The 144,179-nt window shown below is 46.8% G+C and overlaps 1 protein-coding gene across 1 annotated transcript; it reads right to left on the bottom strand.

Annotated features, from left to right (window-relative positions):
• Nucleotides 1-37,686: 37,686 nt before the first annotated feature.
• Nucleotides 37,687-110,640, bottom strand: TXNDC12 (thioredoxin domain containing 12). Its single transcript, XM_085602625.1, has 7 exons — nucleotides 110,166-110,640; nucleotides 75,344-75,404; nucleotides 63,098-63,150; nucleotides 43,991-44,064; nucleotides 41,968-42,037; nucleotides 41,791-41,874; nucleotides 37,687-39,596 (listed from the first exon to the last, which is right to left on the bottom strand). Exons 1-7 carry the CDS (start codon nucleotides 110,302-110,304, stop codon nucleotides 39,520-39,522), a joined length of 558 nt encoding a protein of 185 aa, XP_085458751.1. The 5' UTR covers nucleotides 110,305-110,640; the 3' UTR covers nucleotides 37,687-39,519.
• Between the last annotated feature and the right edge of the window lie 33,539 nt (nucleotides 110,641-144,179).

Here is a 144,179-nt window from a genome sequence, read left to right as displayed (position 1 = left end):
GGTTTTCAGTCAGTTTCAAGAATATTCATCTCAAGCACACTGTAAATCATTGGTTGAGAAAACATGTGAACTCCATGCGGCCATGTAGAAACAAAGTTGTAAACCCCTCGTAGTCACTTAACCACCCGACAAGGCCTAAGAGAAATCTGTGTAGTGACTGGCATCCAATAGAGTTTGCTAAAATAACAGATGACATGACGTGATTGGCAAAGAATCACAATTAAAAGTTGTGATTGGCAGGCAAATACAAATGGTAAATACAAAATGGCAGCACGCAAACTCATGGCGGGCCGGGTGGCTCTGGGCACGTCTGTGCAGCAGAGCGTCTGTAAGCAGCAGCCAGGACGAAAGAAGAAAGGACGTCATGGCGAGAGCACTGAGGGACCGGGGAACCAGGTGAGTAGCACGCGCTGTGTGTGAGCATGCAGAAAGCAGCTCGTGCGAGGTTAGAAAGAGGCATGGCAGTTTAAAAGCTAGTGGCGGTTGAACTCCCGTAAGGGAAAGACGGAGTGAGGAAAAGCAAAAAAAAAGTAAAGATTACTCAGTTTATGACCCTAAGTGCGGCCAAAATCATATCCTCCCCATTACAAACACGGACATAAAATAAAATGGTGTCATCAGGGGGCACGGTGAGAAAAAAAAAATATGTCACCGCTGAAGACATTGGAAGCTCTTCACACACGTTGTAGACTAACCCTCCTGATCACACAATACGATCCTCCTGACAGCGGAAAGAGCGAAGTGATGCAAAGGCAGTTCACAGCAGGATAGATGAGAAACTGAAGCACTGTTTATTCACAGTGTAGACACGTCCCGTGCCTAAAAAGCCAAGCCGGGTACTAATAAGCCCATGTATAATCAACAGCAGGTGAAGCAGGCAGGAACTGGCAAGTACTCGATAGGCAGCAATAAAGTCTTTGGCAGAATCAAAATAGTGGCAGAACACTCCAGGTGAAGTTTGGCAGAGACACAAGACGGTGTCCATGCGTCTAAATGAGGGCGCAGTGAAACAGTCATTCAGATCAATAACTGGTAGTCAGGTACAATGGTACACATCTTCTCCACTCTCACAGCAGAAGAATTAGGAACTGGCGGGTACCTGAGCACTTACACTTCTTCACCAGACAGTGTGCAGACGTAGGCTTACCCTCATAGAAGGCTCAGCACCATTAGAAGTAGGCTTTGTTTGAAACTTAGAGATGCACTCAGGAGAGTAGACAGCCTTTAGAAGATGAACAGCTCTGTAAGTTGAACAGACTGTGCTACGTAGAGTGGAACTGGCACTTTGTGTTGAGGGCGACCGATGGGAGGTCACTGGTGGGGTCAAGAGTGCCAGTTGAAGGTAGCAACAGCTTTGGTTACTGTGAAGTCTGTAGTAGAAGTTGATTGAAGAGGTGGAAGTAGCAGGTTCTTTAGAAGATGGTCGCCAAAAATTGGACAATCTCATCGCCAAAAATTGTAGTAACTTGGGCCAGACGTGTAGAGGATCTTTAGATGTTTATTTGTAGTTGATTACAAGTCATCCAATTCAATACAAGATCAGTACAAGATCAGTACAGGACCCCACCAGGAGCAGCCAGCATGCTGCTCAGCCCTTCTCAACTGACATCTCTGGCTCCTAACATTCTGTAGATCATCATCTAATGAACATTCCACTGGCCTAGCAAGAGATTGCATGAATACATAAAAGTCAGGATATAACAAAGGAGTACACAACCAGCTCAATATATTCAAAGAAGGACGTTTATTTGAACCACCACCAGAGCATGGTTGTCCCAAGCCGGCCAGGTCTCAACTAAATCTGCTTGGAATGTCACCACATCAGCAAAGAACATAACAAATACAAACATTTTAAATAGCATGTATTCACGCTATATAGTGTAATGCATTGACATGTGTTATTTTTAATTAGTACAAGTGTCTCAGCTGGGAATATGTGGACAGTCAGCAGACATAGCAGCTGCCTGTTATTACTTGGACTGTGCAGGGCACCCTCGGCCTAAGACATTCTGCTAACTCCTGTCTCAGGGAATCAAAAGTCAGTAACTAAAATCTTAGAGAAAGAGAAGGCAAAATATTTCCCATGAAAAGGTGAATGAAATAGGAGTGCAATATTAGAAAAGCACAAGTAACTTAATGGTGGGGGTTTATTTTCTATAGTGCTCCAAAGCCATTGTGGTATGTGAAGCTCTATACACCTGTAATGAAAATGCTAGTCATTTACGTTTCTGCTCCATCTACTTTAATATTATAAAGATATGTTAACTATACAATAAATAAAAAAGAAAAATATAATAAATTATTAGCAAACAAAGGTAACTGCAGGTAAATACACTCAGGTCAACAGAATAAAGATGATATGCATGTGTATGTAACTGTATGTACCTCTATGACAACTCAGGGTATTAATGCATTTGCTGATGACGTGTGTGTTTGTGCATGTGTTCTAAGGTCGCAATTCGAATCCGGGGAGACAGGCTTGGTCTTTCATTCTTTAGAGGTCAATAAATTGACGACCACGGAGATGGACAATAGAAACACTTATTATTTAAAATGTTATGAAACAGAAGTGTGTGATGGGAAGGGTGGCATATACAAATCTATACACCAAAATGACATTGACTAACTGCCAGGGTACCTTGGTATCCCTTTGCCAGAACTATTTTTAATTTTGGCATTAGGTTGCCCAAACTTTGGGATCACGTCAGGCAAGCTAACCTTTATGCATAGATGCTTATATTTGCATTATATGCTCCAAATACTTATCAAGCTAAAAACAATGTTTCAGTAATTCCGATGTTGATGTAAATAAATGGTTGTATATCTTGCCCTGCAAACAAACCTTTCCCAGAGTATGCAATGAGGCTGGCGGTGAGAAGAAGGAAACAGAAAGGGAGAAACAGAAAGAAATTCAGAAAGGGAGAGGCAAACAAATAGGACATGGAAAGCAAGACAAAGGGGATAAAGAGTCCTACAATATTGCAAAACCCAATCGCCACATATCTGAGTACTACCCTTGCAGAGTGTTAGGAAATGTATGGAACGTTTTCTAATACGTCACAGCAGTTCGTGAGCTTAACCATAGCAAACTTATTTTGCTTTAATGAGCGGTCACTCACTCACATGAATTTAACCTTTGTAGAGTTTTCCTAGGGCTTTTAATAGTCACTATATTAGGTTATCAAAGAGTTACATTCATCCTAAATAAACCTTTCTTGTAGACTTGTTGGTGAAGTGACATAGGTTTTATTCAAGAGAGTATGTTCCCTAACCTAGGCCCAAGTAGCACAGTTATCCTTTACCTACATTCGTCCTACCTTGCTCTGCATAATGGTTCTAGTGAGGAACTTTTACCCAGTTATGTGCTGAACAAATTTAGATTGGTTTCCTTGAACTACCCTCATTTATTATGCATAAGGATTCTTAGTATCTGCACATGACGTACATACCAGGATTAACATACTCTACAAAAGTCATCGCTATCTTCATCCTCGAGCGACAGGACTACTTTGCATAGTTACAATTATTGACCTAGGTTCATTTACATAATCGTACTCACAACATATTGATTGTGGTAGAACCCCAAGGCTACCTTTTTGGTATAAAAGAACCTCATCTGCACTAGATAAGGGGAGGAGACACTTCTACGCTGAAACGGAGGTCCTGCATGCTGAAGCTTCGACATGCAGCGGAGTGTCCAACCCGTGACCAAGACAGGGTCCTTCATTCTTTCCCAGCAGGTAATGGGGTTGGCTCTTTCCAGGGGGATTCTTGGCTACACACCCACATCCATGCTAGGTACACTTGGGTAATGTCCACATCATAGGAGTACGCTTGATTACTGTTCTGTTTTTATACCTGCATATATTAACTGTTTTACAACCATGGTTGAACTGTATCCACTGTTTACTCAATTGGTGCTTGTAATCTTTTCTATCTGCTTCTGTCTATTCATGGACACAAACATATTTTATACTAGAATGATGCTAGTTCCATAAATGCTTATTGAAAGCATTGGAAGAGCGACCCTTGACCTTCTGGTAGGTGGCCCCCCCCCCCCCGCTGCAGCTCCACCTGCACCCCGGCTGTCGACGCTGCCGCCGGAGAATTCGAGGCCCTCCACCACCCGCAGGCTTCCACCTGCGCCTCATCCCCTGCGCCTCATCCCTGGTGGCAGTGGTGGCCTTAGGTTCATTTCATTTCCCTTGTGTTGTCTCTTTGCCTTTTGCCTCTGTGACCCTGATTTGTGCCTCTAACTGCCCGTGCCCCCTGCCCCCCGCTCTGCCCTGTGCCATTTCCCTTGTGCTGTTCCTTTGCTTTTTGCCTCTGTGACCCTGATTTTGTGGCTGTGACTGTCCGTGCCCCCTGCCCCTCGCTCGCCGCTCCGCGTCTGTGCCCCCTTTTTTATTTCTGTACCACCTCGCCGTCCACATGCTTACTTTGTGCCTGTGACCCTGTTTTGTGCCCCGTTTATCTTCTGTACCACCTCGCCGGTCTCCTGTCCCCCGTCCACGCCGCTGCCACCCCTGCGGCACCGCCCCCTCTGCGCCCATTCGCCACTCCCGTCCCTCGCCTCCCGCCTCCCCGCTGCTCCTCCCTCCCCACCTCCTCATATATGGCAGCCGCTGCGCGGTGAGGAGAGCGACCCTTGACCTTCTGGTAGGTCGCTCCCCCCCCCCACTGCAGCTCTGCCTGCACCCCCGCTGTCGTCGCTGCCGGAGAATTCGAGGCCCTCCACCACCCGTAGGCTTACACCTGGGCCTCATCCCTGGTGGCCAGTGGTGGCCTTAGGTTTGTTTCATTTCCCTTGTGCTGTTTCTTTGCCTTTTGCCTCTGTGACCCTGATTTGCGCCAGTAACTGCCCGTGCCCCCTGCCCCCCGCTCTGCGCAATTTCCCTTGTGCTGTTCCTTTGCTTTTTGCCTCTGTGACCCTGATTTTGTGCCGGTGACTGTCCGTGCCCCCTGCCCCTCGCTCGCCGCTCTGCTTCTGTGCCCCCTTTTTCATTTCTGTACCACCTTGCAGTCCACATGCTTACTTTGTGCCTGTGACCCTGTTTTGTGCCCCGTTTATCTTCTGTACCACCTCGCCGGTCTCCTGTCCTCCGTCCCCGCCTCCCCTGCGGCCCCGCCCCCTCCACGCCCATTCGCCACTCCCATCCCTCGCCTCCCGGCTGCTCCTCCCTCCCCACCTCCCCATATATGGCAGCTGCTGCGCGGTGAGAAGAGCGACCCTTGACCTTCTGGTAGGTCGCTCCCCACCCCCCCCCCGCTGCAGCTCCGCCTGCACCCCCGCTGTCGCCGATGCTGCCGGAGAATTTGAGGCCCTCCACCACCCACAGGCTTCCACCTGCGCCTCATCCCTGGTGGCCAGTGGTGGCCTTAGGTTCGTTTTATTTCCCTTGTGCTGTCTCTTTGCCTTTTGCCTCTGTGACCCTGATTTTGTGCCTGTGACTGTCCGTGCCCCCTGCCCCTCCGCTTCTGTGCCCCCTTTATTTCTGTACCACCTCGCCGTCCACGTGCTTACTTTGTGCCTGTGACCCTGTTTTGTGCCCCGTTTATCTTCTGTACCACCTCACCGGTCTCCTGTCCCCCGTCCCTGCCGCTGCTTCCCTGCGCCCAGCACCAGAACCCCTGGCCCCTGCGCCAGCCACGAGGACCACCGCCTCCGCTACGACGCCAAGACCCTCATCGCTCTCAATCCAGGAAGGACCCACACCTGCTGCAAGGCGCACCCACGGCCCCTTCACCTGCCGGAACTGCAACTTCTCCTACCACGAAAGCGCCAAGACACCCACCACTACGGAAACCAACCAGCTCAGATGCATCCTGATCAACACCCGCTCCGCACACAAACACGCCGTCGAACTCTGGGACCTACTCGACACTACAAATCTGGACGTCGCCTTCCTGACCGAAACCTGGATGAACGAAACCTCCACGCCAGACATCGCCATAGCCATCCCAGATGGGTACAAGATCACCCGCAGAGACCGCGTAAACAGAGCTGGAGGAGGTATCGCCATCGTCCACAAAAACACCATCAAGATCTCTACAACCAGATCCACACGGACCCCAAGACCACCCTAAGAGGCACCCTCGTCTACAGACCACCAGGACCCCGGCCTCAATCCATCGCCGACCTCATCAGCTCGCACGCACTGACCTCCACCAACTACATCCTCCTCGGAGACCTGAACTATCACCTGGAGAACAACAACGACAGCAACTACTCCACCCTGATCGACAATCTCGCCAACCTCAGACTCAAACAGCTCGTCACAACGCCGGCCACACACTTGACGCAATCTTCTCCTCAAGCCCCCACGTCACCTTCAGCCACGCCTCCGAACTCACCTGGACGGACCACCACTGCATCCATTTCTCCTTCCGAAAACCACTCACACACCACCGCACCCTACAGACCCCCCGCCGCTGCTGGGGCAAAATCACTGAAGAACAACTACAGACAAGCCTCGCACTCAACCCTCCGACGAACCCCACCAACCCGGATGATGGTGCGCTCTCCCTCGAACGCTGAATGAACAACTGCGCTAACAACATCGCGCCGCTGAAAAACCCCACCAACAGAGGCACCATCAGAATAGTCAGCTGGTTCACCCCGGAACTCCTCGACTAGAAACGCACCTGCCGGAAACTGGAAAACACACGGAACAGCAACAAGACGCCAGACAGCCACACTGCCTACAAAGACGTCATCCGCAACCACCACCACCTCATCAGGACCGCCAAAAGGACCTCCTTCACAGACCGCCTTGACAACAACACACACAACAGCAAGGAGCTCTTCACCATCATGAAGGAACTCTCCATCCCCAGCTCCAATGCCAACGACATCCCACCATCACAAGCCCTGTACGACTCACTCGCCACCTTCTTTCACCGGAAAATCACCGACATCCACGACAGCTTCAGACCCCGGACGACCCCTGCCGACCACACCGCACCGAACCCACCGCACCCCACCACCCACGACACCCTGAGCCAACGTGAGCAGAGGACACAATAAAGACCATGGGATCAATCCACTCCGGTTCCCCTTCCGACCCCCTCCCACACCACATCTTCAACAAAGCCAGCAAGTCCATCGCACCCCACCTGCACAAAATCATCAATCTCTCCTTCGAGACCGCCACCTTCCCTGAGAACTGGAAGCACGCAGAGATAAACGCCCTACTAAAGAAACCCAAAGCAGACCCGAGCAACCTCAAGAACTTCCGCCCATCTCCTTGCTCCCGTTCCCAGCTAAGGTCATCGAGAACATAGTAAACACCCAGCTCACGCGACACCTCGAAGACAACAACATCCTAGACTCATCACAATCAGGATTCCGCAGCAACCACAGCACCGAGACCGCCCTCATCGCCGCCACAGATGACATCGGGATCCTGCTAGACAACGGCGAGACGGCAGCCCTCATCCTCCTAGACCTCTCCGCCGCCTTCAACACCGTCTGCCCCCGCACACTACACACGCGCCTCCACGACGCAGGGATCCGAAACAAGGCCCTGGACTGGACCCCCTCCTTCCTCTCCGGCAGAACTCCGAGAGTCCGCCTCCCCCCGTTCCGCTCCGAGGCCTTTAAGATCTGCGGCGTCCCACAGGGATCCTCCCTCAGCCAGACGCTGTTCAACGTCTACATGGCACCACTAGCACGCATCGCCCGACAACACGACCTCAACATAATCTCCTACGCCGACGACACTCAGCCGATCCTCTCCCTCACCAAGGACCCCCTCACCGCCAAATCCAACCTCCACCAGGGAATGAAGGCCGTCGCTGACTGGATGGACGACAGCTGCCTCAAACTGAACACAGACAAAACGGAAATCCTCATTCTCGGATCCAACCCCTCTGCTTGGGACGACTCTTGGTGGCCCACATCACTGGGGTCCCCCTCAACCCTCACCGACCACGCACGCAACCTGGGAGTCATCCTCGACTCAAAACTCTCCATGACCAAACAAGTCAACGCAGTCTCCTCCACCTGTTTCAACACCCGCCGCATGATCTTCTGATGGATCCCGACAAACACGAGGAAAACAGTCACCCAGGCCCTGGTCAGCAGCAGGCTCGACTACGGAAACGCCCTCTACGCCGAAACCTCGTCCAAGCTCATCAGCAGACTACAGAGAATCCAGAATGCCTCCGCACGCCTGATCCTCGACGTCCCACGCCGCGACCACATCACCCCCCACCTGAAGAACCTGCACTAGCTCCCCGTCGACAAAAGAATCTTCTTCAAGCTCCTAATCCACGTACACAAGGCACTCCACAAAACCGGCCCAGCCTATCTCAACAGCCGACTCTCCTTCTACGTACCCAACAGAAAACTCCGCTCCGCTGACAACGCCCTGGCCACGGTCCCACGCATCCGGAGAACTACTTCCGGAGGCAGATCCTTCTCCCATCGCGCCGCCAAGACCTGGAACACCCTCCACCGAAGACCTGCTGACCTTCAGAAGAGAACTTAAGACCTGGCTCTTCGACCACTAACAGCTCACCCCTGTAGGAGAGTAGGGTCTGCTTTCTATGTTCACCCCCACTTTTTGCTTTTGCTTAACTGGTTTTCGACTTAGATATGGCTGTGGGCCTGCTAATCAGACCCACAGCCCTGCTGTTCTCTCTCTAAATTAATACTATGTACTTTAGGTGCATAACCCAATTGGATAGGATCACCTTATTGGCCCCTGTACAGTGTACCTTAGGTGCCCAGGGCATAGGTGTACCCTAGGCCTACCAGGGGCTGCAGCATGTATTATGCCACCCCTGGCCTGGCCTTCCATTATGACACAACTGGCTGATCACTCAGCTGGGGTAAGGTTGTGTAATCACCCCTTGCTTAGGTGTAGTATTCCTATACCTATCCTATATATAGACACATGTGTACCTATCAGCAACTCCTATGGCAGGCCTTAACAATCCTGGAGGCAGAGTGCTTGGTAACATGTGAGATAGTGCTCTAGCATGAGCTGGGCCTGTCTGCAGCTTTCGGAACCATGTCCTTATAGCTGTTCTATGATATCGCCTACCATATACTCTTAAAGTGCCTTATAATCTTAAACGGTTATGATAACTATGGTTTGGCTTTATCAAAACATGTAATGTAAGGTGTCTAACACTTTGGAATAATACCCCCATCCCATTTCTGGTGAGAAGGATATTATCCCTCCCTTCTAGAGGGAGAAGACATGTTGAAACCTACTTACCCGGTTAAAGTTAACCAGAGCCCCAGCATCACAAAATGGATACTGCTGCCACGACACAAGTCTGACCTCCTGCTGCTGGGAGTGATCCCGGCACGGGAGGCTTGGACAATAGGTTTCCTGCCTTGGGAGGTGCTAGCACCACCCCAGACAGGCCTTAGTGGATTGGGGCAGGGAGGGATGAAAGAAACTAGACACTGCCTGGGGCACACAAGGTGTCCCATGCATAGTCCAGTTCAAACCGGTGCTGGGGCACTCCAGCCCCAGTCCTGGTGCGAAACTGGACAAAGGGAAGGGGGTGTAACCACCCCCCTCCCAGGTCCCACCCATAAGGCGTGACCTAGCAGGCAACCCAGCCCCCCCAGATTAGTAGAAGTGTGGTAGCTGGGCCCCAGGAGATTAGATTATCCTGAACCTGCAACTTGAACAGAAACTCTGGACCTTCGACATTCGACGAAAGAAGAAGACTGAAGAATCTCCCTTGTGGCCAAGGAGTGGTCACCCTGTGTGAACAGGCACCATCAAGAGACTTACCCTTTGCTTTGCTGAAGTTCTACGAGGGACCGACTGCAGAGCCTGACCAGAGCCTTTACTTCCAGACTTCTCCGACCCAGATCCACAGCCGAGCTGAGATCCATGGAGGAGACGAGAGACGTGGGACCGGCTACCTGGGAAAAGTGGCGAGTATCTTCCAACGCAGCTTCTGAGGTACCCTCGAGGTTGTGCACCGGGGATTGAGAAGCCCCAACCCCAAGCACCATCTGCACCGAAGATCAGCCCCCCACACTCCACGAGTCCTGCGTGGGGCCCTTCTGCATTTTCCTGCTTGCCGCGTCTGTCCGGTTGCTTGCCCGTTTGCTAGTAACCTTTGCGACGACACACCTTCAATTTTCCACTGCTGGTTTGGCTCCTCCAGACTGGCTCCTGCTCCTCTGTATAAGAGAAGCACCCCAGACCTTCCTGGTCTGCACCAGAAGCAAGTCCTCCATTCTTCGTGGGTTCCGCTTGCCAAGGCTTGGTGAGTCCTAGTTCGACTTAGACGCCGCCGACAGCACGAGCCTTCGTGGGACAGCTCGCCTCCTGGTCCTGGTCGTCCTCGACGTCTCCTGGTACCCGTGGCTGCTGCAACAAGCTTCACCTCTTCACCTGCAATCTCCCGACATCGCCTGGTTCCTTCCTGGTTCCACATGGTCACTGGCTAGTGACCCAGACTCTGTCCCTTCTGCTTGCAGGTATCCTTCCTTCTTGATCCCGTCCTTGGGATCCACCGGACACTCTTCACTGACTGCCTGTCAGCATCTTTCCTTCAGGCATCCATAGGAGTCAACGACGAAACCCGACGCAAGTTCACACCTATGCACCCGCAGCCCGTGGGCTAGGTAACTTGGGTACTCCGGTGCTCATCAGGGTATTGACTATCCTAGTGTCTAGTTCTCAAGTCTCGACTGCCTAGCTACTCCAGAAGTGTCCTAAATCTTATTAATTCTAAACTGTACTATTTCTATTGATTATACGCATTACGCGTGAGTGTTTCCACTCTGCACCTGAATCCCGTGGGCCTCCCACTTCCTAACCTTGGGTAGTATAGTGTAGCCCCAGCGATTCCCTAGGCCTAGGCCTATCCTATTTCCGTGACAGTGGTCCTTATACCACTTACTTAATATATGGTTTGCGTGGCCCCTAGGGCCTAACTGTATTACTTACCTGTGTGACTTAATGTATGCTTGAATAAGACTGTGTTGTACTTACCTCGAATCTCATAAAGAGTGCTGAGGGTTTGACTAGAATAAATACACTTTATTTTATATATATATATATATATCTGTTGTGGTGTCCTTTCATTTGGTATTCAAGGGATTACATATGGTAGAACAGCTGGCTTCACATGCCATTCAGAGTTTAGCCTAAGACTGCTCTTGTCCATGCTACCACTATGATAGCTGGTCTATAAGGTTGACTTTACAACCAATCACCATAAGGGTTGTTTGGACTGATACAAGGTGTAGAATTAGTGACATCATATATCAGGCCTACTTCTCACCCCCCCCCCCCCGCCTTCCCCCCCAGCGCCTTGAAACCCGCCCAGGGATGTAGTGCGCTTTACAAGTTACATGATTGAGTGATTGAAAATGTCCCCAATGTTTATTCGGAGTGTCTCTCTGAGACTGAGTAAGCACGAATGACTGAGCGAATAGTACTGTATCCACAATCCCTGTAGGGTCAAGGATCGTCATGTTCAGTGGCTGCCAGAAACGATTCGCTCCTGGTTAGAGGTTCAGGAGCTTATAGTGGCACTGTGAGCTAGCTAGTCTATAGGCTAACATATCCTGTGGGGGAATCCGGAATCAGTCTAGACACCAATCCCTTAGTTTAGGTTATCCAACAAACGCGCATATCCTATGTATTTTTAGGAACTACACACCATGGCGCCCAACGTAGGTTTGATTTTTATGTAAAAGTCAAATCGGAGTAGTTCAGTTGTGCTTTTTCAGAGACCCTACTCACATTTAACCAGAGACATTAGGAAAGGTGCTCTTAACATTAGACAATTTCAGACATGCAGTTATTATAGAATTATTACAATATGGCCTCCTGGCAACGGGTGGTAGTGTTACCTTCGTGATAGAGGCACACAAAGCTTTCCAGACAGAGGTATTCTATTCTTGGGTTAGATTCCACACCTGCAGATGCACACACACAGCTGTTTCATACTTACAAAGATGACAGACCTGAAGAATACTCCCCATACGTGAACGTAGAAGTCCTGTTAACTTACCAAGAACATATTAATTGGTTTAAAGGCGCCCTCCCCTACACCACAACAAATGTGAGACTCAGTCCGCTCAGCAGAGGAGCGACCTGGCTGGTCCTAGCTGCTTAAACACCGCACCAAAAATATTGATGCATAGAAACCTCACACAGTTCGGAATGCGATTATGGGAAGAATGCCACTAAACGTAAGCAAATGCCGTTCTGGATAGCACACAAAATAGCACAGCTTGAAGCAATATTTCCCAATAAGAGCCCGCAGGAAAAACACAAAATGCTAACAATTTTCTTGCCAATGGGGATAGCTCCCCAGATAGAGGACTGTACGTCTTGGGGTACCGTCTTCACTGCCGTTTATACCAGAACTCATGGTACCCCTCCTCCCACAGCAGTTATACCAGATGTATTGAAACAAATACCGAATGAGTACGGGGCAGAACCTGCCCTGGACTTGGGAATAAAAATGATGGGTAATTTTGCACAAGAATCAGCAATTAGGTTAGGTAACATAAAAGGGGAGGCAGCAGCGGTGGCTATAAGCCAACACCCGAGGGAAGTCACTCCTGCACAACAGGAGCGAGATCTACCCAAGATTATCGAAGAAATCTATGCTTCGCTGGGGAGAAATAAACTTGGGAGCTAGACCTGGGAATCCACAAATGACGAGTAATTCCGAAAAGGATAACTCAAAGCAATCAATCGATTCTTCTAAAAAGAAATGGGATAATAAACAATCAATAAGCGGAATGCATCACAATCACTGGGCGAATCTCCTCAACAGGAACCCTCTGAAAAAAGATTCAATCTTATATACCATGATAATAATAAAAAATCCTGACGGGCAGGCTACTGATACACGTTCCTCTCGTTCCTTTCAGAGTTCATCAAAAGACTCAGAGAGGGAAGGACAGTCAGAACACAGATCAGAAGAGCGAATTAAGCCGAAAAGAGAGACATCACACTTCGGACTATATTATCAAACAAGATAAACCCAAACCTAAACCTCAATTTAAAAAGAAGACGGTAGCTGGCCTTAAAATAAGAAATGCCCATACTAGTGAGGACTCTGCTTCTGAATGGGGAATGGGCCCGGACGATGCAGAAATAACAATACCTCACTAGAAGCTGATGGAATTTCTGGTGAGAGCAACGTTGAATGAACATATCACGATGGAGACACCTGATACAAGGGTAAGTGTCCCACATTGTTTATACGAAATTATGCTCCAAATGAGGGGGACATACCCAGAGCAGTGAAAGGTCTCTTTTGGGAGAACTTGACATATGGTTATGATATTTTCTTGGCTGAACGAGATGGAGTGCCCAAAGGGGGAAGATGAAATTTTACCAGCTTTTTCTGATCTCGTTCCAGTCACTTAAAAATCCATATGTGCAGGAGTGGGCGTTGGCACTAGCTCAGGCACTTTACCACAATCATGTAGGGGAGGGATGCAGAGTCACCTCATCATGAAATCCCATTAAAAACTACTCCTACTCCGCAGAGGCAGTACCCAATATAACAGAACGCAAAGAAACAAGTCAGGGAGATCTTAGACCAACTTGAGTACCAAGGTGTGATTGAAATTTACACCTCTTCCATGAATGATCCTTTGTTTCCCATAATGAAACTCGACAATTCATACCATCTAGTTTTAGACTGCATGCAACTGAACACATGCAGACGAACAATTGCAGTACAAAATGCACACAGTGCCGCATTCATGAATATCATTGTGCAGAAAAAATACAAAACATTGGATATCTCAAATGGTTCTTCTGCCAAAATATAGCACTTGGGAAGCGGATACTTGACAGCATTCTCGGCTCTAGGGACTAAACCATTTTGGTGCGTCGGACGACCGACGGCCCTCCGACGCACCAATGCTCGTGTGCGTCAGACGACCCCAGGCCGTCCCCGCACATGGCACAGGGACTACCTCTGGTGCGTGCACCAGAGGGATTCCCTTAACCCCCAACAGCCTTGGGAGTTGGGGAAGAGCTTCTCCACCTCCCGAGACTGCATGCACGGTTTCCCTGAAATGACGATCAGCGCGCACGTCGTGCTGACGTCATTTCAGTAGAAAATGAGCCAAGAGGCTCATTTCAGTTTCACTTTCTACATGCTTAGAGGGCTATCTCAGCCCCCTGAGCACGTAGAAAGACGGGAGAGGTATCATTGGGAAAGGGAGAATATCCCCTTTCTAAATGTACCCCTCCCCAGTGGATCCCTGCTTGGGGATTGCCCCAGGAGGGTGATCCCCAAGCAGGGATCCATCCACTAGGCACCAGGGCAAGGGCCTTTGCTCCCCCCATTTTCTTTTGGGCACAGTCAGTCTTTCTGCCCCCCTGGGGGGCAGAAAGCCCACTAGACAACAGGGTTTTATTTTTTGTACTTGACGCAAAATAACAGCCTTTCTGCCCCCCCCGGGGGAAGATGGGGGCAGTAGCCCCCAATCTGCTCCCCGGGGGGGGGGGGGGGGGGGGGGGGGTTGGCAGTAAGCTCGCTAGAAACCAGGGATTTTTTTTTTTAATTGCTATTTAGGGGTGGGGGCTGCCCAATATGAGAATGCCAAAGCCCCCCCACCACCCCACAAAATGTGTCTTTCTGCCCCCCCGGGGGGCATATGGGGTCAGTAGCCTCCAATCTGCCCCCCCCAAGGGAACAGAAAGCCCACTAGATACCAGGTTTCCCCCCCGATGAATGTAGGGGTGGGATTTCCCCAAGATGGGCATGCCAATGCCCCCACCCCTCCCCAAAATGCTAGTCTTTCTGACCCCACCCACCCTACCCCTCAAAGAAAACAAAAGACTTTCTGCCCCACCAGGAGGCAGATGGGGCAATAGCCCTGGGGCAGAAAGCCCACTAAGCGCCAGGGATTTTTTTTCAATATAGGTAGGGGTGGGGGCATGTGAGTGCCCCCAACCCCCCCAAAAACAGCTACAGTCTTTCTGCCCCCCCCCCGGTGCATATGGGGCAATAGCACCTGTGCTGCATCCCCCGGGGAGGCAGATTTTTTCCCCAAAGTTCAGAGTGGGGGCTGCCAAGAATGGGTATGCCAAGGCCCCCACCCACCCACCCCAAAACAAGATGCCACAGTCTTTCTGCCCCTTCCAGGAGGCAGATGGGGGCAGTAGCCCCTGATCTGCCCCCAGGGGGCAGAAATCCCACTATACACCAACAATTATGCTGGCGTTTTTATATGCTGGAGTGGGGGCTGACCAGAATGGGCAATCTAATGCCCCAGACCCCCCAAAAGAATAGCCAGTCTTTCTGCCCCCTCCCCAGTTGTCTAGTTTTCAGAAATGTGTGTGCGTTTGGTAGGTTTCCCCAAGATGGCCGCTGACCCCGGGGCTAAAAACTCATGGAACCCCCTTGCAAAAGCAGGTTGTTGTGTGATAGGTAATTTTGATGTTGCCTCAATAGGTTTTGGGCCCTTGCCTGTCGCGGGTACTTGACCCGCCCACACAAGTGAGGTACCATTTTTTCAAAAGACTTTGGGGAATGCTGGGTGGTTGAAATTTTGTGGATCCACACAGATTCCAGAACTTTCCACCACAGAAGTGTGAAGACAATACCTTTTTTATTTGTTGTTAACAAATTGAGGTTTGCAAGGGATTCTGGGTAACAGAACCTGGTGAGAGCGAGACAAGTCACCCCATCCTGGATTCCCCTGGGTGTCTAGTTTTTAAAAATGTATAGATTTGCTAGGTTTCCCTAAGTGCCGGCAGAGCTAGGGTTCCAAGTCTGCAGCTAGGCACTTTGCAAAAAAAGGGTCTGTTTTCACTGTGAAAATGTGGTGTGTCCACGTTGCGTTTTGGGCCGTTTCCCATCACAGGCACTAGACCTACCTATACAAGGGAGGTACCATTTTTCTCGAAAGCCTTTGTGGAATGCGGAGTGGGTGGAATTTTGTGGATCCACGCAGATTCCAGAACTTTTCACCACAAAAATGTGAGGTAAATGTGGGTTTTTTGGACAAAGTTTTAGGTTTGCAAGGGATTCTGGTTAATAGAACCTGGTGAGAGCCAGTCAAGTCACCCCATCATGGATTGCCCTGGATGTCTAGTTTTCAAAAATGTATAGGTTTGCTAGGTTTCCCTAGGTGCCGGCAGAGCTAGGGTTCAAAATCTACAGCTAGGCACTTTGCCAAAAAAAGGGTCAGTTTGCACTGTAAAAATAAAGTGTATCCACGTTATGTTTTGAGCCGTTTCCTGTCGCGGGAACTAGGCCTACCCACACAAGTGGGGTACCATTTTTATCGGGAGACTTGGGGCAACACAGAGTTGTAGAGCAACTGTTTTTACCTATTGACTTTCGATGCATTTCTGCCTCCCAAATGAAAGAATGTGTAAAAAAGAAGTCATTTTGAAAAATGACCTATACTTCTCATGCTAGTATGGGTACTCACAGTTTCGGAAATGTGCAAATATCTGTTTCTAAACTCTATATTTTGTTCCAATTTCAGAAATACATAGGTGTCTTTCATACCGATTTTTCCATGTCTTTCATACCGATTTTTCCATGTATATATTTTCCCAAATTAATTGCTATATACCCGGTACATAATAAAAAACTATTGCAAGACACTGCTCAGTTATTGGCTCTGGGTTCGTTGGGTTCTTGGTGAACTTACAAGTCCTATATATCCCCACAACCAGAAAGGTCCAGCGGATGTAACTGTATATTGCTTTCAAACAGCTGTCATAATTAGAAGTTACAGGTGAAAACGTTGACACAAATGGCTGTTTTTTTCAACTAATTTTCAATTTCCTATATTCAACTGTTCGTTTCTATAAAGAAACCTTGAAGGATCTACATTAATGACCCCTTGCTAAATTCAGAATTTTGTCTACTTTTCTAAAATGTATAGCTTTCCAGGATCCATTATTGCCTTCATACCCATTTCTACCATTAACTGGAAGGAGGATGAAAGCACAAAAATAGGCTATGTTGGAGGATAATGTCAAAACTGTGTAAAAATGTTTGGTTTTCTGACAAAAGTCAGCTTGTCCCTGAAAGCTGGGAAAATGGTGATTTAATCACCACAACCCCTTTGTTGATACCATTTGCAGGGGGAAAAAACAGACGCTTTCATCTGTAGCCCTTTTTTCCCCATTTTTCCAAAGAATGGTTTTTTTGCTATATTTTGGCTAATTTCTGGGTCCAACGCCAATTCTGTAGACCGCCCCAAGGGTATAAGAATAGGCCTGGGTTGTTCTCAGCAAGAGCAACAGAGTTACTTCAAACTAGATTATATTTATCTGACGGACGATGAGTTATTGGAACAATTGAACAGGGTGAACATCATAATTCTGGGGTTCGCCAATGTGGGATACAAATTTAACTTTAAAAAAAATTAAAAATTGCCCACCTCAATGCCCTATTTTTGGGATATGAGCTATCAAGTGAAGGGAAACGCCTGGTAAACATTTTTTTAGGAAAGTGTGCGCTGCTCCAACCTCCAAAGACTCTGAAAGTATACCAATCCATTTTAGGATTCCTAAATTTTGGTAGAACACACATTTTGGATTACGCTGAAAGGGTTAAACGTTTCTACGACCTAATCAGACCTGATTTTTCAGTCCAACATTGGACACAGAAACAAAGAATTCTCTGTTCCGTACAAGCTAACATGATAGCTTCCAAACACACACGTGTAAATACCACTAATTTGGTGATCCGTGTAGTTGCTGGTCAATCATGGTATACTTACATCACTTTCAATTAAGAAGAAACGGTACCCATAGCATACAAATCACATTTGTACACAAACACTGAAATGCATTTTGCATCCACGGAAAAGATACTGATAGCTGTAGTGAGAGAAAGAACACTAGCACAGGGGAAACATAATAGTCGTGACTCCAGTACCAACCTTAGAGGCTGCTACCAAAGCAAACATTCCAAACGCAAAAGCACTGCATCAACGATGGATACAATGGGCTAATTCTCTCACTGCAACAGATGTAGATTACAAAACAGCAAGTAGATAGGAAAACTCTGCGGCTTGTGCACTCGTTAAAGGGCGCATGCATAACGGAAAGTTTGACCTGGTAAAACGCACACACAATCCCTAGGTGACTGCACAGTGCAGCTGGCAGAACTTAAAGCCCCGATACTGGCACTACAAAATACGTATCCGGAATCCCCCACGCTCATTGTGTGAGATTTGTTTTATTGTGTCCAGTCAGACAATGAATATCTTCACTATTGGGGCCAGAATGTGTTTAGAGATTCCAAAGGTTGCACAATAAAACAAAAGTTGCTTTGGGAACAGGTTGTAAAGCTGAAAGAATGGTAGTCACGGGTTCATGTGATTCACACATTGAGTTATCAGTGTGTTGGCGTGCATGTTGAAGGGAATTAATTGGCTGATAAGCCTGCCAAGGCGACAGTGCGAACTGCTGCCGTTGCTGCAATCACTCATTCTAGCACAAGGATAGACTGACAAATAATGACGTCTAAATACCATGCGCAACAGCTCAGGCTTGCCAAAAGGTTTTCCACTCAAGTACTCCTACAAGTTAGATGCGCTAAACATTCCATATACTCAAATTCCAGGACTGGGGGATCGAGTAATACCAAACATGGATTGCAGATTAGGACTTGTTCTAGCCACGCACGAGGGTCTGGGTTCACCACACACAGGTATCCCTGCGACGGTTTCACACCTAAAGCAGTGCTATTGGTGGCCTGGTCTTGCTAAACAGACCAAGGGTTTTGTCCTCAAGCATGACATGTCAGCAGATTAAAGGTTCCACTGTAGCACGTCCACCGCAAACACAACTACCAATATCGGAAAGAACACTTGCATGTGTCCATTTGGAACACTGCGGCCCCTTACAATCTGGCGGGACTTACAAGTAATATCTTGGCGGCAGTGGATTCATGCTCTAAATTCCTGTAGGGTTGGCCCCAGCGCTCACCTGATTCCAAAACTGTTCTAAAGAATTTGGGAGTCTTCATAGGGACATGAGCAGTTGGCACATTACATTCCAAACGTGGCCCAGCATTTAACTCATGGGCTTACAAAGAAGCCATGTGAAGTTTGGGTGTAGCATTGCGATACTCCTCCGCGTATCATCCAGAGGGAAATTCGATCGTGGAGGAGAAGAACCGGGACTTAAAAGCAATCCATAACAGCAAAGGTATTAGGCTCGGGTGGCAGTGGGTCAATCACCTATATGGGGTCCAGAGGGCACTTAACAACATGCCAAGATAATCCCTTGGGGACTGTACTCCATATGAAGCCCTGTCAGGTGGGGGGCGTGGCTTGGCAGCCGACGGGCATGGACGCGTGAGCGACGAGCTCCGCATCCAGCCCAGCCAAAATCCTGAAACGAGTGTCGCCCCGGCGCTCTGTAGCGCCTGGAGGGCTTCCCCTGCCTGCTCTGGGCCCCTGGAGCGGACCGGCGGAGTGGAGCGCGGCGCAGAGGGCTGGCGCTGCGCTGAAATCACGGCGGAGGCGGGCGGCCGCCGGCCGTATTGGGCGGCCTGTACGGGGACGGGCAGCCGCGGCCCACAGTGACCGGGGTGCCGGCTGGAAGTGAGGCGAGCCCGGCTGCAGACACCGGAAGTGGCGGTCTCGTCCTGGTGAACAGCGGAGCGGGGCAGAGTCCGCCTTTCGCGAGAGGCTCGGTATTGGGAGCCCCTCCGCAACCTGAACTAGCGGCTGTGGCCGCACTGCGGAGAGGCGGCGACCCGGAGGACAGCGCTGGGCCTGTGGCGGAGTGGAAGCAGTGGGCCCAGCGCAGCTGGTGGGCAGGCGGAGGCCGAGAGGTGGACGACGGGCGCTGCGAGCGCCTCAGCGGTGGAGGTTTGGCTGGCCCTGGGTAGCGGGCTTGAAGGACCGGCTGCTGGACGGTGCCCGCCCTGGTGAAGCAGCCCCCGAGTGACCCGGAGGACAGCGGTGGGGGTCGGCCATTGATCCCTGCCACGGCGGAGAGGACGGCCTTTGGTGTGCGGTGGGGGCCTTTCGCGCCGGGGTGCCCAGCGAGAGGCAGGAGCACGCCGGCACCCTCATTGTCCAGAGGCAGGGGGGAGCAGGTCCCTGCGGCCGGCGATGAGTGAATCGGGCCCGTGTGTCGGCCGCTGCTTCGGAGAGCAGGCCTGGAGGCCGATTGCGGAGGGACTCCCTGAAGTGCTTCCTGACCAGGAGAATGGGCTAACCGCGACCCAAGCTGGGGGGGAACCCAGCGGATTCAGTGGGAGACTCTGCCGGTGGCCGGGTTGGCGGAACGAGTGCCGACTCTGCGGCAGGCCTACAGCAGCGGCAGCTGGACCAAATCCTGCAGGCCATAGCGGACACGAGAACTGCGCTGCAGACTGATATCGCACAGGTGTCTTCAGATCTGGGGCTGCTCCGGGCGGACCACAGGAAGCTGGTGGATAGGGTCAAGCAAACGGAGGACAGGTTGGACTTGGTAGCGCCAGCGCAGAAAGTATCGGAGGGTCAAACGGCGGATCTCCTACGGAGGGTGGTGATTCTGGAAAAGAGGGCAGAGGATGCCGAAGGGCGCAACCGCCGCAATAACATTCGCGTAGTGGGGCTGCCCGAAAAGATTGAAGGGGGAGATATGCTAACCTTCCTAGAGACCTGGCTACAAGAGGTGGTGGCGCCCGAGGGGCTCACGCGGTTTTACACCTTGGAGAGGGCACATAGGGTCCCGCCTGCTACACTACAGGGACCGCGATATCATCCTTCAGAGGGCCAGAACTTCGGGTCCCTACCAGGTGGAGAACGTTCCGGTTTCTATTTACCCGGACTACCCCATGGAAGTCCAACGCAGACGCTCCTCATTCCAGGCGGTGAAGAAGGCGCTACGGGAGGAGGGGCTGCAGTACTCTTTGTTGTTCCCAGCCCGCCTCCGAGTTGTGCTGGACGGGACGACATCCTTCTTCACTGACCCCCGCAGCAGCCTGGAGTTGGCTGGAATCGGTCCGAACTCGCGCGGCGGCGCATGCTGATGGAGAGGGAACTCTAGCGAAGGCCCATCGCAGCAGACGCAATAAGGTACGGACAGCGGGGGCCCGATCGCCGGGTGCATCCCAGACGGTACTGGAACTGCGGGCAGTCTGAGATTTCGGGGGCCACGGCCTCCCAGCCCAGCGAGGATTGGGGCTCCCGGAAGGGCACTGAGGACTCCCACTCTGATGGTGCTGTCGAGGAGGCGGAGGTGCTGCCTGATGTTACCCCTGGGATGGCGGACGAGTTGCTGGACGCCTGAAGGTTTGGGGAGTTCTCTGGCCATGGACCGATGGGCAGGGCGGAAAGGGAGCGTGGGGAGAGGGAGGCCGGGCCGGGCTTTGCGGGGCTCGGGGAGGGACCGGTACCTGATGGGGCCTTGCGGATGGGGACTATTGAGGGGCCCTGGAGGTGAGAGCGGGGGGGTCTACAGGGAGTGGAGCGCTGGGGGAGGATTGGTGGAGTCTGGGCGTGGATGCTCTGAAGAGGACTGTCGTCAAGCCCTTCAGGCGTAGAGCCATCACCTCAACCTCACGGACATAGTGAGACTCTGGTGGCTACCAGAGTGTTTGGTTTCTGTTTGGGGTGGTATTTGGATGGGTAACTGTGGTATAGCACCTGTTCTGGGGAAGGGAGGGAGACCGGGGAGTTGGGGAGTTCTGGGGTTTCAGGGGATTGTCAGTGTGCCTCGGAGGGGTAGGAAAGGGTGGTTAGCTCGGCGATGGGATGGGGACCCCACCTGAATTGAGATTTTTGACTTGGAACGTGAGGGGGCTCACCTCTATGGTGAAGAGATACAAAGTCCATGCCTACTTAGTGCGGAGAGGGGTTCAGGTAGCCTTCATTCAAGAAACCCACTTAGATAGAGAGGAGGGGGAAGGCATTGCAGAGGCGCTGGCAGGGTCAATTGTTCTATACTACCTTCTCGAAGTTTGCCCGGGGTGCTCTAATCTGGGTGAGAGCTGGAGTCCCTTTCCAGCCTTTGATGACGTTAGTGGACCCGGAGGGCAGGTTTGTAGCAGTGCAGGGGCGGTTGGACGGGAGGGACATGACCTTGTGCAGTGTGTATGCCCCTAATGTGGACCAGGCCGAGTTCTTCGGTTGTCGGGTCAGTTGGCGGCGTATCTGACGGGGCCGGTGGTGTTGGGAGGGGATTTTAATTCAGTGACTTATGTTGAGCTGGACAGGTCCCACCCGCCCCTTGCGCAGTCGGTGGTCCGTCGGGTGGCCAATAGTAGACGGGCCTGGCAGGCTACTTGGGGTCTGGTGGACACTTGGCGTACTCATCATCCAATAGACAGGGATTACTCCTTCTACTCGGCACCTCATGTGCTGTATGTCCGATTGGATGGTATACTGTGTTCCCCGGATGTCCAAACTTTGATGCGGCATAGTGAATATCTAGCTAAAACTATCTCGGACCATAACCCCTGCGTGGGGATGCTGCAATGGTCCAGGCAGCGGCAAGCAATTCCTACGTGGCGCCTTAACCCCTTGCTGCTGGAGGACTCAGTCTTCCGGGCTGAGGTTAGCGGCTGCATAGTACAATATTTCGGGCATAACTCTGGTACGGCGGCAAGCCAGGCGACGGAATGGGATGCGTTTAAGGCGGTTGTTCGGGGGGTTTGTATATCGTCCACGGCCGGAGTGCGGAAGACTTTATTGAAGGAGGTTGAGGGGGCAGAGGCCCAGCTGCGGACGGCTGAACGTGCGCATCAGGCGGGAGACTGAGTTGGCGGCAGTTGTCGAGGCGCGTGAGGGCGTGGCGGTGCGAGTGGAGAGGCTCCGCTGTTTTGACCATAAAAGCTATCTTATGCGAGCGCACGCGGAAAGAGATAAGGTGGGATCCCTTCTGGCGTGGTTGGCGAACCCGACGGCCCGGGGTGAACCGATACTTTCCCTGGTTGAAGCAGGGGGAACCCCGGTTTATTCCCAGATGGGGATAAATAAGCGGTTTGCCAGTTTTTATGCTGGGCTGTACGATAGCACTATGGAGGGGGAGCCTGAAGGCCTTGCGGGCTTCTTATTGGAGGCCCGACTGGACCCGGAGACTGGGAGAGACCTCGGGGGCGCTATATCGCTAGGCGAGATCCGTGCGGCGATTAGGCACATGGCCCGTCGGAAGACCCCGGGGGCGGATGGGTTGCCCGTCGAGTTCTTTGCGGCTTTCCCGGATTTGTTAGCACCGCAGCTGCAGGTCCTGTACAGCGAGGCCTGGCGGCTTGGGCGCTTGCCCGCCTCTGCTCGGGAGGCGATTGTGGTACCCTTACTGAAGCCCGGAGGAGAGGCAAGCGCGCGCGCACGGCGTACCGTCCGCTCTCTATGCTGACGGTGGACTATAACATTTTGAGTAAAATACTGGCGTCGCGCCTCTTGACCCATATGACCGCCTTAATCCACCCGGATCAGGCGGGCTTTTTCCCCCTCGGCGCAGCACGGCCACTTCCGTTCGACGGTTGTTGCGAGTGATGGAGATGGACCGGGACGTCTTCCCGGAGGCCTGCACGCTGTCGGTCGACATAGAAAAGGCCTTTCATAGTGTGGAATGGCCCTACTTATACCGAGTGCTGCAGGAGTTTGGATTGGGGGAGGACTTCGTACGCTGGACCACCTTGCTCTATAGCGATGCCACAGCCCGAGTGAAGACGGGGGCTACCATATCGGTCCCCTACCGCGTGCGGAGGGGGGCGAGGCAGGGCTGCTCCCTCTCCCCTGTTGTTCGCTCTGGCCATTGAACCGCTGGCGGCTCATGCCCGACGAGGGTGCGCCTATGTTGGAGTTTCCCTGCGGGAGGATACCCACTATATCTCTCTATATGCAGATGATCTGCTGATGTTTTTGGCGGATGCGGAGAGCGCGTTGGACGGAGCGATTGCCCTGTTGGAGGAGTTTGGTCGTCTGTCCGGGCTTAAGGTCAACTGGGGCAAGACATGCTTGTTCCCGTTGTCGCAGGGAGGTCGGGCCCCGCGGGCGTTGGGACAGATCCGGTGGGAAGGCAGTTGCCTACGATATCTGGGGGATAACATTTATCATACCCAGACTGATTTGTTGGAGGGGAATGTTGGCAGGGCCCTTCGCGGCTTGCGGGGTAGCATGGGGTTTTGGAGCACGCTCCCACTCTCGTGTGCCGGGAGGGTGGCGCTGTTGAAAATGGTTGGAGGAGTCACCTGAGCTTCAGTGATTCACAGACTGTCGTTGGGACACCTGTAAAACTTTGGGTCATTTTTGCCCCCTTTGCTTGTGTTTCCCCCTTTTAGTTCGACTACCTCCCAGTGGTCCGCCTGTTACTTAGAAGGGGACACTGATGAAAATAATTTGCTTTTGGGTTAATTGTTATGTGTAGTAGATGGTGTGTGGTATATATTTAATTGATGTTGTGTGATATATGTTATTGTATCTTTCATTGTACAAACGCCTGTTTTCTTGTGATATTTTGAAAACGATGCCAGATGTATTCTAAATGAATATTTGATACTCTTGAAGGGGTAATTAAATGTGCTCTCTTCATGAACGATTGATGTATTTCTTCCTTGATACCTTTTTTCTTAGATATATATGCTGTTGAAAATGGTGGCGCTGCCACGCCTTTACTTTTTTCGCACCCTTCCTATATGGATCCCGGCGTCGTTTTTCGCGCGGCTGCGGGCACTGTCTACGGGCTTCATTTGGGGCTCGGGAAGGCGGAGAGTGGCACGGACCACGTTGCGGCGGCCGAGAGCAGAGGGGGGGCCTGGCAGCCCCGGATTTTGAGTGGTACTACTTGGCGGCCCAGCTCCAATGGCTTACGCAGGCGGTGGCCAGGGAGTATGGAGGCCCGGAGGGCCCACAGGGCAGGCTGATTCCGCGGCATGTGCTGGCCTTTATAGTCCTCCACCAGCTGTTAGACCTGGCCCAGCTCACCTTGGAGGAACGTACCCTCCGGTTGTGCTGGAACAGGTGTCAGAGGAGGGCTGCCATAGTCCACCCCTATGCCCCGGAGATCCCCCTGGGGATGTGTACGGCGTTCCCGCATGGGGGAGATTGGTCTGGGCTAGCGGTTTGGGAGGAGCTGGGCGTGCAGATGGTGGGGGACTTATTTAGAGAGGGAGTGCTGTTGCCTTTCCAGGACTTGCAGGACTCTTATGGGCTCCCGCGGGGAGACTTCCTGCTTCATGCGGCCCTTGTGGTGAGCCTCCAGAAACATTGGAATATGGGGCTTTCAGAGCCGCAGACCGCTGCCGGTTGCCAATATGTAGTGATGGCGGCGGGGACGACTAAGGCCATTACTTGCCTCTATCGCCGGCTGTCGATGGAGGGATTGCACCCTCTGGGCGCCCTGAGGGAGAAGTGGGAAACGGACCTTGAGAAGGCGATCCCCGAGTCCACGCTGGTGCGGAGGGCCTGGAAGGGAACGAGGAATGCCCGGTTTCAGTTAGTTCAGTTTTTTACGTTACACAGGGCGTACCTGACGCCGGCCAAGATCTTGCGATATTTCAGGGGGGTACACTCAGTGTCCGCGGTGTGGGGGAGAGGGTGCGGACTTTCGGCACATGTTTTGGTCCTGTACGCAGTTGGGTGACTACTGGGGTGATGTTGTGGATTGTTTAAACCAGGTGACAGACCGCTCCATTGCCCCGGACATGGGGGCTTGTTTGTTGCTTTGGTTTCCCCACACTCGCCGTACGAAGGTTACTAGCAAGTTATATGATCTGGGGTTGATAATGGCCAAGAGGGAATTGACTATGCACTGGAAATCACGGGGAGGGCCTAGCTTCCTGCGATGGAGGGCGCGATGGGCGGGGGCGGAGGGTACGCTCCGGGTGCAATTGGCCCTTCGGAGGGAAGATGAGAAAGCAATAGCGACGTCCCGGGCATGGGAAGCGTTGGTGGTGGAACTTCAGGGGTTGATGTCCGATGCTGGGGAAGGGGAGAGCACATCTGACAGGCAGGAGGTAGTGGGGAGCGGGGAGTAGAAGGGGAATGGCGGTAGGCCCTGGCCGCCCGCACCTTGGCTCGGCATGAGGGAATGCTCTGTTTGCTTAGGGAGAGGTTGGGCTCCTGTATCTTATTTATTAGGGAGAAGGGGCACATCGGAAGAGGGGTAGGGGACGGGGGCACACTGACATGGGGTGGGGGGGGGGGTAGGGGACTGGGTGGGAAGGTTGTTCCTTCTCCTGGATAATTGATCTTGCTGATAAATGTGTGGTACTTCCTGGACGGGTGGAGGCAGGGGGATGTTTGTTGAGTTGTTGATTTGGAAAACAATAAAAAACGTTTCAACAAAAAAAAATGAAGCCCTGTCAGGTTAAGAGTGTGGGTACCTGACCTAGATTGTGGCAGCACAGTGGCGGATGAAAAACCATTTAACATCAATAATAGTTTGGCTGTTTTACACAAACTCAATGAATTCTGGCCATTACAAAGCAAGGTCCAAGTAAAACGCACCACCACTGGAGAAGTGAAAGCTGTTCCGACAAGACCTGACTGGGTCCCAAAAGTTGGGGACCTGGTCAAAGAAAAGATTGTGGACAAAAGAATTTGAGCCATCATACAGAGCGCCTGTATCTGTCCTGGCTGGTCGAAGGAACAAGAACAGTACTTCTTCTGCCTCTTGCCAGCTGCAAAGACAAAAGATTCGTCTCAATTGATCTGATCAAACCACACAATGCGGCCGATATTCAACACAAGGCTTCTGGGTAGCCACTGATCTCCTCTCACTACCATATATGAAGTTCAGATGGAAAGATGAATAACTTTTGAAGGCTGCACTCTGAAAAGTGAAGATGTTAACAACAATGGAATGCAACTTGTACCTATTGAAATTGAACAACAAAGTACAAATGAGATACAGATCTCAATTTGGCCAAATACCGATGTCAATATGTCTTGAACATAGGCATTTGATTTGGGAAAAAGGGGGGGTGGTGATGGACAGAGTTTCTGAATGATGCAGAATACTCTTACCAAGTCAAGAGATCATGGTTTTAATCCATCACCGTTTTTTAGCTCACTGCACCATCCCAGCTCAGAACCTGGCTGCATGCAAATTAGTCTGTACCTGTCCCAGTGCATGATGGGAACAGGGCAAACCAAACTACCAAGCCAATTCTTATACTGGGAAGGAAACAAGCTTCCGGGGACCGGTTTCTGGCATCACAGCCTTCGTCGGCCCGGCTTGCCTGAATCCTGATGGTGCAATGAGCAAGGGACTCACGTCTGAGCATATTCTCCCACACTGAGTGTGGATAAAATCGATTTGGGAAAAAGGGGGGTGGTGATGGACAGTTTCTGAATGATGCAAAATACTCTTACCAAGTCAAGAGATCATGGTTTTAATCCATCACCGTTTTTTAGCTCACTGCACCATCCCAGCTCAGAACCTGGCTACATGCAAATTAGTCCGTCCATCATTTGTTTGTTGAACATAGGCATTTGCCAGTTCCACGAAACCTGCGGAGCTACCAAAGATAGATCGAACTGCATCTGGCTACTTCATCAATTTTGACGATTTCTCATCAGATCCAAGTGAACCAGAGTCAACGCCACCACCACTGCATGTTCCCCACAAACAACAAATTTGTGATTTCTACCTTTGGCTGAAAAATACTTACTTTATTTCTCCCCGACTACAGCTCTGGATTGCAATTGGTCTACTGTTCCAAGTCCTTTGGATGGTTATAGTGACTGTCTTTTTCCTGCTCCTGAATTGACATTACTTTCCAGACCGCCCTGCAGTACAACGTGAACTTAGTTCTGAAACCGCATGCATCAGCACACCGTGAACAAAGAGGCTTCTCCTTAGTGAACATTACAGCAATTTTAGTTCATGAAGGAATAGTTGGGGACAGAGTTTATTATGATGTGTATGGTCCTACTGAACTTTTAAGAATTCCACATCTACTAAAAATTTCTCTTAATGAGATCATCACCTCTAGTACCCACTCTGATGATTGGGATATCAAAACTGTGCATACTATGCTATTTGATTTAGAACAGTCTGCTGCACTTTCAAATGAAGTGTAGGAGGATACATCTAGTTTTGGCAACATGTGCTGTTACCAACACTATGGTCACCATTTTTTACACAAAGCAAGAATCCCACGTAATGTTTTCACTTACTATCAATGGGAACATTGCCCAACATCACTAATAGGTAGTTCAACAACATTTGCACAGACGTCTGCTTATTTTTCTGGGTTTAACAGTTCAGACCCGGCCTCTTATCACTATAGGCTTGCACCCACATCTGCAACACAAAAAATATGCATTCTAACACTAAGCTAATATACTGTGCTTTATTTCCCAACTGTCTTTACAGGTATTTGACTTCTGGAGTGACACTACAAAACACAAAATCTGTGATCATGATTAAAGATTGGCAAGCTGAGGGAACTGAAGCCCTAGGTAGAGCATGCCTCGTACCACATCAAATGATTTTCCTGAAGACCAAGCAACAGACTTCGTGTCTTGGGATAGCCAAGATTAAGGATTTGCATGTCGGATTCCCTCACTTACACACTGAGGGTTGGCAAAACTACACTACACATTGAGGATACATTAGATGCCAAGGTACACAATGGTTCGTACAATTCATCAGACCCCAATTGGAAGGGATGGTTGTAAATCGTGACTGACACAAATAGGTGTCAGTCAAGATTTAAGGGTACCACAGAAGGGTTTAGTATCCATAGGCCTGATCAGTGCTATGTACAATCGGGAACACTCGGGTGGTGACATCTTTCAGTGTTGGGAAGTTATGCCTAGAGTGGCTAAAGACCTCGACACTGTCCCAAGTGAAACATGTATCTCTTCTCTCAGATGACATGGATCGTAGGGATTTTTTTGTTAGGTCCCCAGAAGCCACATTGAAAGCGCTTCTTGTATGCTATTTACAATGAGCTATAGAAAATCTCTTAACAGGAGGCTGCAGTGAGACTACGTGAAATAGGGAAGGTTAACCTTGAAAAGGCTTTGGTCGACAATGGTATGACCACACTGTTTTGTAGAATTGCGATTCTAAAAGGTTTACTGAATTAAAGAATCAATATTTTATTAAAGACCAGGAGGCTAGCAGGAAGCATTATACTTTTATTCGCCACCTTGTAGCAGCAAGCATTAAAAGCTCAATGGAACTCAAAAACATCACAATAACCAAAAGAATGTTGAGTTCCATGAATAGCATGGGACCGCCATCTTCCTCTTCATTTGCTCTTCTTCCTTTTTGTATCAGATCTTTATTTCCAGCCATCCTCTTAATTCTCTACAAAATCAAACATGTAATTTATCCCCGTATTTGTCCTAATTCTTTATTCTTACAACACTTCACTTCATCATAATCACAACATATTATAATTTTTGAAATCCAACAATTACACCTCCCAAAAGGGCTGGTGGGAGGGATAATGCTAGCCTTCTTGTCTTTAATAAAATCTCGATTCTTTATACAGTAAACCTTTTAGAATCTCAATTTTATGTAAAGATACAAGGCTAACATTATGTATGTGCAAAGCATTTGTAAAACACATTTTGAAACATGATCTATTGATTTAAAATAAAATAAAACTTCCAGAAAGTCTCAGCAGAGGATCAATCAGCTGCTTTCATAATATCTTTCAATCTTCCGCCTAGCATACACACCCGACTGGCCATTGCTCCTCAAACTGGATGAGCCGTAAACTTGGATACATCCACACCTGCTTCCATCATTGGACATTTAACCAATCTTGCAATTGTTGCACTACAACTGCCTTAAAAGGCTTTACGAACTAAATCAACACTTGTTCAACCCCGGCAGCTCTTTACTACAACAATCTCTTTTCATATTCCTTAAGGCAACTCACCACACACAACTTCAGATATTCATCAAACATGGGATAGAAAATAGAACCAGACCTGGTTTTAGTTTTCCTGCATATCTAAAAGAACTACTTCATTTGGTTGATAAAACTTATTCCAGCGCATTCACATCTGAAACCATCCAAAAAGATATAATCCCTACAAGGAAGCTAATTTCCAAGACAATTCTCTCGCCCCTAAATACTTATTGCTTGGCCACCCTTAAAAAATCTTTAAGACTAAATCCACATTTCATAAAGTCTTATACTGCAGATTCAGGAGTCTCCTCAATTGGATACCTTACATCACCCTACACACTAAAGGACTTTTAACAACTGTAACACTTTGTATGAGAGAATGTCCAGCAGACACGGCGGATCTGTAACAATTCACTGTCTTATAAAGGCGTTCCTCTTCCAAATACCTCAGCCAAAGGATTTTCTACCTAAATATCATCAGCTTCCAAGGGATCCAAACCCCTTTCCATGAACCAACTAAGCTACGCCTTCCATGCTGCTCTATACCTTTTCTTCGTACCCAGGGCCCACGATTTTTTGAGTCATTCTGCAGCTGTGCCTGAAAGTTCCTGGAATGCCCCCTGAACACCCGATATCTTCCATACTAGAAGGTTGATAGAACCAGATTCTACCAAAGGATGCTCTCCCTCTTCCAAGTTCTTAAGAAGACCTTTGAAGGCCAACACCAAAAGATGCTCCTCCACTACTAACTCCATCACTGATGGAAACCATAGTTGAGTTTTCCAAAAGGGAGTACCCAAAACAATGACATTTCTGCCTCCTCACCCGCACTAGAACCCTCTGGATCATGGAGAATGGGGAGGGGGCGGAAACTCTTACCCCTTCAACCCTTTCCAATTCTGTAAAAAAGCATTCACTGCCATCGCCCCTGGATCCGGTCTCCAACTCACATACCTTATTAACTGGTTGGTCAACCTTGAAGCAAACAGATACACTTTCAAAGGACCCCCATCACCTCTAATAATTTCTAAAATACTTTTCAGCTTCCAATTGCTGTAATTCCTCATGTACCTCAAATTCCAATCCGCTAATACATTCTGTTCTCCCGGGAAATACTCCACTCTCAATCCTTTCTTTTGTTCTAAACAAAACACATATTTCCTTCGCCAAATCCCCCAATTCCTTGGACCTTTTTCCTCCTAGTCTCTATGTATGCTACATCAGTTATATGGTCCATCTTCAACAGCACAGACTTCCCTTGTAAGTCTGCTTTGAAACTTACAAGTGAACAAACCTGCTTTCATTTCCAAACAATTTATATGTTTTTCCTTCTCCAACAAAGTCCAAAGATTTCCCGTCTCCAGACCTAAACCAATGGCTCCCCAACCTGAATTGCTCGCATCGGTTTCCAACACAAAATCTGGAGCTATCCCAAAAATTGCTCGGCCATTCCAAGTTTCAAAAATTCTTTTTCCACCAAAGTAACTCCTCCTTTGCCTCCATGGAAATTGATGTCTTGTCTCTATACCACAAACCTTTTGCTAAGCCTGCAATTTCTAAACGTTGTAAGGCCCTGTAATGCAATGGCCATGGAAAGATTGCTGGAACAGATGAAAATAGCAAGCCAATCACTCGTGCTAAATCTCTTAATTTCACCCTTTCTTTACTCATTACTGATTGTACTTCCTGCTTTATATTCTTCTCCGGAAGACATAACTGACTTGATACAGTGTCCACTACAAATCCTAAAAATTCTAAACTCTACACAGGTCTTAATATGGACTTTTCCATATTGACCACAAATCCTAAACTCTCCAACAGTTTTCACCATAACCAACAGTTTTTCTAACTCTATAATCTCCCGACTCATCAATACTATATTTCTTTTTTAGAAAACCAACTACCGGTCTCATCACCTTGTAAAACACCATCGGGCCGATTATAGCCCAAATGGTAAACTCTGAAACTGATTTAATTTACCTCTTCAACAAAACTGCAGAAACTGCTGACTCTTTTTTGCCACTGGGATTGTGAAATATGCATCTTTTAGATCCATGTTCACCATCCAATCATTCTCTTGGAGTATATCTCGTAAAAGATTAATTCCTTCCATCTTGAAAAGTTGATACGTCACATATTGATTCAAATTCCTTAGGGTCAATACTGGTCTCCACCCTTTGTCCTTTTCTCCACTAGGAACTAAGTACTTTAAAACCCTCTTTTTTGTCCACTGTATAATTACATTTTTTGCAACATCTGCAAAACGTCCTCTTGTACTATTTGCATTAGATCTTCTTGAAAAACCAAAGTGTGAGGTTTGTATACTTGAACCGGCTCTGTAACAAAATCTATTGAACAACCCTCTATAGTTCTTAGAACCCAAACATCTTGGGTAATTGTCTTGCACTATTCCCTGAAACACTTTAATCTTCCTCCTATACCTGTCGGGATAGAAACAGAAACAAATCTTCATGTACCCCTTCCTCTGTATGTATGACCTCGGGACCTTCCCCTTTGTGGAAAGAATTGAGAACCTCCTTGTCCTCTATAATAACCATAGACCTGGTTATGAAATTGGGCTCTGTAGGTTGCACGACTGGTAGTTTGCCCTCTCCCACCAGCCAGTCCATAAAAGCTATTGTTTGCAAACACTCTCCTCATTAAAGTCTACGCCTTATCCAGGCTCCTGAAGGTACATACATAATTTGTTAAAGACTTCATCATACCATCGCTATACAGTAAACCACGGGCATCCTCACTTGACTCTCTATTAGCTAAATCACCTAGCTTAGGGTTTATGCACATTAGAAGTTTTCCTTCTTTCTGCTAAAAACCCTGCATTTGCATTTTCCAAAAAGCAAATGGCTCTCGGACACCATCCACGCAACAGACTCCAATCAAAATCTATATTCGATATAAGCCTCTTTCACAGCATCAACAATTTTGGCCAAAGGCCCCAAAGTAGCAAGCACTTTATCTTGACACCGTTTTAGGGATTTTTCTAACCCCTTTCTAGGATCCTTGCCCATCTTAAACAGATAAGTTATCAGCTCTGGATTCAAATTTGGTGTGTCAAACTTTATCAGTAAACAGTCTCTAGCATTCTGCCCGCATAACATCTCTTCTTTCAATAATGTTTTTTTAATTTTGCCTTTATGTAATCTGAAACGTGGTCCAAAGGCCACCTTCCCTCTAAGGTGTCAAATCTCTTTTGGACTAAAATGTAGCTTCCAAAAAGGAACAACTACAGTTTCTTTATTTTTCACTCTACCACCAATTTAATTTTCATCCTCCAATCCATCCTTCTATTCCAAATCAAGGATATATTCATCTATGTCCATGTTATCATTATTGCTCCTATCCTCTGATGGGTTTCCTCCATTCTCAGTGCCAAACTGACCTCTTTGCACCGCACCAGGAACCCTCTCTTTGAGAGCAGCCTTGGACTCCACTCTGCGTTCCTTTAACTTATAAATGCTTTTTCTTTGAACATTTCCTTCCAGGGCCTCTTACTATTCTCATCTGAAACAGACTAACATTCTACTTCATCTGTATTTTTCCTCTTGCCCATAGCCTGCTTAACAGACTCTTGAATCACCTCTTAAATCCTCAGAAATAATTTTCCTGATCAGATTCTCCTGCTCTCCCTTATTTATCTCCATATCAACCATTTTAATAATTCCTATTTAATCAGAATATATTGTAGACCATCTAAATCCTGCAAATGATCTCCTGCTCTTTCAAAACACAGCCCCTTCCTCACACAAAGCTTAAAATGATACTCCGTAGCTATGGTAACGAATTTGCAGAACAATCTACTCTAGAAACCACACGTATTGCTTAGAGGACGTTCAATCCCCCTCTGAAAACTGCACAAATGTCACCCAATCACAAGGCAAGTTGTGCAACTTAGTCGCACTACCTTGAACACCTTCCACCCACATGCTTCTCCTTTCTCACGCGAGTCAACATGTATGCTGTACGATGGAAAAACAATGGTCCCATCTCCATGCACTCACACACTGTCTCAATTCAGCTCGAGTAATCCGGTACGCCACGTGATGGAAAACAACGGATCCATTTAAATGCACTGCTGCTGCTCGTGCTCCTATGTTTGCCAGAACACATCCCAACTTAAAAACGCTCGCTTTTTATGTTACCACTACTTTTTATCAAATCTACAGATTACCTTAAAATACCTTCTTAGTTTTCAAAATATCTTCAAACTATTAATTTCCATAATACCAACAATCACTTAGCTACTATTTTCCACTCATACTAAGTACTCACTTAAAAATCTAAAATATTTTCAACAAATTGTATCCCAAATATACAACCATATGTTGGGTATCCAACAGTCTTCAACAATCAGACATTTATTATCTTAAAATACACATCTAAATTAAATAATTTGCATATACTTATCTGCTCAGAAACAGCAAACGAAAGAGGAGGAAGATGGAGGTCACGTGCTATTTATGGAACTGAACATTCTTTTCGTTATTGTAATGTTCTTGAGTTCTATTGAGCTTTTAATGGTTGCTGCTCAGAGGTGGCAAAAAAAAAAGGAATAATTCTAGCCTCCTTGTCTAATAAAATCTCGATTCTTTATACAGTAAACCTTTAAGAATCGCAATCCTAGAGGACAGTGTGGTCATACCGTTCCAATTTCAATACAGTCTCAAATACCATCAGGTAGGCAGATATGAAGCGCTAGGAGAAGTATATATACACACACAATTACTCGGAATTACCGTACAGATTTAGATGCAGGAATGGGGATACTGAAGTTTCTCAGTGGTTCAAACTGTGAAGGTGCTTTAAGTGGGTCTTTAGTTTGCAAGGACATTTTACTTCACAGGGCCTGTAATGCTTCAGTTGCAAACTTGCCCTGTTACTTGAAGGGTTCCCCAGCTGCTGTGATTCATCCAGTGTTGTAGCTGCTCTTGAACTGAAGCTATTTGATGCTGAATGATCAATTCTGTTGTAGGATGGTTCGGGCATCACATCTGGTCACAGTAAGCTCCAGGGTTACTTGTTGTATGCAAGTATTGGTTCCACCGGCCCACACAGTAAGGGAGGCAACGCTATGGTCTTCATAGAAGGTTTCCTTTATTAGGTTTGATTCTCTGAGCAGACTGAAAGCCATGTTTTTTCAGATAGATGTGGCCTTAACCTTAGCCCGAGAAACTTTAGATCTCCAGGTTGCAAGGTCTTCATCTGAGATACAGGCACTAGTCCATACAAACTTCCCGCTCTGTTTCCGGAAAATGGTTCATCGTATCTTTAGCATGTCTGATACGAAGGGGATTGAGCACCTATTTAAATGTATAGGTTCTGGACCATTGAGTACCTTTCAAACAATCTTTGGAGTCATTCCAGCATTCATACACTCTGTATTGGGAAGTGTTTTTGGAGGGCTTCTGCTGGTCCTACTACTTGTAGTGAGCATCCTGGTTTTAATTTCCCTGCTTCCCAATGGACGTCCCAGTTCATCAAGAGATGGAAAAAGCCCTGCTGGTGCAACGTTGTTGTGAACTCATGGTGCTCCAACTGGGCATACCTCGGCTTCGGGAGCTAAGCGAGCATTGGTTCCTATCATTCAGACCAGTCTGGTTTGACTGGATTTTGCCTGTGTTCCGCGGATATGAATGACCGTTGGACTTGTGTCGGACTCTTCCATCGGTTAGCCACCGGACATAGACGTTATCCTGGACTCCTTAAAGGCCCACGAGTATTGGTGCCCTCAGTGTATTCCCATGTTGATGACTGCATTCTTAGAGCCTCCAAGGGATGCTTCAGCTCCTGGTGGAACGGACGACTACCACAGGCGTCGAGTGCTTCCTCAGCGGCTGCTGTGGGAACTGGAGAAGAGCACCTCTGCTCCCTTGCACCAAGAGGTGCTACAGGGACCATCTTCTGCGAATGCGAGTTACAGTGATGTTGCTTCTCTCACACAGGACACAAACATTTGGCTCTCCGTGTGATGGGTACAATTCTACCTTTTTTCCATAACAAGCCAAATTGGAATGAGAAACTTTTTTTTTCTCCTTCTGCTCTCACTGAGCACCATGGCTTTCAATGTGCTCAGTCAGTCTAATCATATATTGATTCTTCAGTGGGCTTATAGAGCTTTTTTAACTTTAATAGCATCCTTTTTACATATAATGTTTTTAGAGGTTTTTAGACACTGGTTTTACGACAATGTTTTTATGCTTTTAGCAGGCTTATTTTAGCATTAGTTGACCATGTCGACCTTCGGATGAGGAGTGGGTGTTATGTTCCCTAACCTAGGCCCAAGGAGCACAGTGACCTGCATCTACCGTTTACTCTATTGTGGCTGGTCATCTTTTATATTTGCTCCTGTCTATTCATGGTCGCAGCAAACCAGTATGGAACCAGTATAGACACCATTCCCTTCGTTTATGTTATCCAACAAATGCGCAGATCCTATGTATTTTTAGGAACTACACAACACAAGGAAATACTGGTAGGTAGCAGACTACCTGGTATTTCCACATCCTGAAAGCCATGTGCTAATGGGACCACAAGCTGCAAACTGTATGTGAGCGGATGGAAAAGCTCTGGAGTCAGATGGTCAATGGGTGCTGTGGTATTTCCATACACTCCTATTGTAAATGTCTGGTGTACTTTGCCAAATGTTCTTTAGCTTTTCTCTGATATGCAAGCTCTTGACCTCAAATTGGTTGCAGGAAGTGATAACTTTTGTCTACCTATGTAGAGCTCGTTTTATCAACTGACCTCAACAGTCTGCGTTATGCCGCAGCCAGAAACCTGTGACTGGAGGCTTGTGTCCCACATCTGTGCCACAGCTTGTTTTTTCCCCACATGCCCTCATTTTTGCATCTCTACAAGCCAATTTTGCCTTACAGGATCCAGGCATTGTGGTGCTCAAATAACTGAAAGAGCTAGCTTTAGAAAAGGACACCATGAGACGAGGACAGGGTATGGAGGTGCTGAAGAGGAATTGTGGTCCCTCAGAGGAGGGAAACATCGAGCACTAGTGGTGCCAGCCAGAAGGTTTTTCTTACATTCAAGAACCACTGCCAGCTGAATTAATGCAGACCTTTCTTATGGTGTAAGACCATCACTCTTGACATCTGTGGCAATGCCAGTGTTAAAAGAGATAAAAGCCAACTGAGATAACCCACGGATGACTCTCGCTGAGGCTCATTCATTAAGGTGCTCATACATTCATATTTTGACAGCAGCTACAAAAGGTTAACATGAGATTAGAAAAGCGATAATTTTGTAAACGTAAGCAAGCTGTTGTGCTCAACTTATAGATCAACTTCTCCTGCGCTTATAGGTTCACCATATCCTCACCAATCAGTAGCTATTGTTCTAGTAGAGATGTTGAAGAGTATGTTTGAAGAGAAGACCATAGCTCACCATTTTGTAACTGTAGCTAAATGTTGCACGCATTAGTCTGGAATTCGTGCATTTCACAATGTGCCTGTGAGATCTGTCTGCCATGGGAAAAAACATCCACAATTCACATGAACATTCTCGGATTTCAGCTTTAAAGGTGGTGTTTAAGGAGTCCATCAGGGAGAGTGGGCACCAAGCAAGAAGAACAGTTACTGGATAAACATTTCGCCTACAACATTTTTTACAATTTAAACAGATAACAAATGAAAAGGAAATGGCATTTCTATGTTCCACCATCATTGTATTCAATGTAAGTAGGTTCAGCTCAACAACTCTACTGGAGAGAACCCGTATTGGTTATCGTTTGGACCTCTGCAACAATACACAGTGATCACTGAGCAGCTTCTTGACTTTCAATGACTCCGATGTAGACCACAAAATACGATCAAAAAGCCTCCAACTATAGGTATTATTTGAGCGAAAAAGTGAATGTTTAAACCAGACTGACGGAAACGTACATACAGTAACCCTGAGAAACAAACACATCTTTTAAAAGTTTTATTTTTCCAATTTCAGGTCAGCCGAGTAGTACAAAAATACAATACAGTGAGAAGACAAGGATCCTTCAATGAGGCTACATTTGGGTCACTTGCTGTTAAAGTACAGTTATCCTTACAGATACTGAAGCTCAATGAAACACCAGCTGGAGTGAAGGTGCAGGAACAAAAAGGTATAAGGAACAAGGAAAACTTACACGTAAATGTATGTATATATTTATATATTGTAACTGTTTACCTTTCTTTGCAGGTTACGAATATAGGCCTTAGAGCCCGCCTTTGACGCTGGAGAAGGTCTTTAATGGCTGGGAGGGTCCGCAACGGAAGGCTCTTAGGCTATTAGAACATTCCACCTCTAGAGGGCAGAATGTTCTAACATGTAAAACAAAGGCCTCACGGAGCCCAAGGGGGTTGAAAACCCCTTGGGCTCCATGAGGCCTTTGTTAAACATTGGAATGTTGATGCTCCGGGATTCTACAGCCATAAGAAGCCCTGAGCACTCAATTGTTTTCAATGGAGCACTCAACAATCCAATGCTCTAATGCCATTTAGATGTATTCAAATTTCTGTATTGCTTAAAGAATATATACTTATAATAATGCTTGCTTAGGTTTTCTCAAAACACTAAAAACAACAAGTGCCAATTCTTGACCCTAATATGGAGTACATTCTTATGTACATTTGTGGCATTGGTTCTCAACAGTGATCGGCAGCAACCCACATCTTTGTAATACATTGAAGGAAAATCCTAACTCGCCAAGGATCGAGGGCCTTCTACCGTGGCCTGTCACAGCATCTGCCAAGGGGAGATCAATCTTCAAAAACAGATGGGAAGCTCGCAGAGAAGTGGCAGGAAGCATGCTGTATTTTTTATTTTTATTAAACATCTCCGAATATACCTTTACTCATGAATACCCAAATAAATTATATCTATACAGAGACATATAAATGCCAAAACCTATAAAATCTTGGCAGACTAGCAATACATTACTTTCCTGTATTGGAGTTTTTCTGTCTCCCATACTGTACCGTTTTGTTTGTGTACGTTTACATCACTCTTCAAATTTTTACCCAGTGTGGTAAACAAAAGTACCTAGTATCTCCCTCACTTCTCAAAGCAAGCCTTGTGTATAGGTAAAGTATACGCCGATGTCTGGCGCGGAAGTGCACCATCCTGCCATTATTAAAAAACAAAAAACAGACTAACCTTTCTCATGTTGGTGCTGGTCTGCAAGGGAGAGAAGTTCTATCTTAAACAGAAAAATGGTAATTGAAACATTAATGTAACAGGAAACACTAGCAAGGTTGAGAACGTTCCAAAAAAATCAGGGTTCGTAAGAAATGGCAGTTCTTATATTTATTTTACCCCAGCTTCATGCGCAGTCTAACACGGCCAAACTCAATGCTGCAGTGACTAGTAACTCTAGATAAGTGGCACTCCCCCCTGTCGTACATTTTTGAAAGGAGGGCTGGCACTTCAGTGTAGAGTTGCATGCTGGGAAGCCGGCAGTAAGTTAGTATGAAGAAATTGGTCTGCTCTAGTAAACACTGAACTTCAAAAACAGTCAAAGTAAACATATTTTCAAAACAATAAGTAACTATTTCATGTTGAAAGTATATTAGTGTTGGATACAATCTTGGCAGAAAAGGTATTTCTGCTGTATTTTAATGTGCTTAACATAGCAGTTGTTACTTAGCCCATGATCTCTCAATAATAAACTTCCACAGTCGCAATTCGGGGGTGTATGTGCACAAGGTGATGTCTTCAACACTTCTCCGGTTGGATATGGATAAAAAAAAAAAAAAAGTGGTCATAATACTATAACTCGTCTTCAAGGTGCTTACGGAATGCGTCCCCCGTCAACCTCTCCTGTGCTTCCTTCATGCTGTGAACAACTGAAATACATATTTAAAAATGCTTTAAAAACACAGCATCTACAACAGAGGTTAGAACAAGTGGTCAAAAAATAAAGAGGTCACAGACAAGATGCCACTTGAGCAGGCAAACGGACATTCTAAATAGAAACAAGCGCAACTGAATATTTCACACTGCTGGTTGCCCACTGTATGAACAGTGTAAGCCCGGCTATTTTGGTTCATAAATGCTCAAACTGGCAGTATCAATTGGGAAAGCACAACTTTTGAATTGCAGAAAGATGCTTGCAGGCAATAATCCTTGGTCAGACTGTGAGGACCATTAGGTAGTCCCTGGACGAGTATGTGAATGTGTATCTCAAGATAGTAAACATGTTCTGGGGCACTGCAAGGTCAATTAGAATGATTTCTAGGCTTGGACTATCCTTGTAAATGTTATTCTGATCTCACAGACTACCGCCTCAACTGCAACTCTTGCGTTGATCTTAAAAGTTCTAAGATACTGGAGCACAAAATCAGATCCACAAATAAAGACGCTGAAACAAACTAAAATAACACAATCTTATATTTGACACGATGAAGACTTTTCAACGGCTGAGATTATCCAAGCTAACAGGGTACCCAATGGAAGACCCGACCACAAAGCAAACCAATTCCGTCACAAAGCTTTTCTCACTGGTGACATCATGTAGGCGCACTCATGCCCTCTAAAGTTTTCACATAGTCACTGTAGCCTCAACACACAGCATGCTTGTTTGACAAGGCCAAGAAACCTCATCACTTTCACCAGTCTCAAAAGAAAACATTAGCAAACACATTGAAAGTTCAAAGTAAATCACACAATAAGCAGTGACACCAGTAAAAGTGAATCTCAAAGGATCAACAAAATCACCATGAAATCTATGTGCATATACAATTGTGTGATCTTCAAGAATTCTCTACATTAAAGTCTCCACATGCAAACTAGTGATGCTGCAACAGTGCCTTCACTATGCACACCATTGGTTCCCTTGTAGGATTGACTTGTAGACTAACAGCACCAGAGACAAAAAATGAAGCTTATCAAAAGGCAGGAACCTCACACACAAATGTGGAGTTTTCATGGATGAAATTGTAAGAGGATATTTCACAGAACATGCAATACCACTCTCCACACCTCATGTCATCTTGGCTAAAGATGTCGGAGCACGTGGATGTGTCTGGTTTAAGCACCATGCAAAAGTTAGTGAACTGGACTGAACATTTCTACCGGTCACTCTGCATCCTCAACTGCCCCGTGTGGTCAGGCCATCGCCCCCTCTGAAGAGGGATACATACATACAAGTCCCTCCAGTATGAACGGGGTCAGCTCTAACCCTATCTCTTCCTCTTATCAGGCCCCTTTAGCTCCATTAAGACAAACAAATCTCGTGGCAGTAAACAAAGACCTAAATCAAGTCTACTTTGACCTCAAAAGTGATTAACATAACTGTCACTATTATTGCAAAAATGCTTATCTTTACATATCTGGTTTTGCCCTACTTTAACCAGATAGCTTCTTCACTGCAGAAAAGCCAAACAATCACGGATTACAAAATGCATTTTATGGTTACTCGCTAGCATGAATTAAATGATTTCATCAAATAGGTGCAGCTGTGATGTCATTGGTGAAGTAACGTATGAAGTTACAAGCGATGTTCTTGAGCATGGTAGAGATAAGGTTCCATAAAATACCTTACAGGTCAATTGCTCAGGCTCTTGATGTTTTGTAATGTAACATTGTCAAAATAACTGCATTTGTACACATGTATCTGTACCTATATATAGATAAGAGATAGCATATGCGAAGTGACCAGACAAATTGTTTTTACAGTGTTTGTGGCCAATGTTGGGTTTTGCACCAACAGCATCTGAAGACTCAGAGTCAAGGAGGCAATGTGAATAAAGATATACTTTTATTACTATTGTGACAGACCTTTCTTTAAAATAAAAAAGGACTTTTGTACAATAATAAGAGCCAGTCTTTTAATATAACTACAAGTTGCTTGTGTGTTAGCAGAGAATGAGTGCAAGCGAATTTGGTGATGAAATAAACCTTCTCAATCTTCTAAAATGTGCCAACTTGTACTTTACTTTGATCTACCGTAGTTTCTGAAGTCACAAAGACAAGCCACCTATTACACAATAGACAACACACAATCCCCAAGGCATCCACCCTCCTGTGGGCACTACAGACCTTGATCGGCACTGCTGTAGAAGTACTTGTAGTTCGGGTTCCCTTTGGTGTTGGTGATTTCCGGATGAATTTCGCCACTGGGATCTGCAATATCAAGAAAGACCCAATGAATGTCGGGTCCAATAAATTAAAGGAGCCGCGTTGTACGTGTTCACTTGTAGGGGATGCTCTACTCACCCATAAAAAGAATTCTCGGTATGTAGCCTCCATCAGGACTAAACGCCTCGTCCTTGGGCTCTTCATCATCCTACGGATCACAAGAAACATTGGTTGCCAGCACTGATAAAAACATAATAGACATAATATTGACTGATATGAAAGTAGTTTAGACTCTGAAATGGCATGCATCATGCATACACTGCACACCACAAGCTGAACTGTGTCTTCACACTTTAAGTAGTAGCTGTTTCCATCAATCTAGCTCAGTGGGACATATTCCATTCATCTGAAAGAATTAAAGGACGCTGGGAAAATCGATCCTGTGACCTGCAGGCTACACACAGATTTCTGCAGCAGGCACTAAACCGACCGAGCTACTTTACAGACTTTAGGATTTCTTGACTGCATTTTCTACTACTGCAATGGGATTAAGATTAAAAGTACACAGAAAATAGCCTAATTTACGGATTTCCCTTCAATATCGGATTCTAGTCTTTAAATAGTATGCGTAAGTTAGCTGCGAGATTCACACTGTGAAGGGTAGGGGACATGCGTAAGTCAATAAAACTTTAAAGATTCTAATCAAAGCTGAAATTGCTTTTTTTTTTTTGGTTTGGTCACGTTTAAATCCAACTTGTATCAATATGAAATTACGAATAAATACAATCTGTTCTACAAATGAAATTATTCTGTGAATTGGACTGTGAATTGGACTGTAAGTATTTATGACCATGCCTGAAATCTAAATTTTTGTAACTTTTAATCTGAAACAGCAATTTGTAATTGATCCCAACGACCAAAACGTCATTCTGTTGCAGCACCCCAAAGTTGTGGGTTGAAATACAAAAAAAAAAAAAGATAGAAATGGAGTGTAAATAGCTTAAAATGTACACACATGCCATTTTTACAGGACAAACATATTAAACGTTTCTAGTGGTAAAGAGGTTTTTGTGGTTTATTCAATGAATAGATATTTGCAACCTTGGTGGTAGCTCCCTTCACTTCTCCACGTTTGTAGCTATATTATTTAAATGGTCTGAATGGTCATACTTTCTAGTAAACGGGATAGATTTGGGAATGGTTACTTCTGTGCCATGAAAGTAAATATTTCTTTGACCAACAGTAATCCACTTTTCCGTTTGCTTTCCTACCAAAACTATGTTTAACACACATTTTTACATTATGTGGATTGTCCCATTAACACACCTCACACTGCAACAGCAATCTCAAACTCATGCGAATTTTGAGTGCAAAGATCATCCCTCACAATCTGGCACTGGGTGGGCCCACTTGTGAGGTTACCTTCCGACTGGCACGGTTGTGGTATTCAGAGTGCGCTTCTAAAACACTTCAGCGCTTGGGTACCCTCATGGGTGACAAGCAGCACTCTACAATTACACCTTACATCACAGTACAACCCACTGAACTCTTTCCCGCCAGACTGAATTTGGGCAGGCTTTCAGCGATTCTGAACTAGCAGCACTGGTAAAGATTGACACCCCAATAGTGTCCACAGCTGGACAGATACGTCATGAGGGGTTGCATCAGTAAATCGTGTCTTGCGCCATGCTCCCCATAGGTCTGCTATACTATGGGGGTTTTATTGCGATTCAGCAAAACATTCATTTCAAACTCTCATTTTAGAAATGTTTTCCAATAGCTGGTTTTCAGGGTGTTCTCAAGTTCAGGAGTTCTTGCAGGCACATTCCAAACTAGTGCCACACGAATAAAATCTGGTCTCGAGGACTCATAAATTTCCTATGTAATCCGTTTAATCTACTCCAGAAACACTGAATGTGGTGCTCTGTGTCCCTCCACCAGGAACTAGGGTGCCTACCAGGGAGCAAAAGCCTAGATACAGAATCAGACCGCACATCTCTCCGCTGAACACATTTAGCGGATCGGATGGGTGTATTTGATGAGCACATTCAAAGTAAAAAAAATGATGTTCATTTGTATAATGACTGACTGGCCTCAATAGCAAGTGACATGGACTTTTTTACTGCAAATTACTTCATTGGCTACCCGGTTCAGCTCTTACCTCCAAGTTAACCATGACAAAGTTGTGGGCTAGTTCTGAGATATCCTGCGATTCTGCAAATTTAGGTTTCAGTGCTAAGAGAAAAAGAATGAGAACACACATGAAAGACTAACCAAGTTTGCATTCAGGAATGGGTCCCTACCAGATGAACAATGCACTGCAAGCTTTGAACTATGAGAAGGGCATCAAAAGGGAGCACGACTGCCGCCAGAGCAAGGAACGTCTTGGGTCCCAGGCTCTTACTCCAAGCAGCTCTAAGACTACCCAACCTGCTGGTCGAGCACACACTTACCTCTTATAGTCGACCGGAAGTACCTTCCTGTATGGTGATTTTTGGAAGCAAACAATTTAACAGGAAATGTTTGTTTGCAAAACGTAAACATATGCATGCGTGCGACACCTCCCAAATAAAGCAGACAGAAGTCAAAAAGATCCTTGAAAACTGAGGCAAGACTGCAACAGACTTCCCAAGTTAAAAAGAGTTCACCTCCAGATACCAAAGGGTGGCGCTCCTCACCAGCACTGGTGTTCACATCAACGTATGGCACACTCAAAGTATACTACTTGTAGATGATTCCTACCTGCTGCCTTCGTTCAAACGTTACTGTGGGCTGACACTTGACTAGCCATAGCAAATAGATAGACCTCCCACTAATAAGTGTAAGCTGAAGCCGCTTTTTTGTTTTTATCTCAGCAAGCGTGGTGTGGAGACCTAGTTAATCTTACAGAATGTTTCAGGAATATAGCTGTTCAGTGAATCAGGTCTGTTATTTACTGTCAGTAATGCGCTTTCTGGTAGAGACTATCTAGCCGCAGATTCCTCACCTTTTAAATATTACCTAGGTATCAGACTGGATTTGGAAACTTACCTCTGCACGCCAGAAGGTGACGCCTTGCCCCTCCACATTGATGCCTTACCGCTCCAGAAGGGACGTGTTGGGCCTATATAGGAGCCACTCCTGCACGCTGATATTAGTGGCTTTTGAGACTGTCTGCATCCCCAGACGCAGAGTGTAGGAAAGTGCCCTTTTTACATGGTCAACCCCCACTTTTTGCCCCAATTCTGATGGTTACGACGCTGAAAGTGCACTGGAGCCTGCTGCCCAGGACCTAGTGCCCTCTCTCTAAAACGGATACATGTGAATTGGTAACCCCAATTGGTAAGGACTTAAACCCCCTTTATAAGTCCCCAGTATATGGTACCAGTGGTACCCAGGGAATGGGTGCTAAAGGGATCACCAGGGCCTGAAGCACTGTTTATGCCACCCTGAGTAACCAGATGACAGCAGGCCTGCCATTGAAGACTGCAGGAGCAGTGCAAACTGCACAAACTCGGCTTTGCGCTCACCATGTTTGGAAAAGTCAATGCACTATTTTTAATATATGCCAGTCACCCTCAATGAAGGCCTCCTGAGCCCAGGAGGCAGGGTGCATTATATTAAAGGTGAGGATTTATCAGTGCAAGCTTATATGTCCCTATAGTGGCTTTTACCATTAAATGCTACTTTAAAGTTATAGGCGATCCAAAAAAATAACATAGGCAGGCACCCGGGCGAACTTGAAGTCGCCAGCTCCATTATGGTACTGCCAAAATAGGTCTAGTTTGGTATCAAACATGCCTCCATGATGAATCTTGTGAAAAGGAGGATGTGGCATGCACCCAGGTGGCTACCTTAAAGGTTGAATGAGTTGAGATACCACGCACACCGGTTTTTCCCAGAATATACACAATTTTCAAAAAGGTAATGGCGTGCTGAAGAGGAGCGACCTCTAAACCAAGGTGGAGTAATGATAATATAGTTGCACTGTCCCAAGTTGGGCAGTGTCCCTCTTTTAGCACAGCAGGTAAATGGGTGACGAAGTCACCAGGATCCAAATTTAGTTACACCAAAAAGTTCAAATCATATTTATTTAGGCACGAATATTCATTCTTCGTAAATGTTTCAACAAGTCACATGTTTTTAGAAGAAACCAAATGAAAATCCCCAATGCATTTCGGGTATGACCCTTTATCAGGAGTAATCCTAGGCAAAAAGAAGTAGGAGTGAATATCGCATACCCCATGATAAACTAACTTATATAAGTAGTGTTAAAATGTGTGAAAAAGAGCTTACGTGTAGAAACACGGTGATAAGTGAAATAAATAAACGAGTGACAAAAAAACAGGGCAGAATTCAGATTTGCAGTGCAGCCCATGGTGAGAACTTGTACGTTAACTGCATACGTGTAATCAGAATGGATCAAAAAGGGTTATCGAAATACCAAAAGTGAATGAGACCCTGAAGAGTGCGCAATAGTGATGTGATCAAACGGTCAAAGATTAAAAGATAGACCCAAATCCCAAAGGTGCATCGGTGAAGATTCCTTGAGCAGATATGATGGAAAAGTTCCATTAGTTAAACAATGGCGACCATCGACAGAGTGCTCGAAGAGACGCGGAAAAGTGCTTCTGTTTTCATTCGTGAGTTCAGTTATAGACAGTGAAGACAAACCGATAAGCGGCGACCAAAAGGATTACCAAAAGCTCAAAAGTGAGTGAGACCCTGAAAAATACACACTTGTAATATAATCAAACGGTCAAAGAGTAGAAAATAGACATCCACGAAGATTCCTTGTGCAAATGTGATAGAAAAGTTACCTTGGTTAAACGATAGCGACCATCGACCGAGTGCTCGAAGAGACGCGGAAGAGTGCTGCTGTATTCGTTAGTGGGTTATAAACAATGAAGACAGACAAATAGATAGTGAAAACAGACAAATAAGTGGCGGCCATCTTGAAAAGGGTAAACACGAGATGAAACATGTATGAGGTAGCGACAAACTGCGAAGCTGCAGGTCGCATAACTAATGCTGTTTGAAAAAGAAACAGATGAAAGAGTTCAAAAGTAATAGGAAATGTACAGGAAAATAACGCCACCTCGAAACAAAACTGTGTAGTGTGTTATGTGAAATAACCAGCGGTGATCGGAGTGTCATGTTAATTAAATGAAGTTGAGAAATAAATGGAGAATTGAAGAAATTAAGAATTAAAAATGCTATGAGAATGCCTATACGAGGGGGAGGAGCCAAGATGGCGACCGGGACGGCAGCGTAGATTCCCGGCTCCGTGAACCTCCGCATCCCGCACGGATATCCTGCACGAGATCCTCAGTCTGCGCTATGAGATCGTGTTTGTGAATGAGAGTGACAACCGATCGTGTGACTCCGAGGTTTCTGGCTGCCGTACCGCCGGAGAAATCTGCAGTTGAACTTTGCGGCCCGTACAGCCCCGGAGCCGGGACCTCGAGTGGACGCCTTGGCCGGGTGGCAGTTTCACAACAGCGGCCTGTGGTGACTGGGTGGAGTCGGTCCACCGGAGCGGTGCTGCCCTCGGCCTGCATTTTGCCGTAGTCGCTCCCACTGCTAAGCGTAGCGGACCGAGGACATGCCCGGGGGTGCAATTCTCAGATTCTTTGGTGCTTGCCCCTGCCTTTGACGGTGAGCTGCCCGGACGCCGCCCCTAGCTCGCCCTGATCCTTGCGGGCTGCTCCCGGCTTTTCGCGGGAGCTGGTCCGTGGCGGGGACGACTGTTGCCCGTGACCACGCAACGGCTGAGTTTGTGCCTGCCCCCGGACCCCTGTCTTCAGCGACGTGGACCTCGAGGCGCTTGTCCCTGGGTCCCGGCCCCAATACGAGTCGGGCCTTCCCGGCGGTCATCTTGTTGCTATGCCACCTACCATCCTGTCCACTGGGTCGCAGCAGGATTGGGAGTGTGTGACTTTTGGGAGTGTGGCGGAGCGATCGCAGAGAGCTGTGCTGGGGTACGGCGACCTCCTAGAGGCCCTTGGTGCCCTTCATTTCTCCTTGGCTCGTGGCGCCGGGGTCTTGGGGAGTAAGCTCGATGGTGTGGCATCAGCGTTGGGACAGTGGCGGCATGCTGGTCCACAGGTACACAGGGGCTTCCCGCACTGCACACAGGAGGATAATGTCGCGGCCACCCCTGCGATTAGTGCACAGCCGGACACTCCGGACAGTATGCTACCGTGTGATCGGCTAACTGAGGGTTTGATCTGTTCCGGAGGTATTGGACCTGAGTGGAAGGTGGTGGCCTTGTCCCGTGCACGGCCTCCGGCGACCCAGGGACGATTCCAGCAACGTTTGTCTACTTTGGCTGATTCAGCCTTCCTGGACCTTGAGTGCAGTGCAGATCCTGGGGCAGCACTGGGAAAGACGTCCCTCCATGATGCGGACTGTGTTGGTACTCAGAGACTTCCACCCCACCTGTGTGCGTCGCTTCCCGGTTGTTTTTGGATACTCCTTTACCTTGGAACATCGGACATGGTGCTGGGTCGAGGGGTAGGCATGGGCAGAATTGCAAAGAGTGGTCAAGGATGAGGCTGATCCTTCGGGGGTGGTCATCTAGTAGACGGGCGGACTCACGGTTGCGTACTCTCATGGTTATTAGCATAGTTGGTGCATAATGCTCCCCATTTCCTTTTTTTGATATGGTCGATTTGGTGCTGCTTATTGTTTGCGGTGGGGAGACTTCACCGTGCGGGAGGGAGAAGCCGGGGGTATGTTTTGAAGGCCCTCCTCCAGTTTATTATACTTTCTCCACCCCCCCACCTGGTGGGGTTCTTTCTTACTCCTTTTTCCCTGTTTCTTCTATATTTCGGGTCTGGTTCTAGGGCGACAGGCACACTGCTGGGGGGGGGGGGCCATACTCATTTGCAGAGGTGCAGGGTGGGGGGTTGGGGGAGGGGACTCTTTAGTCTTTATCACTTTTTCCATGGCCTCCTTTTTCTTCTCTGCTTCTTGTTTTTTTTCTTTTCTGGGATCAGCGCGGTACACCTCCTTTGGTGTGAATCGTCGCCTCTTCATGTGTGCCACAGTTTCCGGGGTGTTTTCTGGGCGTCAGGTACCGGGGCCTGCAGGCGCAACTGTTTTTGATATTCTTCCCCATCCGGATTTTCCAGTGTCTGCGCCATTGATCCAATAGATTGCTGCTTATTGCTTACGTCTATTATTCTTGCCCCTTATCGCTGTTGGGAACTTGTTTGGCACCTGATCCTACTGTCTTGTTTCATTATAAAATGAAAAACCCTTTTTCTCCTGGTGTCCTACTTGCGCGGCTCACTGGCCGGACTATATTGGAATGAAGATTCTGCTCTCCGAGGTGCCGCCTGTGTTTACATTTGCTCTTATTGCTCTGATTGCTTAGCGGCCGGCTCAGGGGGGTTGTAGGCCCATACTTGTTAATGATTGAACTGTCAATAAAGGTTTTTCAACAAAAAAAAAAAAAAAAAAAAAAAAAAAAAAAAAAAAAAGAATGCCTATACGAGAAAATTAAAATAGAATGAACAAATTCGATAGAGAAAATTAAAAAATTAAAAATAGAGATGTCAGGAAAAGACCAGATAACAGGAAATAAAAGTGAATACAAAAGATTAGATGGTACAGTTTGCAAAAGGCTTATCATTGGAACAGGTACATGTACATAGATGACTTAAATAAAGCAACTGAGTTCAGTACGATCATTGAGTCCATGGGGTACCAGGGAGTTCATTCTGTATATCCACGCTGTCTCTCGTTGGATCAAAAACTTGCGGTTGTCGCGCCCTTCCTTTAGTGGGACCATTTCACACACCAGGAACCGTAGTTGACTGACATTATGCTTGTGTTCATTGAAGTGTGCAGCAACAGTGGATTTGAGATTGTTGTTCCGAATGTTGCTCTTGTGCTCATTCAAGCGTGTTTTAATTTTTCTTTCTGTTTTACCAATGTACGGTAAGCCGCAAGGACATTTTAACATGTACACTAAGTTCTTTGAATCACAGGTAGCTGAAACAAACAATTTGATGTTGTGACTCTTTGTGGGATGTTGAACCATATTACCCAAGATAATGCTGTTGCAGTTTCCACAGTTGTGACAAGGTATGGTACCCTTGTATATCGAAATAGGCTGTAGAGAATACTTAGGTTTCAATAACTCCATAAAGTTTTTGCTCCTTTCATAGGCAAATAATGGTTGATCTGAGAAAGCTTGGTTGAAGTCAGGCTCAAGTTGTAATAAAGGCCAATGTTTAAGAACAACTTTTTCTGATGTTGTGACTTTCAGTTGAGTATTTGGTAACCATAACAGCTCTTGAGGAAGATTTAGTTGTCCGTTGTTTGTCCAGTAGGTCTTTTCTCTGTGTATGCAAAGATTTGTCAATTGCTTTAATGAGGATTTGTGGAGGATAACCTCTGTCAGAAAAGCGTCGTTCCATGGTGTGTATTTGTTGCGCGAGTTGTTCAGGTTCAGAAATGATCCGTTTTATCCTGAGGATTTGAGAATATGGAAGGTGGCGTTTGAGTGAAGGCTGGCGGAAACTAAGAAAATGTAACAAATTATTTCTGTAAGTATCCTTCCTGTAGAGAGTAGTTTGAATGTGTTGATCATTGATGTAAATAAAAACATCAAGGAAGTTTATGTGCGAATCACTGATGCAAGAAGTGAACTTCAACCTGTCGTTGATGGTATTGAGATTGACTATGGCTTCTGTTAATGTAATTTTTGGGCCCCGCCAGATCAAAAAAATATCGCCAATGTAACGTACAAACAAAAGCAAATGTGTTTCCCAAGGTTCAGTGTGAAGTATATGGTCTAACTCAAATCTGTGCATGAATAAATTCGCATAGCAAGGAGCTGCACAATTACCCATTGATGTACCATTGAGCTGAAGAAAAAATTGGTTATTGTGACAAAAATAGCTGTGATATAATGTGAAATGTAACAGTTCAATCAAGAAAACTTGTAAATCCTGTGGTGTTTGTGACTAACAAAAAATGTTCTGTGGCCTCTATCCCCAAATCGTGGGGAATCGATGTATACAGGGAGGTAACGTCTATGGTGCAGAAGTACATATCCGTTTCCCATGGGATGGTAAAGTTGAGGAAAATGTTCAAAAAGTCAGTGGTGTCTCTTACATAAGTGGACATGGTCTGAACTAATGGTTGAAGGTGTTTATCCAAATATTTGCCAACTGGTTCATGAAGAGAACCCCGTGTTGAAACAATGGGTCTCATTGGAGGATCCAACACATTTTTATGTATTTTGGGTAGCATCCGTAGTGTCGGACTCCTTGGAAATTTGGAAATTAGGAATTTGCGTTCTGTTTCTCCGATGGTACCTGATAGGACCGCTTTGTCAACGATGTTCTGCAATACTGTGAGAATATCAATTGTCGGATTATGGTCTAGCTTAGAGTAGGTATTGATGTCCAAGACATGTTCGTCTAGTTTGCGTTCATAGTGCATTGTATCCATCACAACAAGTGCGCCCCCTTTATCGGCGTTAAGGAAAGTAATGTTGGGATTACTAGCCAGTTGTTTCAGTTAAGAATTATCTTTAGATGTTAGATTGGGCTGTCTAGGTTTATGGTGTTTAAATACAGATTGTAAATCTTGCTTGACTAAAGTCTCAAAGGTGTCTAGAATTTTATGGCTCACAGGACCTTAAAGGTTGCCCACCTGGTTGACCCAGCCTTCCTGTGCTCTGGCTGCCAGCCCGCAGCTGCTGCCACCAAGACATGAATCTTGAACCCCTGCCTTGAGGTGTGAACTCTCCCAGGAGTCAGAAACAATTGCCTAGACAGGAAGGTAGTCGCACCTCACTCACTGGCAGAATGCCTAGTGAAGTGCCACATCAAGGCGGTGAGCTTCAAAGCCTTTCACTGGCTGTGCAACCAGGCTGCCTCATAAAGGAGGGAACAGCCTTCACCCTGCCCCCTCGGCACATTTGCACCTGGACCGGTGGAAAATTAGGTATTCAGGAAGTGTACACCCCCCAAAAGGCTAGCCACACTCTAGGGTGGGCTACCTGGTCTTTACAGCTGAGTAACACTTCTGCCATTTTTAAAAGTGCTAGAATAAAGGGTTCTGTGTAGACCAGGTGACACCCCCCCCCGTGGTCACCTCAATGGTGGATAAGCTGCATTCGCCACTTGCACCCACACCCCTGAATCTAGGATTTAAGGCCTACCCCTGACACCAGAATCTCAGTTCTGATCTGACTTGCAACAAACACAATAGACCTGAATCTGCAACAGCAGGAGCTGCACAAGCGAAAGGAGTGATACTCTGCACCTGTGGCAACCTTGCTGGAACCACACGACTGCAACTCGTCCTGGACCAAAGCTTGGTTACTCCAGACAGAGGGACCCTTTTGAGAGCCAAAGGCAACTCCAGATCACTGGACTAGTGTCACCAGCCCCTTGCACACCGATGGTAAACAAAAATTCCCAGAACCAAAGAATCGCTGGAAATCAGGCCCTTCGAGGGAATAGCCCCAAAATAGATGGTCCAGTGCATTGTGGGAAACGTAGTCCTGACCTCCAGCAAGTTGCAGGCAGCTAACGTTTTCCCCAGCAGCTCCATACACAAACAACTTTTTGCTGATCTTACCACTGCCTAGGCTTGTTGGTCGCAGTCCAGCAACCACCACTTGTACTCGATGCTGCACCTCGAGGGACCTCTGCATAACCTTCACCCAAACATCAGCAGTAGCTTCATAGTTTACTTTTTGCACCTGGTTCCCCACCAGAACCAAGTAAGCAGTAAAACCAGCTCCACAGCGGCTCCCGTTTCAGCACCATGGACAGCCATAACAACTCTGCACCCGAGCTTCTGGAGCCAGGTAAAAATCAAACACTGTTGAGGCTTGGTCCTGGGACCCAAATCACCTGTACCCTCATTGGGTTCCACGCAACTTGACCTCCAAGTGATCGATTGTCACTAGTGCTTTTTCCCATTGACCGCAATTATGACATTTAGCAGTACTGTTTTGCAGATTTAATTTTGCTTCTAAAATTCCATACATCCAGTTATACTTATCCGATTGCCTTCATTTTAGTGTCTGCTTTATGTTTATAAATTGGTGTTGGATTTGTTTTGCGTCGTGTCAATTACTTATCACTCAGGGTGATCGGGAACACCAGGGAAGAACAGTGGTACAAAAGTACCGGTTGGCGCCAGTCCCGACGCCGGTCCGGCTCAGTGTCCACATCTAGGGGGAGGCTGGGGTTGATGTCAGCTGGGGACAGAACCGACGTTGGTGGAGGAGTCATTGGATTCGGCGCTGGAGGAGGAGTCAAGGTCGACAGGCGCCAATCCGGATCCAGGCCTGGATCCCTGTGGGCCCTGCGGCACTGGAGCCGAAGCCACCAGCATCGAAGGCCTAGAGCCCCCAGCCGAATTCGTAGGGCCCGAAGTCACGCCATCTGAGTCGGGCTTCCCAAAGATCGAATGGAGGGCCTCTAAAAAGTACAAAGTTAGGCTGGGGTCGCCCCGGGAAGGAAGGGAGGCTGGTCGGCCCAACAGGCTCCGCAGTCAGTCGTACAACTACCTTCCTCAATCTGAGACGGTGCTTTTTCGCCTTCTTTTTGTGCTTCAACTTACCCAAAGACGAAGACTTCGACAAGGAATGGTGATGACTCCGCGACCTCCCTCGCGACCAGGACCTCGAGCGGCGTGGAGCGGACTGCCGGGCCTCAAGAAGCTTTTGCAACAGCTCCCGAAAAGACTTTGGATTCATGGCCCGGCAGTCGGAGCACGACTTGGGGTAGTGGTCGCGCCCCAAACACCAAAAGGCACACACGGTGTGGGTCCATTACCTACATCAATTTGCGACAAGAGTCGCAAGCCTTGAAGCTAGTTTGAGGACGGGACATCCCTGTGCACACCAGGAGTCGTGAGGACTCAAATAGACGTCAACAAAAAGTAAGAAAAAAAAAAAGTCAAAAAGTGACTCGAGGTACCGCTCTCTGTGGATCTGCGCTGGCTGGCGCAGAAAAAAAGAACTGACGTCAGCGAGCAGGGATGGCGTCTAAGTAGATACCGCAACATCATTCCGGCGCCCGCAACGAAAGCAGAGTCGACCGATGCCACCTACCGACGCGTAGGGGTACTACTGAAGAAAATGCTTCAGATTCAGTCGGACGCCTGGGGGTAATTCTAAAGGTGAGGAATCCATAACTAACCATCTCTTTCAGATAGATTTCAAAAGAAGTTTAACAAATAAATGTTTCCTAAATATTGGTTACAAAAACCTTGTCTCATTGGTTGTAGATGTTCTATTAACTTCAATGGTGCAATACATTTGTAGACTATATTTACAACATGAACTTTATCTCTGCCAAAATTCGACACCACATCATATTGAAGCCAAGCAAAAGTGCTGAAAGCAATAATTTAATTTTGCCAGGTTTTCATATACCACATCCCAGCAAAGCTGAAGCACTTGAGAGCATTTTTTGTTTCCTTTTAAATTATCTAATCCTGCTGGGATAGGAAGGTCCCACTGGAAAGTGCTGTATTTATACACAAAAAAAAAAAAAAAAACTTGTGGAAAAGGTAGGCTTTGGATGGCCATCAAGAAATACATTTATATATGTGGTTACACGAGAAACAAAGCGCTGCAATTTGCCTTACATGGTCATCAAAATACACTACACACGCCGTAAAGCCAGAACTGTGCCATGTTCTCCTGATAATGGTTTTGGAGTTTGTGCCATTGGCAAATTTGTTTTTTGAGCATGGCACATGGTAGGAGTTGTGTCTTTGGTTTCACCTAATTTCATTATTTTTTTTATGATGCACTTAATTAACAACTCCTGTTGCGCATGGCCAAAGTTAGGTGCAGCACTTGCCCATAAGCCAGACCAACCCGCCACCGCCTTTGTCCGTAGTGGTTGGGTGCAAGACCCAATTCCAACCTGCCGCAGGCCTCCAACCATCGGTGTGCATGGCCTCTGTTTTTTTTTTTGATTTGCAAACCCTAAATAAGATTTGTAAATCCAAAGCCCCACCCTATAGCTTGCCTTCGGTTAGGATGTGCCTATATTCCCCCCTTATAGGCCGTATTTATGAGTGCGTATTGTACTAAGAGTCCTGTAATGGCTGCTGCAAGAGAACTCCTTCTCTTGTGGCAGCCAATCCGATCTCTCGGATCTGCAGAACTAACTCTGGAGCCGTTAATCCAAAAGGTACGACAGAATAAAATGCTTCCTCGTTCAGTCAGCTTCTTTGATTTTTTTTTTTGATTTTTTTTATTTACGGGCTGGCAAATTATTTGCTAGTCCCAAATGGCTGAGCTATACAACGTGTTCACCCACACAGCAACTTTTTAAAATGCTAATATCTTAAAAACTACTGAACCGATTTACAATAAACCAACAAAAGCATGCTAAGTGAGTAAAGTTCTGCTTTCATGTCAAATGGGGTGTAAATCCATTCAGCTGTTCAGGCTGTGGATGTGAGCAACTTTTAATTTGGCAGCTCAATTGGCAAAACTTTTCTTCCCCCCCCACAGCCCCAACATATTTCTCCCGTGGACGGTCCTTCAAGCAACTTGGCATGCCAAAACTTAGCTGACAGCTATTAAATCGCCACAGTTCGATCAAATACATCCCTAGGGTCAAAAGTTAGACAAATAAAAAAAAAGCATTTTCATTGGGACGTGCAGCTGCACCATTACTACAGTGGTGACTGCCACCGTGTAATGATATTCGTCAAGCATGCTGTTGAGCCACTCGGCATGAAGAGGTGTGCTTCCGCGGTCTGCAGCTGATGAGCTCTACATTCTTAGGTGGAAAGTAGTTGATCGTGGGTGAAAATAGAGGCAGACCTTGTCTCCTTCTCAATAGGAAGGTTTTTTCCGGGTGTGATGCAAGCTTCAAAAAACAAAGAAAGATTTTCCTTTACATTTTGGCCAAGGTCTATGACCCAAGGGTTATCATTCCACCTTCCCAACCACTGAAGCAATAAAAAATAAAATAAATAAAATGTAATTTAAGGAGAAAATATTTTGAAAGTTGGCTTTGTCCATATCTTTCAGCTCACTGGGTCCCTCTTATAGGTTCCTTGGTATTCAGGTGCAGTTTTTGAGCAACAGAAGTAAAGCAGAATGACTGTCAATAGTCCTCCTTGACCTGTGTGCAGATTCTCAATGCAGAATATGCACCCATTCAATGTCTAGGGAGATTATGCAGTTTGTAGACACAGCTACAGCCCAAACTGCTGAACGGAATTACACCAAATTTGGCAGAAAGCTAGATCTTGGTCCAGAAAGATCTATTTTTTGTAATTTGGTGTAAATCTGTTCAGTAGTTTGGGAGTTATTAAAAACAGAAATTTATAGATATCTAGGGACGCGGATTCTCTGCTGATCCGAGTGTACCCGCAGCAGTTAGTCTGCCCACACCGACTAAGACAGGGAAACTAGTGTTTGCTCCCGCCTGGCAGGAGCCAATTCAAAATTTCCGTCAAACGGGAGCAAACACAAAGTATGCTCCCAGCAAGCGGGAGCTTTTAAAATGCTCCGCCAGCTGGGAGCAGACTTTTGATCAGTTTTTTTTGCTTGCACAGATGCAGGCACGGAAGCAGAGCAAGAGGTTGCTCCCACCCGGAAGGAGCAGCATAAATAGATGTTCCCTGCAGGCAGGAGTAATGCAAGCTCCCGCAGCACGCGTGAAGCCAGCTTTAGCAGCAGGGGCCCTTGGGCTACGCCCGTGGTACCAACATTGTATATGTTGGGTACCCTTGGTGGGCACCCAAAAACAGACACCGGTGGATGGGTACAGAATAGGCTCGGGTGGGGGGCTGGGGCTTTGCGGCAACTATTCTTTTTAAAATAAAAAATAATAAAAACAAAAAGACCCTGGGGAATGGGTCGACCGGGCCTAATAAGGTTCAGGAGAGGGGGGGGGAGGGGGGCAACACAGTCCTCCTCCTACCTTTATAAAAAAAAAAAGTAAAAGGCCTTTGGGAGAAGGGATCCCTTGGGCCCAATGAGGCTTGGGACGGGGGCCATGTGGCGACCCCTACCTCTTTAAAATGCTCAAGGACCTGGGAGATGGGGTCCCAAGTGTCTAATAAGCTTGGGGAGGGGCCCTGCACACCTTTAAAAAATGTGGCCATGGGGGATGAGGTCTCCAGGACTTAATGAGGCTCCAGGAGGGGGAACCACATGACCCCCTCCTCTTTTAAATAATTAAGGCCCTGGGGAAGGGGTCCTCAGGGCCTAATGAGGCTCGGAGACGAGGGACATGTGCCAATCTCCCCTTTAAAATACATAAAGCTATGGCAGATGGGATTCCCAGGGTCTGAGGCTCATGTATGTGGGTCACGCGGCCTCCTTCCCTTTTTTATTGGTATGGCCCCAGGGGATGGGGTCCCCAGGGCCTAATGTGACTCAGAGAGGATACTGCATGCCCCCCCCCCCAGATTGGCCCTGAGGTCCTTGGGTGCCCAAGAAAGCTTGGGAAGGGTGATTGCATTCCACCCTCCCCTTTTTACTGGAAATGGCCCCAGTGATGGGGTCCACGGTGCAAATTAAGGGTCTGGGACAGGGCTGCATGCCTCTCTCCCCTTAATATATGTTTTGCACCAGGGGATGGGGTACCCGCGGCCCTAAGGCCAACCCTATGTGTGTACCCAAAAGGTTGTGCTCAGTGTGTAGAGGATTGGCCAACATGCCACCATGCTCGGCCAAATACTGTGTGCAGTGTGAGGTTGGCTGCCTGCAGGAAGTTGGCAACAGGGCACTGCTGCAAGACAAGCCCTGTGGCTAAACACACGCCACGCACAACCAAAGGCCGTGCGCAGCGTGGTGTTGTTCGCCTCCAGGTTGCTGCCTGCGGGTAGTTGGATGCAGGGTTGTCCCGTTGCCAACTGTAATAAAATATTACTTTAATGTAAAAAAAAAAAAAAAGCAAAACCCTAGAAATTCACTGAAAAAACAAAGGTTACAGTGTTCTAGTTCGGTCAACATGTCACTGACAACATTAACATTTTGAATAAAAGCAAAAAAAACACAAATTCACTAGTTCTAGTTGGCAGAGCTAACTATAACTTGCGCTCCCGCTATGCACGGCTTACGACCTCACATAACACATCACTCAAGACATGTTCTATGACATAATTGGTGACATCACTGATGACATCATTCAATAAGTGTGTTAGTTTGTTTTAGAGAGTTTACATAGTGGTGGGTAGCGACCATATTACTTTTCTACCTGATTTTCAACAGCCCGTGTTCAGCTAATGGGTGTAAGTGTTTAAAAATGCATGTGCTCCTAATGCATCATAGGTGTGTAGAGGTATGGAACAGGTTATAAATCTTTGTATTTAAGAGCCACTCTGTGTGCAGAGGACTACTTCTGTCCAGTATGTTTTTTGGTTTTGCAGAAAAACAGGGCAAATATTCTACGTACTACATACCAAGTACTGTAAGTAGCTTTAAGTTATTCGACAAAATCTCCTCAACAATCTCTACTTAACATACTAACCTGTGTACACAAGCTCGTTTTTCTTCAGAAGATGGTATATGTGTAAAGTTTTCACGACAGTATGAAGGCTGCAGGTAATATGCTCTTTAGCGCCTCCAGACCTTGCTTATTTTATGCGAAGTGTCTTTTCTGACAAGTGTTCTTGGTAGATACTTTTTACTACTCTGTGGTGTATTTTTCCATGAGAGTTTCACTGTCTACAGTGTGGCATAGAGTAAATTCTCTCCATAGAGTAAATACTGTTTACAGTACATACTTTTCTGCTCATATCAACTTAATTTCTCAATGTATGTTCGGTGACTATAAGGAGTTTGATACAGATTAAAAGCGGTCTGTAGTGCAGCATTAATTTTGGAACAGACATGGGTTTTCTCTGAATAGTTGTATACATATTGAACACTGTGTGTAATGAGGATTTCCCATATATCTGTGGTTGATTATTAATGTGAACTAGGCTTCCCGTAAAGTGTACGATTATAGGGTCAGTGGTGCGCATAGAACACATGCTTGCTACACATAAGGGAATTGTATCTGTAATGGCATTAATGAGGATACGTATTATTCTGAGCCATTTTGTATTTACTTTCAGGCAGAACTCTTCTGCCCAGGCTTATTTTGCCGTGTACAGTTCTGCATGAAATTTGGCATGCCAAAGCTAAGCTGACTAAGCAATTATGTAGCCAAATTTCGAGAAAGTCCGTCGATGGGGTCAAAAGTTAAACAAATTTTTTAAAAAAGCATTTTCAGTGGGACGTGCGGCTGAACCATTACACAGCAGTGACTGCCATTCCAATAAGAAAATTCTTCAGGCATGCTGCTGTGGATCCACTCAGCATGAAGCGGTGTGCTTCGGCAGCCTGCAGCCGATGAGCTGAAGAAAGTGGTTGATCGGGTAGAGCCAGACCTTGTGCTGTTCTCATCAGTAAGGAATTTCCGGGTATGTGATGCAAGCTTAATAAAAAAAAAAATTTGAAACATAACCAGGCTAGAGATTTATTTTACATTTTGGCCAAGATCTATGACCCAAGGGTCATCATTCCACCTTCCTCACCACTGAAGCAAAAATGAATGTAACGTAAGGAGAAAATGTTTTGTAAGTTGAATTTGTCCATCTCTCTTTTCCAGCTCCCTGGATCTCTTTCAGCACCTTAATAATCAGTTGCAGTCTCTGAGCAATAGGAGGAAATCAGATTTACTGTCAATAGTCCTCTTTGACCCGAGTGCAGATTCTCAATGCAAAATATGCACCCCCTGCAGATACCTGCAGAATGCAATGTAATTACACAAGAACGTGTAGCCACTGTTTAGACAGTTGAAGCAAACATGCAGAACCTTCTGTAGAATGCATGATTTATGAACAGATGGTGTTAATATGCGCAAAACATTCTTTTAAAACATTGTTAGTTAGGATAACTAATAATTCTGCTCAAGTTCTTAATCTGCTGGAAAACTAGAACAACCTAGGTCACACAATCGGTTTGTCAATATTTGGATTTTCTGTACGCCCAGAACGTCCGAATCTTAGAACAAGATGTGCAAACACAAGGTCCAATCCATCTCTTATACAAACTAGGAGTGGCTGTAATTGCGGTTTCATTAAAAAGAAATTACAGCTTCCAACATAGGAGTGAAAGCAAGAAGCTCTTTAGTGAGGCCAGGCTTAAAAACAGAAAGCCTAATTCACAAAACAGAACGTACAAGGTTGCTCATGTGCCAATTCACAAATTGAAGACGATGGATTTGACATTTGTGAAGGTATATTTATAAGGCATGACGGTTGTCAAGGCAAAAGCTTGTAATCGCTTAAATGGCTTTAAAAGCGGGCAGGTAACAGAAAAAGGCAATTCTGATGACAGAAGAAACACATACTTGTAACTTTGCATTTGTGAGTACAGTCTGGATCAAGGATAAAGCCCTAATCGTGGGTAGTTGGATGACCTACGCGAAGGCGCCCAACTGGGCGGTAGCTGCCTAGAATAGTTCTAGGTTTCATTTTTTCAACAAACGTGAGAGACAGTTTGATGGAACTGGGTTGGAGTTCGAAAGTGGGAATTGATAGGGTGTTACTCATTTTCCTTACTTTCACTTTTTTTTTTTTTTTACACCTTTGTATTAAACAAGCTCATGTTAAATACATACTTTTGCAAATATATCTGCATGTCAATACAATTGTCAAGTTTGTAGAACATTTGCTAGATCCAAAAACATAGGTTTACCCCTCCAGAGACTGCGGAGGATCCACCATAGGGGTTTCTGCGTTTATTGCCAACTTTACATATATATGCGAGACAGGAGAAATCAATTATACATCCATTTTTGCTATGTACGTTTATTGGCAATTCAACTCCCACTGTAGTGGTGTCAAGGAGTTCAGAACTTCGCACATTTTATTTTTTGAACTGAATAAAACATTACAACCCAACAATGCAATATCAAGCAGGTGCGAAAAAGAAACCTTGCAGCTTTGCCAAGTCACCCTGTAAAACATTGCATCTGGTGTCGCGCAACCACCAAAAACTGAAATAAATACATCTAGACATCTGAATACATACTGGGTCCTGATGTCAATGCAGGTTCAATACAATCTAGGTTGCTTTAACATTTCGCCAACCGTGGGCTGTAATGTTGGAGAGGGTCTCAAAAATATAGTGCAAGGTCATTTAGACTTTATGCAATGCAACTGCGGCTGTTGCATCGTGTCTGGATTTAAGCAGATTTAATGAGGCGCTGGGCAGCATTTTTCATCTGCTTGAAACAGTGTTCATTGGCTTCTCCCAAAACTGTTTTGCCCTAGTTATCGACTTGTAATAGCAAATTATTTTTCTCTACCTTCCTGAGTTTCACTGTCTTCCACCATTTAGCTTCTAGTTGTCGCTATCTCGGTTTAAGAAGTGTAAATTTAGTTTGTGAACTCAAGGGCCTGGTGTGGCTGACATCTGGAGTTAGTGACGGTTTCTTAGTCACAAGTGAAGGCATTCCATCCCTGGCCCAGGGTAACACGTTGCTGCTCCAGTGCTCATTCTTCTGGCTTTACTAAATACTCTCCGAGCCATTCCTGCAATAATTCTACAGTTACCATTTCTTTATTCCGTTTCAATACCTAAATGTGGGGTAGAAAAGGGAATTGTGAATTTTAGTGGTCTCAGCAAAAAAAAAAAAAAGCGTGAATGCTCGAGTTTGTAGGTTCTATGTTTTTCAAGAACTAGCCCTCAGATGCCATTTTTGCTTGTGGCTTGTTTTTATATTAGTTCTCAAACTCAAACTCTTGTGCTTTTAATTATTTCAGTGGTTATTTTGTCTTTCTGGTTCCTGTGAGAATAGTCTTCCACCACGAGGGGCCTGCTATTCATATTGAGGGGGTTGCTTAGTAACTGGCCCACCTTTTCTGTACACATCCTTTATTGTATATTGGTGGCCTATGGATGATTAGCCAGGTCTGGTGGCTTAGTTGACTAATGCGTCCACAGTAGGGGCCTGTGTTTGACCTCCTGGTCACAGGGCCTCGAGACCCTTACAGAGGAGTAGTCGCGCTTTACAAGAACCCTGAATAATTGAGGTTCAAATTCTGGGGTCGACTCAGCCTTTCATCATTCGGAGGTCGATAAAATGCGTACCACTGAGTTGGGTAACAATAAAATTCTGTTATTCAGCGCCAAAATACCCATCTGGGTGAACGTGCACTATACAAAACAGCCATGTTATTAAAACATTTAATATACTTTTTAGATTGAGGGAGGTGCCTAAAAGTAATCTCTCTGCGTCAGCTACCTCTAAGATGGATCTTCGTGACCTGCATCAGCAGCCCCCCTACCCTGCTCCCCCCAACCTCTGTCCAATCTGATCTAAAAAAGACGACTTGTAGGCACGAAAGTATTGTCGAGTCCATGGTGTAAAGAGGACAAGGATTTGATGAGCACGTGCTACTGCTGATGTAGCATTCGTGCACAAACATTTGTTGATGCTTGTGATGTGCCTGTATCCAGGGTTGTCTGCATACGTCTAGTTCCACCTTTCAATACCTGGGTGCGGGTTCAGTTGTACATAAGAAATCTCTGAAATGCAATTATAAATATTCTGACCGCACCAGGCATATACTGAATAAAGAAAGAATCATGCTGCCCACCCACAATATCACTTTCACTACAACCAAGAAGGTTGAATTACTTAATTTTCCGCTCTAGCGAAACAGCTTGTGGCTCCTAGACAGTTTTGGGGCAGCATTCCCCGCCTACCAAAAGGAGCGGGCTAGAATAAGGAAAATGGAAGATCAACTCTAAGAAGCGACTGATGACTCTTTAAAGGGCCAGCTGGCATTAATCGACTGACAGAACAAAGGAACATGTGCCTCTAATCCACTTGCAATGTGCAAGAAATTGTATTGTATGCATTTATATATTACTACCTCTGACGAGGTGCCAAAGCGCTCTTTCAGCAAGCAGTAAGCTACTCAGGAACTAATAAAGGATTAGTGGTGAATTAGGATTGTGAAATATGAAAGTAATTGGAGAGGTGGAAAAAGCCAAAGGTGTTATATTGGAGATAATAAAATGACTGTATTGTTCTGGGATGCAATATGTTGAGTCATTCAATGCACCCAAGAAAAACGTTTTATGTGGGATTTTCCAGTCAAAGCCTCTAGTATCCTTGAAGACCCGTCACTCTGAGGTCCTATAGCCAGAAGGGTTAGTAAAGATGACATCATATAAATACGAAGACCACCCTCACGACAACTCATTTCATGTCCATTTTTACATGTTTAACTGATGCAAATCATGCAATACAACCATTAACACTGAACCTACCTTTGCAGGCACCGCACCATGTCTTGTGGATTAGGACCATCAAAGGCAAGCCACTGGAAGACAAACAGCAGGCGTCAGTAGATTTATTTCACAAACCGAAAAGCACAGGCAGCACCATACCATTTACCTTATGACGCCTTCTGAATCGCACAATGTTGAGCAGCTTGCAAATGCCACCAGAACCCAGAGATTACTGTGGTTGCTTGGTGTGTGTGGCAGCACTGTGCCACAGGTGCAGATAAAGACTTTCTCAGGGTGTAACAGATTTTTAGGGCGACTCATTTTCACTTGCCACAGACACTTTTCTTGGTATGTTACCAAATCCACAGTCATGTTCAGAAAAGGAGTCTTTCAATAAGGGGGATCCCCACGGTCCTATGGAGGGTTGTAGGGTCAATGATGATGTCTTTTCTGTCTTTTCTATTGCTTTGAGCTAGGCTGTCTCGGACCACGGGGTGATTAATATCTAAGTTTAAGAGGGGTTGACCCGGGCACACTGACAGGGGTGGGTGGGTGGGTGGGGGGGGGGGGGGAGAGGAGTTAGGGCAGTAAATGTTGAAGAACCGGTCTCTCCTAATATGTACATTGATGGTTGGGTCTTCTATAATATGCTATTGTTTGTAACAGTGATTTATCGGTCCACTGGTTGAAAATTTAATAAAATACTATATAAATAAAAAAATTAAAAAAAAGAAAGAAAAAAAAAGGAGGGTTGTAGGGTGTGCTTCTATAGTAGTTGAAGATTTGCCACCAGCCTGGCACCCGAACTGACAGAATTAACATAAAGAAGCTTCTTCCCCTCAATGTGTGTTTAACATGAGCTTTTAATAGGTCACTAAACAAATACCGGCACCCAAAGAATTCTCATTTGCCATCGCTTAATGATCACCAAAAACATTTGCACAGTCTGGAGTGCAATCTGAATGCAGTGCCTGCCCCTGTGGTCGCTTTCTGTTCCCTAACCGAAAAAGAGAAATCACCCCAGCATCCAGACTCGTGGAGAACGAGGCAATACATAAGCATTTTGGGTGAGGGGCAGCGAGAGAGAAAACCACTTATCAGAAAGAGTAGCAGCAGCACCCAGTGAGACCGGACAGGATCACAAGGCAGATCCATCCTATACCGATCTGCCCCCTGCACTTTCCTGCCCAACACTAGGGGGCCTACCCGTAGGACTTTTCAGTGTTCAACTAAGTGTCCCGACCATCCACATATATCAAGCCTATTGGACAATTTTCTGAAATTCTTGTTCATTTCAGATCCATGTCAGGTTATGGGATAGTCGGCATCTATTCCTTACAAAGTATACATTTTTCAGGATGATTGACAATCACAATACTTAATTAGCACTTCTTTGAATGGGCCACGGTTGGGTTGAGGAATCAGCACACCGGTGGATGGCAGGTGCGAGCTTGATCAAACCAGAGGCACATGATCACTAGTCAACCTTTTGCACGTCTGATCCCTTCAGTCCAGCATTGGTCATTGCTGCAGTGGTCCTGCGCATCGGACCTCTGTTTTCAGAAGATTCCACATTTCTGATCTCTGATAGAATCCTAGATTTCTTAAACCACTACTGTCACGAACCACATCCTTGTTTCCCGCGTTAGAACTAATCATTAATTTGTGAAATTGCACTATAACAGCAGTTACCGATTTCCTACTTCTTGCCTTGGTTTCCTTCCTCCTTAGTTCCAGGGTGCTACCTTCTTATCCCTGCGCCTTTTGTTCAGTTCCCTAGTGAATTTGGTCTATTTTCTTTCTGCCACGCGTTATGTACATTTTCCCTTCTTTCCTGTTAAGCACTAGCCCTCTCTAGCTCCTTGTCTTCGCTGTGTATTTTGTTTTCAACCTGTTATCACATTGCATGTGGTTGTGTGATCGCCTGGGGTCCTGACAACTGCTGACAACCTTGGCGGTTCTTGTCCGCTGTGAGCAGTCTTTATGTTATTTATAACATCACCAAAAGGTACCAGCTCCACAGACCATGCCCTTGAATGTATATGCTAAGCGTGGAATTAGCTTCAGTCTTACTTTGTGAAGCTCCCAGGTGCTTTACCCAACAATCACTCTATTGAAAATGGTATTATAGTTTTTTTGTTTTGCATCCTGGGTCTTGGTTATTCTGAATACCAAGAAAGTTTGCAGAGGAGGGCTTGTGAAAGGAACAGTCCGGGCAGGCTTTGGAAAAGAATACCCCGTAATCTGGAAAGTAAAGGACCCACAGATGTTCCCCAAATGGCTGAAACATGACCATAAAAGTGCAAAAGTAGTACTGAAACCATTTCAGGTGCATACCAGAATGAGCACGTTTCAACTGTGACTCTCAACAAAAGGTGGACAGAAGTAAATACAAACCGGCAAACAGCATCTCTGCAGAGAAAAAGAATATGGAGAACATTCTCAAGACGCAGATCTGGTACAAATTTCCCCATTTACAAACATCCACACAGGTCACCAATGCAGAGAATCCATGGCTGCCAGGTTCTATTTGCTGGTTTGTGAGATTTCCATGTTTGAAGTGTGCTTGCGTGTGATACTTTCATGTATGCGTAAAACTGAGTGACACATGAGTCCCCAGTTACTCAGCCCCAATAATTATTGGGCACATCCCACAAATGTCTTTGAATACAGGACTTCATCGCAACCTCCTCATAAACTTCCGCCCCCCCCCCCCCCCCGCCCCAATGTCTCTCACAGTAACTTTTTCTATGGAGCGGTGTGCTCCAAGAATTCTACACAGGCTGCAGCGAAGAGGGCCCCCCCCAGAGGCTTTACTACGAAGCTCTACAAACCCAGACTGTCAACCTTAATACAGACGGCTTCCTGTTCCCAGCACGTTCATGGCAGGTGATCTTAGGCCGTTTGCGACACTTTGACACCTTCAGTCAGTTCTTGCTTTTCAGCCAACAGCACTTTGCCACCTGGGACATGCAAGTTCTAAGAAGTAAAATCTGAAAGCAAACCTGGGCATGCAAAGTGCAGGTAGCTTACAATTCAGGACCGGCTAAACAGGACAAACGCGATACAGGGGTGCTTGGCAGCTATGTCAGCACATCTCTGTAATCCACACGTAATAGTTTCCCCAGCTCCTCTCACACAGAAAATGGACAGTCTCCCCATTAGGCTGCAGAGCCTTCAAATGAGGGTAGGTCTGTAAATGGACGCCAAAAATATGGGAAAAGAGCAGAGGAAGGAGGAAGAGGAGACAAATAACACCAAGCTTTTAAGCGGGCACTAAAAGGTCACAAATTACACTATTTTTGCAACAAAAGAAAAGTTGGTTTTAGATGGGTTTCAGCAATGGCTGAGAATACTGTCAGGATCCCTTTATTATACTACCGAGCTGTGCAGTCACGGACGAAAACGAAGGCAAGTTGCTCCAGGTCATACCCTTAGCTACTCTGCCTTGTTAGCAAAGTAGAACTTAGTAGACAACGTTTAGAATAGTCAAAGCGAAATGACAAAACCAGAATGTAAAATGCTGCCGATTTAAAAGCTAGGACTTGCACAAAGCGACAAACAGGACCAGTGAACCTGGCAGAATAGTCACAGAAGGAAGGGAATGCCTGTTTTCAGCTTACAGGAAGGCAAAACTGCCATCTCCGCGAGATGAAGAACAAGCAATGGCAATACAATAGGTCTCGCATTTACAAAAGTTTGAGCTATTGGCATTGTAAATGACAATGCCTTTTATTTATGTGTTTTTAAAATAGATAAATAAAAGGCATTGTCATTTACAATGCCAAGAGCCCAAACTTACGTAAATGCGAGACCTATTGCATTGCCACTGCTTGTTCTTCATCTCATGGAGATGGCAGTTTTACCTTCCTCTAAGCTTAAAACAGACATTCACTTCCTTCTGTGACATTATTAGGAGGCCGATCACCCCTAGTTCTGGAATCCAAAACCTGGCTCTACAACTGAACCACAGCGCCCTGTTGGACCAGCAGTTACCCCCTCCCCTCAGCGCCTTGCGACCCTTACGGGTGTGCAGTCACGCTTTACAAGACATCTGATTGATTGATTCATTGACTAGTATATTTAGGTTGACCTCAGGTAGGCTAGCATGCCACACTTAAGACAAAAAGAAAAGAAATCCGACCAAATAAAACTTCCGATTTCAAATCTAACTCTGTAAAGTTTCCAACCAAGTCTGGTTACCTAGCAGTCACCAAAGTCTCGAAAGAAATTAGGCTTATTTCCCTATATTGAGATCGAGCTTAGGCAGCGCTTGTGTGGTCTCTTCGAGACATGTTGTATATAGTTTGCGGGCTTACAGCCCACCTCTTGCTTTTCCATTTGTTTCTTTGAGTGTCTTTTAAAAACACTCTTACTTGCCTTGCTTCGAATTGGCTAATCTTTCCTACGTGTCCCTGCTTTGTGGGTTGGTCCCTTCCACGGAGCTCAGCACCATTACACTGGACCCATTTAGGAAATGGGTTTGGGACACCTTTTTTCTTTGATTAACAGTGCCTTTCACAAGTGTTCATGTTGTTTATTTATCTTTGCACCATCCATGCGAGGGCACATCTCGCCAGCCTGCTGTATTTTATTGGTATTTTAACCTCTTTTCAGCGGTTACCATCTACGCAGAGTTCATGGGCTTTAGGGCAGTTTAATCTGAACTATTGCTTTGTTTTAGGCTTTACCGCTGCTACCATTTTGGACCATCTGCCCCAGATGGGCGTGGGTTTTAATTCTCCTCCCGTTCCATGAATATTATCGGTACTTTTGCTCCCAGGTCATTTACCTTTGAAATTTTGAAGGTTGGCGCTGAAAAGGCAGGCTGGTGCTGCAAACAAGTTTGGATCTCCAAGATGTGCAAGAGAGCTGCCGCCATCATAATTAAGGAACACGGTAGGAATCTCAGCCTTCGCTCAATATTCTGTGATGCAAGGTCTGCACTCAACACACCTTGGTAAACAGCTGAGCAAAGGTTTAAAATGTAAGGCTTAACGCTCACATGATAACAGTGTAGGGCTGCCTACTTTAGAGCTGGTGAACCAGGTTTCAAGTCTCAGCGTTGGCTCACCATCCTGTGAATCTGTGCAAATCACTTCATATTGCCGTGCCTAAAATAAAAACATATTTAATGTAACTAGAGCTCAGGTAAAGCACAACTTCTAGTCTGGTTTGCAATTAACGCAAACAACTTTATACAGAAGAGGCAAGTGCATGTCTAGCACCTCGAAGGCCCTAAATTGTACACATGCCAGGCAGGGTTCAAGTGAGGCCACTGTGTATGCAACAAACAAAAAGCACAATAATTGTGTCTAGTTCTTCATGTTTGAAAGTTAACAGTAGAAACTGGGCTCAGATATTCAGTGTGTACCAATTTTCACTTAATAAAGGCTCACAAAGGGAATGCGGAAAGAGCCTCAGGCAGCTTGCCCCCATCCACAGGAGTGTAACCACGCATGCAGCATAGATATATATAGAGGGAGCAACAATGATTAAAGAATAGCATAATTCTAGTACACTGCACTGAATTTAAAGTTGCTGCCGCCATACTGACCCTCGTAAAAGCAATTTAAGGCAGAGGTCCCTTCCAGCGCCTCGATGGACGAGTAATTACCAAAAATAGGGAGGTGAGTGCATGCAATGAAACAGCCGTTCGTCATTTGTCATTTGCATGATTAAATAATTAATACATGATTAAATGTTTAATAAATACTATCAATCTGCAATACAATCACAGAACTTAACTTACTCGATAAGTAGTGTGTTTGGAGGTTTTACCATTGTTAATGATCCGACAACAAACTGATGTGAACGTTTATTATACTTGTTGGATCATGCAGTTGATGATGCTATTAAATTGACGATTGATTGCTAGGTCCGGGGCGTGTTGTGTTGCCGTGGCATGTTCTTCTAGCAGAACTTCAGGGGAAGGCTTCTCTCGGCGGATTAACATTTTCATTGACAAGAGTTAGTTTGTGTGACATTGCATATCTCTATCCATTTAACATGGCCTCTCGCTCTTGGTGCGACTGTGTTCAGCTCATGGTGCAACACCATTTACTATGAAATGTATATACTCTTGCAGTGCAGGCACAATGTGATAAAGGTAAACACCACACTGCAAAAGTATATGCATGAAATATCCCGGCAAGTTCTGTATTGTTAATTGCTCCATCAAACCCCACTACAGCATCAAGCCACCAAAGAGACTTGATTCAGTCAGGGGGTGAAGCCAAAAATAACTATTTTGGCTGTCTCCCGTCTGAAAATTGCTTTGCCCTCAATAGAAGTCAACAAGGGAAATACATTCTCCAGATTTTTTTTGGTTTTTAAATCTCCCACTTTCTGCTTCTAAAAGGTTGGCATGTATGCACATGCCACCTTTGGCATGCCACTAGAAGCCTCGGGCGAGCATAAAACATCAGAACCTCACATACCACGAGGTTTTTGCTGCTCTTCAGTGCATACTGTCGGGATGGATTTAAATCATTAAGAGCTGGGCGGTTTGCTTCATCACAAGATCACATTCCTATTTTATGCACGGGGAGATATAGTATTGTGCCCAGCATCACAGGATGCTCGGCTGATAACAAAACATGGCCCTACCTCCCCAGTTCCAAAGTCCGCAGTTCTGCCCGTAATCACATCTCCTCGTTTCATTCTCAGAGTAAAAAACATAGGGATATTTTTACAGCTAGCAACATACGTTGTTTTATGTCCCCTTTAAAGCCAAAACAAATAACTGGTAAAGTCAATGAACCGCTTTTTATTAGTCATATTGCGAGCTACAAACGTCTGCCACTTACAATAAATTCAGGATCAATGGTAACAATCCAGAACACCGCACTGCTAAGTTCACACAAAATAATTGTGAAAGAAGGATGTGGTCTTTGTTTAAAAGCAGAGTTACACAGCTAAAAGTAATTTGCAAAGTAATAGCTCTCGTAGAGGGGAGACCCATTGGCTTTGCCAATGCTGGTTATACAGAAAAGGAACTAAGAACACGCATGACTGGGTCATGGAAGAGAGGTCTTTCAGTAACACTATTTTGGGCTGTGCCAAGACCAAATACTTCCAATGCGTCCTACTTGGACTCAAAGCCAACAGACAGGCTCAGGATGAGTGTCAGCTTGACACAGCCGGAGGACACAAAACTCCCTCATGGTCCCCAGGGCTCAGAAGCAGGACCCCCACTGCCATTTTCAACACTTCATATTGTACAATGTTAACTTACACTGGTCATCTGAGCACTACGATAGAAAAGAGATGGTGGATTACAGCAGTGTTTTATAAATTTCCAAAAATTGTACAAAATTACGAACTTCTTTCTTCCAAGAAGTAAATTTAAAAGCTTATCAGCCTCGGCCAAAAAAGGTTTACTCCAGAGCTTGGTTTGAGAATTCCAGAGATCTCTAGGAGTCATTGTTCCTGAAAACAAAGGTTTTACTTGATGGTACACAAGCTAGAATGTAATTTAGATGGCCTGGGGCATTGCAGCAATTTGCCTTCTGTACTGTGAAAGTGTTAAACTGAATTGTGGCATGAAAAGCCGACCAGTGTAAACTGTACAATCTCTATTAGGAGTTGGTTTGTCAAAGATCCAAAGAGAAGAGCCATTCGTGGGGCCAATAACAAATAAGTTGCTCAATAGATTTGATAGAAGACACAAAAGTAGCTGTCTGACAAGACTAGAGCTGCACCTCACTGATGAGTCTCAAGGCCGACACATTATGGTCTTGTTTGCACTTCCCTTGCACAGGAATCGTTGCTTAGTATTTCAAGCAGAACTATTCCTATTGGATCAGGACAAGGACTGATACAATGGGCCCCGTCAGTAGTGCCATAGTCGGCACAAAAAGGCAGGGTTGAACTAAGACTCAGACCAATTACAATTTATTGATATCGATTAAACCATTCCACCCATCCCCTTTTTTTCTTCGGATGTTTTCCATTTACAACAGTGAGTACTTGGCTAAAAAAACATGACTAACACTTGCACCAACATGCTCGTCCATAGACCTGCTTTAGCACACTGCCATTTTGGACTGCCAAAGGGTATTGTTTTTCATGATAAAGCCTTACGTCACTTATTTAATCCTGGGACACTAAACAGAAATTCAATTTTGGAGAGGTCCCCAATCAATAATTTTTTTATTCCAAGTCTCATGGTCCGCTATTTGGTGTCAATACTGGGCAAAGGGGTTCTGAAAGTTTGAACACCACATGATGTCATATTTAACTAAACAGGTACCTAAAGACAGACGTTAATATAAAGGGTGTATTCTTGGCTAAACAGTACATGAGTTCTGCTGGCTCCTTCACCAAACTGGTCCAATGCAGCAACAACTTTGTTATCACTCTACACCAGCCTGGAGTCCTACGATCAGGTTCTCGGTCAGAAAAGCGATGCAAGGAATTAGTATTTATCCCAGAACAGTCCCCTCGTGAGAAGTTGTTTTGTACCATTAGAAGCAAGGGACATGTTTGAGAGGTCAATGGTTGTAGATCTATGACTTGTAATCATTCAAAAACAGGTGTAACAAGCAGGAAAGAAAGACAACCGGCCTCTATGAAGGAACAAAGGTGGGGGGGGGGGGGGGGCGGGAGAAGCAGGAGATGAAGATTTTTTTTTTTTTTTTAAGTATGTGTTCGGCAAGCAAGGCAAAAGTACATTTTTAAAATACATTTACCTTAATTTTTACTTGTGGCGTGTTGAAGATTGCCTGCCTTTGCGACACTGACTTTTCACTAAGAATAATTTGTTCTTTAATTCAAAGGAATAGCATTTTAAATGTTTCCAAAATAAGTTACATTATGCATGTTTTATGAATATGTAGGAGATAAATTAGGCAAATCAGTTTTCCCGTTTCACCTATTGTTCAGCTTGTGAAACAAACACCCCTTGGAGCAGCTTTTGAATGGAGGTTAGCTTGCTGGTGCTGCAGAACTCATTGTGATTGAGAGCACAGCAGGCTGCTGCAGCAAGGGAAAACCGATATCCTGAGCCAAAGACACTGTGCATGCAGTTAGATGCGTTATGTGCTTATGTAGGTTCATGTAATGGTTTTGTGGCGTTTATTTAAATAAACCAAGCAGTCTCGAATGACGCCATTTTCAGCTCAGCCTGTTCTATGTGACCAGTACATGGGCTAGGAATGCAGGAAAGACACTTGGCATATATGAGCTAACTTTTTATAATTAATACATATAAATTTTTACACAAAAGATGAAGTGATACAATGGTGAAGTGACTTATTGCACCTGCAGCAAAAATCTGAGTTTTACCTAGATGCTACGGGTTCGAGTATACCTTGAGGCTCAATCAATCTTTCATTTATATTAGGTAATGGATAGGGGTACTGGAGAGTCCGGCAACAGCATCAGTGGTCGTGAGTCCTAGACTGTAGTGTGTGCTGTGCAAATTAAAAGTATTTATTATATTTATGAGAACCTGAAACGGTAGGCCAACAAGACCATAATAAGTATGGATCTACGCAGTGGGCGAGTTTAAGATAGAATTTATTCCATACAATCACTCGCCCACAGTGACATGTCCAGCTGGTTCGGATGCCCAACAGCAACTGGATCTTGCAGTTAGAACCCTCACCAGAGGCCGCTACACACGCGAGCCAAAATTACAAATCACAACACAATGCAGAGTCAAACAATAACGAATACAAGTAAGAGCGAATAAGCACGTGCATACAGTACGCCTAGGACTTGGCAAACATTCATTCCATCAAATAAATCCCTTTCCCCTTAAAAAAAGGAGCAACAAGCATAATACTTACACGCTGCACTTAAACATCTATATAATAGTTACATTTTGCATGACCATAACGAGGTTCAAAGCCATAACGAACCGCACACCCACAAGTTGGTTGGACAATTTGCCTCACTTCGAAACATTTCCACCAACCTGTACCTGGTCACCTGCTCCGCAAGTGCGAACCGATCCTTTCCTCTTGCGTACGACGCTCGCCTGCTCTGGCGCAAGATTCACCAACTCACTCTCATTCCACCAACCTTTTCTTACAACCAGTGCAGCTCCTTTGTTAACTTGGTCTACACGCACTGGTGCAGTGAACTTAAACTCCCCTCTTTTCATTCTGGTAGAATTTTTCAACATTACCCAGTCACCCAACATAAAATTTGCTCCCACCTCACTGGGTTTTTTATAAAAATTCGGCTTCCTGCAAGATCGTTGTAGTATCACTTTTGAAGTTATATTAGGTCTGGCACGTAATAGGCATTCTGTCTGCACATGCTTACGTGTATTTGTTATTGTTTGACTAGGCATGGTGTTGTGATTTGTAATTATAGCTTGCACGTGTAGGGGACTCTGGTGAGGGTTCTAACTGCAACCTTCAGTTGCTGTGAGGCATCCGAACCAGCTGGACGTGACACCAAGTGCGATTGATCATATGAAATAAATTCTATCTTGAAAACTCACCAAGTTTTCAAGATAGAATTTATTCCATACAATCATTCGGTGTCACGTCCATCTGGTTCGGATGCCCAACAGCAACTGAAGCTTGCAATTAGAACCCTCACCAGAGTCCCCTACACATGCAAGCCATAATTACAAATCACAACACAAACAATAACAAATACATGTAAGCGCATGCATGAAGAATGCCTATAACGTGCCAGACATTCAATCCACTGCAAAGAAGTTACAACACTGCACAAGATGTGGCTCTTCACCACACCCACTTATGTTCCTGTCTCTACGTCAGCATGCCTCTTTTCAAGTGCATGTCTTCCCCCGCACCCCATCTGGTCAGTCACTGCTTCCATCCCTTCACATATTCCCTTCTCTCCCCTCCCTAAACTCCATTCAGCACTGTATCATTGCCCTTTTCCCCAGGTCTTCTCCCTCTTCCCCTGATGTGCTCATGGGTTCATTTTATCCATAGCATAGGCACTTCCTCCCTTTTCTTCTCCTAAAGGTCAGTCTCTACACATTCCCCAAACCTGTTCCCCATGGATTAGCCTACCCCACATGCTTGTATGCTCCACCCAGATTGGTGATCTAGCCAGCCGTGGCCGCTGCAGGTAAGCGTGGTGGGACCAGGTGAGGGGGGAATTCGAGAGACGACCGCGAGGGAAAATTAAATAAATAATTAATTTTCACTCGTGGTTGTCTCTAGAAATCCTCCTTCAACAGGCCACACCGCTCTTACCTGCTGCGGACGCGGCTGGATCTAGCATCTGTCTTGTTTGCCTTCCTCTCCTGCCTTCACTTCCTCCCTTCTCTTTCTTCTTACGGTCCAAGGTCGGTCTTCTGACACTCGTATTAACTCTATATGGTACCATTTCTGTCGGCCATCCTTCCAGCATCACGTGGTACAACGTTCCATATGCTGCAGCCTTAGACAGCATGACCACATCACCTACAAGGAGACCTGTTGGGACAGTCACAGCCTGGCAACCATCACTCCATCTGGCACGAGCGGCTTCACCTTCAATGTTCAATATCTCGACCGCTGCAGTCAAGAGCAGTGTGCCATAGTAAACATAAAAGATCACTACACTTCATCATAGACATCTGCACCCCATGGAGTGCACTTGTATGCCCAAAGTCAGCTTCCCACCTAGTGTCCTATATCATTCTCACCCTACATGCTCCAAAATCTCTCACAAGTTTGAATTCTACCTACTCCTGTCCAATCGGACACGACAAACCATCTACATGCCTTAACCCAGGTGTCCAATGTCAGCGTCCCCTCCTTTACACTTGGGTAGTTGGTCAGTCATTTGCTTCTCTTTGTGATCCACCATCTATCCCCTGCACTTCCCCAGATTCCCCTCCTTGCATGTGCCATATAAGGGGCGCAGTGGTTGATGGAACAAATGGTCACAAATGAAGGATGTTCTAAAGGTGTCTCAGCTTGCTGCTTTTACCAAAACCCATCTATTTTAGAGCTCCAGCTCCTCTATTCTCTTGTGATATGCATACTCAAATACAATAAGTAGTAACGTATATAACATTAGCATGTTCCTATACTCTGTACAATGTATGCACTATCAAAGTGCAAATCTGACATACTGAAAAGACCACTCCAAATTTGGCTGCTTGGTTTTTACACTCCTATGCAGTCCAAGTTCTCCGTTTATTCTCAAATTCCAATTCATATACATGTATGTATGCAATTGTAATTTGAAAGCAAAGGCATAGCACACATCACATTTTAAATACAGACCAAAAACGTATATTATCTGTCTACATATCAGGTGCTACCACTGTTGAATCTCAGCAATGCCAACTGAAAATAGTACCTGGCTGCAGCTTCTTGCTTGCCATCATCCAGGGCTCTCCAATGAATGTGGTCCCCGAACCCTAGAGGAAAAAGAAAAAAAAAAAAAAAATCTATTTTACACTGTGAAGAAATACAACTTGTGCAAATACAACAGTTGCCTTATACAAGACAGAAAACTCACCTTTTAAACCTAGAAAATTAGCTCTGACTTTGTTAGCTTAGTTGGTCTTGAATAACTGACTGGATCAAACGGAGATACGCTTGTATGTATGCTAAAGGGTTGAAATCTCAGATTTTCAGTGTGCATATAATGAAGCACTACGAGTAAGGCATAATCTCACTCTACAGTTGCTGGAGAAGGTGACCATTCACATCGAGCGCGCTAGCCGCTAGCTACGCTTTTCGGCAGCTTTTTACATTTTAAATTCCCCGTTTTGTATCTGGTTTATTTTTGGTGATTCTTACCCTGGTTTTATCTTGCTGACCTTCCTGGCCTCATTCCTGCACATTAGAACCCCCCCTGGGGACCATTTACACCGCCTTTGGCGGGTCCGGGATCACGGGGTTGTGGGGGCTGCGCTTTTGAGCGCCATCTTGGATTGGGCAGGGGCTCGCTCGCGTAATCTCGCGAGATGTCGCCCTTTTGAGCCTATTTGAGCCAATCTTTGGTCGCGCAGCGGTGACGCGCAGCGGTGACGCGCAGCGGGGCGCCTTCATCGCGCCTGAGTCCAGCCAGAGTCCTGCCCGTCTGCGCTCGTCCGCGCGGAGGACGGACTGGACGGCTGGCTCTGGGACTCTGCCAAAATGCCTTCCTCCTCTTGCAGCTACACCGTCAGCCAATTGCTGGCCCTAAAACCGGGCACTAAATGCTGCTCTCACTCTTATGAACCGGATGACCTTCTCCTCCCACTGCGATGTGATTGTCCTTCGACGTCAAGGCCCCGTAACTCCGCCTCCATCCATCCTCCTGTGGAACCCTCCGGCATATCGAGTCCTAATTCTGTAGGAATAGAGGGCATCTTGGTCAATGCCCGGTCCCTTGTCAAGAACAAGGTTATGTTCAAGGAGATGGTTTTGGATAGAACACCCACCCTTGTATTGGTGACCGAAACATGGGCCAAGGACTCATCTGACCCAGACCTCATCGAGGCGGTCCCGGAAGGGTACTGCCTGGCCAGACTTGATAGACAGGGACGAGTGGGAGGGGGGTTAGCGATCCTTCATAAAGATAACCTACAATGTCATATCGTCCCCATACTTGATTTTCCAGAGAGCTTTCAAGCACTTTACTTCTCTATAAAGGAAGCGCAACGTCCCTTCTTTAATGGTATTTTAGTGTATCGACCTCCCGGTTCGAGGACTCACTTTACGCACAATTTTCTTCAGTCCCTAGAACCTTATTTTGGCCGAGACAATTTTTCTATCATGGGTGATTTTAATTACCACCTTGAACGGCTTGATCTTTTTGATACCTCCTGTCTCACTGAGGCCCTTGAATCTTGTGGGCTCACACAACGTGTCTCCGGAGCCACACATCGGGCAGGACACACCTTGCTTGGATGGTATCTTCTCCAATGACCCTCGCTTGACTACTAAGGACCCTATTCATCTTTCTTGGTCGGATCATCTGGCGGTCCCTTTTTTGTTGAAATATCATAGGATGGACTCCGGTACAAAAGGGAACCACCTAATGGAGACTGCCAGAAATTTTAGGAATATTAACAGTGACTCTCTTAAGCCCTGGGCCGCTAGACTTACTATCACGGACCTAGATAACCTACAGACTGCAGTCGCTCGCTTCGAAAAGGTTACTACCGAGGCCTTGAATAAACTGGCCCCAGTACAATCCCGGCGCCGAGCCAGAAAGAGACCATCTGCCCCCTGGTTCTCTGATTCCCTCAGGCTCCTTAGGCAGGAGGTGAGGAGAAAGGAGAGGCTCTGGCATACTAGTTGGGACCTTAAGAACAAGGAAGCCCATAAACTCCTTGTTAAAAAATACAAGGTTGCAATCTTGCAAGCTAAACAAGATTACTTTGTTACTGTGACCACCTCGCTCTCCTCTTCGAAGGAGCTCTTTAAAACTGTAGATTCCTTGGTCAAACTGCAAGCCCCCGATCCTGTTATTCCTTCGCAGGATCTATGCGACAAGATTGCCTCCTTCTGCCACTCTAAAATCCAAGATATCCATTTGGCCCTCGAGGAACAAAGAGCTGGTCTTAGTGCTTCTATACCTGGGGTAGAGATGAGTCTGACCGTCACAGAAAGCTCCCCCCCAAGCACCCTAGACTCTTTTCCCCCGTTGGTCCTACAAGATCTTGAATTACTGCTAACTAAGACCAAGTCTGGTTCCCCTCTGGATACCTGCCCACTGAAGGTCATCAAGCAGTGTAGGGATACCCTCTTACCTCCACTGCTACAGGTAATGAATCTAGCTATTAGAGATGGTATCTTCCCTATGGAATGGAAGAAGGCGGTAGTAAAACCCTTGTTGAAAAAGCCCTCCTTGGACCCGGGTGACTTAAAAAACTACCGGCCTATCTCTCTGCTCCCCGCCCCAGCGAAGATGCTTGAGACTCATCTCAACGGGCATCTCGCTGTTTTTGTGGAGGGTTCGGAATGCTTAGATCCCTCCCAGCATGGATTTAGAAGAGAATTCAGCACCGAGTCAGCCCTCACCATCGTGCTCGATAAAATTCGCACGACAGTAGATGAGGGCCAGACCTCTCTCCTGGTCCTGCTGGATTTAACTGCGGCCTTCGATACCCTCTCCCCCTCAGTCCTTACATCTCGACTGAGGGAGGTGGGGGTGAAGAACGCAGCGTTGGATCTTTTGACCTCCTTCCTCACAGGGAGGGAGCAGAGAGTCAAGCTGGGGGAGTTCCTATCTCCATCCCGATCTGTGCTATGTGGGGTCCCTCAAGGGTCGGCTCTTAGCCCAACCCTTTTTAATATCTATGTGACCCCACTGGCCAAACTAATAAGATCTTTCGGGATGGAGGTAGTCTCTTATGCAGACGACACGCAAATCCTCGTCTCTCTTCCCCATTCTGATGATCTAATCGCCTCCAGGTTTAGATCTTGTATGGAGGCGGTTGGTCATTGGATGATTCAGAACTCTCTAAAACTGAATGGGGAGAAAACTGAGGTGATGGTGTTCGGGGGGGAAAGAAAACATCTGGTCAGCCAATTGGTGGCCTGACTCACTAGGGACATGCCCTTCCCCTACAACATCTGCCAAGAACCTCGGGGTGCTAATAGATCCGGCTCTCGACTTAGGCAGCCAGGTGAGCAGAACTGTTTCCACCTGCTGGGGTCTGATTCATACCTTACGAAGGATCAGGAATTATCTCTCCCTGCAGGCAAGAAAACAAATAGCTGTTCCGCTCATTGGATCGCGTTTGGACTACTGTAATGCACTGTATGCTGGGCTTAACAAAGGCCAGCTGCATCGCTTACAGGTAGTCCAAAACGCCATAGCCAGATTTGTCTTGGACACCCCCAGACGCTCTTCGGCCTCTGCAGCCAGGAAAACACTGCACTGGCTGCCGGTAGAACAACGAATCCGATTCAAAGTTCTATGCATGACCTACAGAGCCATTGCCAAAAATAGCGATACAGGAATTGGGTCCATCATTTCCCACTATATCCCCGCAAGGAACTTGCGTTCCTCTGGGAAACTGCGTCTGACTACCCCCCGTGTGCGAAAAACCAAGTGGGGAGGTAGAGCTTTCTCCACTCTTGCTCCTAAGTGGTGGAACGACCTCCCCCTGGACCTGAGATCTCTCCCGTCCTTGCAGGACTTTCGTTCTGCTTTAAAAACTCTTCTCTTTCGGCAAGCCTACATGTAAGGTTTCCTGTCTCCTCTTTCTGATCATTTTCTGGTTTTTGTTAGGCGCCTTGATACCTGAGGGTTATTGTCCTGCGCAATATAAATTTCACTTCATTCATTCATTCATACAGAGATAGTAACGTCATGTTATCACAACACTAATACACCAGCATGTAAATGTCTCCAGGTGCGCTATCATGTACGTTTTACCAACATTGATAGGCATCAGGGAGTCTTCTGGATTAGTGAGGCGGTCAATCCGCAATATTCACTACACTCGAAGGTCAGGTAGGAGTGTGCGAATCAATATAAACGCCCAGGACACTCCTTGTATACCCAACAATGGGATCGCCAGGATAAGACTAGCGCCTTGACTGATCTGAAAGCCTGCATCACTCTACCTTATAGGGGGGTCCCCTGGTGGAGTACATTAATATCCCTGTTTGAATATGCACTAGCCACTAAGAATGTTACTTTCCAAACGTGAACATTCAGGTTGATTGGAAAGAAACAGCTACAATTGGCACTTCCAATCCTCAGTGGCCTGAACGTTTCTGAGCTATAGACTGAGAAGTGATGGTGCTCCCGTTCAGAAAACTTCCGTCACTCTCCCCACGGGTTACAAACCTTAGCTGTCAAACACCATCCTTCCCCGGCACACCAAAAGTCCTATAAACTTCATGCACATCAAGTCAATCTAGACAGAATCTCACAGCATGTCCAGATTGGAGCTTCACTAATGAGAGCAGTGAGGATAGAATCTACTTATCCAACCCTAATTTCTGCATCACCTGGGATACACAATGTTTTGGTCAAACACTATGCTCAAAATCAACAAAATTATGTAAGATAAAGGAATTATTTTTTTTTTAAATGATAGTCCTGGATTTTGAACTTTGTTTAAACCGCTTTACCCCTTCACTACTGCAACTTGATCACCAAACCATCCCCAGCATGCTACAATGTTATTAATTTGATAGCTTTAGGATGTATTCATATCCCATTCTGCTACAAACTGCTGATTCAAATAAATAAAATCTAATGCGGATGCAAGTATCCATGAAGAAAAATGTAAAAACTGTAAAGTGATGTGACCCACGAGTCGCAAAAACAACCAAAGGTATTACCAGATACAAGGTGTTAGCATGGCTTGGTATTCCAGTTGTACTCCTGTAATGTTAGATGACTGTGCACTTGCCCGATGGGATACTCCCTGGATGTCTGAACATGGGACCATTTACGGTACTAAGAAAAAAAAGCATGTAACTTAAGTCTCCATCGGGAGCCATGAAGCAGTCTTTAGCTTAACCAGGGTGACCCAGAATCCAACATAACAGATAAGGAATAAACAGGGAGACCAGCAAGATATATCAGCGGGGTAATAAGAGGCATCACAGCAGTATGCCACACTCCTTCCACCCCAAAACGGAGGGAAAAAAAAAAAAAATCAGTACAGCCTAATTTTTTTTTTTTTACAGTGAAATCTTTATCAGCGATTTTGTGTTTTTTTAAACATAAGGACATTTTTGGAACGGGAAGTTAAGCATGCTGCCATGACATTGCAAAAGCACTGCAGTACCTGAACACTAGAACAGCTGCAGGACTTGAAGGCATCAAAGACTGTACAAAGAAAACACTTTGTGTGTTGGAGCCTCCAAGCCAACTGGTCTAGCAACTTTCGCATTCATTAAAAACGACAATGACACATAATGGGGTTTTCTTTAGAGGTTGGCTGATGCAACTCTTGAAAGAGACAAGCAGGGCAAATAATATGTCATTAGAAACGATGGCCAAGATTCTCAAAAGACATTTTGAGTACTTAATGTTGTACTCCAGTAGTAATACCTCACGTGCTACAAAATGCAATCCACAAACCTACGACTGGCAAACTCGAACTCTCATATCTTCTCTGTGCAGAGATCTCAGCACACGTAGGTATACCAATTTACTACTAAACGTAGTACGGACAAGTGGTGGAAAAATAGGAGATAATTAGTACTACATGAGAGGGGTTTCGAGAAGAACTAATATAAAACACACACCCAAGTAAGAGTAATAACATTAACCAAAATACACTTAAGTATGTTAGAGCCGAGGAGGAGCCTAGCGCGCATCCAAGATGGTCGCGTGAGCACAGGGCTCCCCGGACCCTTTCTGCTCCTCGGAATATATCCTGAGACTATCCTGATTTGGTTTATGGAATCTGGGAGATGAAGACCAGCTGATCATATATCTCTTTTTAAAACTCTAATCGGACCTGGGAATCCTGAGTTGTCGTCGTCGGAACTTTTGGGACCCACCCGACGGAGGTGGCCGGGGTGAAGGTGACCCGTGGGGCCGGGCTGCAATTGAACAACAGCGGCCTCAGCGCGGTGCCAGCTGCCGATTCAGCACTTTCGGTTTCGGTTTTGGCCTTCAGGAGATCGGCTGGCGTGCGTGCTCAAGGTGGCGAGGTGCCTCCTGGGCCTCTGCCCGAGGCTTGCTTCCATCTGCTACTGGTGGGCTTAACGCCTCCGACCCCTACATCGACAGTTTGTGGTCCTTTTGCTGGCGCCCGCACACCTCTTGCTCGGAGGTCCCATTGAGAGACTGCGCTCGCATGGCGGGCAAAGGGGGTCCGGAGGGGCGCAAGACCAAGGCTTCTCTGCGCGGGGGAGCGGTCCAGAGCAACAACATGGACCGCTACACCCAGGGCAGGGGGTCCCCTGGCGCTGCTGGCCTCTCCCCGGATGCTGCGGGGGGAGGCACGACCGTCTCTGCGGAACTTTCCCTGCAGGACATTATGGGCGCCATCGAGGGCATCAGGGAAACCATCGCGACGCAATATGAGGCCCTGGCCCGTAAGATCGACACTGTCGCGATCGATGTCACCCTGATTCGGGCAGACCTCTCCAAAACCAACGAGAAGGTCCAGGCCCTTGATACACGGACCTCCACCCTGGGTGCGGAGGTGTCGGATCTGCGGGCCGCGCTTGGGGACATTAGAGTGGTCAACGACCATATGGCCCGGCGGCTTGAGGACTTCGAGGGACGGGCCCGACGCAACAACATCCGCATCATTGGTGTACCGGAGTCCTCCGACGGCCGCCCGGTGGACCTCGTGGTCGAGGAACTTATCCTGCAACAGCTGTCCCCGGTTGGCCTAAGCAAATTCTTCGCCGTGGAGCGGGCCCATCGAGTTCCGGGCGGCCGGCCGCGTCCGGGGGCCCCCCCGAGGCCTATCGTGGCTAAACTGTTCCACTACAGGGACCGCGACGCTATTCTGCAGGCTTCACGGACCCGTGGCCCGGTCCGCTACGAGAATTCGACCATCAATTTTTATCCGGACTTCACGCAACTGGTCCAGAAACAGCGGATGGGATTCCAAGGGGTGAAGCGCCGTCTCCGCGAGCTAGGCCTGAAGTATTCGATGATCTACCCGGCGAAACTCCGAGTGGAGCATGGAGAGCGGACAGCCTTTTTTGACTCTCCTGTGGCCGCAAGTGACTGGCTGGACTCGCTGCCGGACGGGGGTGGCCGGCCCGGGCCCTCTGGGGGCACCGCAGGTGACGGGTCCCCTTAGACTGACATTTGGTCCTTGCTTTTGCGGTTTTGCACTGTACAGTTGGGTCTTACTTCTTTTGCATACTGTGTCTTACCAGGACCCGTGAGGGGTGCGGGCGGGTTCGGGTCCCTTTCCTCCTCCGGGGTCTTTTTGTAGAATGGGGTTAGGGGGGCGACAGGCACACTGCAAGTTGGGGGGGGTCATTGGCCCGCAGGGGTGCAGGGTGGGGGGAGTTGGACTTGGGGTGGGGTTGGGGGGGAAGAGGGGTTGTTTTGTTGTGTGTTTTTTGTTTACAGGGCGAGGTATTGATTTTTGTCCATATTTGGGAACCGTGCTGCGGGCTGGGGGCCTCTTGATCTATTGGAGGGGATGGGGGGAGACGGGTTGAGGCTTATGTCATGGAACGTCAATGGGTTGGGGGACCGTATTAAGCGGGGTGTTGTACTGCAATATTTGCGTCGTGTGACTCCTGATGTGGTGTTTCTCCAGGAGACGCACTTGGTCGGCAATGTCTGCCATGCGATGAACAGGGGGGGGATACCGCCTCGTAGCCCATTCTGGTTTCACAACTGGCTCCAGGGGGGTGGGCATTCTCCTGCGAACCTCCCTTCCGGTGGAGATCACGAGGATAGTCTCGGATGACAGAGGGCGCTATGTGTGTTTGATTGGGAGGTGGGAGGGGCAGCCCCTTACCCTGGTTTCAGTCTACGTCCCCCCAAGCCTCCAGAACTCCACCTTTACTGACTTGGGTCGAATGCTGCTTGACCTTCCGGACGGCCTCCTGCTCATGGGCGGGGACTTTAATTCTGTGGTTTCGGGTGAACTGGATCGTCACCCACCAAGGACCCTCCCCGCTGCCCAGTCATGGCTGGGTGGGATGTTGGAGACCTTCGGCTTGGTGGATAGTTGGAGACTAATGCATCCGACCCAGTGTCAGTTCACCTTTCATTCGGGGGCGCATGGGAGTCTCTCCAGGTTAGACTACTTCCTTATGCCCGCGGCGCAGACTGGTCGGATTCGAGAGGTCAGACACCTGGCGCGTGGTATCTCCGACCATTCTCCGCTGTGGCTTCTCTTTGACACCGGGTCGCGGTCCGCAGGGCGGATAGCTCCTATTAACCCCTGGTACCTGCGGGACCCTGCGACTCGTGACAGCCTGGTTAAGGCCATGGACCAATACTTCAGTGAAAACGAGGGGTCGGTGTCGTCTGCGTTGTCCCTTTGGGAAGCCTTTAAAACTGTGATACGCGGACACGCCCTCGCCCAGATAGTGGTGGCCAAGAAGGTTAGGAGCGAGGCGGTGGTGAAGCTGGAGACTGACATCTCGGGGTTGGAGTCGGCCTTGGAGGCGAATGTTACTCCGGACGGGCTACATGCCCTTAGCCTGAAACAGTTCGAATATAGGTCCCTGGTCACTGACGCGGCCAAAACTATGTATAGGGAGCAGCAGGGCCGATTGTATGACGCGGGGGACAAGGCGGGAAAGTTGATTGCGTGGCTGGACAAAAAGGAGAGAGTGAATCGTGTGGTCCCCGAGTTGCGTGCTGCGGATGGTGTGTGTGTGACTGAGCCGGATGAGATTGTGGAATGTTTCGCTGACCACCTCCGGGCGGTGTACTCCCCGGTGACTGACAGGGATGAGGATGACTCTCGCCTCCTACTGAGAGATATTGCTCTGCCCGGCCTGTCCCTTGAGGACCGGGAGCGGCTGGACGCCCCCTTGTCGTCGGATGAAATAGCGACCGCGATCCGTTCCCTTCGCTCGGGCAAGGCTATGGGTCCTAACGGTCTGCCCATTGAACTATACAAATTGCGTCCTGATAAGCTTGCGCCCTTCCTCAGCCGCATGTTCCGCGACTCTCTTGCGGCGGGTTCCCTTCCGGCCGACCAGCGCTTGGCCACTATAGTCGTTATCCCCAAGGAGGGCAAGCCGCGAGACCGCTGTACTTCTTACCGGCCTATTTCACTGCTCAATGCGGAGCCTAAAATCCTGGCGAAAGTCCTGGCCAATCGATTGTTGAGTGTCGTGTGCGACCTTATTCATCCGGACCAATGCGGCTTTATCCCGCACCGCAACACCGCTCTTAACTTGCGGCGTCTTCACGGTGCCCTTGCCAGGGCGGAGTTCCTCTCCGAACCGGCCGTGCTGGTTTCTTTGGATGCCACGATGGCCTTTGACACTATTGAGTGGCCATTCCTCTGGGCCGTCTTGGATAAATTCGGCTTTGGAGAGGGATTTATTGGCTGGGTGAGGCTCCTTTACACGGGACCCATGGCTCAAGTGGTGGTGAATGGGCGGGTCTCTCGGCCCTTTGCCCTCGGCAGGGGCACGAGGCAGGGGTGCCCGTTGTCCCCGTTGCTTTTTGCTCTCGCCCTGGAGCCACTCGCTGCCTGGCTCCGTTGGGAGCCCTCGCTTAGAGGGATCCGGGGGGGCCCGGGCTTCGAAGATCGGGTCTCGCTGTATGCGGACGACATTCTCCTGTATCTCACCTCACCGCGGCAGTCACTCAACGTCCTCTTTGACGTTCTGACCTCCTTTGGGAACAATTCGGGTCTCACGATCAATTGGTCTAAATCCTGCGTTTATCCCATCTCTGGTGGTCCTCCTCTCCTGCTGCCTCGGCTCCCGATTCAAATATCTCTGAGCGGCTTTAAGTACCTGGGGATATACGTTTCGCTGGACCCGGTGGCCCGCTATGAGCAGAATCTCCTGCGTCCACTTCGGCGACTGCGGGAGGACACGGCCCGGTGGTGCAGGCTCCCCCTGTCCCCGCTGGGTCGGGCCGCGCTGTTTAAAATGATGTCCCTTCCCAGGTTCCTCTATGCACTCCAGAACTCCTTCGACGTTATCCCAGTGGCCTACTTTCGGGAGGTGGAGAGCCTGCAGAGGAGACTGGTGTGGGACGGGCGGGCGCGTATTGCTCTTGCCAAGCTCACTCTCCCCTGGTATGACGGGGGCATCGCGCTTCCTGACATCCGCAGGTACTATTGGGCCTCGCAGCTATCTGCCATTAACCACGCCACGTATGCGCCCGGCTTGAATCCGGCGTATGAGATGGACAAGTTCCTGCTTCCCGGCGGGAACTACAACAGGGCACTTTATTCCCGCCTGGCTGGCCGGACCCTCACGGGTCCTACTAAGATTGCGGTGCGGACCTGGAGGGCTGCCACTGCGGCCATGGGCTGGAGTGAGCGATTAACATGTGCTACTCCCTTGTTTGCCTCCGACCGCCTGGGCAGCTTGTGGACCACGAAGGGGTTTGACCAGTGGGACACGATTGGTATCAGCAAAGTGGGAGACCTGTGGCATAAGGGCGCGGTAAAGACTTTCGCGGTGCTCCAGGCCGAATACGAACTGACCGACAGGGAGTTCTTCCGCTACGCCCAGGTCCGACACGCCCTGCTCTCGGTCTTCGGGGAGGGGACCAAGATCCCTGTTTCCTCGCCCCTCGAGGACCGCATACTTGACGGACATGTCCCTGATAGTACTATTTCTTTAATTTATAAAAAATTAATTAATCACCGGGCGGACCTTTTTGTGCGCCTTCGGGAGGCTTGGACTGGGGATGGGGTGGAATTGGACGACGAAGATTGGCAGTCTGCACTGTCGTCCCCCAAGGAAGTTGCCATTCCGGCTCGTCTCCGGTTGGTACAGCTCAAGATTCTCCACCGGGTGTATGTGACGGGTCCGCGCTTGGTCTCGATGGGATTTTCCGGCGACGGGCTCTGTAAGCGAGGGTGTGGGCTCAGCGCCACCTTTCTTCATATCCTTTGGGAGTGCCGCGAGGTGGCGGACTACTGGCGCCGGGTCCACACGGTTATGGGACAGGTCACTGGGGTTGTGCTGCTGCCGGAGGTGCGTCGCTGTGTCCTGAATGTGTGGGAGCCCAATGATTACAGCGCGGCTCAGACTCGGTGGGCGGCCCTAGGGAACATGATTGCCAAGAGGGACATAGCGCAACTTTGGGGCGCTCAACGGCCGCCCACCGTGTCAGTATGGAAGGAGAATATGGACTGGTGTATGTTTAGGGAGAAGACTGTGTATGTGGCCCGTGGCAAGCCGGGGGCATGGGGTAGAATTTGGGGGCAATGGAACGCGTATCGCGGAGGCATCTGTACGCCCCCCCCTGGTAGACACTGATATCGCCATGTCCCCCTGACCCTTGATGGCTCCTGGCGCCTTTTGGAACAACTACATATGGACGTTCATCTCCCTTGACCCCCTCCCCCCCCCCCTCCGTCCCCGGCCTCCCGGTACTCCTCTCTTTAGCGGTTTGCTCAATTGTCCTGACTGGAGCTTCCCGGGGGGAGCCTGACCCGCACTGGTTTCCCTCATAACTCGCCTTTTGTTTTTTATTGTTGGTCTTTTTGTTTTTGTGATTGTTGGACTTACGCTTCCTGTTCCTCGAGAACTATCTGGAGCCACTGCGGGGCAGTGCCCTGGGAACTGATTGTAGCCTTGATATGTGTAGATTTCCTTCTGTACCTAGCGGCCGGCCCGGGTGGTTGTAGGCCCGTACTTGTAACCGAATTGTTGCTCAATAAAAACTTTTTCAAAAAAAAAAAAAAAAAAAAAAAAAGTATGTTAGAGCCCTAACAGGGACTACTCCAGCCCAGTCTTAGAGTAAATTAAGCTGCGTATAAGGCCAACCTCTGGTACTGGAACTCGCCCTCATAAAAAACTATTTATCTTAAGTTTAAAAAGTCTAAACATTTTAAAGCAGTTAAAAATATAACTTATACCCAGGTTGGTTTACAATTAAAAGTAAAAAGTTTAAGCAAGAATGAACAATTCTAATTTTAAAGAATTGTGCAAAAAATGTACAGGACTAATTTCATCTATTTAAAAATTGATATAAAGTTAATTTTAGGCAATAGGAAGTCATATTTCATTAAAAAAAAATTTTTAAGAAAAGTCATTAAATGTCCCTATATTTTCCTATAGTGAGATCTCTGTCGCAGTGGCTGAGATCTGCACAAACAGGTGGAAAAGTACACATGTAAATTCAGTCGTAGAAGTCTCCAACTTCTCATCTACGGGGGAGCGGATACTAAAGTCTATATTTAGGTGTAAATCCCCGCTCAGAAAAGCCGAACATAAAAAGTGGAGATTTACACCTATGTGTAGGTCCAGATTCACTATGCATACAAGCTTACCTTGGTGAATCAGTCCCTACGTCTAGAGTTTAGAACTAGAAGAACCATAGACAACAAGAAGACCAAAAAATAAAACACCTCTAGCTTTTACATCCTCATTCACCAAAACCCGCCGAAAGAAAGAGCTCTTCCTGCAAGTAATCGTAAATGCAAACTAGGGCTGGAGGACATCAAACCCCTTTCTAAGTGAAAGAAATGCAAGAGATTCTTCAGATGATTAGTAAAAACCTATAGGGGTTTAAAAGAAAAATCATAATTACAATTAGCACGATTATATTTCATGTTATCACGAATGGCACCAATGAAAGCTAAAATGAGATAAGCATGTGGACGGCGGGTTTTAGGCGTCCATCCTGGCAGATCTAGCCAGTTAAGAAGGAAGCTACCTTTCTCAAGTTATCTGCCACCATAACGTAGGACAGATCACTTTTTAACAGCACGCGGCAGTACTTTGTAGCGTGCTCATTACTTTTGTCTACAATGAAAAGCCACTGGCCAAAACTGTAAATTAAATCTGAAACTGTACTATTCTCGTTAAAAGTGCTTGCCGCCATAGTCATTGTATACGATCGCATACGGTTTCCTTCTAGACAATGCATTTCTCAAGAAACTGGAACAGTCTGAACTTCACATGGAGCTCATTGTGTGATGAATGCCAAAGGCCAGGTGCTTACACAATGCAGGGTGTGTAGCTTTATGCGCACGGCACCCACACCCATCTGTCATTGGCCCTTTACACGTAGACTTCTTTTATCCCGTGGCAGGATCACAGCTAGTGCTGCATCACAGTTGCAAATGCTGCAGGGTCTTTCAGCGGTCTACGCGTCTTTAATAAGTTAGGACCATTTGCAATGCCCATCACCTCTCAGACACCAATGGGTTTGAGCAAGGGACAGCACACTGCCCGTTGTGACACCACAAAAGCTTGTCAGCAGTCAGAGAGAGAGAGAGACAGAGTGACAATGAAGGATAAAGAGGGAGTGTGCATGTTTTAACGCAAGCAAATCCCCTCCCACAACAAATTAGTTTCTTTAATGGCAGGCTAGACCTAGAAATACGGTGATGCGGACCCACCAGGCAGCCCCAGCCCATTCTAGGCCCCTGCGAACCCGCAGAACTGTTGCTCTGCTCATCTGAGAGGATGGCCCGCGTTAATGGTCCGCTGCTGACATCTAGGAGACTTGTTGGTCACAAGCGCCAAGCTCGGCTGGGCCAACTCCGCTTTTAATCCTTCCAGGGTACCATTACATTTGAGTACAGTAACACCTGCTACATGAACAAGCCCCCTACGAAAACCACTGCGACAAGAGGCACTGAAAATACCATGAAACATGCAGGGAAGACAAGCACCGTCTATGAAGAGACAAAACAAACCGCACTGCTGCCTACCACTTTGCAAACAGTAGAAATCTGATGACACAAAGAAGACCTTTAGTCCAAAGCAAGAGGAAGGATAAGATTGTCACTGATAAAGGGAGGGTATTGTCAAGGGCACTGGAATTAGCCGCCACAGCAGATTTTTGTCAACAGATTGTGACAATTATACCATCTTCTCTCCTCCGGCCATATCCAATGTGTTGGGTTTCAAACCATTAGGTTTTTATTGTTAGATTTTAAATCACGATTAAAATATAATACAAGTGCAAAGTGTCCCGAAAGAAGATTACAAATGCTATTGCGCTCTCTAGATGACAAACTTCCAGCATCCATCAGCTGGTAGTGAAGAGGCATTCTAGATCAACTGGTTTGGGTTAGATATTATTTCCTAGAAGGAAGTAAAAAGAAAAACAGCATAGGAGCATATTATTGGCACACCCTAGCTTAGTCAGAGTTTTAGAAGTAATTGGTCAAAAACAGCGAACTATGCAAAACGCAATACACAGAGGCGTGTACACAGCACAAGCTATTGGTGTGTGGGAATGTGTTTAGAGTAAACAGTTTGGTAAATATCATTTTAAGGGGGGGGGGGGGCATTGCCACTAATCACTGTCGTATAGAAAACTAAGGGTTTTTCTAATAACCTCTGCCAATGCAGAATATGTAGGCGGATAGAATCGAGGAAGTATAACAGAGTGGGCGGGGCACAGTAAAGACAGAATTCCAAGGGCGCAATCTATGTGGTAGACATAGAAACAGGTGCACAATATGGCCCACTCTACTAAGGCCATAAATCACAAAACGGTCTCAAAATCTTCATCACGTATTGATTTTAACAACTATTTTCTGATCACTTTCTGTGGCCAACAATTGTCCTTAGCCAGCTGCTACAACTGCTAGACTAGTCTCCTGAAGGTTCCTCAACTTATCGCTACCAAGTGACACTGGGGTGCGGGGAGGAGGAGGAGGGGGTGGTGGTGGGGGGGGGGGGGGGGGGGGGGGGGTTTAATCAAACGGAATTCCCTTTTAGCCTTGCTGCCAGCTAACCAAAAATTATGCATATGTGGGCTTCTGAAAATTATATAGAATGGCTTGAAATTAAGTCTACCTAAAAGAGTTACAATACAGATTTTGGTACTGTAGAGGCATGTACACACTTCTCTAACCCTTGCATAATCACTGCCCGATCAAAACATCTGTGAAACAAGCACTGACAAAGTCAATAGGATATTGATGACGTCAAGGTGTTAAGACCTGCCAGCCCCTTTCGCTGTTCCCTCATTTTATTTTTTTTCCCCTTCACCCTCATTTTTCTGTCCACTAACTTCTTTTTGGTGTTGATGTAGAGATGTAGAGGCTCTGGGCGCCCCATTCCCACTATCTGAGGGAGAGGCGCAAGGTGCTTCACTAAAAAAAAAAAAAAAAAAAAAAAAAAAAAAAAAAAAAAAAAGGGAGGAAATGAGAGTGGTTTCACAAAATGGTGGACCAAACTCACCTCAGAACCTGGGCCATAGACTGCCATGCGGGGTTCCGGAACCCAGGTTATAAATAGAGGTGAGGGGGGGGGGGGGGGGGTGGCCATTTTAGGAGGGAGATGAGCTGTGCGGTAGTCAGGAGTAAGGCACCCGAGTGGGGAGGTGGCTGCTCTAGAGAGGGAATGGACAGGTCCTAGGGTCTGCGTGACTTCCCTCATCAGCTGATACCAACCTCGACCTCTTGACCTATCCCTGACCACAGCCACTGACTCTGGGGGTCATCTTTGCCTTGGGCGCTTCTGTGTAGTCAGTATCCCTGAAGGAGGACCAGGTGAGGAATCACCGTCTGGGACTACATTTCCCTCACCCCTGATGTTGCCTGGGATTTTGAACTAACCCGGGCCTAATGACTGTCCACTGTTCCTGACTGAAGGGGAGGTGCCCGTGCCAAAGTTACCAGAAATTGATTAACTCTCTTATCTGCTCCGGTGTGTACATCGCACCCTTAACTTCAGCCAACCCTTGCCACAAGTCCCTACCTGGAACCCTCCCCGCCGCAATCCAGAAGTCCGGAGATTGCCTGTTGTCACCGGGAGGTTTGTGGGGGAAAATCGGGACACCTATGTGTTGGCCTGCGAACAGACGGCGCGTCCGAAAGCGTGAGGAGATTACACCCAGGAAGGGAGGATCGTGTCAGGCCTTGAAGCGGCCTTCCTGGTATCACGTGTTAGGAGCAGACGTTGAAGCGCCGCCCCCCTGTTGCCAGTGGAAGGAGGAGGCCGCACCCCCGCAAGCCGCGCTGCTTCTGGTGGCTGCGGGCGCGCCTCCCAGCCGACGCGGAGTCGGAAGAGACAGCGCCTGGCCTACGAGGTCTGAGTGGGGCCCAGGGACGACTCGCCACCAGTGCTGTGGATCCCCCGGGTGTCTGCTGGGGAGTGGGACCAGCGGCTGCGAAGTAACCGAAGAGCAAGGCTTCCTCCAGCTGGGGAGACCCGTCAGCAGGGAAGCCCTTAGGGGAGGTGGTCGGTGGGTGTGCCCCGTTTTCACCCCCCCCTCCCCCGCCGAGATCTCCTCGGCCAGCGCGGTGAGCCCCGTTCCGTAACACGAGGGACCCGATTGCCGGTGCCTTGGGGAGCGAGGTTCTAAGTTAGAAATACCAGCACATTGACACAAACACATGTGAGCCTGAAGTCTACGCAGTAAGAATCCCAAGCATAGCGCTATAAGTAGCAGATTAATCCCCAGTAATGGCGAAAGTTCAGGTGTAATGTTTAAATGTAATGGATTGATTTCTCGTGATAGCGTAACCCACATGTACATTGCCTAGATGTAACCAATTGATTGTCATTAGCAGAGTAAATTTCCAGCATAGCACCTAAAGGTAAAAGAGTGATTATATCCGACAGTATAGGATTCAGGAAGTATAGCGGTTAGGGGAACCATCTGTCAGAAGAGCAGCTTGTAGGCTAAATGACCATCTGAAATTCAGTATTATGTAAATGTTATGTGGAGCGCTGTCTGTGAGGATTAAATTGGCGCTCCAGAGTAGAGGTGCTGGATTGAAACCGCAGATGGTGTTTAAGTATCTGCTATACTGAAGAAAAGAAAGGATTGGTACTGTCTACTTGAATACAATGAAATGTTTGATCCTGAAATGTGATGAATAATAATTGATTGACTACTTTTGAGAAGGAAAGATAAAACTTTCTTAACCTCTCTAATTATTCGGTGTAGCGTCATTTTTAAGTGGTGTAGTGCTAAGGTGCGAGTTGGGTGTGATGCAAGTACGACATGCGATTCTGAGTAAAAGCCTTTCTATCGGAGCCAAGCTACCCCTAAGGACGTTCGGTCCAACACAAGGCTATTGGCTTCATCATGTCTGTCCTAGGGCTGTTATAGATCCCTCTGCGTTTGGACATCAGGGACCGCTAGTTGGTGCTGGGCACACTTTTCCAAAAGGTGCACCCAGAACAGAAACATGCACCGCATTGTGGTAAATGTGCTGCCCTAGGGCAGCTGTGAACTCGTGCTGCACCTAGGGCAGCGCATTCAGGTGAATAACAGAGCAGCTGCTTTAAAGCCGCTCCATGTTTTAACAGTGCAGGGGCAGCCCGCCTGCACATTTAAAGAGGCTTAAAGATCCCCCAACAGGCGGGTGCAGTGAGTGACTGCATCCGGCTGCAAGGGGATGTCTGGGGGGGTCCCAAGGACACCCTTTCTTCCCGCCAGAGGGCTGTAATCAAGGGGCAAACTGACGGTGCGCCACCTTTTAGGTGGCGTTGAGGTGGAGCACTGTCAATGCATCTCCTGAGGCCATATTATGGCAACAGCGCATTTTCCTGGATTGTGCTGGGTGCACCTTTAAAAGAGTGCACCCAGCGCAATCCAGGAAAATGCGCCGCATTATGGTGAATGCACTGCCCACAGGGCAGCGCATTCATGTGAAAAACAGAGCGGCTGCTTTAAAGACACTGTTTTCACAGTGCAGACGGGAACCCGCCTGCATTTTTGAAGGGGATGTCTGGAGGGTCCATGGGTTCACCTTTCCCCCGCCAGAGGGCTGCAATCAGGGAGCACAGTGACAGTGCACCACCTTTTAGGTGGCGCACTGTCAGTGTGCCTCCTGAGACCACCTTTGCCTCTGCGCCCGTGTCTGTAACACGGCATGGGCACGGAGGGAACGCCATCTTGAGAAAGTGCTGGCACTGTATGTGTGCCAGCACTTTCAGTATCACAGAAGGGAACGCACAAGAGTTTGCAGCCCTTCTGTAATACCAAAGTGCCCCAGGGGCAAGCAAAGCAGGCGCAAATGCCTGTTGCGGCAACACCCCCCCCCCCCCCCCCCCACACACACACACACCCCCCACAGGCACTTATAATATGGCCCCAGTGTGTCACTGGAGTCTATGGCTCTGGCAGGGTCACCATTTCCACATACTGCACGGTGTCTTTTGAATGTTTAAGCAGAAGTTAATGTATCACTTAATCACCAGAGTGCACAAACCAAAGACAAGAAGCAGTATGAACATTGTGGCACGCTGAAGGGGATTCTTTCTGTGGAAGATGCCAGGGTGCCCAATATCGCCTCCTGCTGCATTCAGTAAGAAATTTCATCTGCATGACAATCCAACTGATAAAAAGCATGACAAAAGGCCACGTATGGTTGTTGACTTTTCAGAACAAGTGTGCATAAATGCTGCACTAGACACTGGTTTTCTGGTCTAGTGGGCATGAGCTTAGATACGAGAAGGCACTTAAACAGGAGCTATGTTTTCCAAATGGTCTGCCATCTCCTATCAAATCAGGTGTTTGTTAAGCGCGACTACTCACCCGTAAGGGTCTAAAGGCGCTGGAGGGTGTGGGGATGGCAGGGGTTCGCAGGTTCCAGTTCATCAAGGAGGGGGGGTCTGTCAAAGAGCCAGGTTTTGAGGTTTCTTGCGAAGAAGGGGAGCGATGTTATCGGAGGTGGAGCGAAAGGTAGTTCCAGGCTCTGGCCGCGTAGAAGGAGACCGAGCGGCCTCCCGATCTGGTCTTTCTGGTGCAGGGGACCATGGCGTAGGAGAACTGGGCTGATCGTAGGGTCCTTTGGGGTGCGTGGAATTTGAATCGGCTATTCAGGTATGCTGGTCCGGTGTCGTGGAGGGCCTTGTGAGCGTGGGTTAGCATCTTAAAGGTGACTATGGGGAGCCAGTATGCGCAGGTGCTGGGAGATGTGGCAGTGTCTTGGCAGGTTGAGGACCAGTATTGCGGCAGCGTTTTGGATGTTCTGGTGCTTGCGGGTGAGGTTTTTGTTTTATGGCAGAGTGCGTTGCCGTAGTCGAGCCTGCTGGTGACCAGGGTGTGAGTGACAGTCTCTGTGTTTGAGGGGGATCCGTTTGAAGGTCTTACGTAGGAGGCGGAGGGTGTGGAAGCAGGAGGACGAGACCGAGTTGATCTGGCGGTCCATTTTGAGCACTGAGTCCAGGATGATTCCCAGGTTACATGCGTGGTCCGTGGGGGTGGGCAGGCTTCTGAGGGCGGGGGGTGGGGCACCAGGTGTCGTTCTAGGCGTCTTGGGCCCATATTGGGTACTTCTGTTTTGTTGATGTTTAGTTGTAGGCAGCTGTTTGATTCGCCGTGTTCTATCTATCTTCAGCCTCCATTTCATAATCTGGTCCACGGCATTTTTCCAATTCCAAAACATGAGGCAGTCGTGAATTGAATACAGCAAGCAACATCAGTATATCTTTATCAAGTAAGCAACCTTTAGGGTCAGATTACCCCTTTTTTAGTTATATGGATTATTATCACCATACCACTATGGATTATTATTACCATACCACTAGGTTCTTTATCTATTTTTTTGTCATGTAGTACGCATGCGTTTATACTTATTCCGTTCTGTTGTCCTTTTAGGGCACGTCTATATTTTTTAATTGAGGATTATCCATTTCTTTGGTACATCCTTTGGAAACTCCTGTATATTCTTGATGTACATATACAGAGTAAGTCTAGTAACCCGATAGCCATATGGTATATTCTCTCCAATCGTTATGGGACCTAGATTTATTATTTTTTCCTTATATTTGCAGTGTATCACCTCGTAGGGGGTCCTCTCTCCTTGGTACCCCTACCTCCATTTAGACTGTCCTCCATCTGTTGGCAGCCAGAGGTCTGACATACAATAAGCTGGTAACTATATAGGATTGGTCCTGTCTATTCTTCTATCTTTCCCATCTTTTTCACATTATCTCTAGTATTTATACTTTTAAATGATCTAATAGTATTTTTAGTAATCTGCTTATATTTTTTCTACACTGGGCACTTGCTTTGTTCTTTCTGCCCTTAGGCACTCTCGCATACTATGTATGTTGTATTCTCACATTTCATCTGGGAATTTGAGTGACCAACCCATACTGATCTCACTACTCTGGTGTTGTTGTGGTTAGCTCCAATAGATATATCTAATCTTGTTTTTAATATGTGTATATATATGGTTTTTTGTGCCTCATTGTTCACAAAGTGTTTATGAGTATACAGTGTGCTATTAAGGAGCCCCTTCACCTCGCAGTTTTAACTCAATCAAAAGACTTCCGGATGGGACTTATGACCGCCGTATGATCATTATCTGCTGTGCCCTGACCAAGGAATTGGTGGACTGTAGGTCCACTCCGAAATGCTAGTCGGCGCTTTGGGTGTTAACTGATTGATATGAAGGATTTGCTTTGTTATGTGCAGATTTATATCTATTGTGTAATTTAGTAATAATCTTTATGACCATTACTAATGTGAAATAATAGTTTCTTTTTTCTCATTCTATGCACTGTCTGCCTGTATGTTTTGTTTAGTAATGTATGATTGTGTTTAGTTGACATTTCTGCCTTTTGCAGGTTGGCTCTTTTTGATACTTATAAGTAAAAATTATAGAAATTGTCTAAATTGAATTGTTTTTCTATATCGTCTTAATTAAAAAAAAATCTTGAAGAAAATACTTTTTCCTGTGACTTAATGAGGCTGTTATTTATCTTTGGATGTATCACCAATTAAGAACTAAATAAGGGGAGGTTTGTTGTTAGTATTAGTTATTTCCCCTGCCCTCCTCTCCCTAGTATCCAATTACTCAGGGTCACTCTTAAGTTTAGTAATTCTGGCAGCTGTTTTTCATCCATTTGGCGACGGTTTCCATGCCTTCTCGAAAATTGTGTCTGGTGGTGTTGGGTTCGTTGGCTAGGGAGAGGATGAGTTGGGTGTCGTCTGCGTATGACACTATGTTGAGTCCGAAGGTTCCGATGAAGGGGGCGAGCAGAGCCATGTAGACGTTGAAGAGCGTAGGGCTAAGGGAGGACCCCTGCGGGACTCCGCAGGTGGTAGGTGTAGGGTCCGAGAGGAAAGGGGGTGGTGGGGAGGAGGGGCGGGGAGGAGTCTGACCCGCTGCGTTCTGCCGGAGAGAAGGGAGCGGATCCAGTTGAGGGCCTGGTTTTGGATCCCTGTGTCACGGAGTCTGCGTATTAGGGTTTGGTGAGAGACTGTGTTGAATGCTGCTGAGAGGTCGAGGAGTATGAGGGCTGCAGTTTCTTCTTTGTCCAGTAAGGTACGGATGTAATCTGTTGCCGCGAGGAGGGCGGTTTCCGTACTGTGGTTTTTTCTGAAGCTGGATTGGGAGGAGTGGAGGATGCTGTGCTCTTTGATGAATGTGGCGAGTTGGCTGTTGAGGGCTTTCTCGATGACTTTCGCTTGGAACGGGAGCATGGAGATGGGTCTGTAGTTTTTTTTTTTTTTTTTTTTTTTTTTAGATCGGTGGGGTCCGCCGAGGGTTTCTTCAGGAGGGGTTTGATCTCAGCAGGTTTCCAGTTGTCAGGGAACGAGGCGGTTGATGGTGTGGCAGAGCATGGGTGCGATGGTGTCGGTGGCTCTGATGAAAATGTGGTGGGGCAGGGGTCCGTGGGGGCCCCGGAGTGGATGGACTTCATAGTCTTCAGTGGTGAGGGCTGGCTTCAGGGTTTTGGGTGGTGGGGGTTATCTTCATTGAAGTTGTCGTAGATGCTCTTGATTTTGTGGTGGAAAAATGTGCCGAGTTTGTCGCAGAGGTCTTGTGAGGGAGGGATGTCGGTGGACTCACTGGTGGTCTGGGCGCACTCCTTGATGTTGAAGAGTTCTTTGCTGTGGTGTGCATGAGTGGAGATTCTTTCTGCAATCGCTTTTTTCCTAGTTTTTCTGATGAGTTGGTGGTGGGCTTTGGTGGCGGCTCTGAAGTTGTTGAGGGCTTCTGTGGATTTGGTGTTCCTCCAGGCTTTTGAGGCGGCGGCAAGTGCGTCTTGACTCTCAAAGTTCGGTGGTGAACCATCTAGCTTTCTTGGCGTGGGTGTTTTTCTTGAGGGGGGCTATGGTGTTTACACTGTTGGAGATCCATCTGTGCATGGTTCGGGCTGCGGTGTTGGCGTCGTTTTCCGCGATGGTTGGGGTGGAGTTGCTGAGTGATGAGATTAGCTGGTCGTCGGTGATTCTGGTCCAGTTTCTTTGTGGGAGCAGGTGCTGGTGTGTGGATGGTGGGTGTTCTGAAGGTTAAGTGGACGCATTGATGGTCAGTCCATGGGAGTTCGGTGGTGTGGCTGAAGGTAATGGAGTTTCCTGTTGTGAAGAGGGGGGGGGGGGGGGGGGGGTCGAGGGTGTCTCCTGCTGAATGCGTGGGTTCGGTCACAATCTGGCAGAGTCCAATGTTGTGCAGGTTGTCCAGGAGGGATGTCGTGCTGGGGTCCAGTAGGGTGTAGTTGGTGGACACGATGGCATGCAGGGAGATGATGTCCGTGATGGAGTTGGCGAAAAGTCCGCGGGGTCCAGGGGGTCGGTAGATGAGGGTTCCTCGGAGGGTGGAGGTAGGGCTGGCCAGTATCTTGAAGTGAAGGTGTTCCATCAGATCTGTGGGTTTGTCGGGGAGTGTGCTCAGGCTGAGGGTGGATTTGTGGACGATGACTATTTTTCCTCCCGGGCGGGTGGGGCGGTCCTTCCCTGAGATCTTGTATCCTTGGGGAATGGAAATAGCGATATCCGGTCCCAAGGTGGTGTTGGTCCAGGTTTCGGTAAAGAATGCTACATCCAGGGTAGTGCTGTAGAGGAGGTCCCAGATTTCAGTGGCGTGTTTGTGGAGGGATCGGACGTTGAGGAGGATGCATTGCAGGGTCTTCGGTTCGGTTGTGTTGTTGCGGGCAGATTGTGCTGGGTCAGTGGTCTTGGTGGTGCTGCAGGTGTGCCGCAGCGGTGACAACTGAAGGGTCCGTGGGTGTCGGCTGGTGACGCTAGCTTGCAGTTGTTGTTGCGGCCTGGGTTGAGAGCGTGGAGTGCCGCTGGATGCATCAAATATAGTTTCTTGAAGTTGAACAATGACAGTGTGGTTTAGTCACCATGGCAAATGAGTCTTTTCTGTGAACAGGTCTGCATTACAGTCAGTCCCATCAGATTCTGACAGGGCAGGGTCCACGGTAACTCATCCACTGTACAGAAACAACCAACAGTAGCACAAACACACTAACCGCTACAAACATCCGGAGTTGGGATGAAATCAGAGCGAGAAGACATGAGATGTGGGAGTGTTGGGCACAGAGGTTGCCAACGTGAGAAAAACCCTGGAAGTAGATCTGAATAGGGGACATGGTTAAACAAGACATTGGGGTCTTAGTAAAACGCAGAACAGGTTTCAGTATCAATACAGAGGCGGCCTTGGGGCTGACCCCATTTTTTTTTTTAACAAAATGTCAAGACTGAAAATAATATAACAAAACCAAATGGAATGAAATAAGTACAGACGTCAAAGCGAAGCATGTGAACTTAAGGGGTCTAACATAAGTGGGAGTATGTAGGACATAAAACAAAATTAGGAGAGAGTGGAAATGACTAGGAGCAGAGTGGAACCAAACAGGGATGGTTCACATGGGCTTCCAGGGTGCTATTCGTCAGCAAATTCATGCCACAGGAGGACAAACACAGTCGCCCGGTTTTCAAACAGATAATGCTGGTTCTACTTCAGCATACATGCATGACAGGTATGACAATGTGAAACCGGCACCTCAACTTAGGTCCTCATCTCATTTATCCAGTTAACCTTAAGGAAAGTCAAATGTGGACGACAGCTTTAAGCGTAAGAGATGCTGATGAGACATGATTTTGTTAAAGCATGATTTTGAACCCCTAGACAAGCTGGTCAGTAAGTCAATTATGTGAAAAAGTTCCTGTATGAATAGTGGACTGCGTCAAGGGACAAGCTTGGATGCTAAATGCACGTTTGTGTTACAAAGGGGAAAACGGACTAAGGTTCTTGAATTTTAACTGTATAACTCTGCCAGGAGAATGGATAAAGTAGTTTGTAGAAGAATTAAAAAATAAATTGTGTGCTGGCTGAGAGTAGAAAGACTTTAGGGCAATCAAACAGCTGAGCCAAACCTCCTCGTCCTCAGAATAAAGTAGAAAACAAGTAAAGTATTGGTTAAAGTAGAGACTTAGCAATAATTGTTTAGCCTTACATGGACACCGTTTTTTTTTAAAGAAGAAAGGAAAGTGCACCGTGGTGGAAGAAGTTCAGCAAATGCGTTAGAAATAACTGACCATGACTAAACTCACAGGAGGGAGGCTGCACAGGCCCAGTGGATCCAATTAGTGGGTTGTTTAAGAAATTACAAAGGAGGTACCAAAGAAGGCCTTTCATCTAACAAAGAATGGATTGCTCTTTCATGAATGCTCAACCCTGTGTTTAGAAAAATAAATAAAAATAGTACACAAATAGCCATGGCAGTTTTTAATGCAATTTGATTTTATCCTATCCTAGGAGGTGTGAGTGTCAGTCAAAACTGCAATATTGTAAGTATCACACATATCCAAGGGCAGTGTGGGTGTTGAAGCCTCACATGATTAATGTGGCTGCTGGGAAGTGCTAGGATGGTCTCAATCTGCCAGAGATATACAAAAGGCTAGATTTCCAGATATAGGCCAATCAACGTGTCAGATGCGAGGACGTCCATTTTCACACGAAAGAAACTGGTGCACGAGTCATTGTGCAATGGCCCACCTACATTACATATAATCAACAACCAAATAATCATTGTGCAATACTGGAGGCCCCCTCCCCCACTTCACTATAAGAACTGGATCAATGTCATTAACAATATAGAACTCCAAGGACATTCCCTAAAATACCTTTGCCACCCCCTGTCTATCCATCCTACTTGCTTCCCCTAAATCCCCACCACGCAATTTACCCCACAACCATTCAGATGACACACAAATAGTTTGTTCCTCGATTCAACAAACATATATTCCAATGACAGCTAATTTCCTTGACCCTGTAAAGGAGGTCCCTCCATATGCACCCCTTGGGGGATCTTTGGACATGATGCAGCCAAGCCCAGGACATATTGTTTGGGGTCAAGGGAAACACGTTTTCATGTGTATTTAGTCCTTGAGACAAGTAGGCCCAACCCCCTGCAGCACAAACCATTTGGCTACCAGCTTGCAGTACCACATTATGGATCAGGAAAGGGCACTGTCTGCAGTCAAGGTAATATTTTTGCCCACATGTTAATGCTGTTCAAACTTGTATTTATGGTTCATTAATTGAAAGCCTTTATTATTAGGGTGAGCGCTCCAAGTAAATGTTGTGAGCTCCAACTGCACTATTGACAGTGGTTCTACAGGGGTGTGAAATAAAATAAAATATCTACTTGTCTATGGGGCAGGTTGCGTCATAAACCTACATGTCCTGTAACAAAATCCACTTGCCCCTTTGGTGCCATGTAGTGCGGCGACAAATTATGGCAGCACTTATTATAAAAGAGTTCTGATATATGGGCCAGAGACCTAAAAAGTACAAAACATTCTACTGCCAAGGGTCTGAATTAACTAGAGTGACTTCATTTACATATTTAGGGGTCCTCTCTGATGAGAAGGGCTCGTGGGTCCAGCAACAGAAAGCAAAAAAGCATGCTATGGCAAGATTTACAGCAGCCCTCCTTGGTTTTGAAGAGAGACTTGGGGCTAACCCAATTGAAGCTATGGTTAACATCTATAGATCGAAATGTATTGACATCTCATAGTATCTCATAGTATTGCTATGTAGGCTGCTAAAATGTGCTCAGGTAAAGTACCTCTCGTAGCGCGCAGGTGCGTAACCATGAGCTCGTCAGGTCCACCGGCTCCCGTGCGACCAATTGGACTTTTGTTAATATTCAGGCTCCTTGAGCCGGTGGAGCTGACGAGCTCATGGTTACACACCTGCGCGCTACGAGAGGTACTTTACCTGAGAACACTTATTTTAGCAGCCTACACAGCAACCCTACACACTCACCTACTCCCTGCTGACAAGAGGCAACTACCTCGAAACACGTGTCCAGGGATGGCTAACGCTAACTTACTTGCACTCATGACTCGGGCATAGGCGTACCCGCCGACGCTGACTTCAGGGATCACAATTCTTTGGGGCAACACGCTGGTAGGTAGAGCAGTGTGCGACCAATTGGACTTTTGTATATGAATTACTGTTTATGAGTTCCTCTTTTTTTTGTTTTTATTTTTAAAGAATCTACAAAGATACCTTTGTCCAGTTGCTGCACCTGGCGTCGGAAGAGGTGCATAAATACAGTCCCCGACGCGATCACCTGAGGCTGACTATATCCTCGGTGGCAGAGCAAGGGAAAGGTTAGAGCTGCCCCCGTGTTCGTAGAAATTGTTGGTTTTATGTGGCTAATACACAGTCTTTCAAAAAATTATTGCTGACTTTGCACTATTTAAAAATATTATTGTTGATTTGCACATTAAAAATATTATTGTTGATTTGCACATTGTGGTGGCACGTAGGAACCAACCCCCGGTACGAGCTGTGTTCAATGCTCGGCAGGCAGGAAGGTCTCGTGTACCACTTCCAGCAGTAGCGCTTCAGACGCTCGGGCAGTGGTCTAGTTGCTGCACCTGGCGTCGGAAGAGGTGCATAAATACAGTCCCTGACGCGATCACCTGAGGCTGACCATATCCTCAGTGGCAGAGCAAGGGAATGGTGAGAGTTGCTCCGTGTTCGTAGAAATTGTTGGTTATGTGGCTAATCCGCAGTTTAAAAAAAAATTATTGCTGACTTTGCACTTTAAAAAAAATTTTATTGCCGATTTGCACATTTAAAATATTGTTGATTTGCACATTGTAGTGGCACGTAGGAACCAACCCCCGGTACGAGCTGTGTTCAATGCTCGGCGGGCAGGAAGGTCTTGTGCGCCACTTCCGGCAGTAGCGCTTCAGACGCTCGGGGCAGCGGTCTAGTTGCTGCACCCGGCGACAGAAGAGGCGCATAAATCAAGCCCATGACGCGACCATGCAGCAGGCGCGCCCAAGGCAAGCCCGTCCGCACCCGACCGGGGCCTGGGGCCTGGGGCCAGAACCCCTGCACCATGGCCCCCAGGACGCCTTAGATATTCTAGAGCGCAACTGCTGCAACTCAATAAATACCTTAGGGCCAACTGCCTCCATTCTTAACAATTAGATAGTCCCAATCCAAAATGCCCTCACTGGCCCTTCACATTTCTCCCCCACATCCGTCCTCCCCCCTCCTCAAGTCCGGCTTTTAATATTTTTCTGCTAAACTGCAGATCCCTCCCCAAGCACTCCACGGAAATTTCACTCGTTACAAGACTCCTCCCCTGAGGTGCTTTTAATTTTTTTTTTAACCGAAACATGGCTCAGCGCCAGCTCTGATCCAGAAATAGTACAATCACTGCCCCAGGGGTATGTGATCCAGAGAGTAGATAGAACCCTAGGCAAAGGTGGTGGAATTGAGATGGTCTATAAGGACCACCTCACTTGCTGCTTACTCGTCCTCTCCAGGACTCCGAGAATGTCCACTTCTCCTTACAATTCTCCACCCTTCTCACTCTCAGGCATTTTGATATACCGCCCCCCGGGGGCAGTAGGCGCTTTTTGTAACTCCCTGGTAGAAACTGCCATCAATTTTGCTAGCACCTCCGAACTTTTATGCTTCTCGGCAATCTTAATCTTCATTTTGACGATCTTAGGTCCACAGTAGCAGTTGAACTAGCAAAGGACCTTGCGTCCATCCAGTTGGTGCAAAAAGTTCTCCTTCCTATACACTTGCAGGGAAACTGCCTTGACCCAGTGTTCTCTAATCTGGAGAGTCTCCAGGGAAATGACCCTATCCCTTGGTCCGACCACCATCTGGTGCCCCTCTCCTGGCGCCCCCAAACTTTTACCCCCCCCAGTCCCTCCCCCTCGGACCCTTACCCACCCCTGGTCCAAGCTTCCACAGGAGAATTGGATCCATGAACTGGGAAAGAATATACCTCAGTCTACTTCCTGCCCGGTGACAATGTATAATAATCTCTGCAGTTGGATAGATGACTCACTAAACCTCATCCTCCCTAAGGTCCGGATTACCAAAAAGCACGGCTCCATCAGGTCGCCTTGGTACTCAGCTGAATTGCGCAACTTGAAACAGTTGTAAAATCTTAGGAAGATGGAGGAAAGACTTTGCGGCTGAAAGCAAGTTCATTTATAGGGAAGCTATACGCAACTACAGAAAGGAAATGAGGAATGTCCAGGCAACCCATTACGATGCAAAAATCAGGCAAGCTGCCAACTCCCCCAGAGAGACTTTTGCCATTATAAAAAGACTTTCCAGTCCCCCCCGTCCCGACGGACCCCCACGGAACTCGCTGCGAAAACCAGGCCGAATTCTTTGATAAGAAAATTCTTAAAACTCTCCCTCTAATTGACCCTTCAGCGATGTGCCCCCCAGCAGACTTCCCCCCCCCCCTACCATTCACAGCCTAGAACCATTTTCCCCCTCTCTCCCTGGAAACGCTCCTGACACTTCTGCCCACAGTAAAAAGTGGCTCACCAAGAGACCCGGCGCCTATGAACATCCTAACCAAAGCTGCTTCCATCATCGGCCCTACAATCACCCAAACTATCAATGCCTCTCTTTGCACTGGAGTAGTCTCCCCACTTTGTAAGGAGGCAATGGTTAAGACCCTTCTTAAAAAGCCACACCTTGATCCCGCAGATTTGGGCAACTACCGCCCTATCTCCCTTTTACCTGGGATCTCAAAAATCACTGAGAAATATGTAAATCACACCCTCTCCGAATTCCTGGAAACCTCCAACCTGCTACATCCTTCCCAAACAGGCTTCCGGCCTAGGCAGAGTACGGTTGTGGAGGAAAGCAGGAAACTTAGATGCAGGAGGCGTGGCGGCCATCATCCTATTAGACTTGAGCTCAGCCTTCGATAAGGTGAATCACCAGGTCCTGATTCACCGTCTTGGTAAGCTGGGAGTAGCCGGAACTGCCCTGAGATGGCTGCGCTACTTCCTGGAAGGTCGTACATTTCAGGTCTTTGAAGAGGGCATGAGCTCCAAACCCCGGCCTCTCCAGTGTGGCGTACCACAGGGTTCGTCGCTGAGCCAGGCGGTTTTCAACACGTATATGGTTCCTTTGGCATCAATTGTGACTCCTTTCGGGATCCATATGGTCACCTATGCCGACGACACGCAACTGGTCGTAGCTTTAAACCAATCCATACCATACTCAACGACCCTGAAAGCTTGTCGTCTCATGAAAGTGGTAAATTGGATGGGGTCCTCCCACCTGAAACTAAATGGAGAAAAGACCTAGGTCATGACCCTGGGCAACTTTGACAACACGGCACTCAGAACTATCTGGCCAGCATGCATGGGCCCAGTTCCAACCCCTAAGCCTGAAATAAAGAGCCTGGGTATCTGGCTAGACCATAACCTACCTTTCCAAGTGCAGGCCAGCAAGACAGTGGCAACTTGCTTTGGCCTGATCAGAATGGCAAGGAAAGAGCTCCCTTTGCTCCCTCCCCAAGCTAAGAAAACCATGGTCCAGTCGATTCTGCTCTCCAGACTGGACTATGGCAATGCGCTCTATCTGGGAGCCCCTACCTCAGTAATCTATAGACTACAGGTCATCCTGAATTATGCAGCCAGATTGTTGACAGGGACTTCCAAATTGCTTTCCGCAAAACCCGCTCTCCCATCTCCTTCATTGGCTGCCAGTAAAAGAGCGAATCAGTTTTAAAATCACTCTGCATTGTTCATAAATCCCTTCAGGGGACAGGCCCTCCCCTGATTTCGGCCATAATTCAGCCATACAAAGCTAGGAGAAAGCTTCGTTCGGATGACCACCATCTCATCGCTACCCCCAGAATCAAATGATCTAGAAGCGGCGGCAGACTTTTTCATTGAATGCAGGCAGACTTTGGAACGCTCTGCCGCTCCATCTCTGAAATGAACCCAGTCACGGCACCTTCAGGAAACCGCTTAAAACATTTCTATTCCCTTAAATCAATCATTCTGTCTGTCCACTCGCTCAGTAGTCCTGCCTAGCGCTGGGAGGCCTCCGGGTAGCCATGCGCTTTATAAATGCCCTTTTCATTTCAGTTGTATACCAATATGGCGCCTAAGATTATTTTTACATGTTTAGGTCTTGTGGTGTTGCATATGGCATTTGTTTGTGTACTTTTATGGTTTTAATTAACCAAATAAACTGCATTTGACTGACTAACTGATATAGCCTCTCTGATTATGCCAGGGCTCATACCATATTAGTGTTTGAATACTTGCAACCCCCTTATGTTGCCACATTTCTGCAGATCTACAAAATGGAGATGAAGGTAGTAATAAGCAATAGTTCCAGGGTTAGAATGCCCTTTTGAGTCTGTGCATACCTATTAACTTGCATGTTTTAAGGGTTTTCAACAACTCTTCAATAATCTTTTCCCAACTCGAGAAACGTACTTCTGACAATGGCAGACGTAAACCTTTTTCCACAGTTGGGGAAAAAAGTGGTTGGAGGGAAACTTGCAAACACTCAGATTTTCACATGAGCAAATCTACGCTTGCCTATTTTTGCTCATGCTAAAATGCAGTTCACAAATATTTTCTAGGAGTACTGTTTCTTGTCCTACTTCTATAAGTTCATTGGAATTCACAAAAACTGTATAGCTGCACTTAATGCAAGGACATATACCATGGGCACACTTGAGACTTGCTTTAATAATTGGGCCCTTAATTTGGTCTGGCGTTGACCGTGATTGTTTGTGTTTATTAAAATTCTGTCTCTCTCTGTATTGGCTGGCTTCACTGCGAGTGACCGCATTATGCTCTTTCACAAGGAGTATATCGGAACACAAAGTCGTTTTTGTTCAGTGCCAGTAACTACTGTGGCAATGTGTGCTTTGTGAGACCCAAAAAATATATTTTAGCTTTTACTAATATTTATTATAATGATGAGGGCCTGGCAGCTCCCACACCAATAAGGTTTTACAAAAACCATGCCAAAACAAGTCACACATTGCCGAAACTGAAAAGCGTACCACCAATTTCAGACCTACTGGCTTGGTTTATTTTTGTTTCCCATAATCTTATTGAAACAAGTTACTGATTTTACATTATGAATATTTTGGGAAATACTAGCATGCATCAACGATATTCCAAAGAAATAGTACCTGAAATTTTACAGTAGTTTAGCAAAATGTTTCCCCCCCCCCCCCCCGCTTTAATTTTTTTTAGGAACATTTTATTTTGAAAGTAAAGAATCACCAATCTTGCTTTCAAGCTTCTGCAAATATTTGCAACAAATCAGAGAGCATTCCCAGGAGCATTGTACATAGCCTCATATTGCGTACACATTTTAATACTGGAACCACTGTCAGTAGTGCAGTCGAAGTTTACAACATTTACTTAGAGCGCTCACCCCGATAATAAAGGCTTTCAATTAACGAACCATAACTACAAGTTTGAACAGCATTAACATATGTGAAAAAATATTACCTTAACTGCAGACAGTTCCCTTCCCTGATCCATAATGCAAACTGGCAGCCAAAGGGTTTGTGCTGCAGGGGGTTTGGCCTACTTGTCTTAAAGACAGAATACACATGAAAACTCGTTGCTCCTGTCCCCACACAATATGTCCTGGGTGTCGGGCTATAGGAATTCCACGTCCCTGTTCTAGCATAAAAACATGTTCAAAGTTTAGCGATATTAGGTTATGTATAATGCTCGTAGAATGCTCTCTGATTTGATGCAAATATTTGCAAAGGCTTGAAAGCAAGATTTATTGATTCTTACTGTTCAAAATAAAATGTTCTTTACAAAATGAAATGAGGAAAAAAACATTTTTGCTACACTACTGTAAAATTTCAGGTACCTTTTCTTTGCGGCATCATTTTATAACATGTGTTGATGCATGCTAGCATTTCCCAAAAGTATTCATAATGGAAAATCAGTGTGACCAGTTTCAATAACATTATGGGGGAACAAAAATAAACAAGCATTAACAAAGTTAATAGGTCTGAAATTGGAGGTCAGCTTTTTAGTTATGTCAATGTGTGAATTGTTTTGGCATGGTTTTTGTAAACCTTATTTGTGTGGGAGCTGTCAGGCCCTCGCCATTATAACAAACATTAGCAAAAGCAAAAATTGTTTTTTGGTCTCAAAAAGCACACACTGACACAGTAGTTCCTGGCACTGAACAAAACTACTTTGTGTGCCGATATGCTCCTTGTGACAGAGCGTGTCACTCACAGTGAAGCCGAGGGAGAATTTTAATAAACCAAAAGGTCACGGTCAACACCAGACTAAATTAGGGGACCAATTATTAAAGAAAGTCTCAAAAGTGCAGCCATGGTATACGTCCTTGCATTAAGTGCAGCTATACGGCTTTCGTGAATTCCCAAGAACTTACAGAAGTAGGACAAGAAACAGTACTCCTATGTTGTGAACTGCATTTTAGCATGAGCAAATAGCATTTGTAGATTTGCTCATGTGAAAATCTGAGTGTTTGCAAGTTCACTTTCCCTCCAACCACTTTTTTTGCCCCAAATCTGGAAGAAGGTTTACGTCTGCCATTGTCCAGAGTAAATATTCAACATTTATCAGTAAGGGAAAAAGATTAGAGAAGAGTTGTTGAAAACCCTTAAAACATGCAAGTTAGTAGGTTTGCACAGACTAAAATGGCATTCTAACCCTATTGCTTACCACTACCTTCAGCCCCAGTATGTAGATCTGCAGGAACCTGGCAACATAAGGGTATTGCAAGTAATCAAACACTATGGTATAAGCCCTGGCATAATCGGAGAGGCTATATCAGAGGTCTTATATAATTAGATTGCTGCGATAATTTGTTGCTGCACTACATGGCACCAAAGGGGCAAGTGAATTTTGTTACAGAACAAGTAGTTTTATGAAGCAACCTGCCCCATGGACAAGTAGATATTTTATTACATTCCACACCCCTAAAAATGTGAGGCAGTAATGCTCCCACATTGCTTCTGGGCATCATGGATCGCATTTAACAAAGTGAGCATTTTGCCATGGCTTATGCGTATTTTGTAAAGTAAGCCCAGACAGTTTTGTATCCGGGAGCCAGCCTGAGAAACCACCCCTAGCTTCCTCACACATCTTCTAGAGAAGTGCTTGAAGAGATGATGGCTATATTCTCCAAACCCAGTTGATTTACCAGAAGGAGATACAGCTTCTCAAACCAGTAATGGGTGCAAGAGTTTAGACTGTGGCAAGTAGAGGAAATTAGGTGCAGGCCTAGGGGAGCACATACGGCTAAGCGTTTCATCTGTAGAGGCCATGCGGGTAGGCAAAAGTAAACATTCTTTAGGGGTTCCTGGGTAAGAGATCACACACTGCTGTGACGCTTTAACTTCATTTTAATTTCTCATGCAGAAACATCTATAGGTTTCTTTGACTCAAACTGTAATGCCTGGAGCGACTGCACTTTATATTCTAAATACTCGAGCCCTGGCTATTGCGCTGTACAAAAAACAATGAGTCGTTCACTGTTAGCTTTGAAAAGCCAGTTGTGACGATAGACTTCTTGCTCAGTCTGAGCTCTTTATGACTGGTTTAAGGCTATTCTGTTAAGTCCTTGATGCATGTGATCTGTTTTGGGTCATTTTTACGAAATCTATATGATTTGAGTTTTCTATGATGATTTAGTATATGCGTGCCTTATTCAGTGGTCTACATAATTAGAATCACCATAAGTGACTGCTAAGCAAATCGGAAGACTTCTTTAAGGCCGGAGAGTCTTGGTCAGAGTGTTTTAAATGTATATGAATTGGGCACTTTTCAATGGAGGAAGGAGGCTAATGCAAGTATACTGGTGGATGCAAAAAGGCATCCATTCACTCACTCACCAGGCCATCCAGGTGTGCATTTAATCTCTTTATTTACCAACCCATTCTTGTATCCATTGACAGATTATCAGATTCACCCACTCACCCCACCGTCTAACTTACCATCCACAGAAGAGGCACGTTCACGTGAAGGAAAAAACAAACTGGCTTTGCTAATGCTTTTTCTAGGTGCAGACAATAAAGCCGGTCGTCTTTTATGTTGCAGTGCTTGGACACATGGCATTGCCGAGAGTTTATATGTTGTTCGCTTGGATTGAGTGACTACTAACCGACCCCTTTCCAAGCTGTTTAGGTCTCTAAGTATATGTCAAGGAATAAAAAAAAATAGGGACGTGATGATGTTTACCGTTTGAACATTCAAGCTGTTTTTACAAGTGACCGCACAACACAAACGCGTAGCTCCCCCCCCCCCCCCCCCCCCGGCAGCCGGCTCACTGGCTCTGGATTGCTGCAGTGCTTAGCTCAGCTCCGAGTGGCCTTGCAGTGTCCCTCGCGCCGCGCTCCTCTGCAGGCACTGCCGTTGGGAACCCTGCAAGTTCGAGGGCAGTAGACCCGGCCTCCTACGACACCTACCTTTACTTGAAACCACCCCCCCCCCCTTACCATTATATTCTTCTGACTAAACTGTACTAAGGTAATGTTTCTGAAGAAATTTAACAATTCCTCCACAATTGCCTTCATTTGAGTGACTCCACATTGTCAGTAGTGTATTTTAGTATGTGCACGGACGGTAACCTAATACACAAGTAAAAAGCTTTGCTTACCCCTCCCGAGCGACTCTCTGCTGGACGAGGAGGAGGCGGATGACGAGGAGGCGGCTGCAGGGAGCAGGCAGGGCAGGAGGAGCAGGGCGAGGGTCTGCAGCAGGCAGAGAGAGCACAGGGCATCCCCGCGCAGCTTCATGGCAACAACAGCACAAACGGCAGCCCGACTCCTGCAGCTTCTGCAACTTCAATGAAAGAGCATTTCTCTGCCTCGCGCCTGGGCCGGGAATTTTTTTAACTGGAGAAGGAAGTGAGGTTGGGCGGATGTGGGCGGGGCTAGCATGTCCTGGTTTTGAATGCCAAAACAACAGCCTAGCGTGCCAGGCTAATTCGACTCTTTTAGTGCTTGGGTGCCTTTGAGTGCTGGACGAATAGCAGGACCACCTGTAGACGTCTGGGACCAACGAGGCCGCCAAAAGATGTGGAGGGGACGGGAGGGTTGTTTGCCTCTCGCGCCGCGAATACACCAAACTGCAAAGTGGAGACGAGCGGGGCAGCTAATTGCAATCTCCCCGCATGGGGGCGCTGCAGGCTGCATCGGCATTCTTTTTAGTTGATTTGGGGGGTTTCTGTCTCTAATCTGCCTGACATTTGCATTAGCAGTATGCATCCCGTCCTAGCTAGGCACATACCTCTCTGACCCACTTAGGAAGGGCATATAGTACAGAAGTCCTGCGAGTACGGGAAGAGGGGTTTTTGCATGTCAACCTTTGAAAGGGGGAAGAGGGATATTTTAAAAAATAAATCATGGGATTGGGATTGTATTTTCTCCACTGACTTGTATTTAAATTTAAGTGAGGGCAATTCCAGGCGGAAGGAAGTGGGCGGGTTAAAAAAATACCAGGGTTCCTTCTGAATCGAGTGTATTGGCAAATAGGAGGCTCACTACATTTCAGGTAGAGGGTGTCCGCTGTACAATTCAGGAGTCTTAACAGCCCTATCTGGCTGCCTGGGAAGAAATAAAACAGGCGTCCAGAACAGAACGTGGGAGATGAATAAAATAATCAGGTGAATGTATTCTGCTCATTGATTTTTATTGAAGCAAGTGCAATTTTTAAAAGGGGACAGATGTTACCAATAAACAGAATTTAAAAAACAATAAAAATAAAGGGGGACAGCTAAATAAATTCATTTTTGGCTTAAAAAATCAGGAGTCTCCTGCCTGAATCGGGTCTGTTGGCATGTATGGAGGGCGGTTTTTGCATACTTGCTAACATTTTGAAACTAGAAAGAGGGAGATTTTGAAAAAAAATCGGGGACTTGATTTTGCCCATTGATGTACATTGAAGGAAAGACAATTTCTGATGGCAAACAGTTAAAATTAAGCCATTTTTAGATTAAATTATAGGGAGTCACCCACCTAAATCGGGTCTATACGTTTGTGCTTTAATGAGAAAAAGCCATTACCTCCTTGTCCCACCCTCGCTTTCCTTCATTACACATACAAGGCATCCCTGCCCCACCAGACACACATACCACGTGACCTGAAATGTGGAGCATATATTGCGGTGCTGCGGTCTTTCTTGATGTTCATGTCATCTGGCAACTTGTTTGGGTTTTGCCTCCAATCCTCCCTTGTTTGGCATGGCGGGGCTGGCCTGAGCTGCGTCTGGAGTCGCGGTGCGCTCTTGGCGGCAGAGCAGGCTGGGTCCGGTTGACGGAGTCACCGGCTCTGCGTGGCTATGGCAGTCTTTCTCTGGGTTGAAGGCCGGAAAGGGAAGTCGCAGCAGTCGGGACTGCAGGGCTCCTCGGCTGACTGGTTTGCGATCCTGTATACAGTAAGGGCCTCAAACTAGTCCTTTTTTTAATCATTTCTCTTATCTGCATGTTAGTTTATGATTGGTTATTGATTTTTACTCTAATTTTGTCATTTTTAATGTAAGTCTGGGTTTACCACCCAGTTTATGTCGACTATTCTGGTTGGTCCTTTGTGTTGGGAGTGTCACCTATATCTAGGTGTCTCCCTGCTGGTCTACTAACTGTATGTCATTATGGTGAGGAAACGTGCAACCAAGCGCAAGCATGTGTTGTCCTCTTCTTCTGGTGATGAGGAGCCCATCCCGGCTCGCCGGAGTAGGTCCAAGGGTCCGGTGGATTCTTTTGCCCTATTGTCGGCTTCTGAGGTGCAGGATATGATTGAGGCTGCTGTGGCTCGTTCTCTTGAGTCCTGGGTTCCATCTAAGCACAGGGTCTCTCGTTCTGCAGTGGGTCTGGTGGATTCACCCCCTGACGACTCCTCGGCTTTGGAAAATAGCCAGCCTTCTACCTCTTCTGGGAAATTTGTTCGTAGAGAGGAGGTCCCAGTTATTCTTCAACCTATCCGGGAGAACTTGGGGTTTTCATCTTTTTCTTCTCCCGAGTGGCCAGAGAACATTTTTTCCCATCATGTTAAACCGCCTGTTTTTGCGATGCCTTTTCATGGTGGCATCAAAGACTTGAAAACTGGTGAATGGCTCGATCTGGAATGCTCTACTGTTCCACGCTTTTTGCAGAAGTTATGCTCTCTGGAGGAGGGGGAGGACTCTCTTCCTCACTCTGTTAATGTGGATGCCATGTTGGCTACCCTGACTGGTCGTATGGCGATCAATCCGGAGAGTTGTTCACCGGCGGATACAACGGACAAGAAAGTGGATGGGGCTCTGAAGAAGGCTTTCTTTGTTGAACATTTGAGCTTGAAGACAGGCATCTACTCTGCTTATGCTGCTCAATCCTTGCTATTTGGCTTTGAAAAACACGGCTATTCAGGAGGAGACTGACTGCTCTGACTTACCGGTCCACATGGAGCAAAAGGCAAAAATTATTGGCTTACATCTCTTCGGATGTTCTTAAATCTTCTGCCATGGCCTCTAGTTTCATGATCCTGGCTCGAAGGAACCTATAGATCAGAGACTGGAAAGCTGATTTCTCCGAAAAGTCTTCTCGCCTTAAAATTCAGTTTGGGGGCAAAATGCTGTTTGGTGAGCAGCTGGACAGCATGATCACAACAGCTTTCAAAGATGGAAAGCATGCTCTGCTCTACAAGGGGAAGAATTTTTCTTCTCACTCCCGTCGTTTCTGGAATCCTCCTTCTTCCTCGTCTTCTTTTCATTCCTCCCGTCAGTCCTCCAAGCCCTTTTCGGACCGTCAGCGTATGTTCCAGCCCAAAAAGGCCTCTTCCTTAGCAGGCGCCAAAGGTCAGTTGTATTCCTTCAAGCTGAAGTCCCGATAACAATGGCGAGACTGCTTCCAGGCCTGTGAGAGGGAGGCTGTGTCATGTAGTTCCTATATTACCCATACAGGACCTGCGCATTCGGAAAACATAAACTGTAGGATTGGTGGCAGATTGACTCTGAGCACCCCAACCGAGAATGTTAGCCTGTTCGCATTTACCTAGCTCACGGTGCCACTAAAATCTCCTCTTATCGGGGAGAGAATAGTTTCTGGCAACCTTAGAACATGACAACCCTGATCCCTCTGGATCGTGGAAACAATGTACCACTTTTCGCTCAGTCACTCGTGCCCACTTATTCGGTCTCAGAGAGTTACACAGAAGAAACAGTCGGGGCGTGTTACAGTAAGAATTTATTGCACAGTTCGTCTAGTGTAAAGTATATGTGCTGCAACAACCGTTAGACAGTAGCAGATATATATGATTAGCAGTACAGTGAATATAAAAGGATAGTACAGTTCTACCATCTTGCAATAAGCATGAATAAATACAGAAATATAAAATGCAGGATACAAATGCGCGTACTCCTACGCTGCCTATCTAGATGTACCTAAGTGTACCTAGCATGTGAGTAGGTGTGAAGCCAAGAATCCCTCTAGGATTTAGTCGAACCCCATTACCTGCAGTGTGAGAGTGTGGGACCTCGTCCTGTTCTCGAGTTGGACACCCCGCAAGGGATGTGTTAGACCACTCTCAGCTGGAGGGTCTGCATGCAGGAGCCTCAGCGTCTCTGGTCAGTGTGTCGGCCTGGAAGTCTCGGTTCCCTCTAACAACCCTAGCAAGATGTGCTGTATTTATACAAAAAGTATCTAGGGTTTCTTTATCCCTTGTCTCATGTATTAGCCAATGTTGGATTGAGGGTGATGTGTGGGATGAACCTTTTATGTAGATATGGTGGGGTAGGTGGTGTAGCCCCTACCTGGTTTCCAAGAACCCTCATGAATATTCATTCATACTGTATGAGTCCATTGATAAAGTTATAGGATGCTATTGTTCAGGTAAAACCCTCCTTCTGCACCCAGGACTAGAACTAGGTAAAGGTTCAATCCTAAAGGCTTGTTACTGTGTAATATAAGGGAGGTAATATAGGTGAAGGTGTATGATATTACCCGGGCGTATATTTGGGTACCTATATGAAATATAACACCCACTCCTCTTCCGAACAGTCAACAATGATAAAAATGCTAGTTAACTACTCATTTTAATCGGTACTAGCGCATGAAGATATCAGCGAGTATCATAAAAACATTGTCTCAATTTTGTTTTTTAAAACAGTCTAATGGGGGTAAAATAGAAAAATCATTTCAAAAGTTCAACATTGGAAATGTCACTCTAAACCAAAGTCCTAATCGCGTTTGTTTATATAAGTCAAACCACTATAAGTGATAGAAGGCCATGCTTTCTCAGTGAAAGTGTCAATTTGAGGAAATGTTCCAAATTTAGACGACTTTTGAAACAAAAAGGAAAATGCTGAATTCTTTCCCAGCACACGATGAGCCAATTATAGATTAAATGTCCTGGCTGGGGGATGCAACATCCCTGTTGCCTGCCGCTACAGAGAACGGTCCCTGTAACACCTCGCAGAGTACGTCAATGGAGCATAGATGATACTCAGAACTGCCAAAAGCTGGTGCTGAGGCAGCTGGTGCTGTAGTCGATACCCGAGTGCTAGCGGTGGAGCTGATGCTCAACCCAGTTGTAGTGAAAGGCACCTGCGGGTTCTCGAGGAATGCAGCCACAGTATAGGAATACACTGGGGACACTGCCATTCATGGGATCTCAAGGGTTCCAGCCTGGTATTCAAGTCCGCAGGTGTGTCCTATGCAAGTGTCAGACAGAGATCCAAACCGCATTCTTCAAAGCAAAACAGGCATTGAAGAACAGGTAATAAACAGTCCATTCAGACTTGTCTAAATGATAGGAACCAAAAGGCGCTCAGTTCCTATAGGCGAGGTGTGCCCAGATGCTGTACCATGCGTTCACGGTATTGACGCTCCAGGAGTGCTTTTGCCATCTCGTTGGTGATTGGGCCATCCATTGCGTAGCAGAAAAATGATAATCAGGATTCCTAAAAACAGTACTATACTGACGCGGACTCAGTGGCGGTAGGGAGACTGCTGTTAGCGCTGCTGATAGCGTTTGCAATCATTTAAACTGCGCCGTTTTAAGGAGGAATTTTTAACTGTAACTGCGTATTTGTACTTGTCATCTGACTTGCTCAAACTTACCTAATCATTGCCCGCACCCCGGTCCGTCACGGCAAGTGCCAATTGTACGGAGGGAGTTTCACCGGGCTTTCTACATCTCCTAACTTCGTGTGACTCGGCTTCCGGCTGGTGAGCGGGCTAGTTGCTCCCGCTGCATAGCCCATAAAAACTGTACTATACTGACGCGTACTCAGTGGCGGTAGGGAGACTACTGTTAGCGCTGCTGATAGCGTTTGCTATAATTTTAACTGCGCCATTTTAAGGAGGAATTTTTAACTTTAACTGTGTATATGTACTTGTGATCTGACTTGCTCAAACGTACCTACTCATTGCCCGCACCCCGGTCCGTCATGGCAAGTGCCGATTGTACGGAGGGTGTTTCACAGGGCTTTCTACATCTCCTCACTTCCTGTGACTCGGCTTCTGGCTAGTGAGCGGGCTAGTTGCTCCTGCTGCACAGCCCATATAAATCAATGCCAGAGCGGACGTGCAGCGGATGCGCGCAGCGGGCGCGCCTAAGGCAAGCCCGTCTGTGCCCATCGGCGTCTGGAACGTGGCCAGCGCCAGTCATGCTGCCCATTTCGATCCCGCACCCCGGCCCAGAACAGCTTGGTCTATCAAACAACTAAAGGCCCTGAGGCCACACAGATGTGATAATCCTTCTTACCTTGAGCTTGGCGCTGAATTCTTGGAGGATTGCAAATTTTGCTCCTTCAAGTTTGACACAGCAAGCTTTAAGGGAATTGCAGCTGACTTGGAGTGCACATACAAAGCCTGTCTAGTCAACTGTAGATCTCTTCCCAAACACTCGGATGATGTATGGCTTGCCCTTGTTTCTGAGCACTGGGATATAATGTGCCTAACGGAAACCTGGCTAAGAGAGAGTAACAATCCGGACATATCCTTGGCAATCCTACAGGGATATAGGATAGTGACACTTAACAGAGAAAACAATAGACTGGGAGGGGGAATTGCGATAATCCTGAGGGAGGACTGGACGATTACTCACAATAAAATAGAGCACGTAGGGTCAATTGAGGCCCTTCTGTACTGTATAAAATTCTCACCCACCTCATCCTTCATCGGAATACTAGTGTATAGACCACCAGACTCTCCGGCAGTTCACCTTCCTGATTTATATGATGATATTGCAGATCTCTCACTAAAGTATGCCAATTTCACTGTACTAGGGGACCTCAATGTCCATATGGACAATGAAAAATGCCCCCTCGCCTCCAAAATGACAATCACTCTCCAAGGGTTAAACCTAACACAAAAGGTTATACTATCCACACATGAAGCTGGACACATACTGGATTTAATCTTTACTAATGATAGATCCCTAGAGGTCAAAACACCTCTTCAGTTAACCTGGTCAGACCACCGACTTATACCTTTCAATTTGACCCGTAACCTAACCTATGAGAGTAGAAGAAACTGAAATAACTTGAAGTAGAATCGCTAGAAGCAGAACTATTGAACACCCCCCGAGTTAATAGGCGACCCCTGCCAGGATGACTCCACTTTTCTCCGCTGGGTCACATCAGCGCTGGATAAAATTATCACTCTGAAGCACGTCAAGCGTGCTAGGAACAAAACCTCTGCCCCCTGGTTCTCTACGGAACTCAGGGCATGTAGAAGTGCATGCAAAAAACTTGAACGTGCATGGAGAAAAAACTATGATATTGTAGGAAAAAACACATATAAAATAGAGTTTAAAAAAATGTAAGAAATTCAAACGACATGCCATTAGGGATTACATTGCAGAACACATTAAATCCTCCAACAACTCGACCAAAGAGATTTTTAACCTAGTGCAGGGATTTTTCAAACCACTGGCAATAAAGAGCTTGACTACCCCTTCAGTAACTCTCTGTGAAGACCTAGCCAGCTATTTCCAAGAGAAAATTCAGGCAATCTATATCTACTTTCCACAGTCTGAGCCGACAGACAAAGCCCCTAGTCTTTCTCAATCACCCAACAATTGGTCCGAATTCTGCCCTTTCAGTTTGGATGCTTCACTGGCTGATCTAAAGAGCATAAGCTCGGGTTCACCGACCGACCCTTCTTGAACTCTATTTGGAACTCCTCTTTGAGATAGGCTCCTTTCCTGCATCTTGGAAGACAGCACATGTTAGACCTATCTTAAAGAAGGAGGATGCTGATCCTGCCATTCTCAAAAACTATAGACTGATCTCTTTACTCTCCATACCCTCGAAAATTTGGAGAAAGAGGTCCAGAGACAGTTATCGGCCTACCTGGAGTCAAATAACCTCCTACATGACTCTCAGTCAGGCTTCAGGGCTGGCTATAGCACAGACAGCTCTGCTTGAGGTGGCAGAGACTGTGCATGCTACAGTAGACCAGGGAAACTGTGCAATGCTGGTGCTACTGGATCTCTCCGCGGCCTTTGACACGGTATCCCACTGGATACTGATAAAAAGGCTTGAAATGATGGGAGTGACGGGAACCGTACTTGCTTGGTTTAAATCATTTCTTGAAGACAGGTATCAACAAGTTTCCCTCCATCCCCACATTTCATCGGTGAAAACCCTTACATACGGTGTACCTCAGGGATCGGCATTGAGCCCGACCCTTTTTAATGTTTACTTTGCCCCTCTGGCCTCTTTAGTTGAAGAATGGGATGTTAAGGCTGTCTCCTATGCTGATGACACCCAGCTGGTCTTCTCCTTTAAGGAACACACAGAGGCAGCCTTTTCCAACTTCAGGCAGTGTCTGCTCAATATTTCATCTTGGATGACAGACAACTGTCTGAAGCTAAACACCGGTAAAACTGAGGTGGCTATTTTTCAACCAGGTGCAGCCACCAAGATCAGAACTATGGTGGCCGGTAACCCCCCCCTTGTACCCGTAGAGGTGGCAAAAAACCTAGGTTTTAAATTTGATTCTGCACTTAGCCGTAAAGCACAGGTCAGCCATGTCTCCTCCCAGTGTTTCTGGAAACTAAAAACCCTACGAAGGTTTCGTCTTTTCTCCCGATGGACAGTAGGAAGACGGTGGTGCATGCACTGATCACCTCACAATTGGATTATGCCAACAGTCTGTATTTGGGCCTCCCCGCATACTTAATCAGGAAACTACAGACCATCCAAAACTCGGCTGCAATGTTGATCAGGAACGTCCCACTCCGCCACCATATTTCCCCCCACTTACAAAGCCTGCACTGACTTCCAGTGAAGAAAAGAATAGAGTTCAAAGCACTAACCATAGCATATAGGGCATTGAGGGAGAAAGGTCCTAAATATCTGAAAGTCAGAATACAGAAATACACCCAGACTAGGGCCCTAAGATCCAACTTCCAAGAACTGTTAGTAACTCCACGTTACAAAAAATTTAGAATCAATGGATGCTCATTTTCAATAAAAATGGCTGTATTATGGAACACCAAGACAGAGAGATTGTTCAGGAAAACACTGAAAACATGGTGGTTTAGCCTCCCCTGAACCTCATAGTGATCGCTATCCCTGCTGCTGCTAGCGCCGGGACACCTCCGTTGGGGGTACCTGTGCGCTTTATAAGTGGTAATAATAATAATTGTCTGAAAGGTGCTTAGAAATCCTGACCCTATGGTCTTAAATAGGTGTACAATACCACTTGTATCAGACATATTAAAGATACGACCCACCATTTCTGCAAAATGAAAGGGGCAGTTTGTACGTATAAGTGCCTGCATCTCCGTCGAGGTCCTTGCGATTTGAAGATTAAAGGTCTGTCGGGCGGATGTTAAGGGTATGGTTTGCTGTAAAAGCATGGCTTTCCGTCTGCTCAAAGTATCAAAACCGTATAAAGGAAACATTCAACGAAGGCCATAACGGTGCTTCCCTGACTGTACTTGTTGGGGTAAACAATACTTGCATACAGCAAGTAACCCTGGAGTTCACAGTGACCAGATAGGTAATGCCCGGAAGCATCCCACAGCAACCTTGATCGCTCAGCATCAAGTAACTTCCATTCGAGAGCAGCTCAAATACCGGTGTAATAACAGCTGCTGTAGTCCCTTTCATGTGGCAGGACAAGCTCGCCACTGAACCATTACTAGATCCGTGTAGTGAAATATCCTGGCACATGAAAGAACCGCTTAAAGCGCTCTTGCAGTTTGTACCGCTTAGAAACACCTCTCTAGCCCCACTCCGGCATTGAAATCTGTATGGTAACTCCCAAGATTCCTTCATGTATTCCTTACCCATCTTTTCATATTTGCCTGCCTGCCTTTGCTCAAGGCAATATTGAACCTGAAAGGTAGTGACCAGTAGAGTTATGTGGCCATGGATTAGCCACTCTGTGGATGGTGATTCTGCTACCATGAATGGTAATCTATCCAGTTTCTCAATACGCAGCATTGTATATTTTGCTCTCCTTTGTGCCATTTATATCTGTTTATCTGTTAAATTGTATTCTGTAAACAGAGACAACCGTTGATAAAACACCAGGGCACATAGCCTGCACGTAAAGTTTGCAGCGTCCAGCTAAATAACATAATAGAACGGAACTGAGATATCCTGTGTTGTATAAGGCCAAATCTTGTTCCAGTATGTCTATCGCAGAAGATACAATGTTGCCTAAGAAATATATCCTGGAGGTCAAAGTTGTTAACCCATTGTTTACTATCGCGAAAGCCTTTTCTAAGTTAATACGGTCTATTTCCCGTATTCTCTTAGCGGCCTCTTGTTGGGATATTTTCCAAATCTCATTGTAGGCAGCATAAATGCCAGCATATATGAAACGTTTTGGACGTGGTTTCCTGTGGCCTACTAAAAAATCCCTAAGATCCATGTCTTGTGTGAGTAAGGATAAGTGCTGTTTCACTTCTGTGAGTGTTGAGGTTTCTAGCCAATCAAGGCACAACTTCCCAACACTGTAGGATGTCACTACCCCTGGGTGTTCTCTTTGTACATAGCACGGATCTGGCCTATGGATACCAAACCCTTCGGTGGTACCCCAGAATCTTTGCAGACATCTATTTGTGTCTATGCGCCAAACCAACCATTCTTTCCAATTAAGATCTGATCTATTGTACCGTAAAATGTCATCTATTTCTACCCCTTCTTGTGTAGTTGAATTTTGCCACCCCCACCATCTGTGATGGTGTTGGTAACCGAGGTGTGTTTAGGTCCTTGTTCTTGGCTAGGCCAAGACAGGATGTCTGTTGCACAGTGTAATTTAGAAATATCATCTGCAGTGGAATGAGGAATGTTCTGAATAGTGCTTCTGTTCCCTGGACTTGCCAGTCTCTAGAACCCCAGACTAATTTTAAGTCTATTGTGTCATTCCATAGGTCAAAACCCTGTTCAGACAATTTAGCAATAAAGGAAGCAGAGTAAATCTGTTTGGTGTTTGTCAGCATAATTTTCAGTGCCGATGTCGGTGTACCTCTATAATAAAATGACGTTGGGTCAGAAGTGTTAGACCCTGAAAAAGATTAAACTTTCTGTGCAAATGTGTGTGTACTACCTTTAGGTGGTGTAGGGCAATGACCCCACTGGTGGTACTCAAAAACATTTCTAGGTGATATAGATTTGTGCAGGAAATGATGACCATAATGTTGGTAACAGTACACTGTGTCATAGTCTGAATTACCTTCTAACATTTCAGTGTTCGGAAATGCTGCAGTTTTTTCTAAATCAAACAACATGTTATTAACAGTTTCAGAGTCCCAATCATCAGAAAATGTACTGGAGGTAATGATATCACTTAATGAAATTGTAAACACATGTGAAAGTTTTAAAAGTTCAGTCGGACCGAATATATCAAAATCAACCTTGTCCCAAACTATACCGTCCTGTATAGGAACTGCTGTGATGTTCACTGATGACAAGCCTCTTTGTTCACAATGAGACGAGTGATGTGGTTTTAGAATCAAATTAACTTTTTTGGGCTGTAGAGCTTTGTTGAAGGTATTGTCCATTAATAACCATGCTAAAGGTTATAACTAAGCCTAGCCAGAAAAAGAAAGAGGAGTATCCCAGTAATTACCCATAGTTCTACCCAAGGCGATACCAGGTAAGTCTTTTTGAGAGAGTTCAGAAAGTTCTTGACTTGTTGCTTGCGTGTTTGTTGGGCTGGCGTCGTTTTCCGGTTCACTTGGATCCAATGAAAACATATCAAGGTTCATGAAGGATGTAAACATCAATATTTGGTCTTATTGCTACTTGTGTGTTACTTTGAGTTTGATTTTGAAGTTGAATTTGTGGTTCAAGGGGAACGAGTTCCATAGCATTGTTGCATAGTCCTTCATTTCGTACAGGAGGCTCTTCGAACGTGATGAGTCTTTCTGTTTGAATTTCTTGGATTGTAGCTAGAGGAGGGCGTCTGCTACTGTGGAGTCAATTGAGACAAATCTTTTCTCCTTTTTCCCAGCAAGAGGCTGCAAAAGTACAGTTCTTGTTCCTTGAATTGCTAGGACAGGGGCAGGCTTTCTGTATGATGGTCCAAATTCTTTTTTGTCCGCTATTTTCTCTCTGACCAGATCCCCCGACTTTTGGGATCCAGACAGGTCTTGCCGTGACTGCCTTGACTTCCCCAGTGGCGGTTTGTTTCAGGTGGACGTTGCTTTGTTGTGTCCTGGATTCATTTAGATCCTGTAAAACAGCCAAACGATCATGGATATCAAATGGTTTACCATCCGCCACTGCGCCTTCACAATCAAGATCAGGTACCCACAATCTCGTCCCAAAGAGGACCTCATATGGAGTGACACCCCTTAGAGAACTTCTTGGCTGGTTATTGAGTGCTCGCTGTACCCCATATAGATGATTGACCCAACTACCGCCCTTGCCTAATACCCTGGCTGTTAAAGATTGCTTTAGGTCCCGGTTTTTCCTCTCCACACCCGAATTTACCTCAGGATGGTACCAAGAAGAGTACCACAATGCTACGCCCATACTTTCCATGGCCTCGTTGTAAGCTCGAGAGCTAAACGCCGGGCCACGGTCAGAATGTAATGTGCCAACAGCGTATGTCCCTATAAAGACTCGCAAATCTTTGATAACAGTTCGAGCGTTAGCCAAGCGCTGAGGCCAAACCCATAGGAATCCACTGCAACCATGATATATTTATATGCCCCATCTGATTGTAAGGGGCCGCAGTGGTCCAGATACACACAACTGAGCGGTTTGTCTGACTTTAGTAATGGTGTCTGTGCTGGGCGTGTTATGGTGAAGCCTTTCATGTGCTGGCAGATGTCACATTTTTAAGACATAGTCTTTAGTTTGTTTTGTTAGACCTGGCCACCAGTAGCGCTGTTTTAACAATGAAATATCTCTATAACGGCTGTGTGCGCAGAACCCAAACCCTTGTGTGCTGCTAGTATTAAACCTTGCCTACGATCCATATTTGGTATTACTCTGTCCCCCACTCCAGGAATCTGAGCATATGGAATGTTGTTTGCATCTTACTTGTAGGAGTACTTGAGTGGAAATTTCTTTGGTGCTGCTGAGCTGCCTTTGCGCGAAGCAATGACAGCCACCATTATCTCACCGTCTATCCTCGTTTTTGAACGAGTGACTGCAGCTACGGGAGCCATGCGTACAGCCCCCTTCGCAGTTTCATCAGCCAATGAATTGCCTTCAACGTGAACGCCATCACGTTGATGACTCAGTGTGTGTATCACGTGAGCCTGAGGTAGTTCATTTTTCAACTCAACTACCTGTTCCCATAGCATTTTATGCTTAATTGTGCCACCTTTTGCATCTTTAAACCCGTTTTGTTCCCAATTATGTAAATATTCATTGTATGACTGCACACAGTAAAAAGAATCACACACAGTTAGTGTGGGGAATTTGTGATCCGTATTTACAAGTGCCAGTATCAATGCTTTTAACTCTGCCAACTGTGCCGTGCAGTCTCCTAGAGATTGCTTTTTAGTGCAACTTGGATGGAATTTTCCATCCCGCATGCGACCTTCAACGATAGCACATGCTGCGCTGTATTGTTGCTTACTCCCTATAGCTGGTTGAGCAGATCCGTCAGTGTAAATAATATATTCATATTGATCTAGAGGCAATAGTTCAATTGGTCGGAGGATTTTCTTGTTCGTATTGCAGAAATGCTTGTGTTTTTAGACTTGGAGCAAATCTGTATTCAACGACCGTTGCAGTAAGAAAATTAGCCCATTGTAGCCATCTCGAATGTAAGGCTTTTGCATTTGGAATGCTTGCCTTCGTAACAGCTTCTAAAGCTGGTACTGGGGTTACGACAATTATGTGTTTCCCCTGAGCCAGTGCTATTTCTCTTGCTACAGCGGTCTGAACTGCTGTCAGGATTTTTTCTGTTAAAGTGAAACACATTTCGCCGTTTGTGTATAGGTATGATTTGTATGCGATTAGTACCGTTTCGCCTTCATTGAAGGTTAAGTACGCGTACCCGCATTGACCCGCTATTACACAAATCACTAAGTTGTGTACGTTTACGCGTGACTTTAAGTGTTTGGAAGCAATCATGTTTTCTTTTAGTGAATGTAGGATGTTTGTGTGTTCCTGTGTCCAATGTCTAACTGAAAAGTCAAGTTTTATTAAGTCATAGAAAGGTTTTACTCTTTCTGCGTATTCCAAAATGTATGTTCTGCCGAAATTTAGGAATACCAGTATTGATTGTAGATTTTTAATGTTTTTGGAGGTTGGAGCAGCACACACTTTTCTGAAAAGTTAGCTGCCAGACGTTCTCTTCACTTGAAAGCTCATATCCTAAAAACAGGACATTGAGGTGGGCAATTTTTGATTTTTTAAAGTTACATTTTTAGCCCTCAGAGGCGAATCCCATAATTATGGTGCTCACCCTGGTCAAGTGCCTCTTTAAGTCATCGTCCGTCAGTTAAATATCATGCACATAGGATAATGCTTCCTCTTGAAAATTTTGGATTAACTCAGTTACTCTTGCCGAAAATACCCCCTGGCTGTTCTTATACCCGTGGGGGGGAATGACAAAATTGTTGCTGGGACCCTAACGCCGAGAATGCGGACAAATACCTGCTTTCAGGCACTATATTTTGGCAGAAAAATCCATTTGAGATATCAAGTGTAGTCTTGTATTTTTTCCGCACAATGTTATTCATTAATGCAGCACTGTGTGCATTTTGGACAGGAAGGTCTTTGTCCATGTGTTTAAATGTCAGGATGTGGTTTGTAGGCCGCTAATATTGGCCATGTTGACCTGTCTCCCCTGAGCGGGCCTAATCTTACTCTATTTCTTATGTGGGGTAGGGCACCTTTAAACCAGTATAAATGTTCCTGGTACGTGAGTGGAATCTCTATGTCCTCGAACGGACCATATTCCAGTGGTGCATCTCCCCTCTGTGTAAGAGTGAAATGTATGTGTTCTTGCATCTGCTGCTGGGAATGTAACCCACAAATAAAATACCTCTGTTCTGTTTGATTTGTGTGCCTCAATCACGAAAGCTACTATGCCACTCCTAGATGTTAAACCATTTTGTAATAGTTTCAGGGTGATGGTATGTCAGAATTTTTCTGCAATTAGAATGGCGTCTGTATCTTCTTTTCCTGTTGAGAGCTGCAGATTCCATACTGAGTTATCTTTGCCCTCAGTCATATTTGTAACAAAGAAGTTTGTTTAAGGGAACTAAGATAAGGTTTTATTGCACAATTTTAGGAACACTATGTACTTCAATCTTGATTAACCAACAGCCAATAAATAGGATTTCCAGCCTACTCAGCTGTGGCGAAGTTTGTGCCCACCCACTCCAGACGTCTCTGGTGTTTTATGAGTAGGGGTCCCTTAGAATAGCATGACTGAACTACTCAGATTCTACTGTTAAATAAGTACTCAACCAACGTTAGCGGTGCCATGTCTTGTAGTTCCTATATTACCCATACAGGACCTGCGCGTTCGGATAACATAAACTGTATGATTAGGGGCAGACTGACTCTGAGCACCCCAACCAAGAATGTTAGCCTGTTTGCATTTAGCTAGCTCACAGTGCCACTAGAATCTCCTCTTATCAGGGAGAGAATAGTTTCTGGCAACCTTAGAACATGACAACCCAAATCCCTCAGGATCGTGGAAACAATGTACTACTTTTCGCTCTGTCACTCATGCTCACTTATTCGGTCTCCGAGAGTTACACAGAAGAAACAGTCGGGCGTGTTACAATAAGAATTTATTGCACAGTTGTTCTTCTAGTGTAAAGTATATGTGCTGCAACAACTGTTAGACAGTAGCAGATACATATGATTAGCAGTACAGTGAATATAAAAGGATAGTACAGTTCTACCATCTTGCAATAAGCATGAATAAATACAGAAATATAAAATGCCGGATACAAATGCGCGTACTCCTACAATGCCCTACAATGCCTTTCTAGATGTACCTAAGTGTACCTAGCATGTGAGTAGGTGTGAAGCCAAGAATCCCTCTAGGATTTAGTCGAACCCCATTACCTGCAGTGTGAGAGTGTGGGACCTCGTCCTGTTCTCGAGTTGGACACCCCGTCAGGGATGTGTTAGACCACTCTCAGCTGGAGCGTCTGCATGCAGGAGCCTCAGCGTCTCTGGTCAGTGTGTCGGCCTGGAAATCTCGGTTCCCTCTAACAACCCTAGCAAGATGTGCTGTATTTATACAAAAAGTATCCTTCTTTTGTCCCTTGTCTCGTATTAGCCATTGTTGGATTTGAGGGTGACGAATAGGATGACCCTTGTACGTAGATATGGTGGAGTAGGTGGTGTAGCCCCTGCCTGGTTTCCAAGAACCCTCACGAATATTCATTCATACTGTATGAGTCCATTGATGAAGTTATAGGATGCTACCATTCAGGAAAACCCCTCCTTCTGCACACAGGACTAGAACTAGGTAAAGGTTCAATCCTAAAGGCTTGTTACTGTGTAGTATAAGGGAGGTAATGTAGGTGAAGGTGTATGATATTACCCGGGCCTATATTAGGGTACCTATTTGAAACATAACAGCTGTTGTATTTTCTGGAGGCTTTGAGCCTGGATGTGAGGGATCCTTGGGCGTTGAGACTTGTCAGGAGCGGTTATCATATAGACTTTGGCACTCTGCCACCCGACTGGGGCACCATCTGTACTCCTATTCCCAGGGATCCAGTGAAGAGGAGGGCGATTCTGGAAGGGGTTCAGGCTCTTCTGGAAAAGAAGGCGATCATGCAGGTCCCCCTGGTGGAACAGGTACTTAGTTGCTATTCCATTCTGTTTCTTGTTCAAAAGGTGTCAGGGGGGTTCAGGCCTGTTCAGGACCTCAAAAGAGTGAATGGGTGGGTCAGGACCATTCACTCCAAGATGGTGACTTTACAGTCTATAATTCCGTTGGTGGGGGTCCAGGATATCATGACTTCTGTAGACCTTCAAGACGCTTATCTGCATGTTCCCATGGCTCGGGAGCATCAGAGGTTTCTGCGTTTTGCAATAGGAGACTGCCACTTCCAGTTTACAGTATTGCCATTCGGGCTGAAGTCCGCTCCACGGGTCTTCACCAAGCTGTTGGCTCAGTTGGTGGCTTTGGTTCACAGTCAAAGGATTTGGACGACTGGTTGGTTCACGCTCCCTCGTTCCAGTTGGCTCTCAGTCACACGAGGTGGTTCTGGACATTTTTTGGGTACACGTTATTTTTAATCAATGTGGGGAAATCCTTTTTAAAAAATTTTTTTTTTTTATTTCTTTTTATTGATTTTTTATAAACAGTAGCATCATCAGAAATGTCGCATAAACACACAATGCTTTGGTAATACATCCATAGGGTCTGCAGAAGCGTAGTCGCCGTAGAAATATACACTTTCTCAACATGGCTGTATCTCAGTGAAACCCTCGATGGCCAAGTAGCACGCGCACTGTACCAAATGGCACCACTCCCACTGTAATCATCAGTTAGAACCACATAGGTCAGTCTCCGAACATTCTACACAGTGCACCTTCCAGTCTACTATCCCCAGTGGGGAGCGGCCGACACCAAAGCACACAGCAACCCCTCATCTCTGTGCTCCAGTACTCTTCCATACCCATACGCGCAGCCTCCGGCCTTCTAGTGTGGCAACCCTCCTGTCTCCGGTCCCAATGCCTCCTGCGGATACTCAAGCAAATAACAGGTCAAGGGGGCCCATATGTTTCGCGGCCTAGAAGCCCTAGGCAACAACTCAGAGTATGTATCAAGCTGCTCTCAGCATGTCACAAGATCAGCAATCCAATCCTTGAATTTCGGGGCTCGGCCCCTGCCCCATCGACAAGCCACCCTCCTCTTTGCCATCAAGAGCCCCAGTGCAACATATTTCATCTGTGCTGCCTGTATCGGCTTGACATACCCAAGCAGCACCATTAATGGTGTGGGTTCAACCTGCGCATGCACCATATGAGTCAGCGCCTCGAAGACCTGTCGCCAATAGGCATTCACCTCCGGGCAGGCCCACGCCAGGTGCAGAAAATCCGCCCCAGGGGCCCCACATCTTGCACAGCAATCCGTCTCTCTCAGCCGATACCTATACATTTTAACCGGCGTATAATATAGTCTATGCAGATACTTGTAGTGTATCATTCGGAGTCTACTGCTGGCCGTCACTCTCTCAGTCTGCAGACAGCAATACTCCCATTGCTCATCCGAAAGCTTCTCAGTAAGCTCCGCATCCCATCGTGCACGAGAGCGCGGGTCAACCATTCCCCTTTGAGTGTGTACTGTTCTGTAAATTAATGAGACCAATCGCGTGGCCGTCTTGCACTTCAACATTACCTGCAGCGGAGCACATGCCTCTGGTTCACTCGGGAAGCTCGGAGTAATAGCACGAATCCCCTGTCTCAACCTGATATACAGAAAAAGATCAAGTGGGGTTTGATGAGGACCCTGCAACATCTGACCTGCAGAGCGGAACCGTCCCTCATGATACAAGTCCCCCCAGTTCTGAATATTCATACGTTCCCTGAACTTATGGAACAGTGTCTCCTGCAATAAAGGCATATTTGGGTGGTACGTGAGTGGCAACAAAGCCGCGTACTGCATGGGTGTCTGTAGAATGTGCCCAATTCGACGCCAAGCCTCGATCGTACAAGTGACCGTATTTGGTGTCCTATCCCTAGGTGCAACCGGTTCAAACAACACTCCATCTATCGGTATCGGATGCGCGAGCCAATGCTCAGCCGCCACCTGTGGCATATACCTGGGCTGTGTCACCCAGTACCAAGCGTAGTGGGCCTGCGCGCTGAGGTAGTATAGTTCAAAGTGTGGCACCCCAAATCCTCCTTGCGAGTATGGCCTAGTAAGTACCTCCCATTGCAGCCGCGGCTGCCGACCTCCCCAGACCAGTCGCGTTAGTTCCGACCTAAGTGTCTTAAAGAAATTTCTCCCCGGATAAAACGGGATATTTAGTAATAAATAGAGTAACTGAGGCAGGAGCACCATTTTAATCAGAGAGACCCGCCCCGCCATGGACAGGGGGAGTGCGATCCATCGGGTCACACAGTCTGCTATTCGCGTTATTGCAAAACCATAATTCAATCTCAAAAGCTCGTCTTTGTCTCTCGTCACCCTGATCCCCAAGTAGCACAGCTCCTCATCACACCACTCCAAGGGGTAATCCTACATAAAAGTATGCGTTGCCTGCGTTAGTGGGAATATGCTAGATTTGTTCCAGTTGATATGAATCCCCGACAGTTTCCCAAACACTATAAACTCCCGCAGTATCGGGTTCAAATTATCATGAGGATTCCGGATATATAAAGTAATATCGTCTGCGTATAAGGAGATAAGGATCTGCCGCAGATTGCATCTCAATGCCTTATCATTATGATGCTGCCGCAGTTTCGCTGCTAGCGGTTCAACTGCAATGGCAAAGAGAAGTGGAGAGAGTGGACACCCCTGTCGGGTACCCCTCGTGATGGTAAGTGGCGGCGACGCGTGTCCATTTATAAGTATCTTTGCTACTGGTACATTATACAATAGTCTGATCCATGGACAAAAATAGGGGGGGAAAGCCCATTCGTAGCATCACTCCAAAAATATAATCCCACTCTACTGAATCGAACGCTTTAGTGGCGTCAAGGAAAACAGCCGCTAGAGGTAATTCAGGCGAGACATTGTTAAGAATCGCAAACAGTGTCCGTAAGTTATGGGATGTTGCCCTTCCCGGCACAAAGCCAGATTGGTCCGGGAGTATCAAATTTTCAAGGAGCAAACTCAGGCGGTTGGCAATTAGTTTGGCTAGTATTTTAGCATCGCAATTTAGGAAGGATAGTGGTCTATAGGAATCACATTGCCGGGGCGACTTCCCCGGCTTCAACAATGAGACTATAAGTGCTTCCCTCATAGACGCGGGAAGGGTGCCCACCTCCAGTGATTCCTCATAGACTTCTCTCAGAACAGGGGCCATAATATCTATATACGTCTTATAAAATGCTATTGGGATGCCATCCGTTCCAGTGGCTCTCCCGGATTGCATACCCATAATAGCTTCCCGAACCTCGTCCAACTCGAACGGTGCACATAAAAACTCCCTTTGCCCATCACTAAGCCACCCCAGCGCCACATCCCCCAAGAAACCTTCCAGATCTAACTCATCCTTTCTGGTGGTGGTATACAATTGCCCGTAATTCCTTGTGAATGCGTTAAGAATGTTAGCTGTATCCCGGTACACCTCACCCTCAGGTTCTTCAATCTCCAGGATATAATTTGAATAGCGAGGTTTCCTAACTGAGGTTGCCAGCATCCTCCCCGGTCGGTCCCCCTCTCCATAGCAGCGGGCCCTCCAGTATTTCCCCCGAAAGCGTGTCTCCCTTTCCGCTGTAGTCATGTATTCCGTGAGTGTGTCTCTGAACCGTGCTTGAATCGTGGCAGATGGTTTACGAGCCATCTCCTCCTCCATCAATTTTAGCTCCCTCTCCTGCTTGTTTAGTGTGTTAGTAAGATCCTTCAGCACACCGAACCCCTTGGACATGCAGAACCCTCGCATCGTTATTTTAAACGCCTCCCAAATAATTTCTACACTGTCCACTGAGCCTTTATTACGGGCAAAGAAGTCCTGTATTTCCTCCAGCAATTCCTCTCGGAAGACCTCATCCAGCAGCATGGTGGCCTGCAACCGCCAGGCACCTCTCGGCACCCTGAGGTCCGTGGAGGACAGCGTGAGCAGAATGTGGGGAAATCCTGCCATGTTCCGTCCCAGGATTGTCTCTTGATTGGGGCAAGATTTCGTACAGATTTGGAGGTGGTCACACTGCCAGAGGTTCGAGTGTCCAAAATCCATTCTCACATTCTGACTCCTTTGTCCAACCAGGTCCAGGTGGCGGCTCATTGGCTCCAGGTCCAAGGGGATCTGGCAGTCACTGTTTTTCTGGTTCCATGGACCCGATTTCATTTGCACATTTGTCTCCCCCTCTCTTCTCGGATTCTGGTGTGGGTCTGAGCTGGTGGCTGGTTCGGGTCACCTGCTGCAGGGGATGTCTTTCTCTCCTCAGGCACCTTTGGTATTCACCATAGACGCCAGCCTCTCGGGTTGGGGGCCTGGATGGGGGGATCATCAGACATGGGGCTTCTGGTCCCTTTCGCAGAGCAGGAAGTCTTCAAATTGGAGGGAGTTGGAAGCTGTGCGCTTGGCTCTGAGGGCCTTCCTGCAGTTACTGAGGGGTTCGGTTGTTCTGATAAGGACGGACAACATCACAACCATGGCTTTTGTGAAGAGGCAGGGGGGACCAGGTCCTAGTCTCTGGCGGCGGAAAAGTTGTTCATTTGGGCAGAATCCCGCTCTCAGCAGAGCCATCCCATCCTCAGTGGATTTTTGCCTATGTCTGGAGTTTTTTGTGGAGCTGACAGTGCGCTGGGGTGTTCCGATGGTGGACCTTTTTGCAAGTATGGGCAATGCCAAGGTGAACAGATTTTGCTCCCGCAGGCAGGAGAGTTCGGCTTGGGTGGTGGACGCTCTCTCCTGCCCCTGGCCTCACAGTCTTCTTTATGCCTTTCCTCCCTTTCCCTACTGTTCCGGTTCCTTCTGCGGGTCTGGTCCTTGGGGGCAACTGTGATTCTAGTTGCTCCAGTTTGGCCTCCTGGTGGAGATGAGGTCGGGGTTGGAGTGGTTGCTGCTCCTGACTCCGTCGCCTTTGTTGTTCCTGGTGGTGCAGCAGGATGTTCAGTTCCGAATGTGCTTGGCGGCCTGGAGGTTGAACGCTTAGGTCTGCTGCGTAAGGGGTTCTGGTTGGTTTCACCTCGACTTTGCAGGCGGCTTGGTGCTCTTCTACCAACAAATCTTACTTGAGATACTGGCGTTCTTTCAGTAGATGGTGTCGTGATAAGGGTTTCGACCCAGCTTCCACTACTTTGTTTAAGGTGATATTGTTTCTCCAGGATGGGGCTGCGTTAGGTTGAAGGTTTCCTCCCTTTGTCTTCATTGGGCTGCGATTAAGGCTTTCCGGAGTTCTTGGGATAATCTCTCGGACCCTGATGGTTTGATTGGGCACCTTTTCAAAGGGTTGCGTAATGTTCTCTCTGCCCCTCGACAGCACTTTCCATCTTGGGGGTCTGCCTCTGGTGTTGGAGGCCTTGATGTCGCCTCCTTTTGAGCCTCTGGTTTCTGTGGATTTACGTTTCTTGTCTTTTAAGACCTTCTTTTTGGTGGCTATTTCCTCTGCTCGCCGTCTGAGTGAGCTGGGTGCTCTGTTTTCCAAACATCCTTTTTGTAGGGTTTTTGATGACAGGATCATTTTGCGGCTGGTCCTTTCCTTTCATCCTAAGGTGGATTCTCAGTTCCATCGGGACCAGGAATTGATCCTCCCTTCCTTTTTTGATTCCCCTTCCTCGGAATCTAAGGTGCGGCTGCATGTCCCTCATTTTTGTCTTTCTGATTCCTTTTTGTGAATTTTGGGTCGGTGAATCGGGGTTTGCGTGCTTCCACTTCTTCCTTGAGTCAGTGGATTTGGACTCTGATTTCTCTGGTTTATAAGTCTGCTGGGCGCCGTTCTCCCTTGGGGTAGAGGGTCGTTTCACTGGATCCATGGTGGCTTCTTGTGCTGAGATCCAGGGGGCTTCCATTTCCGAGATTTGCCGGGCTGCCACCTGGGCTTCCCCATTGACCTCTCATTACCGGATTGTCCAGGAGGTTGACCGTTCTGAGGTTTTTGGTTCCAAGGTTCTTTCCACTGTGGTTCCTGAATAGCGGTGCTTCCTTGTTGACTGTGTTTGTCTAATAAACCTGGTTTTGTGCATATCCATTTTGGTTGTCCTGTTTGGCTTTATACATCTTGTATGTGTAATGAAGGAAGCAAGGAAGGAACAAGGAGGTAATGCTTCAATTACCTTCCGGTGATTGCATTACTCTGAGTCCTACACCCTCGCTTCTATTCATTACATCCCTCCCTCCCTCCCTCCCTGGTGGTCCTTGCCAACCTTTTGGTATGGTTTCAGATTATGTGGTATTACAGGAGGTTGGAGGGGGTGGGGGCAATATAAGCTCCACGTTTCAGGTCACATGGTATGAGTGTCTGGTGAGGCAGGGATGCCTTGAATGTGTATTGAATAGAAGCAAAGAAGTAGGACTCGGAGTAATGCAATTACCGGTAAGCAGTTGAAGCCTGACTAGTTTGGAAACATTACACTGAAGGTATCAGAACCCCTTTCAGAGGGCCATAGAGCATGCAGAAGCTACTGGGCCCAACCCAGCTTTTACTCCTGATGTCCTGGGGCTCAACCTACTGTGGATTCTGAGCAGCTGGGCCACCCTTTTGCATTGGACTCTCAGTGGTAGCTGTGAACGAGCAGTCAAAGGCTCCCGGGGGAGAGTGTAGATACAGATTAGTGAACACGACTCATAACAGGGGAGAGGATCTGGCCTAACGGCTACAGCGGTCGACCTCAAACCTGGGGAACTGGGTTTGAGTCTCAGCAACGATGCTCAACATCCCGTGATTCTGGACAAATCACTTAATCTCCCTGTGCCTAAGAAAAAAAAAATGGAAGTGTCCTTGTGTAACGCAACTGTTGCACATGTCAATCGCTCTTATACCTGATACTTTTGTGTTAAGTTTGCACTATCTAAAACTCCTGAAAACAACAAAAACTCAAGTGCACTCAGTAATGTGAATAAATCAATGTCCAGTTAAATACTTATTTTTTTATTGAAAAGAAGATTCTAACTGTACACATTCAAAGAGATAGCGACATTCGTAAGCAATAACACTAACTCCTTGAAGATGAAGCTCTATTTGTCTGGCAAATCCCTGTCCCACCCTCATCCTTGTGATGAGGTCAGGGTTATTTCCCATTCACTGGTTCCCACATCCAGGGAATGCTCACTAGTAGGTCTTACTCAAGAGTCCCCCTTTGACTCTTTGGAAATAGTCAAAAGTGTCTATGGTGCCGCAGCACCTTCAGCAGCGAATCCTCTGGGGCTCAATGGGCCTGATTCAATAAGGTCATACTTGTTCCTGCAGCACAGAAGCATTCCACGTTTCAGTGGGCGTCCCGGCTGCGGGCACTTGCAAGCTGTGGTCTGGCTCGGAGAAGCAGACACACTGCAGCACAAGGCAGGCGCAGGCTTTGCTGGCTTCCTCAGTGATTTTGGAGATGCTTCCACTTTCCGGAGGCGCAGTAAGTCTGTTTTCCCCGAGCAGAAGGAAGGGGGTTAATCTTCAGGCTCCTAACTGAATACTAGCGATGGTGGGATGTCCTTGTCGGTGTCCTCCGAAGTCCTCAGGGTCGGTCAGGGGCAGATCTTAATGCACGGGCTTGACCCGCAGGTCGCAGCTTCTACTTTCTCGAGCAGTGGCCTTAACGTCTAATAACAATAACACTTGGATTTATATAGAATAGCTAATCACCCACAAGGGTCTCTAGACGCTGTCCTTGAGCACGGAAGATTACGCGATTTTGCCCAGGATCACAGGATGCTTGAGCCGACGCCGAGCCTTGATCTCCAGTTCCAAAGTCGGCAGCTCTGGCAGTTACGCCACACCCTCTTCTGGCAAACTCAGTATGGGCAGCCCATCCCAGCATACAGGGTTGCCACAGTACTTGCAGGCAAAGCACAGACTCCTCTGGTGCAATCACCCAAAACCTGGCTGCCCCTCCTATAATGCGGGTTGCAGCTAAGGCATAAATGAGTCTTGGCGCGCTTGTTGGGACAATCAGTTCAATGGTGGCCCCTTCTGGCATACGGGGTAACTGCAACAAGGCAGTATGTACTTGGCGCTCCCCGCACAGCGCTCGGTGCGCAGCTCAGACCAAGACAGCCCTCTACTGGCATACCGGGGTTGCCAAATCACTCCTGCACACGAGCAGTGACCCGATCTTTGCACAGCCAGCTCACAGGAAAGCAGCAATCCCAATTCTGTCTGGAAGGATTCCTTTACTCCTCATGTCTTCACCAGGCAGGCTTGGGCTTCCAAAAATGGAACCCAGGGTCCTCCATGTAATGTGCAATTGTAGGCACATAGAACACATACTTTCCAGTACTATCACCTCCATCTATTGTGCCACTCCAGGTGCATATACACCCAGCACACACAATCACTGTGTGCTCACTGCTCAGTACTGGATCCTTCTTTCTGTATTGTGCCAAGGTGTGCTACTTCCAATTGCACTCACTGCCAGCACACACACTCATCCTTCATATATCGAACTTCTCGCAAGCACACATGCACCCAGCACATGCTTCCATTGTGCAGGTACTGCACAGTACTACATCTCTCATGTAATGTATACCTTGCAGGCATACATACATTCAGCACATACACTAACCAAGCTTGTTCAGCACAGCCGTACTCTATCCCTTTATTGTACCCTTCCCAAACACACATACTTCCAGTGCAGAGTCACCACTCCTACGCTGGGCAGCACTTTACATCCAACTGATGTAGGCCAAGGGTGAGTTAAGCATAGGGCAGAATAACTTTAAAAAAGCTAAGTAAGCCTGTAGGCCTCACTCCAGTGACACAGGATAACAAGCATTTGCAATGCAATAGGTCTCACATTCATGAGAGATTGATCTATTGGCATTGTAAATGATAATTCATTTTAGTCATGTGTTGTTTATAAATCAGATAAATAAAAGGTATTGTCATTTTACAATGCCAATAGCTTAAACTCTCGCAAATGTGAGACCTATTGCACTGCAAATGCGTGCTATAAAAACAAAAAAAAGGTTAGGAGAGAGCGTGACAAACCTACTTGAGAAAATAGTGCTTGGAGGCTATAATTAAAGTCTACCGAGCAACAACACACGTAACGGGGTGTCGCCAAGGTAGGTTACAAAATGAGACAAGGCGGTACTAAGGAAGGACTACTAAGCTTTTTGACAAATGAACAGCCACAGTTTTCAGTGGACAATGACACAAGCCAAGGAAAAATGTGGGCGGAGAGAGTGGGCGGAGCTTCAAGTTCCTACCACAATACAGTATTCCTCGCAGAGCAGCGCATGCGCTTCCCAGGCTCGACCTAAAAAGTAGTTCCATAAATGAGGGAATTAGAAGAATACAAGACAGCCAATCAAACCAATGGTAAGCACTGGGCGGCTTGTAAGCACAATGTAAGTTCTTGGTAAGCCCACAATGGGCCTTTTGCTACCACACTGCTGGCACTGTCTAGTAGGTGATACCTAAAAAGCAGCACGCCCAAAGAGGTGGCCACTATGGAAATGGGGTTAGAACAGTAATACATTGTGATGCGGTACCGACAGGGACCCGTCTCTTACCTATTCCTCCGGACCATTATGCCCGAGATGGCCTTCACGCCGAGGAATGGACCCGGATGCGTGGTTCCCATGGTGCCCCGTCCGAGAGGATAACCCCACCCACCTGTCATGTCTCCACACAGGAGAGACGAGAGCGAGGCGACTTGGCGAAAGTGGGAGGAGTGGATCCCGGAAGGAGTTACCCACAGAGAGTGAAAAGGGACCAATTCACAGAGGACGGAGGCGTGGCGATTACAGGAGACGGAGAGGAATCGAGAGGAGACTAGCGCGTGGAGAATCCAGAAAGCGGTATCGAAGAAGAAGACGTAATGGCCTTCGGAGAAGAAGACGAGCGGTGGAGCGAGGAGTGGTGGTGCCCACCAGAGGATGCTGGAGAGTGGCCGCAACTCAAGATAGTTGTGGCAGAGCTGGTGAGTGTCTGCAAGAAAGTGTAGAAAAGGGAAGGGACTGAGGATGATGGAAGGGTTACGGATATAGCGGGTGGGGCAATGGAGCACTGAGTGCATACTAAGCCGCAATGATGTCCTAGGATAACACCCTCATTGTCCTTTTCCCTATTACCCTGTTGCTTGCCCACAGAGACAACCAAGGCAGGCCGAGTCAGGATATTCTACTGTAGGAGCCACTCATTCCGAGAGTGAACACACGAGGAATGTCTGTTGTGTAGTGTGTTCCTGGCTATCTGGTGTTATCTAGCCCCTCTGCACTATAAATCACCCCACGTTTCTTTTCCTTTAGTTTGATTTCTTTTGCGACACCGTTCGGGTGTGGTGACGGGTACACAAACAGTCAAAACCCAACTGCCACACAGTGACTGACGGCTCCCTTTTTCTCTCTCTTCATGAGCCTCTGGGAAAGCTCACAGGATTCGGAAGACCAAGCCAAAGCGATGGTGACTACCAACAAGAGCGTCCAGAAGGAAGATGTTGTGAAGGAAGAAGAAGATCCATTTGTGACCCCTAAGCCCAAAGACCTGATAACTTCAACAAAACCCTCGCCATTACTCATTACATATAGCCTCCGCTTCTGTTTATCCGGCCCGCGCTCCCACATGCATACAGAATGCATATGGTGTAGCCCACATGACTAATACAAATTTCCCGTTAAGTAGCATTCTCTTAAAAAGCCATGTGGCTTGGCTTGACTTTAGTAGCTCAAAACATAGCTCGCTTCTGGAAAAGGATTTAATAAAAGTGGGAAATATAAAAATTAATCATTATAAACTGAAGCTTTGGAGGCTTGTTTTTCTTGGGCAGTCCCACCTCGGGTAACCAATAATAAGGGAGTCAGTGTACCTTTTAAAATCTACAACCTCACTTTACTTAGCAACCCAGATTAAGTTCTCAAGTAGAGTATGCATGATGTGCAGCAACAGGATCACTGCTCTAGAAAGGACACAGCGAAGCCCCAAGCATTCAACTGGTATGCTCCTAGTATGTACAATGCTATGTCAGTTCAGGTCTGCTGGGCTCCTTCTCTTTGCTCTTTAAGCAAGACCTCACAAGAGGGTGAGCACCTAGATTACCACCTTCAGAGACTTCCCATTACCATGCCAGCAATATTTTACTCCCCTCAGCTCTGTCAGACCCCTGGCTTCCAAGCACTATATAATTTATTTGGGAGTTTCCCATACCCACTGCAGAGCACTAACCGTACATAAGAAACCAAATCATTGCAGATTCTCAAATCCCATTCTGGTGTGGGAGAGGATTGTGGCATTACGGCCAGATCTCCCGATTTTGGAACTGGAGAACTGGGTTTGAGTCTCGACAGTCATTCGACATCCTGTAATTCTGGGAAATTACTTATTCCTTCCATGCAAAAAAACCCACAGGTCTACGAAACAGCCAGAAAAGCTAACTCTGGGTTCAAACGGTAAACTGATGTTCGAGGCATATGAGCTGCAGATTACACACTTTTGCATAGATCGCCATCTGGTGTTGGGCCCGGATGTTTGCAGTTTGTTTTTCCTCTTGGAAAGTCTTTGGAAGTCACGAGGTCGGTGATTCCTCCTTTGAATGGTATTGCGCATGGGCTTCGGCTCCATCCTCAGATTGTTTTTTTCCGCCATCGGGCTCGGATGTAATCTTCGCGCTCCGGTTCTGAACAGCTTCCAGTTCGACGATCTACACGCAATCCTCACCCCAATTCGCGGTATTGTTTCGATCGCGATCTCTTCAATCAACGCGCCTTCTCATCGCCACAAACCTTCGGTTCCAGTCGTCGACGGCGGCCTTCGGGCCTACCCAAGCTCCGGTCCCGGCTCATTGAAAGAACTCCATTTAAAAAGTGCCCTCGATGTGGGTCCAAATTTCCCCACACCGATCTTCATGAGGTATGCAACCTCTGCCTCTCCCCTGAACACGAGGCTTGAGACTGTCTAGCCTGTAAGTCTTTCCGATCCAAAAAGAATATTCAGGACCGAAGAGCCAGAAAGAACATGGCACACTCCTCGACGTCCATTCCAGTCAACATCTTCGGAGACGACATCGACGATCCAGAACAGCATCGCACCGAAGAGGACCTCGTCAGCGCTTCTGAGGCCGACGAGTCAGATGTGGAAGACATCACTCCGGCGCAGAGGGTCGTGAGTACCAATCTACCCCCCCCACACCCGTGCCGACACCCAAAAAGGCTTCGGTCACGCCTTCGCCTCCGGGCCTAAGCAAGACCAGAGACACTGCTTCACACACCTCACCTTCAGGCCCGGTGAAGAAGCCAAGTAAGCCTTCCGACGGCTCGGGCTCGAGCCAGCCTACCAGCGGTGCCGAGAAACACACTTCGGCACCGAAAAAGAAACTGGCCTCCACCTCGACACCGAGCTCCGCACCGAAGCCCTCGGGGTCGAAACCCAGCTCTTCGGTACCGACGCTATCTTCGGTACCGACCAAACCACACAAGGCCACCGGCACTGACACTTCCAAGCCGAAGCCCATCTCGGCGCCGACCAAGAGACCGGAGGGTCCCAAACCGGGTTCTAAGCAACAAACCGGCACAGAAAAACCGAAAAAAAACATCGACCCGATGCATTCGGCGCCGACGGACCAAATAACCTCACCAGAACTATTTACACCGGATCCCTTGCAAAAAACTCTCACCAAGGATCCAAAAACCGGACATTTGACACTCTCTACCAAAAAGAGACATTTGGAGAAGCCTGCTCCACCTCCACCTCCAAAGAGGAAGGACTCTGCTACCTCTCCGTTCAGAATACCTTCCCCTCCCCCTCCACCTCCTCCTCCTTCCCCACCTCCACCCCCTCCGCCCTCTCCACCCCCACCTCATCGTTCTCCGACCCCGTCTCCAGACGATGATGATCAGGGGGACCCATATCATGATATAGGGGATATGCCACAGGACACCACCCCTACAGGATCCCCAGACCCATGGGACGATTACAATATTCCAGATATCCCCAACGTCCCACAAGACGATCTTTACCCTTCTAGGCCATCTCCACCAGAAGATTCATTAGGGTTCAACCATCTTCTGCAAAGGGCGGCACATTATCACGGGGTGGACTTGCATACCGACCCCGTGGAGGAAGATTTCCTCCTAGACACATTTGATACCTCACATAGGTCCACCTCCATACTGCCCATGCTCAAAGGAGTGGTAAAGCATGCGATAGAAGTTTTTAAGGACCCAGTTAGAGCCAGGGTCATTAACCCACATATTAAAAAAAAATACAAACCTGCTCCCTCAGATCTCTCCTACATCAGAGGACCAGCGCCACTAGATTCTTTAGTAGTATCTACTGCACGTAAGAGGGCAAATTCACAAGCGTCAGGTGTTGCACCACCACCTGACAAAGAATCAAAACTACTAGATGCATCAGGCAAACGCACAGCATCCCAGGCGGCCAACATATGGCGTATAGCAAACACTCAGGCACTACTGGCCAGATATGACAGGGCTCATTATGACGAGTTAGAAAGCATAATGCACCATCTACCTGAAAAATATAAAGCTAGGGCCAACAAGTTAATTCAAGAGGGTAAAACAATCATAAATACCTCCATGCGTTGTGCCCTAGATGCAGCAGACACAGCCTCCAGGGCCATCAACACCAGCGGCCGCCATGCTTGGCTAAGGGTATCTGGTTTTAAACCAGAAGTACAAGCCTCCATCCTTAACCATCCCTTTGACCAGGAACATCTGTTTGGGCCAAAGGTGGATGAGGCCTTAGAAAAAATGAAAAAGGACACGGGTACCGCAAAATCCATGGGGGCCTTACAGTCACACCCGCCCAGACGCTCCTTTCGCCGCTCCTCCTTTCGGAGTACATCCAGAGGCTACTCCTCAGACACAGCGTCCACATCATACAAATCCCCTACTCAGACCACCTTTACAAAAGGTTACCAAAGAGGCGGCTACAGGGGTAACAACAACAAGGGCATTGGCAAAACAAACAACGCCCGTTCTGACACACCTTCTACCCAATGACTTCCCCCCGCTCCCCCCAGACCATTCCACTCCGGTCGGGGGAAGACTCCAAAATTTCCTTCATGTCTGGGTGACCATCACCTCAGACAAATGGGTGACCCAAATAATTCAGTCAGGCTACTGCCTAGAACTAACATCTACCCCCCCAAATATTCCACCCACGCAGCGCCCAATGTCACAAGAACATTCAAAATTACTAAAGCAGGAGGTAATCTCCCTCCTACAAAAACAGGCAATAGAACACGTTCCTGTCAATCAACAAAATATGGGGGTCTACTCCCTATATTTTCTCATACCAAAAAGGGACGAGACTCTACGACCTATTCTAGATCTCCGGCCCCTAAACACATACATACACTCAGACCATTTTCATATGGTAACGCTTCAGCAGGTGCTTCCGCTACTCTCCCAAAACGACTTCCTCACCACTCTGGACTTGAAAGACGCATACTTCCACATTCCAGTGCACCATGCTCACAGAAAGTACCTCAGATTTGTAGTGGACGGACAACACTACCAATTCAAAGTGCTCCAGTTCGGAGTCACAACAGCACCACGGGTATTCACCAAGTGCCTGGCAGTGGTGGCGGCACACTTGAGAAGACAGCACATTCACGTCTTCCCATACCTAGACGATTGGCTGATAAAAGCCACTTCATACAATCAGTGTGTACAACACACCTCCACCACAATCGAACTACTTCACCAACTAGGCTTCACGGTGATCCACCAAAAGACCCAGCTACAACCATCCCACATAAAACAATACCTCGGTGCCACCATAGACACCTCAAAAGCGATAGCCTACCCCAATCCGGCCAGGATTGCAAGCATTCAGGCTTTACGATAAAAATTCATACCTCAACACTCCCTTCCAGCACGAGTGTTCAAGCAACTAATAGGGATGATGGCCTCTTGCATTTTCATAGTGCCCCACCCAAGACTCCAGATGCGTCCCCTCCAAGAGTGCTTAACGCACCAGTGGAACCAGGCCCAAGGTCGACTGACAGATCTGGTGTTGGTAGACGGTCACACCCATCGCTCTCTGCAGTGGTGGAACACCACAAACCTTTCCAAAGGTCGACCGTTCCTGGACCCGGTTCCCCAGATAATACTAACAACGGACGCATCGCTCTCCAGCTGGGGAGCTCACCTATTACATCTCACCGTGCAGGGCACATGGACGCCTCAACAAAAGTTACTCCATATCAACCATCTGGAGTTACTAGCAATCTTTTTAGCCCTAAAATCTTTTCAAACACAGATTTCAGGCAAGGCAGTCCTCATTCGCACAGACAACATGACGGCCATGTATTATATACAAAAACAAGGTGGCACACACTCTCCACAGCTCTCTCAATTAGCACAGAGCATATGGAGATGGGCAATTCCCCACAAAATCTTTCTCCTAGCTCAACATGTACCAGGAGTCCAAAACACCGTGGCAGATCTGCTCAGCAGACAGACACAACAAATCCACGAGTGGGAACTTCACCCACAGGTTCTTCATCCGTTCTTTCAAATGTGGGGGCATCCACAGATAGACCTCTTTGCCACCCACGAAAACACAAAATGCCCAAGCTTCGCCGCCAGACACTCACACCCATTGTCCAAAGGAAATGCGATATGGATGAACTGGTCAGGCAAATTTGCGTACGCTTTTCTGCCTCTCCCACTCATTCCATGAGTGGTGCGCAAACTACAACAACACTCCCTCACACTAATCCTAGTAGCTCCAACGTGGGCCAGATAACCGTGGTACACCACGCTGCTGGAACTCTCTGTAGTACCACACCAAAAACTACACCTCTCACCATGCCTCCTAACCCAGAACCATGGAGAGATCAGACACCCGGACCCAGCTCAGCTCAACCTTGCGATCTGGCTCCTGAAATCCTAGAATTTGGCTACCTAAATATTCCCTCTGACTGTATGAACGCCATCAGAGAAGCTAGACGACCTACCACTAGAGCCTGCTAAGCTGCCAAGTGGAAACGATTTGTTGTTTATTGCCATAACAACACTATCAATCCCCTGTACGTGTCCATTCAACACATCATAGGCTACTTACTCCACCTACAAAGGTGTAATCTAGCCTATATGTCCATTCGACTACACCTCGCAGCAATTGCAGCTTACTTACAAAACAGGCAACATCTATCACTCTTTAGAGTACCTGCCATTAAAGCCTTCATGGAAGGCCTAAAAAGAATAATTCCCCCCAGAGTACCACCCTCACCTGTGTGGAACTTAAATATCGTTCTCACAAGGCTAATGGGGCCTCCCTTCGAACCTTTACACAAATGCGAACTACAATTCCTAACATGGAAAACAGCTTTCCTTGTAGCCATCACTTCCCTTAGAAGGGTCAGTGAGATACAAGCACTTACCATACAAGAACCTTTTCTTCAAATGCACCATAACAAGGTTGTTCTCCGTACCAACCCAAAATTCCTACCTAAAGTCATTTCCCCTTTTCACCTAAACCAATCTGTAGAACTACCAGTATTTTTCTCGCAACCACAGACTGTTGCAGAAAGGGCTCTGCACACGCTAGATGTCAAACGAGCCTTACTCTACTACATCGAGAGAACACAACCTTTCCGCAAGACCTAACAACTGTTTGTCTCTTTCTCTCCACCACACAAGGGCAACCCCATCTCAAAATCAGGGATAGCTAGGTGGATTGTAAAATGCATTCAGATTTGCTACCACAAAGCAAAACGAACGCTATCCGTTCCCCCTAAAGCCCATTCTACACGAAAGATAGGGGCTTCCATGGCTTTTTAGGGAACATCCCATTAGATGATATCTGCAAAGTAGCTACATGGTCATCACCGCACACTTTCACTAAACACTATTGTGTAGATGTGCAAACTAAGCAACAAGCTAGTGTGGGCCAGGCTGTACTCAAAACATTATTGCAAACCACTGCAACAGATACCGGTGGTCGCCGCTAAGGTTGGGAACTGCTATATAGTCTATGCAAAAGTGTGTAATCTGCAGCTCATATGCCTTGAACGGAATATGCTACTTACCAGTATGCATCTGTTCTTGGCATGTAGAGCTGCAGATCTACACACGCCCACCTGCCTCCCCGGCTACCTGTATCTGTTCCAGTTTATCTTATTTAGATACACACATGGGTTTCTTCACTGTTATTACTACGCTCCATCTTTCTTTGCTGGCGAAAAACAATCTGAGGATGGAGCCAAAGCCCTTGCGCAATACCATCCAAAGGAGGAGTCACCGACCTCGTGACTTCCAAAGACTTTCCAAGAGGAAAAACAAACTGCAAACATCCGGGCCCAACACCAGATGGCGATCTATGCAAAAGGGTGTAGATCTGCAGCTCTACATGCCAAGAACAGATGCATACTGGTAAGTAGCATATTCCTTTTCTTCAGGAATTAAGTATGCAGCTGCAGGAACAGCGATCACCTAACGACAGTGATCATAGAACCCTGGCATCTGTGGGAGGAGGTAAGCCACGTGCACTGTCACCGCAC

Source organism: Triturus cristatus, chromosome 4_2, assembly GCF_964204655.1.
Source record: "Triturus cristatus chromosome 4_2, aTriCri1.1, whole genome shotgun sequence".
Taxonomy (NCBI): Eukaryota; Metazoa; Chordata; class Amphibia; order Caudata; family Salamandridae; genus Triturus; species Triturus cristatus.
This window is presented reverse-complemented; position numbering and strand designations above follow the sequence as displayed.

Coding starts and splice junctions, on each gene's coding strand:
- TXNDC12 (XM_085602625.1), bottom strand. CDS start 110,304: ATGAAGCTGCGCGGGGATGCCCTGTGCTCTCTCTGCCTGCTGCAGACC. Junction 75,405..110,165: donor CAGAGAGTCGCTCGGGAGGG/GTAAGCAAAGCT, acceptor TTTTTCCTCTAG/GGTTCGGGGACCACATTCAT. Junction 63,151..75,343: donor AAGCAAGAAGCTGCAGCCAG/GTACTATTTTCA, acceptor TTTGTCTTCCAG/TGGCTTGCCTTTGATGGTCC.